The 135,797-nt window shown below is 56.6% G+C and overlaps 5 protein-coding genes and 3 long non-coding RNA genes across 22 annotated transcripts; 6 read left to right on the top strand and 2 right to left on the bottom strand.

Annotated features, from left to right (window-relative positions):
* Positions 1 to 14,634: 14,634 nt before the first annotated feature.
* ETV3 (ETS variant transcription factor 3) lies at positions 14,635 to 27,629 on the bottom strand. The gene is made up of 5 exons (XM_059145841.1): positions 27,544 to 27,629; positions 25,465 to 25,520; positions 24,629 to 24,866; positions 23,285 to 23,400; positions 14,635 to 18,301 (listed from the first exon to the last, which is right to left on the bottom strand). Exons 2-5 carry the CDS (start codon positions 25,508 to 25,510, stop codon positions 17,172 to 17,174), a joined length of 1,530 nt encoding a protein of 509 aa, XP_059001824.1. The 5' UTR covers positions 25,511 to 25,520; positions 27,544 to 27,629; the 3' UTR covers positions 14,635 to 17,171.
* Positions 27,630 to 27,818: 189 nt separating this feature from the next.
* On the top strand, positions 27,819 to 36,005 carry LOC131814779 (uncharacterized). Its single transcript, XR_009347450.1, has 3 exons — positions 27,819 to 28,544; positions 32,349 to 34,725; positions 35,028 to 36,005. It is a non-coding gene; the product is annotated as an uncharacterized LOC131814779 (long non-coding RNA).
* A 14,943-nt stretch (positions 36,006 to 50,948) lies between these two features.
* Positions 50,949 to 59,994, top strand: LOC131814851 (SLAM family member 9-like). Of its 3 annotated transcripts, none has more exons than XM_059146258.1 (6): positions 50,949 to 51,568; positions 52,895 to 53,000; positions 55,339 to 55,731; positions 59,009 to 59,150; positions 59,343 to 59,433; positions 59,688 to 59,994. In XM_059146258.1, exons 1-6 carry the CDS (start codon positions 51,473 to 51,475, stop codon positions 59,709 to 59,711), a joined length of 852 nt encoding a protein of 283 aa, XP_059002241.1. In that variant the 5' UTR covers positions 50,949 to 51,472; the 3' UTR covers positions 59,712 to 59,994. The 3 variants fall into 3 exon arrangements, with proteins under 3 accessions (XP_059002241.1, XP_059002240.1, XP_059002239.1); XM_059146257.1 differs by lacking the exon at positions 50,949 to 51,568 and adding an exon at positions 57,261 to 57,557 and having other exon boundaries at positions 59,009 to 59,146; XM_059146256.1 differs by lacking the exon at positions 50,949 to 51,568 and adding an exon at positions 57,261 to 57,557.
* Positions 59,995 to 61,990: 1,996 nt separating this feature from the next.
* LOC131814857 (uncharacterized) lies at positions 61,991 to 64,734 on the top strand. Its single transcript, XR_009347477.1, has 2 exons — positions 61,991 to 63,329; positions 63,739 to 64,734. It is a non-coding gene; the product is annotated as an uncharacterized LOC131814857 (long non-coding RNA).
* Positions 64,735 to 72,603: 7,869 nt separating this feature from the next.
* On the top strand, positions 72,604 to 94,588 carry LOC131814855 (SLAM family member 5-like). Of its 3 annotated transcripts, XM_059146267.1 has the most exons (6): positions 78,860 to 78,946; positions 79,909 to 80,050; positions 89,130 to 89,522; positions 90,648 to 90,944; positions 91,062 to 91,148; positions 92,371 to 94,588. In XM_059146267.1, the coding sequence occupies exons 2-6, from the start codon at positions 79,978 to 79,980 to the stop codon at positions 92,457 to 92,459; spliced, it is 939 nt and encodes a 312-aa protein (XP_059002250.1). In that variant the 5' UTR covers positions 78,860 to 78,946; positions 79,909 to 79,977; the 3' UTR covers positions 92,460 to 94,588. The 3 variants fall into 3 exon arrangements, with proteins under 3 accessions (XP_059002251.1, XP_059002250.1, XP_059002252.1); XM_059146268.1 differs by lacking the exons at positions 78,860 to 78,946; positions 79,909 to 80,050; positions 89,130 to 89,522 and adding exons at positions 72,604 to 72,856; positions 74,774 to 75,154; XM_059146269.1 differs by lacking the exons at positions 78,860 to 78,946; positions 79,909 to 80,050 and adding an exon at positions 83,575 to 83,758.
* A 176-nt stretch (positions 94,589 to 94,764) lies between these two features.
* LOC131814848 (SLAM family member 9-like) lies at positions 94,765 to 109,467 on the top strand. Of its 7 annotated transcripts, XM_059146235.1 has the most exons (7): positions 94,765 to 95,531; positions 98,168 to 98,586; positions 100,610 to 100,720; positions 104,565 to 104,957; positions 106,506 to 106,802; positions 108,807 to 108,898; positions 109,140 to 109,467. In XM_059146235.1, the coding sequence occupies exons 2-7, from the start codon at positions 98,388 to 98,390 to the stop codon at positions 109,230 to 109,232; spliced, it is 1,185 nt and encodes a 394-aa protein (XP_059002218.1). In that variant the 5' UTR covers positions 94,765 to 95,531; positions 98,168 to 98,387; the 3' UTR covers positions 109,233 to 109,467. The 7 variants fall into 7 exon arrangements, with proteins under 7 accessions (XP_059002218.1, XP_059002222.1, XP_059002216.1 ...); XM_059146239.1 differs by lacking the exon at positions 108,807 to 108,898; XM_059146233.1 differs by lacking the exons at positions 108,807 to 108,898; positions 109,140 to 109,467 and adding an exon at positions 108,297 to 108,760.
* Positions 109,468 to 110,954: 1,487 nt separating this feature from the next.
* Positions 110,955 to 134,487, top strand: LOC131814853 (uncharacterized). Of its 5 annotated transcripts, XM_059146262.1 has the most exons (7): positions 110,963 to 111,088; positions 122,222 to 122,581; positions 127,394 to 127,693; positions 129,229 to 129,336; positions 129,618 to 129,763; positions 132,147 to 132,275; positions 133,181 to 134,487. In XM_059146262.1, exons 1-6 carry the CDS (start codon positions 111,016 to 111,018, stop codon positions 132,255 to 132,257), a joined length of 1,098 nt encoding a protein of 365 aa, XP_059002245.1. In that variant the 5' UTR covers positions 110,963 to 111,015; the 3' UTR covers positions 132,258 to 132,275; positions 133,181 to 134,487. The 5 variants fall into 5 exon arrangements, with proteins under 5 accessions (XP_059002246.1, XP_059002247.1, XP_059002245.1 ...); XM_059146263.1 differs by having other exon boundaries at positions 110,955 to 111,104; positions 132,147 to 134,487; XM_059146264.1 differs by having other exon boundaries at positions 110,962 to 111,088; positions 129,642 to 129,763; positions 132,147 to 134,487.
* LOC131814856 (uncharacterized) lies at positions 129,761 to 132,581 on the bottom strand. Its single transcript, XR_009347476.1, has 3 exons — positions 132,448 to 132,581; positions 132,087 to 132,253; positions 129,761 to 130,135 (listed from the first exon to the last, which is right to left on the bottom strand). It is a non-coding gene; the product is annotated as an uncharacterized LOC131814856 (long non-coding RNA).
* Positions 134,488 to 135,797: the final 1,310 nt, after the last annotated feature.

Genomic DNA, 135,797 nt, shown 5'->3' with positions numbered 1-135,797 from the left:
GGCAGGCTCCCAGCCCGCCCCTCCCCTCTCCCCTCTCTGGTCTCTGTTCCCCTTGCTTTGACCTTTTCATCTTCAGCTCATTTCCTGCTTCCTGACTATTTCTTCTCTCTCCTTTCCCAGTCCCGTCCACCGGGCTTCTCGAGTCTTCCCTCCCCGGCGTCTGCTCCGTCCTCTTCTGTCTCGGTTTCCAGGCTGTTCCTTCTTTCTCAGACCAGACGGCACCATGCGCCCAGCCCAGCCCCTCCTCCAGCCTCTCCCCGAGCTCCTGCCCTCTGTCTCACCCATCCTGCGGAGCCCCCCCAGCCGCCTGCCCCGACCTATGTGGCCTCCTCACACCACCTGCCTCCCTCCCAATGCCCCCCAGCGTCGCACCCCTCCCGGGGCAACCCCAGGCTCAGTTCCTTTCATCTCATTCCCGGCAGGCAGCTGCGCCCCGGGGATCCCCCCTGCCTGGACATCCCCGGTCCTTCCCTTTGTCCACCCCCAACCCACCCAGGGACAAGAAATCCCCTCCAGCAGGCGCTGAGGTGGCCAAGGAGCCAGGCCAGGCCGGCCAGAGGAAGTGAAACTCTCAGCCAAATGCTAAGCTGGGATGGCGTGCGCGGGCTCTGAGCACATCGGGACCAGTGTTTCAGGACCTCATGGGGACCAGTGTTTCAGGACCTTGCCAGCTGCTGGGGGCTTCTGCCACCTTCTGGCTCACCCCCTCAAACCCCAGTTGACGTCCAGCCTCCACCTCAACCCTGTCTTCACGCCAATCCTAGTGAACCCTGACTTCCACTTCCACTAAGCCCTGAGCCTGAGTGGGTCCCCACTCCCCTCCGGCCCCATGGCCTCCCGAGCAGGGCCAGAAAGGCGCTTGGACCTGGGGCGACCGGGGTCCCACACTCCTCCCTGGCCCTTCTCTTGTCCTTTAGGAGGGGCTGAGGGGGGCCGGCGCGCTTCGCTCTGCCTCTCCAGCCTCATGGAGCCTCCACCTGCCCTAGGGCCCAGGGCTCGCAGACCTTAGTCTTCTTGGACCCAGCTCTTGGGAAGGATGCCAGGAGTCGGAGGAAGGGAGACAGGCCAGCGCAGGGGACAGAATCCCCCTACCCTGTCTGAGGTTTCGATCCAGTTCACACCAGCCTGGCTTGGCTGGGAGCCCAGCCTTAACTCTCCAGCCCCAGGACGCCTGCCCAGCCCCTGCCTGCTCCTCCCCATCCCCAGGCTGCACCCGCACATTAGTCCTCACCCTCAGCCCTGCGGATGGTGCGGTGAGCTCTGGGTGAGGTGCGGCAGGTCGAGCCTGCAGGGACACCTGAGCCCGTCCTCCCCTCGGGCCCAGCCTGGCTGGACCCCGTGAATGCCAGGAGTCCCGTCTGCCCCAGCGAGCTGACACCTGACCCCATCAGCACCAGAGGGGGGAACAGCTGTCTTTGTGAGCTCCCCACTTCTTTCTGCCCTGGCTGCCTGGCCCCTGGCTCTGCAGCTGTCCCACAGCCGAGGGAGAAGGAGTTGGCCCCCCCTTGCAGAGGGCCTCAGTGTGGCCCGGGGGCACTCGCCTCCACCAGCGCCCCGTCTCCTTACCAGCCCCCTTCCCCCGCGTCTCCTAACAAGTCTCCTTCCCGATGGCTCCACACTGGGGTCCACCGCTGGGGCAGGGTGGGGGGGTGGGGCAGGGCTGTTCCCCTGCCACCGGAGTCCCTTACCTCGGTGCGCGGCGGTCCCTGGCTCCGTCCTCACTTCAGCAGGCGCACTCTTCGCCCAGCGGCCCTCGCGCATCACACCGGAGTTAGGGTTACTTAAAATGAGAGCGGGATCTCCAAGCTCCCACGGGAGCTGATGTGGTTTTCAGTCAATAGCATTAACCCTTCGGGGGCCGGTGGCACGATGGCCTGCGCCCCCTCCAGCTCGGCGGGGGCTGGAGTGGGAGGGGGTGTCTCTCGGTGGGTCCTTAGCATCTGGAGCCCGCCTCGGGGGCTAGTGGCTCCGAAAACATGGGGCCAACGCAGACGCTGCTGAGAAGGCCGCGGGTCCTCAGTTCCAGGAGAAGGGACCCTGAAGGGCGGGGAGTCCTTCCAGCTGCCTCCCCTCCCCTAGACGGCCAGCCCTTCTGTCCGGGGGCGTTCTGCGGCGACAGAGCCCAGGCCTGGAGGAGCGTCCCCTTCGAGACCTGGGTCTCTTCCCACCTGGGTCCCAGGCCCCACACCAGCTCACAGGGCGCCCTGAACCCTCACCTCGGACATCGTCTCTGAGCTGCGCCCACGAGAGGCTACGGATGGTTTACCCGTGTGTAAGCACTTAGCCTATCTCTTTCTTCCTGGAGTTCTGGAAGATGATTCTTCCTTTTCTCTACTAATGTGATTCAAAGGCAGACAGCAAGAAGAACTTCCAGCTCAAGCATAATAAGCCAGATTACCGGGCATCGGAGACCCTGCTATGGAAGCAGCAGGACAGATTCCAGAACACACCAGGAGGGGGACGCTTGCCCTTGGGAGAGGCTTCTCAGGGGGATACGAGAGCCTCTGTCTTTAAAGTTCTGGGGATGACTGTGGGGCCCGGAGCCCCGTCTGCCCAGTGTCCTGCGGGGAGGGAGGTTGACGGCTGTCATCAGGGAATCAATATGATTTTCTTGTTTTCCTCTCTGGCTCTGGGAGGCCAGGCTGCCCTCCCACGCCTCACAATGGAGGGCCACGGAATTCAATTCTGGGGGTTGTTTTCTGGTTAAATCAACCGAAGCTAACGTGACGGAAAGGTGAGAGAGGGACCGGTGATTGATGGGAGGGACAGGTCGCTGGGGGCCACGGGGAGAGGGTCCGGGGCGGGGGGGGGGGCGCGAATCCGTGTGCAGTTGTTGGATGTAGGCCAAGGGGAGAAGGGTTGGCAAGGACTGGGCAGCCTTGACCTCCAAGGAGGACGCAGAGTGGCCACGCAGGGGCTGAGCGTGGCCCCAAGACTGGGACCCGTATCGCCCTTCGGGGCTGGGGGGCCTGTCCTCCCCCCCGGGCGGTCCTACCCTTCTGCACCTTCACCCCACTCCAGCTCCCTCCTCTAGGGGCTCGGACCACTGGAGTTAGGAGCAGAGGGCGCAGAGGGCGCAGGGAGGAAGAGCTCTCCCATTCTCTCCACCGAGGTGCTGCCCAGCCGCAGGACCTGCTGGGCTCCGACGCTGCAGGGGGCCGCTGGGACCTCGGTCTGGGGCTGCGTACACCGAGATGTTCAGGTTCCCCTGGGAGGCGGCATCTGGGCGGCCTCCAGGGAAGGAGGCTCCTGGCTTCTCTGCTTTCCCACTTCCTGCCGTCACCCCAGCTCCCAGGAAAGTCCCCCAGTGTCACCAACTGCGAGTCCTTGCGGGAACCAGACCAGCTGCCTCTGAGCCGAAGGAGGGGTTTCACCTTAACTCTTGGGCTGCTCTGCAGACTTCCCTGCTCACTTCCTCCCATATTCCGGGAAACCTGGTCAAAGCGGCAGCCCCTGGCCCGGTCCACATCCTGCACTGACAGGAGGCTGGGCCGGGGCGGGGTGGGGGGGGCGGAGGGGGCAGGAAGCCGAGCGCTTGGCGCAGACTGGCTTCTGGGCTGACACATGGGACCTCCTGTTTCTTCCCCAAGACAGAGGTGAATGGCCTAGTGTCCTCTGGGGATGGGGTCCCCTTCCCAAATCCAGCACTTTCCTTTGTTCTGTGGGTACCTGAGGGCGGGTGCCGGGGCCTGGTCCAGAGCCTGCGCCCAGGGCTGCCCTCCCAGGGACCGCTGAGGGATGTCCCGAAAGGCCCCCGCCCGGCTTCTCCCGCTCTAGCCAATCCCGCTTCCCTGGCTGAGAGCGGGGACCCTCGTCTCTTTAAAGACTCTCTTAGAGCCGCCCTCAAACCCCCAGCTTAATCGTGACTGACTCCTTGCGGCTGCCCCAGCTGCCCCCCATTTTCCGGGCCAGTGACACAATGACGGGCGCCGAGCAAGGTGCGGTGAGGACCCCCGCCCCACTGGGAGGCCACGGTCTGCAGAAGGCAGCCCTTCCCACTCTGGGGGTCTCGCAGGGCCCACCTGGGGACAACTCTCCTGCGGCGGAGGGAGGGCCTGCTCCCCTGCCCGCCCCGAGGGCTTGGGGGCACAGACTCAGGGAAGCCGAGGATGCTCCCTCTGAGCCTGAAGGAGGAGCTTCCCGCTGCAGACAGTGACCATCATGCGGGAGTCACCCGGCACCAGCCTACGGGCGCTGGGCGGCACTTTGGATCCAGGCCTCATCGCCTCATGTGGACCCTCTTAGGCCTCACTTGGGCCTCAGCAGCCCCTGACTTATAGCAAGCAGGCCGGGAGACACGGGGGCAGGCTCAGACCCAGGGAGTCCTGCTCACGGGGCTCACAGGGTGCGGGGGCGGGGGGGGGAGCGCAGGCGTGAGGACCGGGAGGAAGGAGAGGAAAAGGGCCCTCTGCTCCTGGTAGCCAGTGCAGTGGGGCAGGGGACGGGTCTGTTGGCTAGGCCAACCGTGACAGTGGGGACTGGATTCAGCGGGGAGAAGAAGACTAGGGACACCCCTGAATAATGGGGTCGGGGGGCAGGGACACCCCTGAATAACGGGGGATCAGGTCCCCGGTGGCCACTATGGAGGAGGACTGGGGACCTCAGGAGTGGAGGCCGAGGCGGAGGGAGGACAGGAAGAGGAGGAGGGCGCCGGCTAGGCTGGGGCACCTGGGAAGCAGCCTCCAGACCAGGGTGGGGGAGGGGAGGCGGCGCGTGCGGATGTGGAGCCCGTGGCTGTGGTGTCGCTGGAGGCTCTTCATGTCCCATTAGTGGCAATGGAAGGTGACATGCGGGATCGATACCAATCGAGGCAACAGACTCCCAGTAATAAACCCATTTCACTCACACCCCCCACCCCCGCCGGCCGCCCCCAAGAGAGGGAGCCAGGGCTTCCCCCGCCTGACCCCCTCTCCGGCGAGGCAGCGCCCAGATCCGTCCCCAGCCCTGGCACCAGGGCAGGGTGGGGGCCCCAGCCTGGGAAGGGTTGCTGGTAGGGTGGGCTTGTGTGTGTAGCCGGTTCTGTGGTGTGTGGGGTGGCAGCCCCCACAGGGCCTGTCTGGGCGCCCACTCCCTGCCCCAACAAGCCAGCCTTACCACGTTCTGCCTGGGGTCCCGTGGAGCCCACCGCTCTCCCCCCTAGCGTGTCCAGGGCTCTCCCATCTCTGAGCTCCAGGGAGGTGCCGCTCAGCTTGGCGGTCCGCCTTGTCCTCCCTGGGAGGTGGGGGGCGCCGGGAGGAGTGGGGCCCCCCTCCCAAACCCCGAGCCTACTTCCAGTGCAGAACAGGGAGAGCTCTGGAATGCGCTGAGCAGTTCCCCTGCGGGTCCGGTGCAGGCGTCTTTGTGGCCCTGGCTCCTGGGGCTGAGCGTGGGCGTCCGCGTGGGCGGCTGGCGGGGTCTGGCAGTGGGCACGTGTCTGCGTGTCTCTGGAGGCCAGCCCTGCGGGTCACACGTGGGTGTGGGAGCCTGGCTCTGTCCATGGTTCTGTGGGTGTCCGCTGGAAGTGTGGGTCCTGCTTTGTTCTGGAGCCTGCCTGTGAGTGTCTCTGTGCAGCTCTGTGTGTGTGTGTGTGTGTGTGTGTGTGTGTGCGCACCCATCTTGGTCTCCTCGTGTACGAGGCAGATGCCATCCAAACTCTTTGTGTTTGGACCCAAACCCTGCCCTGCTCCAGGCCCCTGAGCTGGGCCTGAGACCTGAGGGTCCCGCCTTGCCTGGGCCAGAGAGCTTGCCCAGATGTGGGAGTTTTGGCACCAACACGGACGGCCCGCACACCCCAGGACGGTCCTTCCAGCTCCTTCCAGGCCTGGGCGGCAGGAGGCCAGAGCCAAGGGCGGGAGTGTGCGGAGAGGCGGGGTGTGGAGGCCGGATGGAGGAGCTGGGAACGGCGAGGCATGGGAACAGAAGAACTGGGAAAGGACAGAAGAAGCTGTGGGAGCAGCAGGAGGGACGCAGGAGCCACAGGACCAGGCACCTCCCCCAGAGCTCGGAGACGGCGGAGCTCTGGACGTGTTGGGGGGGAGAGCGGTGGGCTCCACGGGACCCCAGGCAGAGCGTGGTGAGGCTGGCTTGTTGGGGGCAGGGAGGGGGCGCCCAACAGGCCCTGTGGGGGCTGCCGCCCCGCACACCAACCCCTGCTTGCTCTGCTGTCACGGGCAGGGCGGGTGTGCAGTGTGGGTGTGGAAGCCCTGCTTTCCTCGCGGGCGCCTGGGCGGCCCGGGGCGGTGGGCACGTGTGGAGTGGGGGGCGGGAGGCCGGGCTGCTTCTAGTGTCTTCAGGTCTCACAACCCCACCAGGATGGTCCAAGCCAGCGCTTTCCCAGGGAATCCCCAGTCCTTGCCTCCGTGCCCGGCCTGGGGTCTCCGGAAAATTCCACTGACCAGATCTGTAGCTTCGCCCCTGCTCCTCAACTTGACCTCTTCTCTGGGGCGGAGGCAAGAGGGCGCCTTCCGACCCGGCGGCTCCCACCCTCCGCCCCCATCCCTCCTCTCCCTCCCGCTGCCACCCGGGCTGCGCAGGTGAGCAACGCCGGCACATCTCCCTTCTGGGAAGTCTCTGCTCAGACAGTACTGGGGTCCAGCCGGCCGAGGGGCCCCAGTCTCTGCCCAAAGATGTCCCCTGCTGTTCTGTCTTGAGGTCGCGCTGTTCAAATCACCCTGACATCGGCCCTTGGGCACCTTGCAGGTGTTTGAGGGGTGGTGCCAGTGATCATGGAGATTTCCTTGTCTTCAGAGGTCACCCAAGGCTTTGATCTGTTTTATAAACCGAGTTCTCCGGAGAAGGTTTGAAGACAGAGCTGCTCCAATGTTAAGAACCTTTGCAGTCTGGTCCCCTCCGGACACGGGCAGGTGCTTGTGGAAGAGGAGGAACAGGCACCCACTCTCCGCACCCCTGCTGCAGAGGGCGTGTCTGGGGTGTAGACTGTTCACCTGGGCAGGGACTCCGGGCTGCCTGGAGCCCCGACTGCGGGCTGGAAGGAAGACGTGGCTGCAGGTGTGCGTTCCCTCGGCCTCAGACCCAGACCCCAGACCCCAGGTCCGGGGTACCGTTTGCAAATTATAATCTCGGGGTCATCCGCCCCTCTGCTCGACTGGCCTGTGACTGAGTTCTGAAAGATGGTCAGGACCCTTCTCTGCTTGCTCCCCTCTGGGCCTTGTCTTGTTGTCTTTTGTTGGGTCTTCCTGTCTGGTCCTCAGATGGCTCTGTGTCTTCCTGCAGATGGGGGCCCAGGAAGCCAGGAGCTGTGGCTTTTCAGACTGGGGGCTTCCTGGGGGGAGGCTATCTTTCCCCCTTTCAGGCTGCAGACCCCTGGGGAGGGGGAGCTCCCTTCTGTGCCTGGGCTCCGGGGGTGGGGGACTGGGTCGGGGCAAGGATGGGGGGAGCAGGAGGTAGGAAGGGGGGCCCAGGGGTCTACGGGGGGAGGCAGGTCCGATGGGCGCGGCCCTAGTTGAAGAGGCGGGAGGAGACCGGACACAAGGGCTAGTGGAGGGACGCCCATAAGCCTGGCTGGGGGGCAGCGGGCTCGAGGTCCCTGTCGGGGGGCAGGGGTGAGACGAGGTGGTGCAAGCTGAGGTCCAGGGCATGTGTTTCCCCAGCTCTGCCCTGGGCCTCGGAGCCCAGGAGGGCAGACACGTCCACTCTCTGGCTGGAGCCAGGGAGGGCTTCTTGAGAGCGGAGAGCTTGGGGGCTGGTCCCCGCCCGCCATCCGGCCCCAACACCAACCCAGGGCAGGCTAACCAAACTCGGATCTATACAAGCTGTGTGTTAAGGAGCTCTGTGTCAGGCTGGTAAAAGAAACAAGGAGAGAGAAGAGAAGCCAGGAGAATGCAGAGCTCAAATGAGACCCGAGATAAAGCAATTACCTGATCAATACGGGTGAAATTGAGTAATCTAGCAGATCAATACCGTGGGCAGGCGGCAGGAGGTGGGGGGCTCCTGCCTATTCCTGCCACAGCCCCCATCCACTGCTCGAGACTTCATCTCTGCGTCTGCCTCAGCCTCTGCCCCAGCGAGGACCCCCGTGCCCCCCACCCCCAGCCCTGGGCTTAGGCTGCCCCCCACCGACCTCCTCCCCTCACCCCTCCCGCACCTCCCTCTCCTCCCTCCCCAAGCTGACACCTCCTCGCCAGTTTTTCTGGGCCGCTGCCCCTAATGCCATCCACCCCCTCTTTCTCCTCCTCCCGCACTGGGGGCCATAGCCCAAGCCAGCGGCATACCCAGCTGCCCGCTGTGTCCTGGGGGCATCAGCTAGGGCGCTCTGAGGACAAGAACTAGGTGTGCCGCGGTCAGACCTGACTGGAGGGAGAGTGCCTCGCTCACCGGACACACACCCTAACCTCTCCAGGGCCGAGCACTCCCCTCTGAGCCCCACTCCGGGGCAGGGAGCTGGGCAGAGGCACCAAAGGTGGCCTGCAGGTGCCGGCGGGGAAGGGCACTAGCCCACTAGCCCGTCTGGGGACTGCCCAAGGTTAGACGGGGACTCAGGGCTCTGGTTTTTTCCAGAAGAGGGGGGAGCGTGGGAACACCTGAGCTCCTGCCTGCCGGCCGCAGGCCTTGAAAATTCCCCGGACCAGGAATGTGCTGGGGATGAAGAGAGAGGCCCCGGCACTGGGGGGCAGTGAGGGGGCGGCGTGGGCGTGGGGAGGGCCTCTTGATTACCCCGTGGGACCTGAGCTCCTGATGTGTACGGAGTGTCTTAATTTGACTTTGAAACCCCAGGACAGAGCGTGGCAGGGGGTGAATCCATGAGTGACTCCTGTCACTGGCCATCAGCTGCCTCCCATTTCGGTGCGTTACGCTGGTTTGTCTGTCCCCTAAGGGTGAATCCCTGGAGAGCAGAGACCTGCTGGCTGCAGGACCCATGCGTGGCTGAGGCTGTTCCAGGAGGCCCCCCCATGCCCTGTCCAGTTTCTCAAGTCCTGATCCCACCAGATCCCCTTAGGGAAATCAGGGGCCTCTTTTCAGCCACTCAGACCCCCGCTGCCTTCTGGGGCTGTCCCAGGACCTGGGTGTCACTGCCGGCCCAGAGGCAGGGAGGTGCTGGCAGGGGGGCGTGGACCTTGGAGTCCGAAACACGGGCTGGGTCCTGGTTTGGTGACTCGCGAGCAGGGCTGACCTTGAGCAATTCATTTCACTTCCTTGACCTGCCCTTCCTTCCCCTGCGGAATGGGGACAGCAACAGGTGTGCGCAGCAGAGGACAAGTGGGGAGTAAGTCAGTGAGCTCAAATGCCTCTGGCTGTTTGCGGGGGCGGGGGGGGGGGGACGGCCCCCAGAAGGCAGCTCCAGGGGAGCGCAAACACGAACTCCTCACCTGTGAGGAGACACAGCAACATCGCGGGGGCCGGACTCCCCTCCCCTCTCCTTCCTGTCAGTTGTCAAGAGGACACAAGTCCCACAAAGAAGACACATCTTGAAACACCAGATTGGGCTGGTTCCCCACCCCAGTGCCTGGTTCCACGGCTCTGAGGACGGGGGTGGGGGGTGGGAGTGGGGGATCGGGGGTGTCGCGGTAAGGAATTCTTAACGGTGTGCGGGAACGAAGGGTCCTGCCGCGCCTCCCCAAACCTTGGCGCAAGGCTGAACTGGCCTCCGGGAGGGAGGGGTCCCTTCCTGTCCTTCCTTCTCCCCACCTCTCTCTGGTGAGGTCCCCGCAAGACTCCGGCGAGAGGCCAGAGGCAGCCGCCCTGGTGGCCCTCAGCTCTCCGGGACCAAGGCTGCCGTAGACCAGGGTTTGGACTGAAGTCGGGCTGGGCCAGCAGCCGCCAGCGGAGGCGAGGAGCGGTGCCACGGGGACGGAGGCTGCTGCGTCTTGGCCTTAGACCTTCCCTTCCCAGGCTCCATCCGGTGCTCGGGCTGTAGGCCGCCTGTTGTGGTCTGAGCACACCCCCAGATCCTGGAGCCCCGGGGATCAGAGACCCCGGGGGGCTGCTCATTGGCGCTGGTGATGGCTCTGATCTTTTATTGCGATCCTCCCCGGCCAGCAGGCAGCCCAGCCCCCACAGCCGGTCTGGTGGAGCTCCGGGCCCCTCCTGGGGCCTGCTGCAGAGGCTGGCTTCCCCTCCTGGGCTCCACACTGGACGTAGAGACACCGAGGCTGGCGTGCGCCCCCTGCTCTCAATTCTGCATTTCTAATTCTTGGAGGTGTCGCCACCCTTGCCTCAGAGACCCGAGGGCAATGCTGGGGGACGGCACGGGATTCCGAGTCGGAGGCCTGTTTGAGCCACCTGGACGGGTCACCCTCGTGGGGCCTCACTTCCCTGCTCTGTAAATCAGGATCTGAGCATCTCTGTGCTCTTGAGAGGGGCCGAAGACGGATGTGAGGGCATGGAGCCCCGCGGAGCACGGGAACCAAGCTGGCAGAAACATCCGGTCACTTCGCTGAAAAAATAATTCTGAGGGGCTCCTGGCTGGCACAGTCGGGGGAGCGAGTGACTCTTGATCTCGGGGCTGTGGGTTTGAGCCCCATGGTGGTGTGGAGATTACTTAAAAGTAAAACCTTTAAAAAAATGATTTTGAGGGGCCTCTGGGCAGCTCAGTTGGCGGAGCGTGCAACTCTTGATCTCGGCTCCGGTCGTGATTGCGGGCCCGTGCTGGGCTCCAGCCCCCTGCCCCTCCCCCTGCTCGTGCAAGCGCGTGCCGTCTCTCTCACAAATAAATCTTTAAAAAAATGATTTTGAGTACGAAGCGCGTTGTGTGCATATTTAATCCCCACAACAGTCCCATAAAATAAGGAAGTCGAGGCACAGAGAGGTTGTTCCCCTGCCAGCACGATGGTGCGGGCAGCACTGGGGGTACAAGGCCAGCCTGGCCTATCTCCCTCCCTCAGGGCGTCTGCACACCCAGCTGCGGCCAGGGCAGGGCGCGGGAGCGTGACTGGGGAGGGTTGGGTTGCGGCTGTTTAGACCGCAGGTCTTCTTCTGGCTTTTCAGCTGCCTTCGAAGCACACCCTTTATTTTTAAATTACTATTTTTTTAAAAAGATTTTATTTATTTATTTGATGGATAGAGATCACAAGTAGAGCAGCAGGTAGAGAAAGAAGGGGAAGCAGGCTCCCCGCCGAGCATAGAGCCTGATGTGGGACTCGATCCCCGGACTCTGGGATCATGACCTGAGCTGAAGGCAGAGGCATAACCCACTGAGCCACCCAGGCGCCCCTTTATTTTTTTATTTTTTAAAGATTTTATTTATTTATTTGACAGAGAGATATCACAAGTGGGCAGAGAGGCAGAGAGAGAGGAGGAAGCAGGCTCCCTGCTGAGCAGAGAGAGCCCGATGCGGGACTCGATCCCAGGACCCCGAGATCATGACCTGAGCCGAAGGCAGCGGCTTAACCCACTGAGCCACCCAGGCGCCCCTTTATTTTTAAAGATTTTTATTTAATTGAGAGAGAGAGAGAGAGAAAGGGGGAGAGAGGGAGCATGAGTGGGGTGGCGGGTTGCTGGCAGAGGGAGAAGCAGGCTCCCTGCTGAGCAGGGAGCCCAATACGGGACTTGATCCCGGGACTCTGGGATCATGAAGGATCATGTCCTGAGCCCAAGGCAGACGCTTCATGGACTAAGCCACACAGGCGTCTGCACACACCCTTAAAACACTTTTTTTTGTGGAGGTCTGAAGGCAGGCGAGTGAAGCTGGCACATGTGGGGCGACCCTGGCAAAAGGCAGCAAGGGAAAGACCCTGGGGGGTATCAGGGCCCAGCCCGAGAGGGACGGACGTTGGCTCACTCTTCTCTGGTCCCCATTTGGAGTGAGAACATCAACCCTGGGCGCACTGGGCTGGCGGGCAGGTCGGCAGGGATGGAGACTGAGCACGCAGGTGGAGGTGGGAGGGCAGGCGCCGGCGCGCTGTCCCCGAGGGTGGACCCAGGCGCTGCGGCGGGGCTTCGTGCCTTCAGCAGGTGGCACCTATCTGGGGCCTGGAAGCTTGCCACAAAGACACCGTGTAGCCTGCACTGCCACTGCTCCCTCGTCCCTTCGCCTGTGCAGTTCCAAGCCTGCGTCCCTTACCCCAACAACCAAGCCCCCTCCATGCGTCCAACAAACATCTGTCCGGCGTCCGGAGGCTTTGGCGCTCGGTTTCTGACCGTCCCGCGAGCGGCCAGTGCACAGAGCGCCGGGGGCGGCGCGGAGGTCCGTGCGCAGCAGCACAGCCCTCAGGGGTCCGGGGAAGGAAGGGAGGGTGTAACTGGCCGGGCGGGGCGCAGGGAGGGACGGTGCTGTGGGCAGCGGGACAGACCAGGGGTCGGCCAGCCTGAAAGGCCCTCAGGCAGAGTGGTGGACCACGGTGACAGCAGTTACCAGCTGTGACTCAGTGTCGCCTCGGTAACATGGGGCTACACAGTACCCGCTTCAGCCGGCCATCATGAGGTGGAACCTGTGGACACCAGGCTGCCCGGTGCGGGGTCACTGCCCATGCTGCGAGCTGAAGAGCTGAACGCTCAAAGCCAGACGCTGGGGCCCTCGTCTCTAACCTGCACCGGGCTGCGTCCCTAACCCAGCTGCCTGCTTCTGCTTCCAGCCGTGGGAGGTGGTCCGGGGCTCCACCAGTCACTTCACTGGTGCCTGGGCCCCGATCTGACAGGCGGGGTGGTTCCCGGGGCCCGATCGCCACGCTCCTCACCGGCCGGGAAAATGGTAAACTCTTGGAAAACACCGGGGACAGCCACTGCCAGCCGAGTGAAATGCGGCCTCCCCAGGCATCTCCTAAGACCTTTCATGACCTGTCCTAGCTGGCCTCTCCAGCCTTGCCCCTCACGGAGCCCAGTCTACCCAAACTCACAGGCCCCTTGGAGAGGAGTGAAACTTATCACCCGGCTAGGACTCTACACACGTGGGGACCTCAGGGGGACGTGAGGGGACTCAGCTGGCACCATCCTTTGCAGGCTACGTCGTGGGACGCTCAGCATCCCAGCAAGACCCCTGCTGTTCCTCCAGACTCCTGTCCCCCACCGGCTTCTCTAGTGCTGGCTTGTCACGTGCTCCACAAAACCACCTTGACGGAGGTGTAGTTCACACACCGCAGAATTCACCCTCTCGGAGTGACCGTGACTCCGTGAGCTGTGCGACGGCCAGCACGAGCTGCGCAACACTGCCATCCCTCTGAGGACACGTGGGTCGACACCCCGCTCACCTTGGCCGCCGCCGGCCTTGGCTCCGTCTCAGCAGACTTGCCTATTCTGGGCATTTCCTATCGACAGAGCCAGACAGAGTGTGGCCTGCTGGGTCTGGTTTCGTCAGGCACTTTTTTTTTTTAAATTTTAATTCTAAAGTAAGCTCTATGCCCAACGCAGGGCTTGAACTCCTCACCCTGAGGTCAAGAGCCGTGTGTCCCACCCACCCAGCCCGGTGGACGCCCCTGTGCCGTGCACTCTTCATCTTTGGCACAATCTTGATGTAGAAATTCCCCCTGCACACCGGTGCCCCTGGCTTTAGCTGTCCCTTCTCTGGCAGCGGCCGGTAACGCCAGGGTAAGACAGTCCCCGAAGCCATCGGACCTGCCTCCTCCCTGCGCGACGGGAAGAAGGGGGTGGGGTGGGGTGGGTGGGCACAGGCTCGGCAAGTTCTCGGCCAGGTCGGCCCTGGCGCAGCACGTCAACACCACCAACGCCCTGCAGATGTTACTTAAAAGTATTTTTTTATTTAACTTTAATTTCTGAGGTAAAATACTTTTTTCTTTCAACTTCCATAACAAAATACAGAGCTATCAGATACCCCTGGAAAAAATATGTATATTATACATATATCTCTATAACATTACATCATATATATATAGAATATATATGCAAAAATCTGAAGACTGTATAGGAAGTAGGACGTCTAAAAGGCACTGCACGATGGAGTCGGTCACGTACACCCACGTACGCATACACACTTCCCTCCGCTGCGACGGGCGACTCACGACGTCCCGGTCACGCGCGAAGGTCTCACTCACAAATCCGTGCCTCACAATTTTATGACTCAACGCCCAGGCATTCAAAACAAATGAACTGATAACTCTCCCCACCCCCCAAAGTGAAAAATAGAACAGTTCTTGAAAGACTGAATCGAAAAAATGTTTAAGCAAAATTAAAACGTTCCATTACTCTTTACAAAACAAAAAGTACAAACATAATCACGGAATAAATAAAAAACGAGGGACAAACAGCCAACTGACTACCCGCTTGGTGAGAAGTGCTGTACCCGACTGTGATTTAATGCTTCCGAACGCCTCCTGGCTCACGGAGGACCGGGGCGCAGAGCGTCCCTGCGCGAGCTGGCGAGCCGGCTTAATGCAGTGCAGCCTGAAGACGGGGCTGAAGGGACCTGGGGAGTCGCTTACGGGACACCCCAGCCGTCCCTAAACAAAAAAAAAGGAGCTCAGCAGCGGCTGTTCTTAAGAGATCTGTTTTCTCCTACGGTAAAAGCAAACTGTTTCCATGAACAAGTTCTTAATGAAATTTCAAGATTTATATCTGCAAAGTTTTACATGTTTGGCACAGCGAAATTTGGAAACAATCGGGGGAGAAAACGGTCTGGTTTTATGCCCCCCTTTTCCTTCTGCTGCCGGGCAGTGATGAAAAGTGCGCGAGAGAAGGCCTGGCTTTGTGCCCGACTGGCAACAGGTGCTGCCAGGAGCGGGTCCGGCAGGGTGAGAAAGCACCCCAGGAAATGCCGATGACTTCCCCATCCCCGGTCCCCTTCCCGAGCAAGCCCAAGCCTGGCTCTGCAGGAGGCCCCCGGCCCCGGCCCCAGCCCCGGCGTGCGTGCAGCGCGCATCAACCAATGACACCGCGGAAGGGCAGTCAAGGAAACAGTACGACACCAACCGGTTCCTTAAAGCCGAAAACATTTTTCATGGAGTTGAACATTTTTCGAGTGTGGTTTTTCAAGTTAAAAGCAGTGACTTTTTGTTCCAACAGAAGCAGCATCTAGCAGTTAGTTCCGGCACTTGGGTTCCAGGGGGTTCCGGGTATGCCTGCGGATTTCTCTCCCTCTTATTTTAAAGGCCTCAAGTTTCTATTCCTGAGTTCGTACCGACACGTGCTGGCCCTCTGCTCTCGCGGACAGAGCGGGGAGCCAGCCAGCCTCCCTGGTTAGACTGGGCGAGGCCAAGCAGAGAGCCGTCCCGCACCCGCCCGGGCTTGCTTTCCGATCCGAGGTAAGAGGTGCAGAGAGAGAAATGGGCAAAAACATAACCAACCAAAAGGAGCCTGAACAGGGAGCCCTCTGCAGCCCGACCAAGCCCGAGCTGGCGAGAGACCGCGCCCCCAACCCCTTCCCTAGGGAAAGACAAGTCACTATTTGGAATCTGAACTGAACAGGACGATGCTTGCCAGACAACAGCATGACGGACTCGAGTCATCCCGAGCCCTCGGTCGACCCACTCCCCAGCTGACCGCTTCCCGCCCCGCACGCGTGGGCTCCTTTCAGGAAGATCCCCAACCCCGCTCAGAGACAACCCCGAACGCTGCTCAGGGTACAGAGAGTCCACTTAGGCTAAGGTGGAGTCGGGGTCTCTCCAGTCCCCAGACGGCGCCCCCGGGCCTGCTTCTAGCCTCCATGGGCCACACAGCCCTCCCTTCTCTCCCCGCCTCCTTGACATCAGGCATGCGCGAGCTGCCTGGGCACCACCTCTGCGTGCCTGTGACCGCCCATGTGGACGGGTCCCGCACGGTCAGCGCGGTCACGTGCGTGCACAGGCGAGTGGCCGTGGCTTCTCTGCCCCCCGGGCTGCCCCTTCTGCTTCATGCAAGAGCGCCACCCTCCCGGTCCTTCGTGCTGACGGGAGGGGCCTTCCCACGGAGAAACCGCTCCGGCCTGTGCACCGGTCTCCCGCGCCATCGAGTAGCGTGAGGACGAGAACAATCTAGGCAAGTGGGCGTTGCAGGGATGGCACCACCACAACGGGACAGACGGACGCGGCTCCTTCACTCCCACCAGGCTCTGGCGTCCGGCTACCTCCCGTGTCTCTGTCCACTCCGCCTTCAGCCTCGACAAACATCCCCTCACACCCCAGCGACCTTCTGTGCTACGGGGTTCCATCAGCCCCGAGCTCCCGCCACCCTGCCGTTCTGCTCCCCGGCCCCATGAAGTCAAGGAGGGACCACCGAACCCCAAGTCCACATGTCACCATGTTGCAACATCCCTGGGTTGTCTGAAGAGTTGTCCGTCCCTTTTACAGGTTTATGCTGACAGACCCGTAGCACGTGACTAAAGTGTGTTCATTGTTAAGGCTTCACTTAGGACACGGTCAGAGACCCAGACGCAGCGCAGACATCTCCAGGGTCGGGCTGCTCGGTGGACTCACTCAGTCGCTGCGGTCTGGCTCCCCGAACCCACAATGGAAAAGGAAAAAGGAAGATCATTTTTGTGTTCTGTTTGTAAAGGCATCGGGTTGCTTCCTCACGCCCTCTTCTTTCGTCCCTGAACGAGAGCTTACGAGTCCTCATGGCTTTCAGCAGGTGAAGGAGGGGCGCGTGTGAGGGGCCCACAGCCCAGCTGCCCGCCCCCCACGCCGCCGCCCTGCGCCTCGGCCCTCCTGGCCCCCGGGACTGGCGCCGTGGCTCCTGCTTCCTGCAGCTGGTTTTTTGAGAAGGAAAGGAAAAAAAAGCCAAACAACAACAAAGGAAGAGAGAAAAAAAAAAAAGCAACATCTGAACATGCCCCGTCCCAGCAAGACTGGGATTCCCTTCCTCCTCCCCCAAAGGAACTACACAGAAACACTTCAGGCAACACATTGGTATAATGGTCTCTCGCTGATCAGCCTCCCCACCACGCCATACTCCCCTCTCCCTCTCTCTCCGAGCAAAAGAAATTCATTAATGGCTTTTCAGAGATAAATACAATAGAAAAGAAAAGTCTGGAACCTGAACTGCAGCGGGACCAAGGGCACCTCGGCCCCCTGGGAGTCTGCCGGAGAGCGTGAGAAGCTTCCTCCCCAGGAAGCAAAGGTGCTTCCTCCTTTCAGTTCACCAGCCTTCCTGGGTGCTACTCCCCAGGAAAGAGGGTGTTCATGTTCCCCCTAATTTACAACAGAAGACACCCATCCCATCCCCCAGACATAAAAATACAAGTCTATGCCCCTAGAAGGATCAAACCAGTCTAACTCCCTCCCTCCCTCCCCCCGACCCTGACCTCTCGCTACATAAATACACGGATGCCTCTGATGACGGGAGACACCGCTCCCGAGCCGCTTCCAGTCCTAGGCGTCGGCGGCGGCCGTGGCCAGGCCCCGGGGCCCGGGCCCGCTCCAGAGGACCCTGCTGCTCTTGCTTGGCTCTCGGGCTTCGGGGGCGCCATTCCAGCGCCGCTTCAGCCGGAGCTTGGGGGGCATGAGGGCGTCTTCCTTCTTCTCCGGCGCGCCGGGCTCTCTGCCGGGCCTGTCCTCGCTGTCGTCAGTCACCGCTAGGGCTTCTTCACTCGGGCTGCTCACGGCGCTGGGCGGCCAGACCGGCGCGGCCGGGCGGGCAAAGACGGTGCCTTTCTCCTCCTCCGTGGTCCTGCTCGGCGCAGCGCCCTCCTCGCGGGAGCGCTCCTCCTCTCGCCCCAACGGCCGGAGACTCTCGGGATCCTTGTCGGAGGCCGGCTCCACCTTAATTCTTGGGGGGACAGGAGCCGCGGCGGGCGCGGTGGCCGGGCCAGACTGCGCACTACTCTCCGCCCTCTCCCGGTTCTTCCGCCCGGCGGGAGGCGGCTGCAGCTTGATGGAGAACTGGGCTGACTCCTCGGGATGCATCTGGCACTGCAGCGGCGGGACCATGAGTCCTGGGTAGCGGGGAAAGGTCCGGGGACTCAGATGGTAGTTGAACACAGAGCAGGCCTGAGAGTGAAGGTAGTGTTTCATTTCCTCGGGGTTGAAGGAGAAGCAGCTGCTGCCGGTGAAGGGGCTGAGGCCTGGCGACGGGCTGTAGGAGAAGACGGTGGGAGTCAGGGAGAGAGCCGGCGAGATGGGGACGTTCAGAACACCTCCACGGCCAGGCAGCGGGGAGACCGCGAAGGGACTGTGCGGGTCAGGGTACACCCCGGGCCTGCTGAACAGAGGAAGCATGATGTCAGGCTTGCGTTTCTGATGGCCGAGCCCTCCTGCGATGGAGCTCCGGGAGGACAGGAGATCCACGCCCCGGCGCCAGTCGGCGGCTGAGCCGTCCTCCAGCTCCGGAAGCTCCCCCTTTCTATCTGCGCCATTGCTCGACTCCTGGCCAGAAGCAGCGAGGGAGCTCGCGGAGAACCGGCCCGGCTGCACGTCACTCGGTGGAGAATGGGGGTCCAGAGGTGGGAAATGGAACCGGGAAGAGGCAGTTGGCACTGGTGGCGCACTCTGGGGAACCACACCTGTGATGGTGGAGAAGACAAAGGCCGCTTTAGAGGACTGGCCATGCATCGTCAGCACGGTCACTCATGCTACGTGAGCCCGAGATGTTTCCACCTTGTTCCGACAGGAAGCCAACACTCCAGCTGTGCTGACTCCCTCTGCTCCCCGTCTTCCCAGGAGCACAGCTCAGCTTCCACTACTTGAGCCGACTGCCACCTCTCCCTAGCCCTTGCGACTCTGTCTTCACCCTTTACTGCCTGAGACAAACACTTATTGTTCATCGGGACTCAAACATTGATTCTATGAAGGTGGGGACCTCCTACTGTTCACAACGAGCAGTAAAGCAGCTCGTGGTTAACACCTCGTTGGGGCTCGTTACACGTCAGACGGGTGGGCACATGAGCCTTCTCTCCTCCAACTGGAAGTACTAGGTGTAGGTCCCCTGCGGCAATTCTCACCTCGCTAAACAGTCTCCTTTTATTTTCATAGTTTTGGTTTTATCTATCAAGCAAGAAGCAAACTAAACACAAACACTGGAAATGATGCGCGGAAGGCGATGCATTAGAAGCCCAAAGACCGGCCCTCACACAGATGGAATCGGGCAAGACCAGATTTAGAACGGAAGCAGATTAGGAAAGGAAAGGCCGTGGAAGACTTTTTACCATTTCCGATATAAAATCACCACAGAGATTCAAGTATTTCTCGACCTCTGAATCTGTCTCTCTCTAACGCAGTCTACGCAGCGGTCTCCCTGCTCGCACTGTGCTCAGGCCCCGAGCAGGCTGGGGGACGGCACGGGACCGCCCCCCACCCCCAGTCCCTCTCCCGGGTCGGCCTGCTAAAACTGAAACTCGCCTCAAAGCAGAAACCGACTCCAGGCTAAACACGTCAAATTCAGAGGCCCACAGGTTCTCCACTCCCCCAAAAGGTCCTTCTCTGAATAGGGCCTAAGAAAGGTGTGCCACCAGAGGCCTCCGAGACCCTTCGGGTTCCTGGGAGGCACTGGAGGCTTCGGTAAGTGATGCCACAATGATTTTTTACACTCTGGGTCAGAGACAAGGGAGAAGGAAAAGTAAGGAAAGCCCAGTGGGGGTATGGTGACCTAGAAGAAGAAACAAAACAGGGCGTGAAGCCTGGCGTGACTGGGAAGTGCCCCCATCAGCTGCCTCCTTCCGTTTCCGAGTAACGGGCCTTCCTCGGCCAGGACCCTGGGGGTTTGGCTGTCATGGACATCGCGGAGCGGCACTTCCCAAACTGAAGTTCCACAGAAACTGCTCTTTGTCCCCTAAAGCCAATGACCCGATCCTTCAATCAGGAAATGCTGATGCCTGACCTTGCGTGTAATGTGACTGGAATCAAGAAGGTGCCAGGCCCAGAGTCTCCTGCCGGCCCACTAGAGCAGCTACAATTCTAGCTACTGTCTGATTCATTTGGGTCTGGATGTATGTCAAGAGCTCATCTACTGAAAAGCAAAAAACCACCTTCCACGTGTGCCAAAGGACTACAGGAGTATAAGGCGTGGGGGCGGGAGAGCGGAGCGAAAGGCCTGTCCCCCGAACGATCTACTTTTGTTTCTTTTGAAATGGGAGGGTCCTCCCTTCTTTACGCAGGGGAAGCCACACTGTACATTTGCAAGAGCAGAGAACACAGGGCACGTTCCACACAAACTTAGGGAAGGTGTGACCAAGGAGCGATGCTGGCAGGGGGGCGCTTGGGACCCTCACCTCGGACCCAGTGCAGCCGCCCCACTGTCTCACGGGGTATGCGGAGACAACAGGTCCAAGGCTTTGTTTGACAAAACAAGCTTCCTGCGTCCACAGCCCTGAGTAACACTGCTCTGGAAGCAGACGACCTTCAAGGAGCCACTGGGAAACGGGAGCGGCCGAGTGGAAACATCCGGGTGAGAATCGCAGCTCCTGCACCTTCTGTTCCGTGGCACGTGACCAAATGGCTTTTGGCCCCTTTTGGCAAAATGGAAATAACAAGACCCTTGCCTAGGTTCAGACCCTGGCTCCACCGTTTCCTTGCTGTGTGGCGCCGGAACACTTACTTACCTTTCTGTGCCTCCGTTCCTTATCTGTAAGAGGGACAGCGGCAGGACGAATCCTCATGTTATGAAAACTTAAAGGGTAACAGTATTGGCACACGGCAAACTGTGTGTCAGGTATTTGTTAAGACAAGTAATTTTTTATTACACAATAATCACACTTTAAAAGCAAAAACTGTAAAAAGCACATACTGTTGGAATATGCACCATAGAGGAAACAAGAATCGTGGAGTCATGTTAAATTTCCCAGGTGTGTTAACGTTACTGGGGTCATGCAGGAGAATGTTCTGTGCCTAGGGGATACGCGAAGTACACAGGGGACAAATGTCACGATGTCCATAACTTAACCTCAAAATAACTTAAAAAGTACGTGTTAAGAGGAAAAACATATGTGGCAACAGTGTCAATCATTAGTGAATCTAGAGAGGACACATGGGTGTTCACAGTTCTGTTTTTCCCCATTTTTCTATGGGTTTAAAGTTTTCCAAGAGAAAGAAATATGACCCAGCAGGGTGGGGGTAGGGAGGCCCGGGGTGAGAGCTCCGGAACCCGCCCGGCCCCGCCAGCTGAGCACTTTCCTCGTTTCCTCTGGATGTTCCCACAGTTTCTTATGAAGGACAATAAATGTTCAAAGGTACAGAATAATGTATTTTATAGCTTTCAGGAGTAATGACGACGTACTGGATGCAGAAGCACTCCCCGCACCATCCGAGTATCAGGCATTCTACCCTGTACTGTCAGAGCTGAGGAAGTCGATGTGGAGAGGGAGGAAGAGCGCTCACTTTGCTTCTTACTCCAGACCTCTGGGTCATTTGGGCAGGTACCAGCGCCACCCAGACAGGACCTCTCTGACCTCGAAGTCCACACAGCTCAGCTGCCTCGAGAGCTCGCCACATTCCTCAGGGCTACTCTCAACTGTGCTCAACCTCACCTATCTTATCTCTCCTGCTAACTCTGAAGTTCCTCGAGAGAAAGACCTCCTCCATAATCTTTTCTTTTTGTTTTTAGGACGGGCGTCCTAGTGGGGGGTGGGCGGGGGGGGGAACGCAGGACTGTTCAGCACAAGCTGGATTTCTAGCTCAGTCTCTCAGGAATGGTTTCCCGAGAAGCCGTTCAGCAGGTAACTGTGCTAAACCTGCCCGTGTCCATCTTGGACGTCGCGGTCCTCCATAATCTTCTCATTTGTAAAATGTGAATATTGAGATACACGCTTTACAGCTGGCCGGGAGAGTTAAAGGTGGTCCCTCACAAAAACACCAACCAAAAGTATGTCCGTGAAACAAACACTCAGCAAACGTCATCTTTCCTGTCACCGTAAAAGTTGAATCCGGAACATTTGGCCCTTCTGGGTAAATTTCTTTACGAGCTAATGACTCCTGCTCTTTGGCGTTATCTATACCCAGGATGTAAACAACCAAGCACATACCGAAACGAGATGCACACGCTCTCCCTTCCCTGTGACTTCATTCCACTAGGAATCAAGCTTTGTTAAGGATCAATGTTGGTCCCACTGCTTTCAGGGAGATGAGGCTATGGTAAGCTATTGCCATTAGGCCAGAAGACCAGAGTCTTCCCAGAGTGAGGATCCAGATTTTCTCACCCTGGACAGGCACATTACTCCCAAGGGCTGATGGGTGTACCCTGTTCCAGGCTGCCCAAGAGCTGGACTTCCGGATTTTCAATAGACAAAAATGGGTCAAAGGCATAACAAAACCAATGAAGCCCCTTCCGGTGGGGAGTAGAGGTGAATTACCATTGGAACACCAACACGATCTCAGAATTGCCGGTATATCCACGTAGAGTCCCGATTCCTCTAGGTACACAGGAAGGGGGCAAGAGCGAAAACCAGAGCGAACGGATTCCCATGGCTACAATAGGTCTGATTTCCTAACACTTCTTTCTCAGGCACCAGGAAAGAAAACAGGTTGTAATTAGAGAGATGCATTCCAATACCACTTTTTTTTTTAACACATGCCCCAGGGACAGGAGGGCGTGGCTACAGGAGAGAGGAGATGGAACTGTACCGATAGCAGCATCAAGCCCGAACTGCCCTAACTTGTTGTGTGTAGTTAGTGACCTATCTGCAGTGGATCTCAGCAGTATAGTCTCAGCCACACCCTGCTCCGATTTTTCAAGTTTCTTCCGACTCTTCTCTGAGAAGTCAGACTACTGCAGCACAATCAGCTTTCTTGGCTTTAACACACATGGCCACGGAGTACAGACGGATGGGTCAGAAACTAGTTAAACACCATCTACTTTCCTAGGGAGGGAGAGGTCTTGACTCTGAAATGAAACCAACCAAGCCCCTACAGAGAGACTGGACAGAGGCTGCCCTGAAGCCCCGTGAGGAGCTGTGATGGAGAGCTACGCGCAGGCAGCCCGGACGGGAAGCCTTGCTGCACTTGAGAGCAAAGAAGGTCAAGTAACCCCAGATCTTACTCTCTGAGGTGCTGGTGCAGATCAAAGACACTGCTTCTCACTGCAAACACAGACCTCCCCTTCTGTGATTAAGGATGCTGTGGTTTTGATGATATTCACTTGATAAGGGAGAGCTTGGTAGTTTCATAGAAAATCGGAAGTGCTTGTAGAAACCGGTTCTCGTCTACGAAAGAGCCACGGGGCAGGGCGTTAACACTCGGAGTTCTAGACTGAAGGACAAACATGAACCTATGGAACGTAATTCCTAAAGACAACAGAGGAAGAGTATCTGGGAGACACAGATAATATGCTCGAAAGAGAACTAAATAAACAACAAATCTCTTGCGGTCCAGCAGAGCCTGTCACTCCCCGCACAGGACAAACAGAGAAACCAGGGCAAGACCGTGGGGAAGACCGTGGGGCCAATCCACGCGACTCCAGTCTTTCTAAAAATCCTTTAACGTGCCAGGTCTTAGACATGGGCTTTTAAACTTTTTTATCAACTCGGGATATCAAACGGAAAGAGTTTGCTTCTTACCACTCGACCGAATGTTGATGAATGGGTAGTTGGGCATCACCAGCTTGTTGAAGTTAAATTTATATGTAAACCTTTTCCCTTTTGTTTTATGAAGGATCCTCTTGTTGTAATAGTATCTGTAAAAATAGGAAAAGGTGTCACTGGATCTTCTGACAATTTCTGACACACACAGGTAGCCACTGATCAACAGTTCCCGCTCTAGGCATGACACGGAGACATCACTATTGTTCTCACAGAGCCCGGCCTTCGGATCGGGGCTGGGAGACTTACTCAATTTTCAAACGAAGCTCTAAGTCCCTGGGTGGAGCTTTACAAAGGCAATCTCACTTAAAGATCCTGAACAGCTCTCCTAGTCCCAACCACCTTTTCCCTCTGTCACACTACAGTTTCAATTCCATAGTCCATTTCCTTCCTGTTCCCCTGTATGTTACTGCCCGGCCCAGGTGGGGGCAGACAAGTCTCTTGGGAGACCTGATCTGGCCAGTCTGGAGGCTGAGCACAAAGTGCAAATGAAGAAACGCATGACCGTTTTGTGGCAGCAGGTCCGACAACCACGCACCCTGACGGGGAAGACAGCAGGCAGCCTGGCCGGCCTCACTTTCACAAAGATGCAAGAGAGGCTCCAGCACAGCGGCTGCCCAGCTCTGACATTCAAGTCACTAAGAATGAAGAAAGGCAGGGGACTTGGGCAGCCCTGCAGCCTCTGGCCTGGCATCTCCTTGGTAGCACCGCTTATGCACGGCCTTCTGGCCCCTCGAGGGCGAAGAGGTTATGAAATGTAAAAACTGGCAAGGGCAAAATTAAGAACCTGAGAGAAGCTCAAGTGGCCAATCTTTAGACATGTCAGAGCAACCTGTGGACGGACAACCGAGCTCACAGACGTGGGTCTCGAACAGCGAGGTCAGGACCGTTCAGGGAGCCCTCTCCTGTGCGCTCTGCTTGCTTCACTTTTCCCAGTTTCTTCCAGGAGAGCCGAAAGAAGAGAAATTCTAACAGACTTCCCACAGGGAAGCCTCAACTAATCTTCTGGATTACAAATGAGCTCCGATCCGTGTTTCACCACACACGCTCGCCCACTGCAGAGCAGAATCGGCTGTCTGTCAGGACCCAGTGCCAACCGCGCTGGAATTCCCTCCTACAGAGAACCAAAGATATGCCTCTTCTCCTCCAGTGCCTGTGCCACTCGGATTCAGCAGCTCCTCGACTCCCACTTCAAAGCCACACATGATTCACGGAGATAGTGCGTCTCTTACTGCCTGACACCCTTTTCATCCAACATTCACCCAGCTTCTTAGTCTCCCTCCCATCTGTTAACAGCACCGGTCTGGGAATCCCGTCCCTCACCTGAGGGCCCGGCTCAGCTTGTCATAGTTCATCTGGGGCTTGCACTTCCTGCGGCCCCAGAGGCGGGCCACCTCGTCGGGGTCCTTGATGACGAACTCCCCGTACTCTCCCTGCTGCCAGGCGATGACATGGCGGAACTCCTCCTTCTGCAGCAGCTCCAGGATGAAGTGCCACAGCTGGATCTGCCGGGAGCCCGGGGACGACTCGGTCTTGTAGGCCCAGTCAGGAAACTGATACCCTTTAACGTGAAAAGGGGAAGGTGCGGGGAGTCAGGAGTTAGGTTCATACATATCTGTATCCCCAACCTCATACTCCAATGCTCAGAATCTCTAGAGCGTTGTGTAAATGTGCCACAGACGCCCCTTCGGTCAGCCGCGGCTGACCACAACAGGGGAGAGGAAAGCACGGAGACGTCACCCTTCCTGTGGCGATCCTGCGCTCTGCTAGCGCGGGACACCAGCACCCAGTGCGCCAGCCTCTTGCCTCTCCTGCATTACTAAATCTCACACCTACTTTCCTGAGGGCAGGAACGTTCCAAAAGAAACAAACAGGACAGACGAACTAACGTTTTAGGGAAACAGAGCTGAAACCCCCTTGTCCCTGAGGGTGGAACCGTGTCTGTCACAGGGAGGAGACGCTAAGGCTTGGGACAAAGGTGGTGGCCAGACACGTTACCACACATCCTAAGAAACAAGCCTAGAGCTGGGCTAGCAGCAGCCGCCCAGGCAAGAGGCTGTGCAGCCCCGGTCAGACATTTGTGAACAGAGCCCGAGCAGGGAGAAAAGGAAGCCCCGAGGGGCATCCAGGAGCAGGAGAGACGGTTGGCTTGTGCTCACCTCCACCTCCTTCTGGCTTCTCCACGAGGCTACAGCCTGCTTTCATCTTCGCCCTCCTGCCGAGAGACACAAGCCACAGCATTACTTAAGGTTCTCTTTCTTTATTCTCCTCCCAAGCTTTTCTGGCAGAGCCTTTCCCCAAACTTCCTTTCCGTGTCTTCCCTTCCTTATGCGATCCTTTTCCTTTCAAATATGTCGCCTCCAAACTGCTAATCCCCAAGTCACCAAATGTTGGTCCTCAGGTCATCAGCGTCAAAGGCCGTCATTATCTCTCACCTGACTTTAAGCCACAGAGTGCAAACACTGTCTCCGTATTTGCTTCCTTCCTCCCGACCAGCCCTTCAGATGTAAGAAAGGAAGGCGGCCCAGACAAGCCGACAGTTTCTCTTCCATTGCTAGACGGGCCCAGATGCCAAGACACACACGCCTGAGTTCACCCAGATGTACCAGTTTTTAAAAAGAGTAAAAAAACCCAAGTCCGTCTGACTGCAACTCCAGAAAACATCTGATTCTGATTTATTTTGCTGAATTAGGGGAGACCCCTCCCAGTCGGACACCGACCCCTCCTCCCTGAGAAACACCGTGGGACCCAGGAAGTAAACACGCCACTCGCACAGCTACTCTCATCACTTTGAGAAACAGGTTTACACTTTCTCCCTCTGACGGGAAGGAAGGGAGGCGAGCACTTCTGAGAACCTTCTGTTCCCAAGGCGCCGGGAGCCCCGCTGTGGTCTGCACGCAGCCCGGCCGGGGTTACAGCTCCAGCCCAGGGTTACAGCTCCAGCCCGGCCCGGGGTTACAGCTCCAGCCCCAGCCCGGCCGGGTTACAGCTCCAGCCCGGGGTTACAGCTCCAGCCCCAGCCCAGCCCAGCCGGGTTACAGCTCCAGCCCGGCCCGGGGTTACAGCTCCAGCCCCAGCCCGGCCGGGTTACAGCTCCAGCCCGGCCCGGGTTACAGCTCCAGCCCCAGCCCAGCCGGGTTACAGCTCCAGCCCGGCCGGGGTTACAGCTCCAGCCCGGCCCGGGTTACAGCTCCAGCCCCAGCCCGGCCGGGTTACAGCTCCGCCACCGTGCCCCGCTCCCAGCGGCAGCGGCAGCGTTCTACCAGTCGGTCCTTCCACAGAGCGCAGGGAGGGGTGAAGCTGCCCGAGGGAGAGGCGGCGGAGAGGGCAGCTCTCGGTTCCCCAGGGTGGATGACAGGGCCCCAGCACCCACATTAGCAAGAGCGCTCCAGGCCGGAATGTAGGAGCCTCGGTGGCCTCGGGGCGGGGTGGGGGCGAATTCCTAATCTTGGAAATTTCATCTAAGCTCGGATTCCTCCGGATCCTTGGAGCCCCCCCCTCCCCCCGCACACGAAGAGAACCCGCGAGTCTGACTGTGAAACTACGAGGACGACACAAACACCCCCGAGCAAGGAGAAAACAGACGCAAAGACACAGGCGCAGGCACACACCCGAGACACGGCCACCGGGCTTCCTCCGCCGCTGCCGCCATCTCCGCGACAACCGGGGAGGCCAACGCCGCTCCCTCCCCCGGGAGGCCGCCCGGACTCCGGGTCCCGGACGGCTCGGTCGAGAGCAGGGCCTCCGTCCTGCCGCGGGAGCGCCCTCCAAGCGCACGACGCGGGGGTCCGACCCCGCCGCGGCAGGGACTCGGCCGCGAAGCCTCCTCCCGCACGCCGGCTGCCCGGTCGCCCGTCCACGCCGCCCACAAATTCGCCGCGAGGTCGCTCGTCTCGAGCCTGCAACCCTCCGGGGCCCTCGCCCTTCCCCAGCTCGCGGCCGCTCCCGGGAGGCGAAGGCGGGCCGGGGCCGGCGCTGCGGCTGCCCCGCGGCGGCCTGCTGCCCGGAGTCCCGGTCCCCGGAGCCTCCCTCCGTCCTGCCTCCGGCCGGGCCGGCCTCGCCCCGGGGCCCCGCGAAGCCACCGCACCAACGCGCCCCGGGTCTCGGCCGCCCCTCACACACAGGGGGCCTGGTCGCCCCCGCGCTGCCGGCGGCCCGGCCAGGCCGGTCGGCGGCCCGGCCCCGGGGACGCAGCCCGCGAGGCCCAGCGTCGGCCTGGCGACGAGGCCGGGACTCACCTCTCCCCGGCGCGGCCCGTCTTCGCTCGGGTCTCCTCCGCGGCGTCTCCGGCTCCTCCTCATCCACCCTAGCAGGAAGTGACCTCCGCGGCCGCTGTCGTCACTTCCGCCCACGACCAGGGGCGGGGCCGGGCTGAGGCGGGGCCCAGTCCTCGTCCATCTCCTCGCCGCCTTGGCCGACTTCCGCCGCCCCGCCCCGCCCCTGCGCTCGTCCCGTCGGGCGCCGCGCTGCGTCACGCCGCGGCGCACGTCACGCACGCTCGCGGGGGGGCGGTGCGGGCCCGGCGGGCGGACGGCGGGGCCTGGGGACGCGCCACCGGGCGGGGGCGGGGGGGAGCGTGGCCCGGGGCCGTCCTGTCGCCCACCCCGCGCGGGTCGGAGCGCTGTGCCCGCCGAGCCGCCGTGCGCCGGGTTCCGGGCCGGGTGTCCGGGGCAGGCGCTGGCCGCCTCTCCCCGAGTGGCTGGGAAACGTCTCCCTTTCCTTTCCTTGTGCCCCGTTACGGCGCGAGCGGTCGCGAGTGCCTAGTGCAGAGCGCCCTGGGCCGGGCCCGAGGCTCGTCCGTGGGGAGGGCCGCCAGCAGCTGCCCGGCCTTCCTCCCCGGCTCGGGGCCCACCTGGGGCGGGAAGGGGAGGAGGGGGCGGCAGGGTCAACAGAGGGGCGGGAGCGGAGAACGGGTCGGAGCCCAGCAGCACCGGCGGGGCGGACGCGGAGAACGGGTCGAGCCCAGCAGCACCGGCGGGGCGGACGCGGAGAACGGGTCGAGCCCAGCAGCACCGGCGGGGCGGACGCGGAGAACGGGTCGAGCCCAGCAGCACCGGCGGGGCGGACGCGGAGAACGGGACGAGCCCAGCAGCACCGGCGGGTGGGAACGAAGAGCAGACTCTCCTACACCTTTTCCTCCCGAGGGCCGGGGAGCGGGGGGACATCACCATCCGTCCCCTCCGTCTGGGCTTGGCTGTGCCCCGAGCCCTTCCATAGCTGGCGATGGGTTAACTAGGAGGTGGGTCCCCTCTGGACCTCAAGTTGTCCTTTTTTGTTGTTTAAAAAAGAAAGGATAATAGCTTCGGGTGGGCGGGATGTAGGTCTTCTCTAGTTAGAAAAGGATACGACCCAGGTGACCAAAAGGAGCAAAATTCTGGTGGCCTAGCGAGGATTGCTAATAGGGCGACTATACCCTGACCTCTTTGTAGGAGCCGTCATATGTCCTTTGTGTCTTCTTCAAGTGCCTAGAACTATTCTACCTAAATATCAGATGTTTAGTAGAACGTTCTTATGAAAATACCGGGGTTTAGCTGAACAATGTACATTGTAGTTGGATTCTAGTGCCTTCAGGTACTAGCTGTGTGACCCCCATTAAGTTACCTAACCTCTCTGTGTCAGTTCCTATAGTACCTGGTCATGTGGTTATATTAAATGTGTTAAATCATGCAGAGTGGTTAAAAGAGAAGAGCCCGTTGTAAACAGGGCAGATGAGCAAATATTACCAAAAGTAATCCTGAGACTCATCATCACAGAAGCCCTTAATCTTACTGGTTGAGTCAACTCAGAAACCGCAGTGATGAGGAACAGCTTCCTCTGAAAGTCTGAACTCGCTAAGCCTTGGCTCAGTGCTCCAATTGTCGTGGTTACAGCCAGCCCTTTGCCTCCAAGGACCCTGTGTTGTAGAGAGGGCCAGCAGCCAGAGCCAGGCAGTCTCGTAAATCCTTACCCTGGTCTCCTAGTGGTTCTCTGCTGCTCCTTCTCTGGCTAATTAGGGTCACAAAGGATGACTTGAGTAAGTAAACACAGTTAACAGAGACAAACAGGTTTCTCTGCCTGGCTGGAGTCTGAATGGATGTATCCAAGTAATGTTTATGTCCCAGCAGAGCTCAATGCAACTTTTTAAAATTAAAAACTAATCCCTGGCCTCAGACTCAACAGGCAGATTTGGGTTTCACTGTACAAACTGGGAATTCCCTAAAAATTCTTGGGTCCAGATAAATAAGTTTTGCATTGGAACCTCTCTGTGGTGGCAGAATCTGGAAAGACTGGGATGGTTAGGGGCTCCTTGCTCATTGCACTCGAGGTCCCTGTCCCCTCACTCCCTCCCCGTGGCACCTGCTGCCTTTACCTGCTCCAGACAGGCTTCCACAACCATGGAGTTTCTTCTTGCCCCTGAAATACAGAGAGCACGAGCTTTCTGAAAGCATGCGGTGCAAACACGGAGGCATAGTCTAGGAGTCAAGATAGGTCGTAACTGCTCTTGAATTTCCATTTGCTCCAGGCCCTCTCTGGCCAGTGCCACTGCCCACTGCCCTGCTTCCTACCCATCTTTGCAATTGTCCCACATGCTGGGGATGAGTTCTGTTGCAAATCTCACACTCTCAACTCTACTCTGGGCACAGCACAGCTACTCCGTTGCTGCTAAACTTTAAAAAAGAAGAAAAAGAACCAAAGTTTATTTTTCTTCCAGAAAACCTTTCCTGGAGTGTGTGTGTGTATGTGTGTGTGTGTGCCCGTGCGTGCGTGTGTGTGCACGTGTGTGCCTGTGTTTCGCACTTGCCCTGCTTGCTTTTATCGCTCCCATTTTTATTTATGAACTTATATTTCACATCCCAAACTTCCCTGGCCATGTGTATGGTAGAAATGCTTTCCTCTCTATCCGTGGGGTTGGTCACTGTGGCAGATCCACTGTGGCACATACCATCAGTATGACGTGCACATGTTTGGTCTTCTTGGTGTGTTTGTCTTAGCCTGCAGGCCCTCAGAGGTTAGAGCTCTGGGGGATCCCTGGGTGCTCAGACCCTTCCTGTGTCACCGTTTGAAATGCCTGATGATCATTTCCTTCTCTGCTAACACGTGGGCTGGTGTGCTGCCAAGACCTCCCTTAATCTCTCAGTGTACCAGTAAAATTCAGGTGGCCTCTTCCCCCAGAGGGTGTTCTCCTTGAACTTGGATTCAGAAGACCTGAGTTTTGGTCCCAGTTCCACCCTTTGCTAACTGGGTCCTCTGACAAGCCACTAAATGAGTCCTAGCACCCACGTCTGTGAAAGGGCGGCACAATCGGTGTCCTTGATGGGGACGGAGTGTAATAACAGCTGTGCAGTGCTGGTGAACTGTGAAACTCCTTATGAAATTCAACGGTCATGGCTACTCTTATTACTCCCAGACCCACACTGTTCTTGGTATTGAGAACAACTTCATAGCCTTTATCACCTAATTTTGCAAAGCTTGAGGGAATTGAATGTTTCCAACGTGGGTAGGAAGCTAATAGAAAGGAATTTGCTTTGAGAATTCGGGTTCTTGAGTTTCTCATCCAGGCATATGTTTTGAGGCGGACCTTGAGACAAGCACATTTTAACCATTCCGTGCCTCTGTGTCCCCATCCATAAAATGATCATGTTAAGAACTTACAGAAAGAAAAATACACTAACATTAGAACATTATTCATATGGATGAAGTCAAAGACTGAAGGGCATACATGAAGTCAACTCATTTCCTTGCTTTGTGACTCAGTTTCCCTTCAGTAATGTGAAGATAAATTATGAGAAAATAAACTTTGACTATGGATTTATTTGAATTTTACCACGTCGGACTCAAGTAGATCATAAGACTTTTGTGTTTTGGTTTACTTTTCCCCTCAACCTCAGGTTGTTGTGAAGCTGGAGGACTTAATGTCAGTAACACGAGTGGGGATCCCCAGATTAAAGGTTAAGTGAGTCCAAAGCAGAAGTAACTTGGCCCGGAGGCCCAGCTCAGCCAGATGAGGTGGAGCCGGTCTGTTTGTTTAGTGGCGACCTGGGGACTCACGGACTCTCCCTGATCCCACATCCATCATGGTCCACGAATACCCCTTCCTCTCATTTCCCGTTTTCAGGTCTCAGTTCCCCCAGCTCAGGGGAGTGGGTAGTGAGACATCACAAAGGAACGGAACAGGAGAGCAGGATAACCACAAGGAAATGGCAACTTAAGCTATTCTGGCCTTTTTTTTTTTTCTTTTTCCTGGCAGCCTAGGAGAAAAATGCTCCCTTAGCCACATATGTGATTGCCAGCATCTATATATTTCTGAAAGCTTGCTTCTCCCAGGAGGCCTGGCGATGTTAGTTGGAGCAGAGGGCTACCTCCTCCTGATCTTGACCCACCTAGGGCATGTTTCTCAAGGCCCTTGTGTGTTTATTCCCCACTCCAGTAAGACCTGAAACCTTGACCTGTTTGCTGCATGGACCTTTTCCCTGTCTTTCATGTTTGCTCACTGTTCGTGTCTGCTCTGGCTCTGTGTTCTTTATGACTGTCTGCACCATTCGTCACCCTAAGAGGGCAGGGACTTCATATCTGATTCTCCTATGATGGCCAGCAAACATGATTATCACCATAATAGACCCTGGGATCATAGTCTAACAAACGCCCAGACTAATTATAGCAATTGATCGATCGTATAGGGCCTCAACTCAAGTTAATTAAAAGGCAATCGCCTTGAAAATATTTTAGAAAAGCTTCCCTTTAATAATCGTCCACGGATTTTTGGATGTGTAGAGTCTTAGAGATGGACTGAAGGTCAGAGGTCACTCTCCCATCCTCTTGCTAAGTGTACCAGCCTCTCCTTAGACCCTCCCCATGACGAGGTACTCACTACTTTGCCTAACACCTGGTCAACCTAGGTTTCTCACCGAATAGGTCATACCCACAGAAGAATATATGGAAATCTATATGTTTGTTGAGAAGCAATAATAAAGGTGCTTAATTCCATATGACCCAGGCAAAGAAACGAAGTTACCACACCCCAAGGTTTTTTTTTTTTTTTTTATGTTATTTATTTATTTGACAGACGGAGATCACAAATAGGCAGAAAGGCAAGCAGAGAGAGGGAAGGAAGCAGGCTCCCTGCCTAGCAGAGAGCCTGATGCGGGCTCGATCCCAGGACCCTGAGATCATGACCTGAGCCGATGTTTCGATCTCCCTGACTGTGGAAAGCTCTTCCTTTGATGGAGCTGAAATGTGTCCTGATGCAACTACCCATTACTCCCAGTCTGTGCGGATTAAATGGAAGTTTTCTTCCGTGTGGCAACCTGTCATCTCTCTGAAGGCCAGGACCACGCCTTCTGTCAGGAATTATTGGAAGAAACATCCTTCCTTTCCTCTTCACATGTGACTTCAGTAACTAAAGCTGACCCTCCACGGAGCCAGGCTGATTAGCAAAGCTAATTCCTTCTTTGTCTGGACTCTCGGTCTTTCCCCCCACCCCCGCCCACCACTCTCTCTCAAGAGAGAGTGGACTGCTTCAGAGGTCAGAATGTTCTACGGAACAGTCCGTCAAAACCCGCTGGTTTTGTTGTGAGAACCATCTGGGTCTTCTGTTAAGTAGTTTCAAAATCTAAAGGCCAGAGTTTGCTTTAATTATATTCATTCTTGTCAGCTTGGTTTGGTTGCTTTGGCTCCGTGATCCGTTCCAGCCCGTCTTTGTCACCTTGATCTACTGGAATCTAGCACTGAATGATTTACTGGTAGAGAGACTCTGCTCGGAGCAGACACTAAAAAAGCTTCTGCAGAATGTATTAAAACATCAAGCGTGAAAGCAACCCCACGGACTGTTTCCTGACTGGTCAGAAGTTGTTGCGGGAACTTGGAGTGGGTCGTTAGGTATGGGACCTCTCCTCTGCGGGATGCCTGTTAGCAGAATTGTAGGCCATGGGCTTCCGAAGAGCGCGGTGCTCAGTGTGGGAGACCCGGGTGCTGAGCTAAAGCCACTGGGGGAAGCAGCAACATCAAGGTAATGCCGTTCAGCACGCTGGCCGCAGGGCGAGGGGAGTGGGGTCAGGTACGGGAGCGGGGCAGCCCAAGGATCTGGGACTCTACCCTGTCTTGGCATCAGTTCAGAAGGTGGAACTTCTAGACACATGTCCTGCCAGGCATTTCTCTCTGAACAATTGATTATTGACATGGGCTGGGCTCACGCTCTTGCATGAACGCCTTCAGACCGGGCTCACTGGCACCACAAAAAAAAAAAATCACCACCGTTATAACAACAAGTCTTGATTTTGCAGCAAAAATCTGGGCTGCCACTACTTTCAGGAAAGAAGAAAAACTCAGACCTTGGCAGGAAAACACCCTCGCAGGCACCTCCTCCTTCTGACTGTTGGGAAAGCACCTGGGCTCCGAGGCCAGGCATCGCAGAAGCTCAAAGACATGTGCGTGTGCAAGTGGCGTCTTGTCTGACTTCCACGCCATGTGGCCAAGCCTTCTCCTGTCCCTGCGTGCCAGTCTGGTCCACAACGGTGCTGCTTTCTCTCAAGTTCCTCGTGGAAAATATTTTGCCCTGCCATTGCCCCTGAAGGCCTGAAACACTAATTGAACCCGAACGTTTTAATTGAACCTCATTACTTGAGCCGTGTGTGAAGGAGGCATGGGTCCCCTGGGTCGGCACCGGGGCAGGAGGAGGCTCTGCTCCGGGCGGCACAGGTGTCTCGTGGTACCAAAATGCACCGCCCCTGGGAGCCCAGTTACTTGGGGCAACTTTGTGTCCCTGGTCCCCATTTACTCGGTGTACTTCACGCTGCCCGAGTCCTTCCCCTTGAGGCCGAGAGGGAAGTAGCCGTGAGACAGAGTCACGAGCGGCTCTCCAACGTTGGGGAGGCCAGAATTTGGGGAACCTCCACCCATTCGGCCCCTGACTCCCACAGCAAAGGCCATTCGTTAGTTAGGCGCTCGGCTCTTCCCTATTCTTCAGAATGCGAAAGGTCAGACGTGGGGTTTTGTGGAGCAAGAGTGACATTCCGGTGTCCCGCGTGCCCGGTGCGGACTCCCGGCGCGCTCCCTGCAGCTGGCAACGCCCGAGCGAGGCACCGCTCAAACGGCTCGTGGGGACTCGTGTAGCCTCACCGCTCAGATGAAGGTGCTCGGGGCCCTGTGGGTCTACCCGCCAAGTTCACGAGGACCGTTCTTTATCAGTAGAAGAGAAGAGCGTGAAAGCAGGGGGTGCAAGTGCCCGGGGATGCAGTGTCTTGGCGAGTACAGACGGAGCAGAGAGCACACCCCGTTCTGGAGGACAGGGTTCTGGAAAACATGGTAACTCCTTAGTTTAAATAAAAATATTTTTTCAAACCTTCCTTTCTTTCTTTTTTTCCCCAGTAATCTCTAAAGCCCAGTGTGGGCCCCGAACTCATGATCCCAAGATCGAGTGTGGCATACTTTACCAAACAAATCAGGTAGGTGCCCCATTGTTGTTTGGTATTTTAATGACTCATTTGTTCATTATTCATTCCACAAACAATTCAAGCAGCAGACACTCTGTGCCACGTGCTGTGCCACACTTTGGAGGGTCAAAGCTCACGAGCTTGGTTTCCCCTGACCGTGGAAACAGTCCATTAACAGCGCTCCCTACAGTGATTCAAAGGTGTGAGCCACAGACGATGTAAGGCAAACATACAGACAGAGTTCAATGTCGTAATCAAACGTGACCTGAGCAGGTTCATCTAGTTCGTTAAGTTCTGTGTGTTGGTTCCTTCAGTAGGTATTGGCTGAGCACGTCGGCGGAGTGGGCGCCTCATCGCGGGTGCACTCGTGCCTGGCCTGCTGGTCTCTGTCGCAGCGATCGGAGAACCTCATGGGAGCGGTGGACACGGGAGCAAACAGCCTGACACAACGCGGGCACGGGGTCAGACATCGCGAGCCCCCCCCAGCCCTCCCTGACGCTTGCCTTCCGGGGGGCAGAACTCTCTTCCCGTTCTAAAAGTGAAAATGACTTCCCAGCTTCCCTTGTATCTGGGAAAAGGGCGTGTTACCAAAACCTGCTCCGCAGATTTACTGGAAGGGTTCTGGCAAAGATGTTCACTTGAAAAGAGCAATTCCCAGAGATTTCCAAAGCTGCGTCTCCCACCGTCACGGAGGAACTGTGCTCCCGTTTCTTTGGTTGAAGTCCTAACTCCGAGTCCTCAGAATGGGACCCTATTTGGAGACAGGGTCTTTAGAGAGGTGATCAAGTCACAAGGAGGCCATCAGGGCCTAGAGGACAGGCTCACTTAGAGCCCCAACATCACTGAGCTGGCTCCGGAACCATCGCTTCCAGGCTTCTGGTAAAGAGACAGTCCCTGTTGTTCAAGCTGCTTCAGATGTGGGAGTTTTGTGACCCCAAACCACAAGCATCCTAACAGATACATGTAGGGACAGAGGCCTTGTACCGAGATAGGTATCAGAGGGACACTGAGAAGACTTGTCTAGGTGGCAACCCAGCCTGGGTCTTTTAAGATACTCGGAAAGTAATCAAGTAAGTGCCTGGATGAAGGGCATTTCAGAAAGGCAGGATCACACGGAGAGCAGAAGCCACCAGCACTGTGGGAGCAACTTAGTAGCGACAAGCCTTTGGTGTCCTAGGAGTCCCAGCGGGGAGCTGGGAGGGTTGGGGAGTGAGCTCTGGGGTTCTTCGGGGGAGCCTCGCCTCGCTGGTCCCTCTGGGAGAGCCATTGTTCCCTTGGGATGGGATGGGGGTGCGGGGAGAGGCACCTTCCTTCCTTCTGGGGGTCAGAACACCAGGGGAGGGGCGGGGATCCCAATCAGGAGTTTCCCAGAGTTCAGGGGAGAGAGGAGGGAGCAGAGTTCAGGTGGAGCAGAGATGCGGTGGAAAGCGTGGCAGCAGACAGTTCTGGAGACGCCCTTACCTGATGCCGCACACAGCCTCACTGCGCCATACAACAATTAGGCCCCGATGGCGAACGATCGTATTTATAATGTAGCCAAGAGCAGAACGTGGAACCGTATCCCAACTGCCAAACATCGTCCATTTGCATCACTTTTTATGCAAGACTTTTCACAGGTACTACCTACTTCCCCGTCTTTTTCAGCAGAGTTGACTAGATGTCCTCTAGCCTTTTCTCGATGACTCACAGCTGTCACTATGAAACAGAGGTGTCCCTTGCGGAGGGGTGGGGTGCCGCACCCCTTCGGCTCTGCCTTTATTCCCAGCCCCACACTTGCGAATCTGTGTGGTCAGGGAAAAGGCCACCAAGCCTCTCCAAGGATGTCTCCTCTCCTTGGCCGCCTACTTCACCAGCTGGCTGTGGAGTAACTTGGAGAATCAGTGAACCAGCGCAGAGAGAGGCTTTCTCACAGGGCTGTGTCTGCCTTTGGGTCCAACTGTCTTCTGCTGTTGGGTCATCGGCGGTCTCTTCCCTGTTTGGATGCTTCCCTTGCTAGAAGACCCTTTACCCACACCCCACCCTGACCTCCACGGGCTATGGGCTGGGAAGCCAGAGGTCAGCCTCCGACTGCATTGCCGGGTGTAGTCCAGGAAGGCTCTGTGTGGAGGCCTGAGAATCTGGCTTTGGTTCAAGCAATTTGTGTCCACTATTTTGGGGGCTTAGAGGCTGTTTTCACTTCTGGATTTGGGGCTGCCTTCCACAGAACCGAGGGTGTTGGAGCCAGACCTCCAGTGTGCTCAGACGGCTGAGTGAGGTGTCCAGCATCTACTCCTACTGCTCGGTCCATCGTGCGTCGCAAGGCCAGGCGCAGACCCGTCCTCCCCGCCGTGGCACACAGCAGGGCATGGAACAGATCCTTGGCTGTGGCTGTTGCCCAGAGCTGCTCCCCGGACTCCCTCTTTGAAGGATGGGGGGGGGTCCCTGAGTTTCCACCTCCCCACCTTGCCCTCTAAGGGGGCCTTGAGGAGCACGTTGGGGGCTTCCAGGCTCTTACATGGACTGTGAGGACTCGGGATTTGTGGCCCAGGCGTAGGAAACGGGCAGTTTGCTGAAATGGTGGAGAATTCTGTGACTGGCTGTGGGGCCCACTGCTCGACGCCTGGGCTTCTGCACTTGGCTCTGGCATGCCGAGGGACCTCTTTGGGGCTCAGTCTCGTCACCTGGAATACGAGGTCAGTGCATAAGGAGCCACTGTCCCACGGCCTCTGAAGCACTGAGCACAGACCCTGGTAGGAAGTCAGGGCCCATTAAATGGAAGTGGGTGATGCTGGTCGGAAAAACCAGTCCCAGGAGGCAGTGAGGCTGGGGGTGGGCACAGAGTCCGAGCTCCTTCGGACAGAAGGGAACCGCAGGAGCTGTTAGGACACAGCGATGGGGCATGAATAGAGGACATCTACGTGTCTGCATCCAGCAAGTTCTAGGCCCCAGGCTGGAGTTTGAATCATCCAGTGGGGGTAACTCCTAGGATCTGGGCAGGCTAGGTGGGGGTACGGAGAAGTGAGGGATCTTGGGGGGGCCGAGGTGTTTGGGGAGCTTTAACTTTCATATCAAGGAGCTCTCTGTGGCTATGGCTATGGCTGTCCTGTGGCCGTGGCCGTGGCTGTCCCATGTCCCCTCCCCCCATCCTTCCTGCTGGGTCCCCATCAGCTCGCCCTGTTGGGGATTAATGATGGCCAGAGATCCTCTGATACCCCTCCCTGCAGACCTGGGATCTAGTTCCCCTTCTCTGGAATTTTGGCCACAGAAAGCGCATACAAGACCCCAGACTGCATGGACAGGGAAAGGCACCCAGCCTTTCCACCATCTCAGGCAAGACGCCACGCACAGGAGAAAAGTCATCTTGGAGAGCCTGGCCATCCATGCCACCGTCTGAGACCGCCCGGTAACTCCAGTCTGAGCCATGGGTCGCAGAGCTGCCCTGGGCGTCCTGTCAGACTCCTGGCCCATGACGTCATGAGAGATGATAAAACAGCTCTTGTCTTAGGCAAGACATTTTCGTCTTAAATTTCGGGGTGGTTTACTGTGCAGAAATAGAAAACAGAACCAAATAAGGACCAAATAAGGTTTATCTGCAGTATTTTGAGTGGGAACCAGGAATTTCAGGGATCAGAACGGCTCTCGCCATGATGTCTCTGTGGAAATAGTCCTTGAGGTAATGGTTTGACTGTAGAATGCAGTAAACCCCTTCACTGCAGCTGATTAAGGACTGAAATCTCACTGACCGGAGAAAGCGGACAGATGAGTGGTCTCACGCCCGCAGGGGTGGGCTCCACTGCTCACATGGTCGCATGGGGACACGCAAGGATTCAGGACGGACTGGAAGAGGGTGGAAGCCTCCGAGCAGAAAGAACTGGCAGCAGGACCAGCAGACGCAGTCTCCAGAACTCGGCCAGCTCTCCTTTCCCTCAGTCGTAAGTGGACAAACGGAAGTTCTGCCCTTGGGGCGCACAGCCACACTCACAGCCTGGAACTGGCAGGCCCTGGCCCGCCCCGGCACTCAGAACCCCAGATCCCGGAGGGCTGGGGCCCCGCCCCGGCACTCAGAACCCCAAGTCCAGGAGGGCTGAATTCCGAACTCCCTCACTCAGGTCATCTGTCATGTCCGCAGTCGAGCTGGACTCGGGACCCTGGCTCTCCTGGGCTGTTTTCCGGGGGGATTTTTTCCCCCTGGGTCTGTGCTGTTTCCTATACTTTTGTGGCTGAGCACAGGAACACACTTAAGTAATAATTATTTCGCAATTTCTGGGACACGGACTCCCAGAGGTTCAGCCTTCCGCTGAGTGGTCACCTGCTGTCACTCGGGCAGGCGTGGGTTTGCTGTCTTCAGTGGAGGGGACAGCGGCCCAGAGCAGGAGCTCCGAGCTCAGCAGGAGAAACGCGGACTCCGGGGAGAGAACTTCAAAGGGGTCAGCTTCGGTCCTCAACCGTTGACATTCTCGGTGGGGATGTGGCATCTGCTTCCTCCAAGTGGGCGGGGGAAGGCAGGAAGCCGTGACTAAGCAGGTCTGAGCTGTCACGCTGCTCCTGGAATGGGGTTCTGAGGGTAGGAGAGGTGCTGGTCCCAGAAGGCCTCCTGGAGGAGGTGATAGGTCTGGATTGGGAAGGAGGAGGGAGAGAGACTATCTAGGAGCAAACGTTTTGTGCAAAGTTTCAGAAACAGACAAGCACACTCATGTTTGCGGCCTGATAAGAACGTGGCCAGAGATAGACAGCAGGCCCGGCCAAGGGAGCAGGAGAGGTGCCATCAGAGAAATGGGGGCTCCCAGACACTCGGGAGCACCTTCTCTGATCCAGGGGCCCCGGTGCCACGCGTCCGGGCCCAAGGCCAAACCTTCAGCTCTTTCTGTCCCACTCACATTCCCGTCTTCTCTCTGTCTGGGAGAGTCATGCTGCACGGCTAATACCGGTCATCTGCCTCCCGCTTGCCGCGTGCCGGGCACGGCTGGAAGCCCCTGGGACCAAGGGCATTCTGTGTGTTCTGACCAGGAGAGAACAAGTGTGACAGCTCAGGGAGCAGAGTGACAGAGGCTTGGTGCCTGACCCTACGGAGCCCTGGTCCCTCAGGGCGGCCGGGCCAGGAAGGAGCTGGTGTCACAGTTCCCCTCCTTCTGAGTGTGGGACCCAGGGTCACTGTCCCTGTCTCCCAAGTGCGGGACCCAGTGTCACAGTCCAGGTTGTCACCCACGAAACCACCTGAAGGTCATTTGGAGACACAGGAGGGACAGACTACATTTAGCCGTTTTTCCTCTTCTCTGCTCGAGCCACCTTTGCGAGCTTTGATTTCCTCCTAAGATAGTTGTATCTGCCGTTCGGTGTTGTTCTGAGTGATGTGGGGAACAGAGGCAAAGAAACGGAGATACATTTCACCTTCCTTCGAACCTGCAGCCTGTCGGCAAATACGCGGGGCAGAGAGTAACCTTCGCCCAGGAACTCCCAGCTCTCTGACTATTAACTATTAAACAGCCTTAGCTTCACCACAGCCAGGCCTCGAGGATGCTGCGCAGCTCCTGCAACATAAGAAGGTCCTTTTGGGAACTTCCTTGGTCACGACCTGCCCCAGTTCCCAAGTGTATGATCAGTTGCTTCTCACAATCCCGGAGCAGCTCGTTCTGCCCACGGGTCCTGTCCTCCTGCTCTCATAAAACCACCTTTTTGCACCGAAAACGTCTCCAGGGTTTTTCTTGGCCGTGGGTGCTTGGAGCCAAACTTCAAACCACATCGCTAAGGACCCAACAGTCAACACAGAGCCTGGCTGTGGGGAGAGTGGAACGCGAGTCACTGTTCTGACCGTCGAAGCCACGGGTGCTGGGCGGAGTGGGGTCAGGAGGCGCCTGCAGAAAACCCCGGCTCCGGTAAGCTCTGAGCCTCAGTGTCTTCATTAGAAGGTAGAGACGATTGTGTCCCCACCTCATCGGGGCAGCAAGGGGGAAAGGACACAAGACCTACAGACACTGAGGACGGGGCCTGGTTCCTGGTGACCAGTAGCCGTTAGGTGTCATGACGGCGAGCCCTCTCCATGTGAGGAGGGCTTTCGTCATCCCCACACGGTCGCGGACCAACAGTCTCAGAGGTTAAGTGACTAGTCCCAGGCCACCCGGACAGTCACTGGTGAGCCAGGACTTCCGTGAAGAGCAAACACACCGGTCCACACTGCCTTCCTCAGCTGCAGGAGGACACGCAGCTGTCTGGTTCCACAGCCCTCTGTGCCTGCAGGATAATACTTCCTACAGTGGGACCTGCCCTGCGGTGACTCCCTCCAGGGCAATTGCCCTGTCTTACTCCTCCCTCAAGAACCAGCACCTGATGTCAGCCCGGCCCTGGAAAGGGCAATTGACCTGAAATGAAACAAGGTGCCCGGGCTGGAGCTCCAGAGGACGTAGGGCTTCCTGTGACCTGTGTCCCGGGTGTCAGAGGGGAGAGGCAAAGATGACTCCACTCCGGGGACAGAGTCTGGACCAGCAGGAGGGAGACGGGGCTGATGGCACAGAAGGGAAGTTGGGAGAAGCTGCTGGCTTGGGTCAGAGAGGAAAGTGGGGGAAGGGAACATGCAAAGGTCAGGTTGAGACAGGTGGAGATGGAGAGACAAGGGCCATGTACCTGGGCTTCCAGGCTATGAAAATCCACTGATGGCTCCCTCCCCCGAACCCGTGGACTGGCTTGGGACCTGGCCTCCAGGTCCCTGCCCTGGACTTGCTCCTACAGGAGAGACCGGAGACACACCCAGGAAACCACAGAACTTAGGACACATGCACAGCCACCTGTCAACACCCAGGAAAGGAAAGGGAGTCCGATCACTGAGGATGAGGAGCTCTGGATAGGGGACAGGGAGGGTCTGTTTGGAGAGCTTCCTGGTGAAGGAGGGGGGCGGAGAGGCTCAGCTTTGGCCAGGATGGGCAGCTGGCTGCCAAGGAGGAGGAGAGAATCCGGGGATGATAGTCTGTGAAGGAAGATGAGGCTTCCTGCCTGAGGCTGGGATGCTGGGCCTGGTCCCCTCGCCTGTCCACGGGACTTGCTGGAGGGAGAGACCATCACAGCTGTCTTGAGGGGGCCCAGAACGAGATCTCCAGGGAAACAGGACAAGAATAACCATTGTGGTGCACCCTTCCAGCTCAGCCGCCTTCTCTCCCTGTGGGGGCTTTGCTTTCTGCCTTGAGGACACCCCGCACTCCCACGGCCTCCACCCTCCATCCTCCAACTCTGCACCGGGCAGATGTGGGGAGGAGGGACCTCCAGCTCCCAGCGAGGGCTGCCGGCTGGCCCTGCGGCTGTCCACACCCTCACCTTGGCCCATCATCACGTTCCCTTCCTCCTCTCTCTTCCCCCGGGGTGGGCAGGGCCAGCTCTGGCCCGACGGACAAGTCAGGCATCCCTGCCTGTGTCGCAGCCCCCACCGCCCCCTCCTCCTGGCTCTGACCCTCTCCCCCCAGCTGGCTGGGAGCCATATCACCCTGATGTGTAGGAAGTGAAAGCCTAGATGAGGCCACCTCTCTCTCCCTCTTGGGCTGCTGGCCCTGGGCTATCCCGGGTATCTCCCAGGATGCTCTCCGACCCCCGCCTCCCGCCCGCCACCTGGTGCACCTCAGCTCCACCCTCTGCCCCCACCCCCTCTGGCCTGCCATCAGGGAGGCACAGCAGCTGCCTGGTCTAGGCCAGGCCAGCTGTGAGTCCCTGGGGGACAGGGGCAGTTCTGTCTCGGGGATTTCCCCAGCCTGCACCAGCAGGAAGTCTGCATGGAGAGAGAAACCTTATGCTTGGCTTCAGGCCAGCTTCGAAACCAGACCAAAGTTCAGACCGGGAGCCTGTTGCCCTGGTCAGCTGGGGACTCCCAGTGACCTCTACTCTTCAGGTCCGGGGGTGAGGCCTCAGGAGCCCAGAGAGTAAGGTCAGCTGTGGGGCAGGACAGAGAAGGAGGTGCCGGAGGGCATGGGACCCCATGCTGACCCCTGCCCCATCGCCCTGTCCTGTCTGACCCTGCCCTCGGCTGTCCAGCAGTGGGGTGGGGGCTCTGCAGGCTGCCTCTGCTCTCCCAACATACTCTGGGAGCCAGGTAGGTGTGGCCTGAGCCCAGAGTGTAAAGAAGGGTGTGTGACACCATCACCCTGAGCCCCTGTGGGTACACCTGTGTGTCCCTAGAGCAGAGCAGGTAGGTGACATCCTGCATGGTCTCATCCTGACTCACCCATGACAGAGGCAGATAAGGAGGGTAGCTGGCAGGGGGTGCTTTCCTCTAGGGTCTCAGTTTCCCCTCCTTAGGGTCTTGCTGTTGGAGGGGGCAGACCCTGGGAGTGGGGGTGGGGCATGGCTTCCTTTCCCAGTGGCCCTGGTAGGGTAGGGTGAGGGCCACCAGTCACCACCACTCCTTGCTCTCTGCTCTGCCTTCACCCCCAGCCCCCTGCCCAGTTCCCTGGCTCCAGATGAGCCCTGGGGACCCGCAGCAGCAAACACAAGAGGGACAGGCAGGGGCCAGCCCCAGGGAGTGCCGCAGACAACACGGTGACTGTGCACCCTGCACCTGCCCAGGCAGCCCTCCTCTGCCCTTCCTCCTCGCCCCCCACCCCTGCAAACCAGCCTGGTCGCCCTCAGGGGTCTTCCCGGGGCCAGGGCCAGGGCCAGAGAGAGACCCCGAGACCCGGGCAGTGACCAGGAAGGGCCGCTCCCAGGGGCTGGGCTGCAGTCAGGGCCCTGGGCCAGGGCAGCCCAGGAACCACAGCCCAGCAGGTGCAGGGACTGGAGGCAGAGCTGTGCGAGCAGCGCCCCCTGGTGGAAGGAGCCGCAGCGACCGCCGCCCTCACCCAGGGCTCCCAGCCCCAGCTTCCTGGGCCCTGGGGAAGAGTCTGTCCCTGGCACTTGAAGGGAGGACAGCACAGCCGTACCCTGGGGGCCACGTTCTGTCCCGGTGCCCCTGGGTGTGCCTCCCCACCCCCACCCCCGGCTCTGGTTTTCTCAGCTGTCCAGCAGGGGGTGGGTTATGGGGCCGACTCTGAGGCCCCTCTGGCTCTGGCATCCTGGGATTCTCGGTCAGGATGGACCCGATCGGGCCCCGTTACCTCTCTGACCTCCATCTCCTACCTGTCTTTCCTGGGCTCACAGATGCTCTGGCCACACTGACCTCCTGCTCCGGGAACAGGCCAGGCAGGGTCCGGCCTGAGGCCCGCTCCTCGGGCTGTCGCCTGGGCCAGGAAAGCGATTCCCCCTGGTGTCCACGGTCACTCCTCATCTCCTTCCCGTCTTTTCTCAGGAGTCGCCTTCTGGGGGCACCTGGGTGGCTCAGTGGGTTAAACCTCTGCCTTCGGCTCAGGTCATGGTCTCAAACTCCTGGATCGAGCCCCGCATCAGGGTCCTTGCTCAGCAGGGAGCCTGCTGCACCCCAGCCCCACCTCCCGGCCTGCCTCTCTGCTTACTTATGATTTCTCTGTCTGTCACATAAATAAACAAAATCTTAAGAAAAAAAGTCTCCTTCATAGGGAACCTGTTCTGACCTCCTGGTGTAACTGGAAACCACACTCCCAGGTGCGGAGCCCCCCGCCTCTTTCATCCAGAGCCCTGCTCGCCGAATTTCCTGTGGTTCCTGCGCACGGCCTTTCTCCATGGAGGAGGGAAGGCAGGGGGGGAAGGCAGAGGGGCTGCTGGGTGCACGTGTGTGTGTGTGTGTGTGTGTGTGTGTGTGTGAGTGAGAGAGAGAGCGAGAGAGAGCACTGCAGCGGGCTGGCGCATGGTAGGAGCTCATGCACTGTTTGTGGAAGGATGAGCCCACCATGGTGAAGGTCTGGGTTGGGGGCTGACGGGTCCCCCGAAACAGTTCACACGTGGTGCATGGATGGGGTCGTGCTACAGTGACCATACAGGGGTTCAGGGTAGGAGCCTGTGGCCCAGGAGCTGCCCATGGGGACAGCGGGAAGGGGCGGAGGGCTTTGGAGAACTCAGTAAAGCTGGGCCATTGTCCTCAGTGTGTCCACACACGGGCCCCCGATTGACCCTCATCAGTGATTCTCGTGGGATCCAGGGACGTCAGCTGTGAGAGACGCTCCTCAACACGGGGGGGGGGGGTGGGACCGAGGTCAGATGAATATGGAAACGCGACAACCACATCCCTCCTGCGATGTTCACCGCCCCGACTCCAGGGCAACGTCAGTTTTATCCTTTCGTCTGAGATTCACAACATGTATAACCACAGGGTTCAGCTTCCTTCTAACTTTTTTGGAGCAAAAGCTCTATGGAGGTCCTGCAAGTTACCATCAGAACCATCCCCTACTCTGGAAAATGTCCACTAGACGAGGAAGCTGAACCCCGAACCCAGCACCCACCCTTTGAGGCCCCCACCAGCAGCAGCGGGTCCTGGGTCTGGGCCTGCGGGGGCAGGGGTGAGGCAGGTGCTCACTAGGGTCAGTGGGGGGTGGGAGCAGCAGCCTTCTCTGGCAGGACCTCTGGGAACCAGGTGGTGGGAGGCCGAGGAGCAGAGCTCAAGTAGGCAGGGCTCTGAGCCGGGACTGGGTCTAGATCACCTTCCCGGGATGAGACCAGACAGGCCTGAGGCCCTTTGTCTGCGGTGATGCCCGTGGGAGGAATCCTAGGTTGCTTCGGGTGCGGTCAGTTACCCACATCGGGGCTTAGTGTCCAGAGGAGAGTTGTCCCAGGTCCACCCCAAAGCTTCTGGAAGCAGAGTCGTCCCCCCCATCCAGCAAACGTCTTCTGCACCCACGCCCTGAAGGGCCCGTGTGACAGCTGAGGACACAAGAGGGAACGTGTGTCCTTGGCCTCAGGGGCCTGGATTTCCTACGGAGACCCCAGAATGTCCCCCAGCAGGACTGGGACGCACAGTCAGGGAGGAGGAGGTGTTGGTCCTGCGCGTGCTGTCCACGTTCATGATGCCACGTGTCAGGGACACGGACCTGCCCACGGTCCTGGCATCTCGGTGGCTGAGCCCTCTGGCCGTCACCCCGGGCAGCATGGCCCAACTTTGCCTCCCACATGTGGGCTGTCCTGGCTTCTCCCCTCTCCCCTCTGGGATTGTTCTCAGTGAGTAGCAGACCAGAATCTGTCTGCTGCGGGATCCTGCGGTCACCGGGTCTGCAGGCGCCTGTCCTCAGAGGCCCTCAGTTAGGGCTTGGCCATGTGACCCGCCTTCCTCCCACTCACAGGGACCCCCTGGCCTGAATCAGAGAGCTGGAGGGGCCGTGAGGGACTGGGGTCTCCCTCTCCACCTGTTTGCTCCCCTCCCCCATGCCGAGGTCCCCCTCTTCACTAACCTCCCTGGAAGCCCATGAGGGGAGACCTGGACACAACAAGGATCCCCAGGCTACCCCCGCCCGATCTGTCCTTCCACCAGGCCGTCACTGCTATAAAGTCTCCTGCATGAGGAGCCCGTTTTCTCAACGCAGGTGAACTTCAAGGCCACTCCCGGCCAGCTGCTGGGCCCCCTCGGAACTCGCTCCTGCAGACTCAGGACAGGACCCCCGAGCACAGGGAGCGGTGTCCTCCGGTTACGGCTGCAGGCCCTCCGTCAGAGGCAGAGACCCGGCCACAGGGCCAAGGTGCCTGTCTGCCCCTGCCTGCGGCTCCTCCTGGACCTGCTGGCCGCGTGCACCCAGCCGCCCCCTGACGGGGCATCCTGCTTCCCTCCTCCCAGGCCCCTTCCTGCCCTGTTTCCCTGTCCCTGGGCTGCTCCAGCTCCCGGGATGACAGTGCTCAGGAGCCTCTGGGTGGGGGATCCTCCCCTCCCCCGAAAGGGTCTGTGCTTCTGCCTCCCGATAGCCTGTGCGCCCCCCTAGGACAGCGACTCAGTTTCCCCACGTGCTGCATACGGTAGGCGCTCATGACCTGTGTGTGCAGGTGAGCTGAGGTGGGAGGGCTCCTCTGCAGGAGTCTCTAGCGGCAATTCGGACCTTGGCCGCCAGGTGGCGCGGGTGCCTGCGCTCAGGGCCTGGAGGGGGGATGCTCAGGCAGGCTTGGGGCGCACAGGGGCTGCCCATGGTGGGGGCTGCGGAGCCTCTCTCTTTGCTCTCAGACCAACCACAGGGCCACGTCGGGGTGGGGGCGCCAGAAAAACGCAGGGGCTGGCAGGTCGACAGGGGCCCTGGTACAGACATGAAGGTGCGGCCAGGAATCAGGGATTAGGAGCCCCAACTGGGAGATCCTCTGTTTGGGGGGGCGGAGTGGGGAGAAAGGAGACAACATGGTGGAGACATCTGAGAGGAAGGATGGGGTGCCAGGGACCCTGAGGGCACTTCCGGCCTGGTCCCCACCTGGGGCACTCACAGCTGTGGCTCCTGTCTGACTTTCCTGTCCTGGCTGTGTGACCCTGGGCTAGTCACCTGCCCTCTCTGTGCCTCCGATTTCTGCTGAGCCCAATGAGGATGTTGACAGGACTAATCTTGTCAAGCCATTCACAGATTAAATGAAAACCACATGAATCAGTGATTAGCATTATGTACTCAGCAAGTAATATCTGATTTAAAAGGTTGTCTAGGGACCTGACTTACTCAGTTGGAAACACGGGCAGTTCTAGATCTGGGGGTGGTGAGTTCAAGCCCCACACAGGGCTTAGAGTCTACTTCAAGAAAATAATTCTGAAGTTTGTTAGCTCAAATATTGAAAATTAACGACACAGAGGAAATAAATCGTTCTATGTTCTCTTGGGCAGAGAGCTCTTGATGAGGAAGCTCATGTGGTACAGGTATGATTGAAAATTGGAGCACCTGTTTCCAGAATGAATGTCTCCCTCCCACCTGTGTGTCCCACAGCCCCTCTGCTCCAGGGGAGTCAGTCCTAAATTCTTCCTTTTCTCAGAGTTACACTGTATCTATAACAGCTACATTGTTGAATCGGCTACATTGTATCTATGATGTGTCTACACTATCCAATGCTGATCCATCGGTACTTTATGTCCCCCCGAGTACCATCAGTGCGAACATGTATTCTGATCTCAGAAATGTCCGTAGTGAGGACACTCGAGCCCAAGAGTCCTGGATGAGCAGGAGCCAACAGTCCTCTACAAGGGTAGTCACTTTCAATTTTTAACAATTTCTTATGGCGTTTACCTGCATGTTTCTAAAATATGGTTTCTTAAAAAAGATTTTATTTATTTATTTGACAGAGAGAGTGAGAGATCACAAGTAGGCAGAGAGGCAGGCGGGGGGAGGGTAGCAGGCTCCCTGCTGAGCAGAGACCCCCCCCCCCCCCCAATGCAGGGCTTCATCCCAGGACCCCGGGGTCATGACCTGAGCCGAAGGCAGAGGTTTAACCCACTGAGTCATCCAGGTGCCCCTAAAATATGTTATTCTTTAAAAATAATGTTCTTATATTGCTATTTTCAGATCCATTTCAGGCACCATGTGCTTTCTGTCAAGAAAGATGAGGCTTTTCCTCTCTGCCCTGGCTCTCCCTCCCCTTCCTCCCTCCAACTAACATGTATATGGCATGTTTTTGGTTAAATCAATTGCATTAATGATCTATAATTCTAAAATAGCTCAACTGTTTTAGTTTTATTGTAAATGAGTCACCTTTCCAAGGTGTGAAGACATAATTACTAATTCATCCAATAGATACTAAATGTATCTCGATTTTATAGATGGTGAAAACAAAGTGCCTCTTGCTAGGGTTTGTTAGTTGTGAAGTCAGTAAAGTGCAGAGCTGGGATCTGACGCAGGTCTGCTTCTAGAATCTGAGCTTTTTTTTTTTTTTTTTTTTAATAACTAAGACCATGAAACTTTTTTTTTTTTTTTTGACAGAAATCACAAGCAGGCAGAGAGGCAGACAGGGAGAGGTGGGAAGCAGGCTCCCTGCTGAGCAGAGAGCCTGATGTGGGGCTCGATCCTAGGACCCTGGGATCATGACCTGAACCAAAGGCAGAGGCTTTAACCCACTGAGCCACCCAGGTATTCCTGCTGGGGCACGCGAATGAACAAAATTAATTCTCAGCCTTCAAGAACTTGTATTTTGGGGGACACTGGAAATAAACAAGTGGCCGAGTAGACATGAGGTCGGGGGTGCCCAGTGGGAGGAACACAAGAAGCAGAGTCAGACCGGGGAGCTGCTGTTCAAATGAGTCTCCCTGGGGAGGTGACAGAGGCTGAGCAGGGGTGAGTGGGAACCTCGGACAGAGGTGGGTGGAAGGATGTTGCAGGCAGAGGTGAGGTGAGCCAAGGCGCGGAGCCCAGAGCCTGCCCACAGTGCTGGAGGAGCAGCCAGTGGCTGGGGGCTGCAGGGGAGGGAGGGGGCAATAGGAGGTGGGGGGGGGGAGGCAGTCTGAGCCCCTGGGAGCGCTGGGATCTTTCTAGGTGGGATGGGGGCTCAGCAGAGCAAGTTGAGCGGCGCAGGGGCAGGGCATGAGGCTGACAGAGAGGCCCCCGTGGCCTTGGGTGGAGGATACGGTGCAGGGTCACATGGTGAGGGGGGATCCTGGGAGAGGACCCGGCGGAGGGGCTGCTGGTGGCTTGGCCTTGATTCAGAGGTGGGAGATCTGGCACCAAAGCCTCAGGCTTCCAATGTGGCTCCATCCCCTCCTGGCTTCACAGTCCTGGACAGTTTAGCAAGAGGAGCCCCAGGTTCTTCATGGGTAGAATGGAGGCAGGGTGGAGGGAGCGGGACGTGGGGGATTCGTGAAAGACTCTGGAGCCGACCCGCCTTCCGGATGGGTCAGATGTGGGGACGCGAGGAGGGGAGCTCCGAGGTGGCTGAGGAGCTGACTGCCAAGCTGGCAATTGCACAGTTGGGTTGAGCGGAAGGCTGTGTAGACAGGGGCGCCCTGCTTTTCTCCCAGTCCTGCTCCCCTCAAATCCAGGACCCCCGCAGCCCCCCACGGCCGCGTTGTCAGGCTCCGGCTCAGCCCCTCTCCCCGAGGGTGCAGGTGCAGGGGCCACGCTGTGTCTGCGGGAGCTGACGGGGGTGTTGGCACCACATTTATCCCGTGCTCCCGGAGCACCTGCCATGCTGGCCGATCCCGTGAGCAGATGAGGCCGCGGTTCACCTGCCCACAGGGGATCAGTGTCGCGGTGCAAGCGGGAAGGTCATCCGCATCTCTGTCTCCCCGGAGCCGGGCCACCAGCACACGGGGCTCCCAGAGACAGGCCCGCTGTGCACCCTCAGCACGGCCAGGCTGCTGGGAGGGAGCCGGGGAGCCACCCGAACCTGAGCCCCGCAGACTGGTCGGTGGAGAGGGCCGGCGAGGAGCAAGGATCCCCACTCTGCTTAGTGAAGGGGGGTTCAGAGTCAAGGTGGGAAAGAAGTAGGGTCACAGCTGCTCTCCAGAGCCCTGCAGAGGCGGCCACACTCGAGACGGAAACCCCACCCACAGCGAGCTTTCCTGAGGCTTCCCGAGAGCCTGCTTGCCTGGCTGATGAGGCAGGGGCTGGTGTCGGGGGGCCAGGCTGTGTGAAAATCATGTCCTGCCCGAGGACACATCAGGCTCCCCGCAGACAGGGAAGAGCTGGAGGCCCTGGCCGCTGGACACTGGTCTCATGCCTCCTTCCCAGTGCCAAGGCCCAGGGCTCAGGGTGTCCTGTGAACGGAGCCATAGGTGGGTGTGTCTGCCCCTGTGGGGACCAGTGATGCTAGAGGCGGGGCTCCTGCTGCTGAAGAGCCCCCGGGAGCACTTAACAGCAGCCCCTGTCTGGGGGTGGTGGAGCAGGGTGATGGGTCAGGGCCCCACCAGAACCCACAGCTCACAGCGTCCACCTCCAGCTCACTCCAGGGCCGCAGTCCTTGAAGGCAGCACAGATACGGGTCAGGTTCAAGAGCTTGCACTCACCGTCTTCTTGTGTCTGAGAGCAGACACCTGAATCTGAGCCGGACTATGTGTCTGCCTGTGTTTCTGCTAGACAGCAAGACGCTGGCATGGATGTGCCTTTGGGCCCAACTCCTGATGGGCTGAGCCTGGTCCTCAAGGTCTGGGTCACTGCCCAGGACAGGATAAACCGTGCCCTTACCTGGTGATAATGTACCTGACTGCTCAGGGCCCCAGGAGAACCCACTGAGAGCAGCTCCTTGCCTTCCCCAGAAGCTCGGTGGGCCCTCGGATGGAATGTGTCTGTCTCAGGGCAGGGGCTGGGTGAGTAGGTTGCCTGGAAAGCCACTGCGGACTCAGAGACGGCAGCAGATAGTGAATGGGGCTCAGTAAACACTTCTGAAGAGGCGGCACAGATGGCTGCCACGCCCAGTTTAGTGGGAAGCTGCTGGTCTTATCTGGCGCGTATGTGAGCCCGCACTGTCCTTACAGGACACCCCAGGGAGCGGGGGCATGTGGACAGGCTAGGACTGTGGGGCGCCCTCTCTCAGGTCTCTGAGGGTCAGGGCTGGACGCTTCTGAATGGGGAGCTATTTCCCAGTTATCTCCTGCTGGGGCTTCCCCTCCTGGGTCCCATGGAGACCGCAGAGCCCACCCTCTCCCCTCTCCCCTCTGGGACAGAGTGGTGTGTCTGAGCCCCTGGGGTGGGCAGAGGCTGGTGCAGGTGTGGTGCTCTGTCCTCCGTATCCCACAGAAGAGAGATGCTGAGGACTGTCCAGCCCAGACCCCCCAGGGAGACCAGGGATAAAGGAAGCCCAGCAGGAGGGACAGACTGGTCAGTTGGGTGGGGGTCCCCAGGAAGCTGGGCTGGCGGGAGCCCTGCAGGGGCACCGGGACCAGATGGGGCAGGAGACTTCTCTGCACCCATGGGCTTCATCAAGTTCAGAGGAGATGGCGTTGGAATGACTGATAGGAGGGGTAAGAGCAAGAGGAGGTCTCCAGGAAGCCAGACCCCCAGACCCCAGGAAGACAACATTCATGACCCAGCAAGGAGGGCGGTTTTCACCAGCCTCTCCAGGCTCACAGTCTCTGAGGGTCCTGATCCCTCCTGGGAGACCAGCCTGGGCTTCTCAGGTCAGCAGCCTTGCGGGTCTGAGCCGCGTGGGTGGTGCTGGCCTGGGAGTGACTCAGCCAGTGCAGGGGGCGGCTGTGGTCGGTAAAGGGCTGCTGTGGACCCCAGAGGCTGCAGAGATGCCACCACAGGCTTATGTCCTCTGTCTGAGGGTGTGAGACAGGAGAGAGTCTGCCCTGGGTCAGGCCTGGCCTCCCTCCTGCTCAGTGTGGTTTCTCAAGATCTGCAGTGAACTTGATTTTGGAAAGACCAGTGGCCTAGGAGGTCTGAGATCTGGTCCTGCCCCATCCCAGGGTCCAGACCAGGGGCTCATCAGATCACCTATGGGTCCTGACTTTGCTCATCTGTGACATGGACGGTAACCCTGAGCCCCGCTGCCCCTCACAGGGAACAAGCTTTGGAACCAGAGAGACCTGGACACACAGAGGACTGGTGACCTGGGCTGTCTTGCTGCACAGGGCAGCGGGAGGGGACAGAGATCAGTATCTGCAGGTGTAGAAGGTCGTGGGGCTGCCCCAGCATGGAGTGTGTCCAGGTTGACCCTCTGGGGTCCCGGCCTGCAGCTGCTGGGGGCTCCCTCCTGGGTCCTGCGCCCCACCCCAATGTGGCTTTTGTACAAGCAAAGAGTTCTGACCCTGAGAGGGCTCACCCAGGGCTGGGGGAATGGGCAGAGCCTCACAGGGAAGGGGGGCTGTGGGGCCGCTCCTGTGGGGGTGGACTTGGTCCTGTGGGGGGCAGGGCTGGCCCTAGGCTGCAGACAGAGCACAGGGGACCAGCAGTGGGGACATGCCCTGTGTGCCCTGGGGTGAGGGGGTGACACTTCCCAGGAGGCTTTGTTCTCGGGCTCCTAGCTTCTCACTGTGACACTTGACAGTGAGGTTCCTAGAACATCAGACAGGAGATGTGACTCGTGAGATGGTGTAAAGACAGAGGACAGGCCCAAAGCAGGAGAGGCCCCGTGTACTTGGCTCTAGGAGGGGACTCTGTGCCTGGCCATCACTGGTGCTGGCGAGCTGGGCAGCCCAGGCTGAGTGGGAGCCCAGGGACAGAGGTCAGTGGTCGTAGGGGTGCAGGCTGGGGACGGGAGACCACCAGGCTGGTAGTGAGCACAGGGACGGGGTCTCTCCGGCACCGGGCCTCCTAGAGGGGGGCTGTTCCCACACTTACTCTATAGTTATCTCCTGAGGCCCCTGCGGGTGCTGAGCTCACATGAGTGATGGGAATGGTTTAATCTAGACTGGCCAGCTGTGCCCCAGGAACTAACAGTCAGCCCTGCCCTAGGGTGGGGAAGGGCTTGGAGCTCTTCTCAGCTAAGCTGTTCCTCACAGGCCCAGGCAGAGTCAGCAGGGAGGCGGCCGGCCATGGGCCCCGGCTCAGAAGACCCCCACCTGTGCAGGGCCTCCTGGCTCCTGCGATTCACCAGCCTCCTCCTCAGTGAGTGGCCCGGGCCCCCCGGGAGGGAGGCCGCCGGGCGGGCAGGGAGGCAGGAGCTCCCGGGCTGGCTGGGGTCTGTGCTGAAGAACCAGACGGAGCAGCTCCGTGAGGACGGAGCACACGCGGTGCGCTGGGTCAGAGCCCCGGGGTGGACAGAGGGAACAAAGGGAGCTTTGGGCTGAGGCCAGGCTGGGAACCCCGACCCGGCCGCCTGGAAGGAATCCGTTCCCCCTCCCAGGGGGGTGAGGCCGGGAGAGCCTGGAGCCTCCTGCGGTGAGGGATGGAGGAGACACAGGAGCAGGGCTGGGCGACCCGGGGTGGGGATGGATATCCCCCCCTGTCGTGCACTGGGACCAGCAGCCTTGGCAGCTACCGTGTGCAGGAGGGGCCGACCCAGAGCCCCTGTCTGAGCTGGAGGGGCCGCGCTAGTCTGGCTCCTTGGCAAGATGTGGCCCCGAGTCCAGTGACATTCTGTTTGCAAGGGAAGGACAGGAGCCCCCAGCATTGCAGGGTCCGCGCCCACCTGCCGTGTGTAGGGGTGAGCCCGGAACGGGAGACTGCTGACCTCTGATCTGGGTGGGGGTACCTGGGGGGCATCAGGGGGCCTCAAAATGGAACTCAAAAAAGTCATCTTCTCAGAAACCTGAAATTCCAGTCATTCCTTCATCGGAGTCCAGGTGCTTCTGTGGAACACGTTAAATAAGAACTAGGAGAAAACACTGAGATCCTCGGAACTGAATCCTGAGGAGGGCAGGGGAGGCTGTTACTGTCTGTCATGTTTGATGTGAACACACCAGCCCCTCCGTGCCTGCAGGGATTCTAGGGAAATTGTGGAATCACAAGGCATTTGTAAATAGGGAGATTACTCATTAGAAAATGAGCTTCGCAAGGCATTGAGATCCTTTTTTTAAACAAAATTACTTCTTTTCAATAAGTGTAGTTTTTCTCTTCTTTTCAATTTGATTTAACCGGAGACATAATGGGAAATTACAGAATGTTCTTCCGTAAATGTCAGGGTTGGAAGATCAGATAAGAATGAAAGAAAAGAGGGTAAGAGAGAGGGAAATGGACACATTTTTACACTGATGGTTGAAAGACAAATTTCATCTAATTTAAATAAACTCGGACTCTCTTGCTCACAGCCACCCGTCCCTGACCTTCTGCCCCTCCTTGGGGTCAGCACCTTCTGCAGATCTGAGCACTGTCGGGTCTTCCTCCTGTCCTGAGTGGGCTTCCAGCTTCTGGGCCGCTCCTCCCCCGCAGCCTGGGGGCTGAGCCTCCTCTGTCCCGGGTTCCCCCTTTCCAGCAGGCGCCGGTTAACCCTCAGGCAGCCCCGCATCCCCGCCCTGCCAAAGCCCGCCGAGTACTTGAGTCCCCTCTCCCGGGACAGTAGCTGGGGGGTGAGCCCCCAAACCTGCTCAGACCCCACTGACCCGACAGCAGTGCTGGGAGGGAGGAGCCCTGTGCAGGGCAGGGGAGGGCAGGGCAGGGGGAGGGCTGTAGGGCAGCTCTGTGCGGGGGAAGCAGGGGCCTGTGGGAGAGGGAAGCAGGCTCCAGGTCTGGCTCTGCCTTGTGTGACCTAGACCAGTCCCCCTCCTGCCCTCGAGGGAGCCCCTCCTCTGTGAAAGGTCCCCTCGAAGGCCCTCCAGCTGTGACATCCTGGGATTGGGGTCTCTCTCTGGATGGGACTGTCCTGTGGCTTTTCCGAGGCCTCTGCTCTGTGTCTCCCTCCTGTCCTGCCCTCGTCTTGCGTCCTGACGGGGACTGACAGCTGGGGAGCCTGCTTGGGCCCCTTCAGCACCCAGAGCCCAGGACCACCTGTGGTCACCTCCTCCGCCCTCCAAGGAGGGAGGGGTGCGTCCTCGAGCCCTGCAGTCCTGCAGTCCTCCGCCGTCCGCTGTCTCTGCCTCTGCTCTCTGCCTCTGCTCCCGAGCCGGGTCTTCTTCATTGTGCTCTGCTCATTAAAAGCGAGTCCCTGGGGAGCGACGCCCCTGTCCAGGGCAGAGCTTGGAGAGCCTGTGGGCACAAGGGGTTTCTGCAGCCCCGTGAGAAGCTGCCTGCTGCAGAAATGCACTTTGTGCTTCGAACTGGGGATCTCCTGACGTTTCTCCTGTCGCTGTCAGGGGTCAGGACACTGCAGATGAGCAAGTTCCCGAGACCTGCTCAAGGGGACGCTCCCCTGGGACCAGGAGGGATTCCAGCCTCGCCTTGAACTCATGGCATCTCCTGCCTTCCCAGTCAAGGGGGCACACGGGATGGATTTCAGGAAGTTGGGTTCTAGGGTTTCCTCCTTTATTCCTAAAAAAACCACTCCCATTTTCTGCGTCCTATGCCCTAGGTGTCTGCAGCGCTGTGACCCAGAGTCCTGGAGCCCGTGGGTCTGCCGTGGACGATTCTGGAAACCCTGTTACTCTGAAGGGGGCTCAAGGAACTCCTGTGTTGTTTCAAGTGATCAGAAATCCAGAATTACCTCCAGAATTTGAGCTGGAGAAGATGTCTTGGGGCATCGTATCCAGATCAAATTACATAGTCATGCTGTATGTGTTTCCTGGGAGAGATGTTCCAGAATGGGTCAACTTCCAGGACAAGTTTGAGAGGAGAGTCTATGTGCTCAACATAATGACCCTAAGGATTGTCAACCTGACCCTTGAGGACAGTGGACTGTACCGGGCTCGAGAGTCCTATACGAGAGGAAGACAGTATGACCAGGATTTCCACCTGACGGTCTACGGTACGTGGCGGCCCCTCCCCCACTCCCACAGCTGACCCCTTTCCTCTGTCCCCAGGAGTGTCCAAGTGCCCACTCACAGGATTCCTTCCAGACTGCAGCCTTCAGACTTGATCTTCTCCCCAGAAAATAGATGCTGTGAGGTCAGCACAAATGCAGGCAGAGCTGAGACTCACACCAGGGATAAATCACGTCTGTGCTTCAGGAGGGAACACGGAATGGGGAGAAATGGGGATTTTTCTGTACTCGTTGTCCCCATAGGATTCAGGGTCCTTGATGGGACTCTTACTGCCCAGTGCTGCAGTGGCTGACCACACCACCCCCTGGGAGTCCTCCTGGGTCAGGAGTCAGACCCCAGAGCCTCTGCCATGAGGTCCAGGAGTCAGCGGGGCTGTGCTCCTCTCTGCAGGCTCCAGGGAGAATCCACTTCTGCTCCTGTCCCCCCTTCTAGGGGCATCCCTCGATCGTGGCCAATTCCTCCCCCTTCCCAGGTGGCACTGGTGGGGTGAGTCCCTCTGGCACCGGGTCCCTCCCACCTCCTCTGCTGCCTCCTCCGACTTGTGAGGACCCGGTGATCACACGGGGCTTGTCTGGGGAATCCAGACCATCTCTAGTTTACCATCAGCCGGTTCTCAGCCTCAGTTCCCCTTTGTTCTGGAACCTAGACATCTCCAGGCTCTAAGGGTCAGCACGTGGTCATGGTTGGAGGACACTCGTCACCTAGCGGGATCCGGTTCGCCCCGCCCCGCCCCCTCGTCCTTCTCAGTCCAGCCGAGTCAGCTCACTCACGGACTGCACGGTCCCCCTCTGAACCCCCACGGATGGAGAATTCACAGGGTAGCCCTTCCTCAGACCCTCAGGGAGCAGATGTCTCTGTGTGCACCCCTCCCCCCTGCACAGGGAGACGTCCTGCCCCAGAGAGAGGGGACTTTGCACCCTCAGGATCTGTAGATTCCCAGGACTGACTGTCCATCTGTTCTTTGGCTTCCTGGGTGGGCCCCAAATTCAGTGCCTGTTATAACCACCTTGGAGTGTCCATACCTTGGAACCACGGCTGTGTCCCCCACTGCGGTCTCTCCTGGTGGATCCTGGGGCTGATCTCTGGGCTCCCAGAGCTGGCCGGTGGCCGTCCGCACCACGGGCTGTGTGGTCCCGAGAATTATCTGAGCAGGAGTAGAGCCGGGGCCTGGGCCAGGACAAATCCTTGTGTCTTACACTTAACCATCCTGTAGGGGACGCATCACTTTCTTGGAGTTCATGGCTTTCAGGCAGATGACTCCAGCGTTTAATTTCTCAAGGGAGATTTGTAAGACGTGCTCAGTCTAGTGAAATCGCATAGAGCTGAACTCAGTGGCTCCCTTCCTTACTGGCACCTGCTGTTTATTTGGGTCAATTCTCTTGTTATCCGTAAAATGCAATCAGTGTCCTTAGGGGGAGGAAGCCAGAGCGTCAGGGAGAATCTGCAGTAGAGGGAGAAGCGATGATGTTGTCCACTCACCTGAGGCTCTGTCCTCTTCTCCCTTCTGCCCCAGAGCCTGTGCCCCGTCCCCAGATTTGGACCATGATTCTGTCCCTCACACGAGGCTGGTGCAACGTCACCGTGGAGTGTGACCCCATGGGAACCAGGGAGGACCTGACCGTGTCCTGGGAGAGTGAGGGTCTCCCCAGGGAGCTGGAGCAGAGACCGGCCCCAGGACCAGCCCCCAACCCCTGGACCCTGGCTGTGACCCTGCCCTTGAGCCGGCCCAGCCCCAGCCTCACCTGTGTGGTCAGCAACCAGGGGGACCAGAAAACTGCCACCCTGGACCTTGGGGACATCTGTGGCCACAGTGAGTACATCAGCCAGAGGAGGGGGGCTATCCCGGTGCTCAGGGAACCCTGGGTGAGAGTTCCTGGCTTCTGTCCCCCATGTTTATGTCACCCCCGGCCACCTGGTCACCCAGTCCAAGACTCTGGCAGGCACATCCAACCCACTTCTGCCCTTTGGTGTTACTCCCATGCTGCTCTCCAGCCCTCACCCCTGCTGGTCCAGGCAGAATCTAGCATCATCTCAAGTGTGTCTAGGGAGGCTTGAGGAAAAGCGAATTGGGTGTGTCCGTGGTCTGTGCCATCTGAGGGGTCAGGCCGGCGACTCCTGCAGGATCCAGGGCTCAGGGCTCCTCTGCCCATTTCTGGTCTCACGGACACATGTCACCCACCTGCTGGCTTGCATTTCCGATGTGTCCCGCTCTCCTCCACTGTCAGCCTCCGCTCAGGCCCCTCCCTCTGCCCTCAGCCCTTCCAAGTCAGGAGTCCCCCACTCCCCACTTACTCCCATCCAGGGACCCCCTCCCTGCAGCTGGCTCTGGGGGCCTGTGACCCGGGCAGTCCCACAGGGCCGCGTGCTGGGGGCAGTCCCAGCATGAACAGAGTTTGCACAGGGCTCCGCAGCCTCGATGGCTCAGGGCCCTGCAGGAGCTGCTGCTGTCCTGCCATCACACCTCGTCTCCTCTAAGGATTGGTCAGTGGCCCCACCCTGGGAGCTGATGCTCTGGCCCAGGATTAGTGTCCTGTGCAGCCTGAACCCTGGAGGGCAGTGGCCATGTCTGCTGCTCCTTGGAATGCCTGTCCCAGCCTCGGCCTCAGGCCCTTTGCTCACAGTCAGCGTGTCCCTGAATGAATGAATGAATGAATGAATGACTTGGTTCCCTGTGAGCCCTCTCGCTCCTCCACCCCTCCTCCACCAGCTGCTTGGGGACCTACTGTCTTAGTATCCCTGACCATAGAGGCTGGTCATGGCTCAGGCCCCCCTGGGCCCTCCGGAAAGAGGCTCCTGCCTCCCTCTCATCCTCCCACCCGGCAGCTCCCAGGACTGTGGACTCGTCACAGCCATTCCTGGTCATGGCTCTGCACCCTGGCATGCCTCACCCACCCTGAATATTGGGCAATCTCTTACTCCTCCCTCAAGACAAGGCTTGCCCATCACCTCCTCCAGGAGGCCCTCCCTGATGACCTGGGTACAAGCTGTAGCTCTAGTGCCCTGTGATGGCTCTGGCCGGCTGCCTCTGGCATGTGTCAGCCCTCCCCCTGCTGAGGGGCTCCTCAATGGAGGGCACCATGTCCTGCTCTTCTCAGCACCCGGGCCCCAAGCAGGAGCTCAGGAACGGGCTGAGTGAGAGCCCCTGCCATGCTCCTACCTCTCGAGCTCCTGACCAGGTCCCTTCAGAGTCTCCATGTGCCTGGCAATGGGCATCCTCAGTTCCCTGTCGCCTTAACCTTCTTCACTCTCTCTGTGCGACAGAAACAGATCCACAAGGACAGACCGGTGCTGCCCACTTGTCCGGTATCCTGGTGTCTGTTGTGGTCGTGCTGCTGATCCTCGGAGCTGGACTCTACCTTTGGAAGACATGTGGGAAGAAGAACGTGGAGCCTGGGAGAGGCAGGTTGCACTTTCCTTCCTGTACCCAGACACCTCCCTCCCATACTGGACCTTGGACTCCCTTTGTCCTGCATTTTACTGCTTAGGGAATGTCCCTGCAGGAGGCTGGCACGTGTGGCCATGGTCATGGGGGTCATGGAGGGGGAGGGGACAGGCTTCCAGGCTGAGACTCAAGCTCCATCTGTGTGTGACTCAGGGACAGGATCACAGGAAGAACATGGGAACATGATCGTTGCATCCACTCTGCAGAGCTGAGCCAGCAGGAGTCTGGAGACCACAGGGACAAGGTGAGGCTGGGGAAGGAGGCAGCCTGGGTTCCCCCTAGTCTCTCTGTGGCTGGGTGTGTGCCTTCAATCCCAATCATCTGCCGGCTTTTGTGTCCATGCATCCATATCCCCTTCCAGACAACACAGTATTAACTAAGGACATTCTCCTGGGGTCCCTGCAATGCTGGGCACTGGGGAAGGTCTGGATCTCTGTGGGTCCCTCTGGATTCTCTGCATCCCTCAGCTGTTCCTGGAACCCTCTGTCTGCATTCCAGGGTATGTCTGCATTCCACATCTAGAAGAGGAGAACTCTCACTACTGTCTACAGTGAGGTCTGCAGGCCAGGCCAGGACATGACGTGATTTAACTAGAAGAAGCAGGAGAATCCCGCCCCGGGGACACCTGTCTCAGGAGCATGATGCCCGCAGCTCTGGTCCTGCCTTTTCCACCTCTGATGGCTCTGAGCAGGGACTGGATGGGTCCAGAACTTATTTCTGTGCTAAATCTTTGTGCACAAGCTCCCCATGAGACACACACAGTGGTAGATCAGGGAAACTGAGTAAATAAATTGGTCCAAACCTGTTCAGGACCACTCAGCCTCTGCTACATGCAACCCTAGACAGCCCCCCTGTCCCCCTCATCGGTACGACATCAAACTGCCTTGCAGACCCTCAGCCTCTGGGGCAAGCAAGCCATGGTGAATTCACAGCATCTGTCCTGGGGCCTGTCTTGAGCATCCCTAGCTATCAGCTCTGTGCTGAGACCTATTTATAGACAATGAGAATTTGTATTTGACCTTGATGCTGAGGGATGGCTCTGTGACACTGTGTGCATGTTTTGTTTGTGGGGGACTGGGAATAGTTCACCTGAGCCCTAGAAAAATACTGTCCCTTACTCTTGGTATGGGACACACTTTCTCTCCTTCCATGCTCTACCCTCATTCCCCCATGTGACAAAGAAACCTGCTGTTGGCCTGAATTAGTAATTCAAGCAGTGAAAAGCGGGTCTCAAATGCCCTTCCTCTCCATCTCACTGCTGAGCCTGGAGATCCACTGGAAGCAGGTGGGGGATTCCCTCAGATCAGAGGAAATCAGAGCTGCTTCTCATCCCCAAACTTCAGTGTCCATATAGGAGGGTGCTTGCACGCGCGCGCACGTGTACACACACACACACACACACACACACACACACACACACACACACCAGCCTCCAGCTGTGCAGCTGTCGGGTCAGAACTAGGGCTGTCCCACAAACACACAGATCATAGTAGAAAGGACTCCAAGTGTCTGAGAACACTCTCCCATCGGGGTAGCTCGCAGAGCACAGCTGAGTCCCCGAGTCGTGTGGTCCGTTTCTGAGCTCAGCTTTGCTCCCTTCGGGGTCCCTACAACTCACTTGCTGGTGGGCGGGGAGCAGGGAGAAACCACGTCCCGGGCACTGGGAAGCAGGAACTCCAGCAGGTGGTGACGCTGTCATTAGCCACACCGCACACGGTGGGTGACACGTTTGACGTGATTCCTATCCTCAGTGCAGCCCGGACAGTGCGGGGGTGAGGACTGGAGGTGAGGGCACGAGGCCACGGTACCCCCCAGAGCCACGCGGGGCTCCCTGCCCCCCGTCCCACCCTCTCACCCATGCCGTGGGCCTGGACTGGATGACTGTCCGCGTCTGCAGACCACTCGGGAGCCTGAGTGCGCTCCCGGGACCCGGAGCACGACCTCTAAATCTGTGTTCAAATCCCGACGAGTGTCATGACGGGTCCCTGCCCTCCCTGTGGCCTTGGAGCCTGCAGTCTTGGTGAACCCACCTATTAGTCTTGGGGATTCTCTGTAGAAACTGGGATTTTCTGTCAGACACACATATAAACAGTGTCCATAATAAACACTAGTGTTCTCTTTCCCTTTCCAATCTGTATATTATTTCATTTCCTTTTCTTATCTTATCACACTGATCAGACTTCCAGGAGATACTGCATAACGGTGCTGAGAACAGTCAGCCGTGCTTCCTTCCCAGTATTTAGGGAAAAGCTAGTTTTCCACCACTAAGGGTGATATTAAGTGCAGGGTTTTTTGTAAATATGTTTTATTAGATTTATCAGTTTCATTTTCTCTGCTCTTGTCTTATTTTCTTTTTTCAAATTACTCTGGGTTTATTTTGCTCTTATATTTCTAGATGTAAAAGGTAAATGCTTTAACTATTAATTTGAGCATTTCTTCTTCTGTAATATCTGCCTCTCATAATATCTATTTCCCTATAGGCACTGGGTTAGCTTCTTTTCACACACTTTGATATCTTGTATTTTTCATTTCCATTCACTTCAAATATTTAAAAATTTCTCTCAAGACTTCCTCTTTGACAGTGGGTTATTTAGAAATATTTCTTAATTTCTTTTTTTTCTTTCTTAATTTCTAAGCGGAAATTTTTCTGTAGGTTAGGGTATTAAATTCGACTCTAATTCTATTGTGGTCAAAGAAATACGTTATTTCAAATCCTTAAACGCCGTCAGGTTAGTGTTATGATGCAGGACAGGATGTTGTCTGGGGAGGCTCCTGAGTGCACTTGAAAGGAATGTGAGGTCTGCTGCTGGGGTTGAACGTTCTCTAAATGTCAGTGAGGTCGCGTGGGCTCAGGGTCGTGTTCGCTGGCTGTCTTCTTGCTGATTGTCCATGCGGAGAGCGGGTGCTCGGCTCTCTGACCGTGACAGTGGACTCACGTGCTTCTCCTTTCAGTTCTGTCAGCTCCTGCGTCGTGGGTCCAGTGCTCTGCTGTTAGGAGCTCACGCACCTGGGGTTCTCCTCACTTCCTGCGGAGTTGGCCTTCCATTGTTCTGCACCATTCTTCCCCTGTAAACAATCCTTGCTCTGACGTCTACTCTGTCTGACGTTTACCTACCCATGGAGGTGTCTTTGGATTCGTGTTCATGTGTTGTCATCATTCATTTCATGTGTCAAAGTGGTTGGTCCCCAGTGCCAAGACTTGTGGTCAAGTATGATTCTGGACTTTTCTAGGAGGCGATTTGGGATGAGATACACTTAAATGGATGAACTTTGAGTAGAGCAGACTGCCCTCCACATTGTGAATGAGCCTCGCCCCATCAGTTGAAACCTGAGTGAGAGCAAAGACTGACCTCCCGTGAGCAAGGAAGAATTCGACAGCACACGGCCATCGGACTGGAACTGGGGTGTTGTCTCGTCCTTGTGTCTCCTCCTGACGACCTTGGACTTGAACCCCAGCAGCAGATCTTCCCTGCATCTCAGCCTGGCTCACCCTCCCTGTAGACCTGACTCACCAGCCTCTATAATAGTGTGAGCCATTCCTTACAGCGCATCTCTCTGGATCTATAAGCGTCCTTACTGCTGGTTCCTGCAGAATCCTGACTACTACCCACAGCACGTCTCTTCCTATCTCCTTCCTGCTAACCCAGCTCCCTCAGCACAGATTGGGATAGAGTTCCAGAGTGACCTGAGCCCTTAGGTCCTGTGTCCAGTCTCCTGTCTGAGCAGCGCCCATCTGAGTGCTCCCTGACCTTCCTCTGCCTGCTCCTGTTCCTACCCCATCCCAGCACACACACTGAATGGCCCCACAGAAACCACATCACCTGCTCTCCGCACTGGGCTTCAGTTTCCCCATCGGCTGATTTTCCTGAAATCATCTCTCTCACCCTCACTTCTTCCTACCCCTTCTCCCACGGTCAGTGACTGTCCCAGTGAGTGTCACATTTTCCTTCTTGTCATAGGGTCCACACAGCCTGAGGAGATTCCCAGGGCATCTTCTGTCCCAGGGGGACCTCAGCAGGTGCATGGACACCACACCCAGACCTGGATGCAGAGGGAGGACAGGCGTGGGGAGGAGCCGAGCTGTGATGCCTGGACAGGCCTGTCCTTCCAGATCCTCTGAGCTTCTCGGGACAGAATAAGGTAACGCAGGATATCAGCGCTGCTCATCAGAACAGATTTTCTGTGTAGAAGTTTTTTAGTAAAATGTTGTGTCCAACAGTAAAGGGCCAGCCGGGAAGGAGAGAAATGTTGACAGACACTGACACGCATGTGCCCAGTGGCCGTGGTCCAGCTACGGCATGACTCTTCGTTGTCCGCACAGCCAGAGGCAGGGGAGGGAGGCTTGAGGACACTGGAGGTGACAAATCCCTGACAAGGCACTGGACACGTGGTTTCCGAGTGGTCCAGCCCTGACTGTCCATATTAGAGGGTTGCAGGAAGGGAAACTGAATGGCTCCATGATGCAGAAGATAAAATCCGGGCGGATGGGACCTGAGATGTCCATAAATTTCTCAGTGGATCTCATTCCTTCTACTGTGTCCCCATCCAGGTGGAGCAGAGAGGGACCCAGGTGTCTCTGGCTCGTCTACTCCCTCGGCCATCTCACTCCCCTCCAAACCTCCACAATCGTGGGCATTATTGGAAAAGACCAGATCCTGGGTCCTAGTCGACTCTCCTCCAGCGGAGACTCTCCAAGACTGTAGAGTTCCTGCTTTCCTGATTTCTTTTGCTAAAGGGAGCAGATAGAGTCTGTATGAGGAACGGTCTCTCCTTTCCCTCTCCCCATTCTCAACTGCTCCCTGTGCTGCTCACAAATGCAGCTCGCGCTCATGGGGGTCCTTAATTTCCATGTAATTTCTCCCTCACGAGCCTGCAGGCAGCCTGAGGGCAGAATCGTCCCCTTGTTCTCTGTCCTATCACCTGTGACGTGGACAGAGCTGCTTCCTGGTACCTGTTCAATACTTGTTGGTGGGAGATGAGGAACATGTGCCCCAAAATCGTTTGTCCCTTGTCTGGGCTGCTAGGGGAGCCGACCCAAGCCTCCATGTCAGAGCACATGAAGTTGAATGTCATTGTCCCTGCACACGACCTACTCTGAGGTGCCTACGTGGTTCTGCCAAGACAAGCTCCAGGGTCTCCTATGATCGGACCTGCTCAGTGTGCCTCCAGCCACGGACCTCAGCTGTGCTGCGATCATAGCTGCTGGGATCATGTCTCAGTCCGTTTGGCGTCACGCTGGGAACTCCATCACCTAGATGTGACCATGTGTGAAGGGAGTCGCAAGGACACTAGATGTCCCAACACAGAGAAACGGCAGATATGGATTATGGATCCCGTGAAAATCAAGGGTACTGACATCATTGTGAAGTTTCTATGGGTTCAGTCGTTTGGGGGAACATGAAAATATCCTTTCAAACTATTTAAGTTTATGGTTTCCTAAAGTTCTAGTTCTAGTTATTTATTCTTCTGTATCATTGTCTGCTTTCCACATTTTATATACTCAATGTGGACTATTCTCCTCAGACATAAACCCTTATTTTTTGAATATGTGAGTCTCATCAGGTGGAGGGAATCCAACAGGTGTCCATGTATTCAAAGGATTGAGGTACCCTGGGGAGCAGAGAGCACTCTGACCACGTCGTGAGACGCAGGGAGGAGTAGCGGTGACCTGGGTCTGGATACTCTTGGACTCCCTGTGCAGCTGCTGGTTCCCCTCCCCGACCCTGATGCTCCAGGTCAGCCTCCTCCTGGGTGGGGGACAGATCAGAGGGGCAGCTCCGGGGGGGGGGGTTTGGGGCCTGGGGCAGGTGTGAGGGAGGGGGGTGAGCAGTGGGGGCTTGCTGGTTCCACACCCTGATTTCTCCAGACTCTTGAGGGTTGAGGGAGGGAATGGGGGAACCAGGGCCTGTCCGGGATGCCCTCATATTCCCGAGGATGGGGAAACCACCCTCAAACCTCTCTTAGGGACGACAGGTCTTTGCCCTGCTCTGGGGGCCGAGGCTGAGATCACCAGTAGCTCAGAGTCTCACTTTCCAGATCCTGCTTTGTCGGCGGAGCTCTGACTACAGTCTCAGGCCCTTGTGTGCACCCCTCCCCGCCCCCAGGCTGCTTGAGTCCCAGCTCCCAGCTGAGGAGGGTGTGTGTGCGAGTGAGGGGCCTAGACAGCCTCCCAAGGCCCTGCATTAGGGACAGCTGGGCTGTGACACTGTCCGCAGGGGATTGGGGGCAGGGTAAGGGAACCTTCCTTTCTCATCTGTCTGTGGCCTCTCCATGTGGTTACAGCTGTTTCCAGGCTCTTGTGGGGGAGGGGGTCCCTTGTGAACCAGGCTCTGACTTGGGGGCCTGGACCCGCCCTTGTCCCCACCACTCCTCACGGTGCAGAGACGGACTGAGCTCTGCAGTCACACCTGCTGGGTCGCTCATTCTGCCTCTGCCACGTATTGGCGGGAAGATTTTAGACAAACTGTGTGGATGCTGGAGAACTGGCTTTACCTTTCTTGCTTTTTTTTTTTTAAGTTTTTATTTATTTATTTGATAGAGATCACAAGTAGGCTAGAGGCAGGCAAAGAGGGGGGAAGCAGGCTCCCTGCTGAGCAGAGAGCCAGATGCGGGGCTCGATCCCAGGACCCTGAGATCATGACCTGAGCTGAAGGCAGAGGCTTCACCCACTGAGCCACCCAGGCGTCCCTGGCTTTACCTTTCTGAGCTCGGTTGCCCCCACCCATTGACTAGAAAAATCCCCAAGGCGAGGTGTTCCTTGGAGAGGGAATGGAACAGCGCCCCTTCCAGCCAGAGCCTGACACGGGACACAGGTCACTCCTGTGTGCGGTGCTACGTGTTTCTCACTTGAGCAGAAACTGGCCAATAGTCCCAGGAAAAGAGGAAAAAGGTCATTGTGTCCTTGTTCCCTAATGGACAGTTTCCCCTGATGCAACAGTTGAAAACTAGAACAGGGTTCCCTTTGGGGCGGGAGGGGGGTCATGTCAGCAGAGAGCTCGCACACTCCCCTGTGCTCCCACCCTGGCCCTCCACACAGACGCGGACACTGAGGGAACCTTTATTTATAACAGCTCAGGACCCCTCGCCCATCAGTGAGAGAAATCACACCACCACGGTCGCTACCCAAGCCAAGGGCGCGAGCACAGGGCGCGCAGAGACGGGACGGATCAGGTGCAGGAGCCCGAGAGATGGTCGTCCTCGCAGGTCAACGCACAAATGCAAATCGAACATTCTGGCTACCCTGCTGCCTGTCAAATGAATGCCTTTGTGTCTGTGGTGTTGAGAATCCAGAGTGCAGTGACAGGGCGGGGACAGGCTCTCTCCTGTCTTATGGCCAATGTCCCCTACCTCAGTGGTCTTCCCCCGGGGCAGCTGTAGGAAAGACTGGACCCCAGTCCTGGGCTCTCCAGGATGCGGGCAGGCGAGGCCAGGACAGACAGGGCCGTGGGGCTGAGTGTGCAGGGAGCCACATGCCAGGCTCACCAAGGGCTGTCCGTGTCAGGGTGACATGGGTTCCTGCCTCCACTCTCATCTGTGGGGGCCTGTCCCCCAGAGGGACAGACTCCCCTGCAGCAAGTGTGGTTTGGGTCATTGATCCCGGGATTTCAGGCTGGGTTTTCCTTTGGATTTTCTGGTTTCCTTTCTGACACTTCTCCCGGAGGAAGGTGAAGAGGACACACCGAGGACCCTGAGGGTGCCTGGCCTTGCGGTCTGCAGCCCCAGACCCTGGCCGGTCTGGACAGGAAGCACATTCAGGCCGATGAGTGCCTTATTCTTATTCGGGCAAGCCAGCAAATCACCCAAAGTTCCGACGAGAAGCCTGTTGCCCCAGTCAGCCGGGGACTCCCAGTGACCTCTACTCTTCAGGTCTGGGTGTGAGGGCTCAGAGGACCAGAAGGCAAGGTCAGGTGTGGAGCAGGACAGAGAAGGAGATGCCGGAGGGTATGGGACCCCATGCTGACGCCCACCCCATCCCCCTGTCCTGTCTGACCCTGCCCTCGGCTGTCCAGCAGGGGGGTAGGGACTCTGCAGGCTGGCCCCGCTCTCCCAGCAGGCTACGTGTGATGGGCAAGGGTGACCTGAGCCCTGAGTGTTCGTAAAGGGTATGTGGCGCCACCACCCTCCCCAGAAACCCTGTGTCCCCAGAGCAGAGTGGGTAGGGGGGAGTCCTTCCCTCAGGTCTCATCCTGACGCACCCAGGAATGAGGGGCAGGAAAGGAGGGTAACCGGCATTACAGCAATTCCCCTGGTGCCTCAGTTTCCCCTCCTTAGGGTCTTGCTGTTGGAGGGGGCAGACCCTGGGAGTGGGGGTGGGGCATGGCTTCCTTTCCCAGTGGCCCTGGTAGGGTAGGGTGAGGGCCACCAGTCACCACCACTCCTTGCTCTCTGCTCTGCCTTCACCCCCAGCCCCCTGCCCAGTTCCCTGGCTCCAGATGAGCCCTGGGGACCCGCAGCAGCAAACACAAGAGGGACAGGCAGGGGCCAGCCCCAGGGAGTGCCGCAGACAACACGGTGACTGTGCACCCTGCACCTGCCCAGGCAGCCCTCCTCTGCCCTTCCTCCTCGCCCCCCACCCCTGCAAACCAGCCTGGTCGCCCTCAGGGGTCTTCCCGGGGCCAGGGCCAGGGCCAGAGAGAGACCCCGAGACCCGGGCAGTGACCAGGAAGGGCCGCTCCCAGGGGCTGGGCTGCAGTCAGGGCCCTGGGCCAGGGCAGCCCAGGAACCACAGCCCAGCAGGTGCAGGGACTGGAGGCAGAGCTGTGCGAGCAGCGCCCCCTGGTGGAAGGAGCCGCAGCGACCGCCGCCCTCACCCAGGGCTCCCAGCCCCAGCTTCTTCCCTGGCTTCTTCCCTCTCCCCTCTGGGATTGTTCTCAGTGGGCGGCAGACCTGGACCTGGCCGCTGCGGGATCCTGCGGTCACCAGGTCTGCAGGCGCCTGTCCTCAGAGGCCCTCAGTTAGGGCTTGGCCATGTGACCTGCCCTCCCCCAACTCACAGGGACCCCCTGGCCTGAATCAGAGAGCTGGAGGGGCCGTGAGGGACTGGGGTCTCCCTCTCCACCTGTTTGCTCCCCTCCCCCATGCCGAGGTCCCCCTCTTCACTAACCTCCCTGGAAGCCCATGAGGGGAGACCTGGACACAACAAGGATCCCCAGGCTACCCCCGCCCGATCTGTCCTTCCACCAGGCTGTCACTGCTATAAAGTCTCCTGCATGAGGAGCCCGTTTTCTCAATGCAGGTGAACTTCAAGGCCACTCCCGGCCAGCTGCTGAGCCCCTTTGGAACTCGCTCCTGCAGACTCAGGACAGGACCCCCGCAACAGAGCAGAGACCCGGCCACAGGGCCAAGGTGCCTGTCTGCCCCTGCCTGCGGCTTCTCCTGGACCTGCTGGCCGCGTGCACCCAGCCGCCCCCTGACGGGGCATCCTGCTTCCCTCCTCCCAGGCCCCTTCCTGCCCTGTTTCCCTGTCCCTGGGCTGCTCCAGCTCCCGGGATGACAGTGCTCAGGAGCCTCTGGATGGGGGATCCTCCCCCTCCCCCGCAAGGGTCTGTGCTTCTGCCTCCCTATAGCCTGTGTGCACCCCTAGGACAGCGACTCAGTTTCCCCCACGTGCTGCATACGGTAGGCGCTCATGACCTGTGTGCGCAGGTGAGCTGAGGTGGGAGGGCTCCTCTGCAGGAGTCTCTAGCGGCAATTCGGACCTCGGCCGCCAGGTGGCGCGGGTGCCTGCGCTCAGGGCCTGGAGGGGGGGATGCTCAGGCAGGCTTGGGGCGCACAGGGCCTGCCCATGGTGGGGGCTGCGGAGCCTCTCTCTTTGCTCTCAGACCAACCACAGGGCCAGGTCGGGGTGGGGGCGCCAGAAAAACGCAGGGGCTGGCAGGTCGACAGGGGCCCTGGTACAGACATGAAGGTGCGGCCAGGAATCAGGGATTAGGAGCCCAAACTGGGAGATCCTCTGGTTGGGGGGGGGGAGTGGGGAGAAAGGAGACAACATGGTGGAGACATCTGAGAGGAAGGATGGGGTGCCAGGGACCCTGAGGGCACTTCCGGCCTGGTCCCCACCTGGGCACTCACAGCTGTAGCTCCTGTCTGAGTTTCCTGTCCAGGCTGTGTGACCCTGGGCAAGTCACCTGCCCTCTCTGTGCCTCCAATTTCTGCTGAGTCCAATGACGATGTTGACAGGACTAACCTTGTCAAGCCATTCACAGATTAAATGAAAAACCACATGAATCCGTGATTAGCATTATGTACTCAGCAAGTAATATGTGATTTAAAAGGTCATCTAGGGATGTGGCTTGCTCAGTCAGAAACGCGGGCAGTTCTAGATCTGGGGGTGGTGAGTTTGAGCCCCACACAGGGCTTAGAGTCTACTTCAAGAAAAAGCAATCTGAAGTTGGTTAACTAAAGTATTAAAAATTAGTGATACAGAGGAAATAAATTGTTCTGTATTATTTTGGGCAGGGAGCTCCTGATGACAAAGCTCATGTTGTACAGGTATGATTGAAAATTGGAGCACATGTTTCCAGAATAATATCTCCCCCCCACCTGTGTGTCCCACAGCCCCTCTGCTCCAGGGCATCCAGTCCTATGTTCTGTGTTTCTCCGAGTTACACTATATCTCTAACTGCTACATTGTTGAATTGGCTACATTGTATCTATGATGTGTCTACACTATCCAACTTGGATCCATCAGTACTTTATGCCCAACTGAGTAACATCAGTGCGAACATGTATCCTGATCTCAGAAATGTCCGCAGTGAGGAAGCCCGAGCCCAAGTGTCCTTGACGAGCAGGTGCCATTAGTCCCCTGCCGTGAGCCCCCTCGGCAGCTGCTGGACCTCAGCCACCTTCCCAGTCATGCCTGCGACTCTCTCCTGGTCTCACTTAAATTGTCCCCGACTCTGTGGCCTTTGTCCCCTCCCCTTCCTGCTCCTGGTTTAAAGCCTAAGTCAGTCTTTACTTGTCCCTCAGATTCCCAGACTGTTCCCTTGACCACTACCTAGTTAAGAGTGCCAGTCCCCGGAAGTGTCCTGTCCCCTCCTTCCCCTGCTGGAAGTTGACCCCCCCCCCCCAGGGGAGGGCTTCTGTCTCCCTCACCGGTGACCCCCATGGGGCCTCAGTCCATAGCAGGGAGTAGGGACTGAGCTGCAAGGGACCTTGGGGGCTCCTGGCTGGCCTGGTTAGGGTCCTGACACCTCCATTTGGGGCCACGGAACTTTCGGAGAATCTGAGGAGAGCTCGAGAGCCCCTTCCTAGAGAAACACTCACATTTGCCAAACCAAACAGGAAGGAAGCCTGTGAACGTGAGGCCATTCCCTTAGAAGTGGGGGTAAGGACTCAAAGCACTAATGACACATCGTGGACAAGCAGTGCCGGGGGCAGACGGTCAAGGTCACCATCCACAGTGTCAGGTGATCTCTCCCTGGGACAGGTGCTGGCTTCCTCTGAGGAGACCCCTGCAGATGCTCCCACTGGCTGTTTCCTGTCAGTTTCTTGATTTTGTTCTGGAAGCTGGGATATCGTCGGGGTGCAGCGGTGGGGCACCGAGCGGTATCTTCTCCATGACCGGGGGAAATTGCACCTGACACAACCCTGCTGGGACGCGGTCCGACCTCTTGTCTGGGTGTCGAGCTGGGGGCTCCGAGTTCGGCTAGATGGGGCCTCCAACCTTCTCCGGGTTTCACAGTTTCTCCAGGCTGGTGACACTTCACAGGACAGGAGGGCCAAGCCCCTTCCTTAGGTACAAGGCCAGCAGACAGCCGCCCGGCAGAGATGCCAGGAAAATGCAGAGCACCGGGACTCCCCGGCAACACTTCCAAATCCCTAAGCATCACCTGGAAGGTTCGCCTTCCAGAAACTAAGAACACCAGAGCCACAGGTGGAGATGGGCCCCGGGGTGGGGCGGGGAGGGGGAGTGGTTTCCAGATGGCCAAGGCAAGAGCTGACCTGCGGCTTGGGGTGCTCCTTGGGGAGCCCAGGGAATAGGACTACGTGTGTTTATTGGAGGCAAAAACTCCACACACGCAAGGCCCTCTCCTTGCCATGCTGCGGCACACATCCTCCATCATGAGGTCGCTGGACGAGGCCCAAAAGGACTGGCCTTGGTTTCTTCTGACTGTGGGGTCAGTGGGGCCCATGGGTCCCTCCTGCCCATCAGGTTCTCAGTGTTCTCCTGTTACGGGGTTTGGAACCAGCTCCCAGTTCTCCGTAAAGATCCAGCTTCTTCCTGAGAGCGTGTCCTCCTGTCCAGACCGCCCCATCCTATGGGGTGCAGACTGGGATGGTTGGACTGGCTGGGGATGTGGGGTGCACGCAGGGGCACCAGCATCTGGGGGAGACCTGACTCTGGCCGGAGCAGGACAGCCATCAGAGGCTCCCGAGAGCTGTGTGTTCAGAGCTCAGATGCCAGGTTCTGGAGCCTCCTTTTCTGGAAGCTGCCATGCCGTCCTCCCCCCGTGGACCTGCAGACCCCCACCTCCCCTGCATGGATTCCCTCCCCATCATTCCCTGCAGAGCGAGGCACTCCCCACAACCATGGCTTCCCGCCCGATCTTTCTCCTGCACAGCAGAGCACCACGGAAACCACATGGACCTCTAGTGACTGGGGCTGGGGGTGGTGAGCTCTCTGCCCACCAGGGAGCTGTGTCCAGGTGGGATGAAATTTTCTAGAAGAATCTGAGTGTGGGAGAAGCCACTCCCACTGTGAGCTGGGCTAAAGGTATTGGTCTGAGTGTGACTCAGCCAGTGCAGGGGGTGGTTGTGGTCAGCAAAGGACCGGTGTGGACCCCAGAGGCTGCAGAGATGCCACCACAGGCTTATGTCCTCTACTCGTGGGTGTGAGATGGGAGAGAGGCTGCCCTGGGTCAGGCCTGGCCTCCCTCGCCCTCAGTGTGGTTTCTCAAGGTCTGCAGTGAACTTGATTCTGGAAATATCAGTGACCTAGGAGGTCTGAGACCAGGGCCTGTCTCTGCCCCATCCCAGCGTCCAGACCAGGGGCTCATCAGATCACCTATGGGTCCTGACTTTGCTCATCTCTGACATGGACAGAAACCCTGAGCCCCACTGCCCCTCACAGGGAATGAGCTTGGGAACCACAGAGACCTAGACACACAGAGGACTGTGACCTGGGCTGTCTTGCTGCACAGGGCAGCGGGAGGGGACAGAGATCAGTATCTGCAGGTGTAGAAAGTCTGGGGGCTGCCCCAGCATGGAGTGTGTCCAGGCTGACCCTCCGGGGTCCCAGCCTGCAGCTGCTGGGGGCTCCCTCCTGGGCCCTGCGCCCCACCCGAAGGTGGGATTTGCACAAGCAAAGAGTTCTCCCCCTGAGAGGGCTCACCCAGGCCTGGAGGGATGGGACAGGGGCACAGCCCACTTGGTCCCCGTCACCCTGAAGGGAGGAGCTGCCCAGATCTGGACTCTATCTGAGGAGTCTCTGCCCACAAGGCTCAAGGACGGCCTGGAGAAGGGCTCTCCCATCACTGGGAGGAGCCTAAGGCTCTCTGCGGTTAAGGCTTTTCCTCTTTTCTAGATTCTGCGCTCTGGTATTTCCTCTGCAACCTCACAGGCCCAGGCGGAGTCAGCAGGGAGGCGGCCGGCCATGGGCGCCTGCTCAGAAGACCCCCACCTGTGCGGGGCCTCCTGGCTCCTGCGATTCACCAGCCTCCTCCTCAGTGAGTGGCCCGGGCCCCCTGGGAGGGAGGCCGCCGGGCGGGCAGGGAGGCAGGAGCTCCCGGGCTGGCTGGGGTCTGTGCTGAAGAACCAGACGGAGCAGCTCCGTGAGGACGGAGCACACGCGGTGCGCTGGGTCAGAGCCCCGGGGTGGACAGAGGGAACAAAGGGAGCTTTGGGCTGAGGCCAGGCTGGGAACCCCGACCCGGCCACCTGGAAGGAATCCGTTCCCCCTCCCAGGGGGGTGAGGCCGGGAGAGCCTGGAGCCTCCTGCGGTGAGGGATGGAGGAGACACAGGAGCGGCTCTGGGGGACCCGGGGTGGGGACGGACATCCCCCCCTGCCGTGCACAGGGGACCGGCAGCCTTGGCAGCTGCCGTGTGCAGGAGGGGCCGACCCAGAGCCCCTGTCTGAGCTGGAGGGGCCGCGCTAGTCTGGCTCCTTGGGCAAGATGAGGCCCCGAATCCAGTGACATTCTGTTTGCAAGGGAAGGAAAGGAGCCCCCAGCATTGAAGGGTCTGCGCCCACCTGCTGTGTGTAGGGGTGAGCCCTGAACCGGAGACTGCTGACCTGGGCTCTCGGTGGGGCAGGCAGGAAGCAGCAGGGGTCCCAAACTGGAACTGGAAACACCCTGCCCCCACAAATGCCAGATTTCCTGGTTCTTACTTCATCAGAGTTTGTCTGCTTTGTGTAACAAATGAAATACGAATAAATGAGAAATTTTGTGTTTGCACTGTGGAAAGTTTTTCCAGCGAGATAAACACAACACCAGGCAACGTGGGTGCAAGGCAAGATTTATTAAAAACGCTCTCCGGCGAAGTTTCAGGGCTCAGGAGAAGGGGAGCCAGGAAAGTGGCGCCGGGAGGAGGTGGGCACCCTCGGGCGAGGTTCTGGAAAGCAGAGTGGCGGAAGTCGCGCCCAAGGCAGGGAGGAGGGGGCTTTTAAGGGGTCTCGAGGGGAGCTCAGGGGTCTTTTGGCAAGTTTCCCTTCCTTGGATATCTCGCCTGCTCGTCGGGGTCCCATTGGTCCACTGGAGCCCGGGGCGGGGGTCTCAGAGTCCTGCTTGTTGTTTGTTCTGCTGTCCGAGCTCAGGGCTTGTGGCGGGAACTTTCGCCATCTTAAGCAGCCCTTTCTGCCAGCCCAACACACTGTTGTGTGTGAGCGCAGCAGCGCCGTCTGAGCTGCAGGGATTCTTGGAAATTCCAGAATTACTCTGTTTGCAAGGGAAGGACAGGAGCCCCAGAATTCAAGGGTCTGCGCCCACCTGCCGTGTGTAGGGGTGAGCCCGGAACGGGAGACTGCTGACCTGGGCTCTCGGTGGGGGTGACTCGAGGTGGGGGAGGGGGGCAGGAGAGAAACAGAGAGGGCTCCGAAAAGGCTCCTCTATCACTGTGTTAACCAGGGCCCCACTTTCTGGTTCTTACTTCGTGGGAGACCAGGTGCTTCTGCGGAACACGTTAAATAAGAACTAGGAGAAAACACTGAGATCCTCGGAACTGAATCCTGAGGAGGGCAGGGCAGGCTGTTACGGTCTGTCATGTTTGGTTCGAGGGAAACACCCCTCCCTGGGCCGCAGGGATTCTAGGACGTTTCTGGAATCAGAGGACATTGGCAAACAGGGTCTTTCCTCATCAGACCATGAGGCGGGCACGGTGCGGGGACCACGGTAACAAGGTGCCGTCCTGTCTGCGTGTGGGCTTCCTCCACTGTCCCTGTTGTACTGAGCCGGAGACCCACCGAAGTTACACAGTGTCGTCCATAAAGGTCGCGGCGGGACGACTGAGAAAGACAGCGAGGAAGGGACTGAGGGAACCGAGGAAGGAGAACGGAGAAAGGGAAAAAAGTTTACGCTGAAGGTGGCAAGTCAAGTTTCATCTAATTTACATAAACCACTGATGTTTTCTGTGTCCTATGCCCTAGGCGTCTGCAGCACTGTGACCCGGAGTCCTGGAGCCCATGAGTCTGCAGCGGAGTTTTCTGGAATCCTTGCTACTCTGAAGGGGATTCAAGGAACTCCTGTGCTGTTTCCAGTGATCAGAAATCCAGAATTTGAGCTGGAGAAGATGTCTTGGGGCGTCGTATCCAGATCCAATTACATAGTCATGCTGCACGTGTTTCCTGGGAGAGATGTTCCACGATGGGTCAACTTCCAGGACAAGTTTGAGAAGCGGGTCCATGTGGTCAACACAACGACCCTGAGGATTGACAACCTGACCCTTGAGGACAGTGGGCTGTACCGGGCTCAAGTTAAACTAACGACAGGAAGACGATATCACCGGGATTTCCACCTGACGGTCTACGGTACGTGGCGGCCCCTCTTCGAGTCCCAGAGCTGACCCCCTTCCTCTGTCCCCGGGAGTGTCCGAGCGCCCCGCTAGCAGGATTCCTTCCAGACCGCAGCCTTCGGACTCGATCTTCTCCCCAGAAATCCGATGCTGTGAGGTCAGCACAAGTGCAGGCAGAGCTGAGACTCACACCAGGGACGGGTCACGTCTGTGCTTCAGGAGGGAACACGGAATGGGGAGAAACGGGGATTTTTCCGTAACACTCATTGTCCCCGTAGGACTCAGGGTCCTTAGTGAGACTCTTACTGTCCAGTGCTGCAGTGGCTGACCACACCACTCCCTGGGGTCCTCCTGGGCTGTAGGGCAGGAATCAGACCCCAGAGCCTCTGCCATGAGGTCCAGGTGTCAGCAGGGCTGTGCTCCTCTCTGCAGGCTCCGGGGAGAATCCACTTCTGCTCCTGTCCCCCCTTCTAGGGGCATCCCTCGATCGTGGCCAATTCCTCCCCCTTCCCAGGTGGCACTGGTGGGGTGAGTCCCTCTGACACCGTGTCCCTCCCACCTCCTCTCCTGCCTCCTCCGACTTGTGAGGACCCTGTGATCACATGGGGCGTGTCCGGGGAATCCAGACCATCTCTAGTTTAGGATCAGCAGTTCTCAGCCTCAGTTACCCTTTGCCCGGGAACCTACGACACCTATGGTCTCTGAGGGTCAGCACGTGGTCATGGTTGGGGGAGACTCGTCACCTAGCAGGATCGGGAATCCTGCGTGTGGTTCTCCCCGCCCCGCCCCCTCGTCCTTCTCAGCCCCAGCCCGAGTCAGCTCACTCACGGACTGCACGGTCCCCCTCTGAACCCCCACGGATGGAGGAGAATTCACAGGGTAACCCTTCCCCAGACCCTCAGGGAGCAGCTCGCTCTGTGTGCACCCCTCCCCCCTGCTCAGGGAGACGTCCTGCCCCAGAGAGAGGGGACTTTGTACCCTCAGGACCTGGAGATCCCCAAGAGTGACTGTCAGTCTGTTCCTTGTCTTCCTGGGTGGACCCCAAGCTCAGGGTATAATCCAACCACACTCAGGGAGGCCATTCCTAAGAGCTACCACTGTGTTGCCCACTATAACCTCTCCTGGCGGAGCCTGGGGCTGACCTCCAGGCTCCCAGTGGGCCAGTGGCCATCTGCACCAGGGGCTTGTGCCATCCCGGGAACCATCCGAACAAGAGAACTAGGGCTGGGGTCTGACCTGGAATATCTTTCCGTCCCTGATTTCTTCTTCTAAGGGACACCGCATCTTCCTCAAATTTATGGGGGTTGGGTAGGTGGGGTCCACATTTTATCTCAGGGGAGATTAGTAAGACGTACTCAGTCTAGAGAAATCACCTAGAGCTGAAAGCAGTGGCTCCTTCCATTTAAGAACATGCTGTATATTTGGGTCAATTCCCTGTTATCTGTAAAACGCCAATCGCCATCCTTAGGGGGAGGAAGCCCAAGCATCAGGGAGAATTCGCAGGAGGAAGCAGGAGCTGTGATGTTCTACACTCACCTGAGACTCTGTCCTCTTGTCCCTCCCTCCCCAGAGCCTGTGCCCCGTCCCTAGATCCGGGACACGGTTCTGTCCCTCACACCAGGCGGGTGCAAATTCACCGTGGAGTGTAACACCAGAGGCACCAGGGAGGACCTGACCGTGTCTTGGGAGAGCGAGGGTGTACTCAGGGACCTGGAGCAGAGACCGGCCCCAGGACCAGCCCCCAACCCCTGGACACTGGCTGTGAACCTGCCCCTGAGCTGGCCCAGCCCCAGCCTCACCTGTGTGGTCAGCAACCAGGTGGACCAGAGAACTGCCACCCTGGACCTTGGGAACGTCTGTGGCCGCGGTGAGTGCACCTGCCAGAGGGGAGGGACTCTCCCGCAGCTCAGTGAGCTCTGGGTCAGGGATCTTGGCTTCTGTCTCCCATCTTTCTGTCACCCCCTGCCACATGGTCGCCCCATCCAGGACTCTGGCAGGAACATCCAACCTGCTTCTGTCCTTTGGTGTCGCTCCCGCGCTGCTCTCCAGCTCTCAGCCCTGCTGGTCCAGGCGGCAGCCAGCAGGTACCTCTCCCCGCCCTCATCCATCATCCTGAGTGTGTCTAGGGTGGCTTTCAGGAAAAGTGAGCTGGGTGTGTCCATGGTCTCTGTCATCTGAGGGGTCTGGCCAGCAACTCACTGCAGGATTCAGGGCTCGGGGCTCCTCTGCCTGATTCTGGTCTCACAGACACACGTCACACCCACCTGCTCACCTGCATTCCCGATGTGTCCCGCTCTCCTCCGCTGTCAGCCTCCGCTCAGGCCCCTCCCTCTGCCCTCAGCCCTTCCAAGTCAGGAGTCCCCCACTCCCCACTTATTCCCATCCAGGGACCCCCTCCCTGCAGCTGGCTCTGGGGGCCTGTGACCCGGGCAGTCCCACAGGGCCGCGTGCTGGGGGCAGTCCCAGCATGAACAGAGTTTGCACAGGGCTCCGCAGTCTCAATGGCTCAGGGCCCTGCAGGAGCTGCTGCTGTCCTGCCCTCACACCTCGTCTCCCCTAAGGAGTGGTCAGTGGCCCCACCCTGGGAGCTGATGCTCTGGCCCAGGATTAGTGTCCTGTGCCGGCTGAACCCCTGGTGGGCAGGGGCCATGTCTGCTGCTCCTTGGAATGCCTGTCCCGGCCTCGGCCTCAGGCCGTTTGCTCACAGTCAGCATCCCTGAGTGAATGAATGACTCGGTTCCTCTTGAGCTCTCTCGTCCCTCAACCCCCTCCTCCACCTGCTGCTGGGGGACCTTCTGCCTCAGTATCCCTCATGCCAGAGGAAGCTCATGGCTCAGGGCCCAGTGGATGCTCCAGAAAGAGGCTCCTTCCTCCCTCTCATCCTCCCACCCAGGTCCTCCTGCCTGGTCCCTCTCTGGCCTGCCCCAGTGGGTGCCAGCAGTTCCCATGGCTGGGGAGTTGTCACAGCCATTCCTGGTCATGGCTCTCCATTCTGGGATGCCTCACCCACTTGAATATCGGGCAATCTCCTACTCCTCCCTCAAGTCCAGGTTTGCCCATCACCTCCTCCCAGAGGCCCTCCCTGATGACCTCGGGACAAGCTGTAGCCTGGTTCTGGCTGGCTGCCCCTGGCATGTGTTAGCCCTCCCCGCTCTGAGGGGCTCGTCAAGGGCGGGCACCATGTCCTGCTGCTCTCAGCACCCGGGCCCCAAGCAGGAGCTCAGGAACGGGCTGAGTGAGAGCCTCTGCCATGCTCCTCCCTCTCGAGCTTCTGACCAGGTCCCTTCAGAGTCTCCATGTGCCTGGCAATGGGCGTCCTCAGTTCCCTGTCACCTTAACCTTCCTCACTCTCTCTCTGCGATGGAAACAGATCCACAAGGACAGACCGATGCTGCCCACTTGCCCGGTATCCTGGCGTCTGTTGTGGTCGTGCTGCTGATCCCCGGAGCTGGAGCTGGGCTGTCCCTTTGGAAGAGATGTGGGGTGAAGAAGCACGTGGAGCCTGGGACAGGCAGGTTGCACTTCTCCTTCCCATGTCCAGACACCCCCCCACCCCCCCACCCCCGTTGAACTCTGGGCTCCTTTTCTCCTGCCTTTTGCTGCTCAGGGATTGTCCCTGCAGGAGGCTGGCAGGTGTGGTCATGGCCATGAGGGTCATGGAGGGGGAGCTTTAGGCTTCCAGGCTGAGACTCAACTTCCATCTGTGTGTGACGCAGGGGCAGGATCGTAGGAGGAGTCCCGGGACCCAGATGGTGGCATCCACTATGCAGAGCTGAGCCAGCAGGAGTCTGGAGACCACAGGGACAAGGTGAAGCTGGGAAAGGAGGCAGCCTGGGTTGTCCCAAGTCCCTCTGTGCCTGGGTGTGTGCCTGTCAGGCCTGGCCTCCCTTGCCCTCAGTGTGGTTTCTCAAGGTCTACAGTGAACTTGATTCTGGAAATATCAGTGACCTAGGAGGTCTGAGACCAGGGCCTTGCTCTGCCCCATCCCAGCGTCCAGACCAGGGGCTCATCAGATCACCTATGGGTCCTGACTTAGACGGTCCGGTCCCCCCTGTCCCCTTCATGTGTACAACATCAAACTGGCTTTCAGACCTCAGCCTCTGGGGCAAACTGTGGTTAATCCCAACATCCCCCCAGGCCCGTCGTGAGCACCCTGATCCGTCAGTCCCGCGCTGAGAGCTCTTTACAGACAACGTGAATTCATAGTCGTCCCTGCTTGCTGAGGGCGGGCTCTGTGACCCGCACTGTTCGGACAGTCTGCTCGCTGCTAACTCAGTGGGTCCTGGTGGACTCTCTGGGGTGGGGGGGATCCTAGAAACTTCTGCTTGGGAATCACAGAGACCTGGACACACAGAGGACTGGTGACCTGGGCTGTCTTGTTGCACGGGGCAGCGGGAGGGGACAGAGATCAGTGTCTGCAGGTATAGAAAGTCCGGGGGCTGCCCCAGCATGGAGTGTGTTCAGGCTGACCCTCCGGGGTCCCGGCCTGCAGCTGCTAGGGGCTCCCTCCTGGGCCCTGGGCCCCACCCGAGGGTGGGGTTTACCGAAGCAAAGATTTCTCCCCCTGAGAGGGCTCACCCAGGCCTGGAGGGATGGGACAGGGGCACAGCCCACTTGGTCCCCGTCACCCTGAAGGGAGGAGCTGCCCAGATCTGGACTCTATCTGAGGAGTCTCTGCCCACAAGGCTCAAGGACGGCCTGGAGAAGGGCTCTCCCATCACTGGGAGGAGCCTAAGGCTCTCTGCGGTTAAGGCTTTTCCTCTTTTCTAGATTCTGCGCTCTGGTATTTCCTCTGCAACCTCACAGGCCCAGGCGGAGTCAGCAGGGAGGCGGCCGGCCATGGGCGCCTGCTCAGAAGACCCCCACCTGTGCGGGGCCTCCTGGCTCCTGCGATTCACCAGCCTCCTCCTCAGTGAGTGGCCCGGGCCCCCTGGGAGGGAGGCCGCCGGGCGGGCAGGGAGGCAGGAGCTCCCGGGCTGGCTGGGGTCTGTGCTGAAGAACCAGACGGAGCAGCTCCGTGAGGACGGAGCACACGCGGTGCGCTGGGTCAGAGCCCCGGGGTGGACAGAGGGAACAAAGGGAGCTTTGGGCTGAGGCCAGGCTGGGAACCCGACCCGGCTGCCTGGCAGCATGAAGGGAACCCCCTTCCCCCAGCCCAGGGCTTTGAGGCCCAGAGAGCCTGGAGCCTCCTGTGGAGAGGATGGAGGAGACACAGGAGTGGCTCTGGGGGACCTGGGGTGGAGATGGGCACCCCCCCTACCGTGCACAGAGGATGCCTGGGACACAGGAGTGGCTTGGGGGACCTGGGGTGGGGATGGGCACCCCTCCCTGCCGTGCACAGAGGATGCAGGGGACACAGGGGTGGTTTGGGGGACCTGGGGTGGGGATGGGCACTCCCCCTGCACCGGCACTCCCCCTGCCTCTACAGCTGCCATGTGCGGGAGGCGCCAACCCAGAGCCCCTGTCTGAGCTGGAGGGGCCGCGCTAGTCTGGCTCCTTGGGCAAGATGAGGTCCCGAATCCAGTGACATTCTGTTTGCAAGGGAAGGAAAGGCGACCCCAGAATTCAAGGGTCTGCGCCCACCTGCCGTGTGTAGGGGTGAGCCCGGATGAGAGCCTGGTGAGGGGTGAGAGTCTCTCACCAGAGACTGCTGCTGACCTGGGCTTTGGGTGGGGCAGGGAGGAAGCAGTGGGGGCCCCAAAAAGGGAACTGGAAACATCCTGCCCCCACAAATGCCGGATTTCCTGGTTTTACTTCATCAGAGTTTGTCTGCTTTGTGTAACAAATGAAATACGAATAAATGAGAAATTTTGTGTTTGCACTGTGGAAAGTTTTTCCGGCGAGATAAACACAACACCAGGCAACGTGGGTGCAAGGCAAGATTTATTAAAAACGCTCTCCGGCGAAGTTTCAGGGCTCAGGAGGAGGGGAGCCAGGAAAGTGGCGCCGGGAGGAGGTGGGCACCCTCGGGCGAGGTTCTGGAAAGCAGAGTGGCGGAAGTCGCGCCCAAGGCAGGGAGGAGGGGGCTTTTAAGGGGTCTCGAGGGGAGCTCAGGGGTCTTTTGGCAAGTTTCCCTTACTCGGATATCTCGCCTGCTCGTCGGGGTCCCATTGGTCCACTGGAGCCTGGGGTAGGGGTCTCAGATTCCTGCTTGGGTCTTTGTTCTCCTGTCCGAGCTCAGGGCTTGTGGCGGGAACTTTCGCCATCTTTAGTAGCCCTTCCTGCCAGCCCAACATTCTGACCTTTTGCTTAATATAATGTTGTCAGGGGCGTTGACTCAGTTCTGGCTACTTCCTGCTGGTGGGGGGCGGGAGCACATCGTCATAGGGGTAGTGGGAAGTGGGCAGGCGAGAGTAGGGCTGGAGGAGGAGTTGATTGACGGACACTCGGGCAAGTTCTTGTAGGCGACCCTGCAAGTACCGGAAAAGACAGGGAGCGACTGAGACTAGAAGGAGGATCATGCATACAGGTCCCGCCAGAGGGAGCAGCCAGGTTCCCCAGGTGTAGGGGACCAGGCCCCAGGAGGACGTGTCTCGCCGCCGTGCTTGGATCCGATCCCTGAGTTCTTTGATCTTGGAAGGAACTATACCTGATTGGTTAACAAAGTAACAACATTCTTCATTTGAGAATAGGCAGGTCCCCCCTTTTTTGGCAGTCAGAAGGTCTAAGGCCCATCGGTTCTGTAGAGCTAAGGCTGCCAGGCTGGTGACTTAGCGTCTGTAGGGCTGTGAGGGAGTCAGCAAGCCGTTCCGTGTCGTCATTCAGGGCTTGGGAGAGTTTGTAATCAAAGTCTATGGATGTTCCGGTTGCCATCCCTGTGGTTACTCCTGCCCCTATTATGAATGGGAGGAAGGCAGCCCTTCCTCCATGGTGTTGGGGGAATAGGATGGATAGCAGCTGGGATTCGGAGTAGATGGTGGTAGAAGGAGAGAGTAGCATGAATATACAGCCCAGGGCGTCATTAGTGGTCAGGCAGCGACAGGTTCCCTGAGGGCACGAGAGAAATATTCCCGAGGGAGCACAGTACGGGAGGGAGGAGTTAGTGATAGGGCAGCTGTGGTGGTGGTGGGGGGGGGGGACACATTAGTAATAGGTATGTTTCCCCCAATGGGGCCGATATGGATCGTATTATTTGTGGCCGTGAAGTTGGGGAGTGGCCAGTCAATAGGGAGGGGTATCCCTACGCTGTCGCTGTCGAGTGAGGTAAGGTAGACAGGATAAAAGAGGCGGGGAAATGGCCGGAGGGCTATGATTTCTAAGAAAGCGCCGGCCGCATAGTAATTCGAATGGGCTTAAGCCCAAAGGCCTGGCGGGGCATAGCCCGGAGTCTGGTGAGAGTGTTGTGCCCAAATTCGAGACCCCCCAAAGACAACCACCAGAGTCCAGAGTCAAAGCCAAACAGCAAGGGTCGTTTAACGAGTTCGAACCTGGACCTCCGCATACTCGTTGCCGGTGACGCTAAGAGGTCCAGAGCTCAGGATCACAGCACTTTTTATACACTATTTGGGGAGGCAGGGACTTAGCATACATCATAGTATCTCGTAACAAATCACTACATACCGCGGGAAAATCAAACAGCAACTCTATAATATGACTGGTGCACTACAGGGCGGGAAAAAGCTGAGAATAGATTATTGGTTAGGTCACAGGGCTGTCGTTCCTCAAACTGCTTGGTTGGCACCACTAGGGTATGTGTCCCCTCAGGATTGGCCGGAGTCTCCCTGTCAAGCCGCGGGGTGCTAGATGGTTATTATCTCCCGTACCCAAAGCTGGGTGGGGGTCCGGGAGCAGTCACTTTGTCACGTCCAATTCTGGGTGGGGGTTTCTCTGGCGCCAGATGGCTGTTACCTCTCAGCCCAGAGCCGGGCGGGGGTCCGGGAGTGGCCACTCTGCTAGGTTCAATTCTGGGCGGGGGTTGTGTGGTTACAGAGGCCCTATAGAAAGCTTGCTGGTAATTTTCCATCTCCTCATGGGTTAGCAAGCAAAGGTACAGAAGCAGAAATAGCGGTTATGGTTATAATTTAGGCATCTCAAGAGCCAGGGGCAGAAGTGTGGGCCAGGAAAGGCAGGTCGCTAGGGTAGGTTTGGTGAGTTGGGCTTTGAGCAGCCCGCTGGCCTTTTCTACCTTACCTGATGACTGTGGGTGGTATCGGATGTGAAGTTTCCAGGTTATGTTGAGGCTCCGCTACCTGTTGGGTTACACTGGAGATGAAGGCGGGTCCGTTGTCCGACTGGAGGGTCCGGGGCAATCCGAACCTCGGGATGATGTGCTCGATGAGTATTGCAGCCACCACGTCCGCTGTTTCCCGAGCTGTGGGGTGTGCCTCGGTCCAGCCTGTGAACGTATCAACCAAGGTTAATAAGTAGCGAAAGGTTTTATGGTGAGGCATGGGAGTGAAGTCCAGTTGCCAGTCTTCCCCGGGCTGATGGCCTCGGAACTGATGGTTAGGCCCTGGTCTGCGGATTCTTCCTTGTGAATTCATGGCGGAACAGGTTTTGCAAGCCCCGTGGACAACTTCGATTACCTTAGATAAGGAAGGATGATAGAACGATGGCTGAAGAAGTTGGTGGAGAGCCCATGGGCCGACATGGAGGGATCGGCGGATGTCAGTAATTAAAGGTGTGCGCCAGATTGCCTGGCAGGGCAATCCTGTCCTGAATGTAGATCCACCCCATATCTCCGATCTTTCCTCCCCAGGACTGGAGGACTTGTGTTTCCTTTGTAGAGTAGGAAGAGGGGTGACTCGATATCCCTTGGCCCCCAGGAAGTTAAGTAGGGTGGAGGTGTCATCCTGGGAGACCGAGAGGGAGGGGCGACAGAGGAGGAGGTCATCCACATACTGTAGTAGAGTGCTGGCCGTAAGGGTGCACTGCTGTGAATCTGTAGCCAAGGCCTGGCCGAAAATGTGGGGGCTGTCCCTGAACCCCTGGGGTAGGACAGTCCAAGTTAGTTGTCCAGAAACGTGTGTGTCGGGATCCTCCCAGGTGAAGGCAAAGAGAAAATAAGAATCAGGGTGCAGGGGGACAGTGAAAAAGGCGTCTTTTAGGTCCAGTACAGTCAAGTGAGAGGTGTTTGGGGGAACGCGAGACAATAGGGTGTAGGGGTTAGGAACGACTGGATGGAGGGGGACCACGGCCTCGTTGATAAGCCTAAGGTCTTGCACCGGTCGATAAGCCCCTGAGGGCCTGCGTACTGGGAGGATGAGGTGTTACGGGGGGAACTGATGGGGACCAGGAGTCCCTGGCGTTTAAGCCGTTCTTAGCCCCCCGCTGTGGGCTAAGGAAATAGGAAACTGAGCTCGAGAGGGAAACTTAGAGTTATCCTTAAGCTGTACTTGAACCGGCGTAAGGTGGGAAGCGATGATGGGCTCCGAGCTGTCCCACACCTGAGGGTCTACAGCAGGTAGGTCACCTGGAGCGGGGGTCGAGGGAGTGGAGAGGTGTAGGATGAGACGGGTTGAGGTGGAGGGAGGAGAAGAAGGTGAGAGACAGACAGTTGCCCTCGGTTTCTGGAGAATGTCCCTGCCCAGTAGAGGGACCGGGCAGGAAGGAATCACTAGGAATGAGTGGGAGAAGGGGAACCCATCCAGGCTACAGGTGAGGGGAAGGGGCACCCTAGGATTGGAGGAGGTCCCATAGATCCCCGTAACAATAATTGGTGAGGTTCGAGGAAGTCCTGAGTCGGAAGGCAGAACAGAGTAGGTAGCCCCCGTGTCCAGCAAAAAAGAGATGGACTTTCCTGCTACCTGGAGCGTAACCCTGGGCTCGGCCTGGGTGAGAGGGGTGGCCGAGTCTGGGCTTCGTCAGTCGTCCTCCAATCCAAGCAGTTGAAAGGCCAGACTTACTGTCTCGGGGATCCCCCACGTTGAGGCGCTGAAGATACCCCGAGGTTAGGGCAGTCGGATTTCCAGTGGCCCCTCAAATGGCATTGAGGGCAAGGCCGAGTTGGTGGCTTCGGATTGGGGCACTGGCGAGCCCAATGTCCCTCGGCCCTGCATTTGAAACAAGCCCCCCGGGGGGGTGCGGTTGGTTGCCCCTCTCTGCTGGCTCCCGGAGCCGGCCGGCCGCAGGGCTGCTACCAAGGCTTGGGTCTGCAACTGAACCTTTTGCTGGAGTCTGGCTTGTCGTTTAAGCTCAGCCGCCTCCTCACGGGAATTAAAGACCTTAAATGCCATTTTCACCAAGTCAGAAATGGGGGTCTGAGGGCCCTCCTCAGCCTTCTTTAACTTTCTCGGTATATCCGGTGCCGATTGAGAGATAAAATGAGTAGCCAGTACTGTGGCCCCCGCAGGAGAGGCGGGGTCCAAGTGAGTGTACTGGGTTAAAGCCTCGGTCAATCGGTTAAGAAACATGGCAGGGTTTTCGTCAGGGGCCTGGACAATCTCCCTAATCTTGTAATTGACGGCCTTATTAGAGGCTGCCCGCATGCCGGCTATGAGACATTGGACCATGCGGTCATGGCGCGGGCGGCCACCTTGGCCATCCTGATCATGCCGACCCGGTTCTACAGCGGGGACTGCCCGGGCTCCAACTGGCATGGCAGCATCAGTGAGCTGGACCTGATCCGCGTGCTCCCGGGCAGCAGCCTGGATGCGTTCCCTCTCCTCTGTGGGGAGGGTGGTGGTCTGGACCACATGTAAATCATGCCAGATGAGGTCATAGGCTTGGGCCAGATATTGGAATTCTTTGATATAGTTATCAGGATTGGCCGAAAAGGAGCCCAAACATTTCTCAATTTGGGAAAGGTCTTGTAGAGAGAAGGTCACATGAACTTGGACAACTCCCTCAGCTCCAGCAACCTCCCTTAGGGGCCAGACTAATCAGGGGAGGGTTTTCGAGCCCTAGTGCGGGTGGAGCCACACAGACACATTCACACAGTCGGGCACTCTTCAGATTCAAACAGGCTGGACACCTCCCCTTTGGGTATCCCTGGCTAATGGGAGGTGATCAGTCTCCCCTTCCATTCTTTACGAGAGGATCTAGCTCAAACAGTAGCCCTGCGGCTGTTACAACAGAATTCAGTGAAGCACAAAAGATGTTTACCAACAGATTTCAAAAGCGTAAACCTAGTTCCTGCGACCAGCGCTCTCGCTCTCGTACTTTATCCCATTCGGTTAACGGTTACCAAAGACTTTGCAAGCGACCTTAAGAATGACCCATGAAAACGCTGAGACACACAATTAACCATCAGTTCTAGTCATCTCTTTGCTAGCGGATTTTAACAAATAACAAGAGCCTATTTGACCTTCAGTAAACTTTGATTGGAGTTTCTCGTTTACTGCGGATAAATTTGTCAGGAGTTGGGATAGGAGTGGGGAGGGGGAGGGGGAGGGGCAGACGAGGGGGCCGGTTCAGAAATCCTGAACTTAAGGGACCTTGGGGTAAGGGATCGCGGTAAGGAGGAGAAGGAGGAGGAACCAGGGGCCCTCTTGTCGGTGGGTGGGTGAAGCTCTCCGGGGGTTCAGAGAGGGGAGACAGGCAGGAGAGGTCCGGGTCTTTGGGAGCAGTGGGTGCAACGTGGGTGCAAGGCAAGATTTATTAAAAACGCTCTCCGGCGAAGTTTCAGGGCTCAGGAGGAGGGGAGCCAGGAAAGTGGCGCCGGGAGGAGGTGGGCACCCTCGGGCGAGGTTCTGGAAAGCAGAGTGGCGGAAGTCGCGCCCAAGGCAGGGAGGAGGGGGCTTTTAAGGGGTCTCGAGGGGAGCTCAGGGGTCTTTTGGCAAGTTTCCCTTACTCGGATATCTCGCCTGCTCGTCGGGGTCCCATTGGTCCACTGGAGCCCGGGGCGGGGGTCTCAGAGTCCTGCTTGTTGTTTGTTCTGCTGTCCGAGCTCAGGGCTTGTGGCGGGAACTTTCGCCATCTTAAGCAGCCCTTTCTGCCAGCCCAACACACTGTTTTGTGTGAGCGCAGCAGCCCCTGTCTGAGCTGCAGGGATTCTTGGAAATTCCAGAATCACAGGGCGTGTGTGAACAGGGCACTGCGTCCGCAGGCAAGGCATGAAGAGCCTTCCCAGAGGGACCTTCCTGTCGGCAACATGTGGTGTTTCTGTTCCTTTCAGTTTCATCAGCGTCGAGACAGACGGGCTATCACACAGTTTCCTACGTAAATGTCTGGGTTGGAAGATGGAGAAAGAAAGTGAGGAAGAAAGAGAGAGAAATGGACAAAATGCTATGTTGATGGTTGAAAGTCAGATTTCATCTAATTTAAATAAACTCGGACTCTCTTGCTCACAGCCACCCGCCCCTGACCTTCTGCCCCTCCTTGGGGTCAGCACCTTCTGCAGATCTGAGCACTGTCGGGTCTTCCTCCTGTCCTGAGTGGGCTTCCAGCTTCTGGGCCGCTCCTCCCCCGCAGCCTGAGGGCTGAGCCTCCTCTGTCCCGGCTCCCCCCTTTCCCGCAGGGGCCGGTTATCCCGTGTAGCCTCGCGTCCCCGCCCTGCCAAAGCCCGCCGAGTACTTCAGTCCCTTCTCCCGGGACAATATTTGGAGAATGAGACCCCAGACCTGCTAAGACTGTTGACCAGAGAGCAGTGCTGGGAGGGAGGAGCCCTGGCTGGGGCAGGGGGAGCAGGGGGAGGGCAGGGCAGCTCCGTGCAGGGGAAGCTCTGGGCTGAGGGAGGGGAAGCTCCAAGTCTGACTCTGACCCGGGTGACCCAGGACAGGTCTTTCTCCCCCTCTCCCTGCCGAGGGAGTCCCTCCTCTGTGAAAGGTCCCCTCTATGGGCCTCCAGCGGTGACACCCTGGGACTGGGGCTCTTCTGCTGCTCGGAACTTTTCATATTTCTACATACATGAGCTTCGCGTGTGTTGATCTAGGGCGGGAGCCAGGTCACACAGGATAGTGTTTTGCTGTCTGTTAATTCATGAGGAGCCACCAGGCTCATTCACAGGAGGAATGTTCCTTAGATATAATGGGACATAATGTTCTCATCAGCCTGGCGAAGGGCAGAAAGCTTGATCGCCGTGTGCCGCTGGGAACCTCAGCATTATTGGGGGGAGAGCGGTTGGGGTCACTCTCAGGAGGCCGATGAGCAGGGTCTGTCCGAGGCTGAGATGGAGCTGCCTTTGGTCTAATAGACCTCTCATGGGTTACCCCAGTGTCTACACAGCCATGCGTGCTGTCCACACACACGTGTGTGAAGCGCATACATGCATGTTGGTCATGTGCTGTTTTACGTGATCACAAAACCAGAATTACACACTCACGTGTGACACGTATGTCTTGGGTGTGAGTCCACACACCCATGGCTGCGGACATGCCCCCCAGCTGACGTCCCTCAGTCCCTGTGTGCAGAGAATCCATCCCAAGCTGCTGGTGTTTGCAGGGACAACATCAATAGAACTGTCCCACGAGGAGGGAGCAAGAGCCCCGTTTAGGCCGTGGCAGCTGTTAAATGAAGCACTTCCATGAGGGTAGACCCTGCAGACTGGTGGCCAGAGGCTGCCCTCTGTCCCTCCCCATGAGGGTCTCTACTCGGGCGCTGCCCACAACACAGCGGCAGACTTCGTCACAGCGAGCAGGAGACAGGGTCACAGCACGACGCGGTCACACTCCTGTCAGACCTGCTGTCCCTGAGGGCCGTCCATCATGTTAACGGTGTTCTGCTCCTTAGAGGGGAGTCCCCAGGAGAGAACCCCCTCCAAGATCTCACACGGTCTGTGGGCACGAGGGGTCTCTGCAGCCCCGTGAGAACCTGCCTCCTGCGGAAATGCTCTCGGTGCTGCCCCCGAAAGGTGCTCGTGCTTCAGATCCGAGATCTCCTGACATTCGTCCTCTCGCTGTCAGGGGTCAGGACACTGCAGATGAGCAAGTTCCTGTGACCTGCTCAAGGGGACACTCCCCTGGGACCAGGAGGGATTCCAGCCTTGCCTCAAACTCATGGCATCTCCTGTGCCCAAGGGGGCACACGGGATGGATTTCAGGAAGATGGGTTCTAGGGTTTCCTCCTTTATTCCTAAAAAAAACCACTCACATTTTCTGCGTCCTATGCCCTAGGTGTCTGCAACACTGTGACCCAGCGTCCTGGAGCCCGTGGGTCAGCCATGGATGATTCTGGAAACCCTGTTACTCTGAAGGGGATTCAAGGAGCTTCTGTGCTGTTTCCAGTGATCAGAAATCCAGAATTACCTCCAGAATCTGAGCTGGAGAATATGTCTTGGGGCGTCGTATCCAGATTCAATTACATAGTCATGCTGTATGTGTTTCCTGGGAGAGATGTTCCAGAATGGGTCAACTTCCAGGACAAGTTCGAGAAGAGGGTCCATGTGCTCAATGCAACGACCCTGAGGATTGACAACCTGACCCTTGAGGACAGTGGGCTGTACAGGGCTCGACAGTCCTATACGAGAGGAAGACAATATGACTGGAATTTCCACCTGATGGTCTACGGTATGTGGCGGACCCTCCCCCTGTACCAGAGCTGACCCCCTTTCTCAGTCCCTGGGAGTGTCCCTGAGCATCCCCTAAAGGATTCCTTCCAGACCACAGCCTTTGGACTCGATCTTCTCCCCTGAAATTACACGTCATGTGGTCACCGGAGAATCCAGACCATCCCTAGTTTACCATCAGCAGGTTCTCAGCCTCAATTCCCCTTTGTCCTGGAACCTATGACATCTTCAGGCTCTAAGGGCCAGCATGTGGCCATGGTTGGGGGACACTTGTCACCTAGCGGGATCCGGAATCCCGCGTGTGGTTCTCCCCGCCCTGTCCCCTCTTCCTTCTCAGTCCAGCCCGAGTCAGCTCACTCACGGACTGCACGGTCCCCCTCTGAACCCCCACGGATGGAGAATTCACAGGGTAGCCCTTCCCCAGACCCTCAGGGAGCAGCTCGCTCTGTGTGCACCCCTCCCCCCTGCACAGGGAGACGTCCTGCCCCAGAGAGAGGGGACTTTGCACCCTCAGGACCTGGAGATCCCCAAGAGTGACTGTCAGTCTGTCCCTTGTCTTCCTGGGTGGACCCCAAGCTCGGTGCCTGTTACAGCCACCTTGGAGTGTGCATACCTTGGAACCACCACTGTGTCCCCCACTGCGGCCTCTTCTGGTGGAGCCTACTGCTGATCTCTGGCTCCCAGAGCTGGCCCGTGGCCATCGGCACCACAGGCTGTGCCATCCTGGGAACCATCCAAGCAGGAGAAACAGGGCCATGGTCTGGACTAGGACAAATCCTGTCCCAACTTCTCCTTTTTTAGGGCATACCCCACTCTCATAGAATTAATGGGTTTCAGCTAGGTGGCTCTAGCATTTATTTTATCAAGGGCAAATTTTAAGACACAGTCTAGTGAAATCTAGGGAAAAAGTGCTCAGTCTAGTGAAATCACATAGAGCTGAACTCAGTGGCTCCTTCCTTACTGACACCTGCTATATATTTGGGTCAATTCCCTGTTATCTGTAAAATGCATTCACTGTCCTAATGGGGAGGAAGTCAGAGCGTCAGGGAGAATCCGCAGGAGGAAGCAGGAGCTGTGATGTTCTACACTCACCTGAGACTCTGTCCTCTTGTCCCTCCCTCCCCAGAGGCTGTGCCCCGTCCCCAGATCCGGGCCATAGATCTGTCCCTCACACCAGGCTGGTGCAACATCACCATGGAGTGTAACACCACGGAAACTAGGGAGGACCTGACCGTGTCCTGGGAGAGCGAGGGTCTCCCCAGGGAGCTGGCGCAGAGACCGGCCCCAGGACCAGCCCCCAACCCCTGGACCCTGGCTGTGAACCTGCCCCTGAGCCGGCCCAGCCCCAGCCTCACCTGTGTGGTCAGCAACCAGGCGGACAAGAAAGCTGCCTCCCAGGACCTTGGGGACGTCTGTGGCCGCGGTGAGTGCACCTGCCAGAGGGGAGGGACTCTCCCGCAGCTCAGGGTGAAGGTTCGCGGCTTCTGTCCCCCATGTTTATGTCACCCCCTGCTGCTTGTCCTGTCCATGACTCTGGCAGGAACATCCAACCTGCGTCTGCTCTTCAGTGTTGTTCCCAGGCTGCTCTCCAGCCCTCAGCCCTGCTGGTCCCGGCAGCACGCAGCAGGTACCTCTCCCCGCCCTCATCCACCCTTCCTTGTGTGCCTAGAGACGTTTTCAGGAAAAGTGAGTTGGGGGCGTCCGGGGTCCGTCACACCCACCTGCTCACCTGCGTTCCCGATGTGTCCCGCTCTCCTCCACTGCCAGCCTCCGCTCAGGCCCCTCCCTCTGCCCTCAGCCCTTCCAAGTCAGGAGTCCCCCACTCCCCACTTACTCCCATCCAGGGACCCCCTCCCTGCAGCTGGCTCTGGGGGCCTGTGACCGGGGCAGTCCCACAGGGCCGCGTGCTGGGGGCAGTCCCAGCATGAACAGAGTTTGCACAGGGCTCCGCAGCCTCGATGGCTCAGGGCCCTGCAGGAGCTGCTGCTGTCCTGCCCTCACACCTCGTCTCCTCTAAGGAGTGGTTAGTGGCCGCACCCTGGGAGCTGATGCTCTGGCCCAGGATTAGTGTCCTGTGCCGGCTGAACCCCTGGAGGGCAGTGGCCATGTCTGCTGCTCCTTGGAATGCCTGTCCCGGCCTCGGCCTCAGGCCCTTTGCTCACAGTTAGTGTGTCCCTGAATGAATGAATGAATGAATGACCTGGTTCCTTGTGAGACCCCCTCCTTCTACCCCTCATCTGCCAGCTGCTGGAGGGCCTACTGTCTTAGTATCCCTCATCCCAGAGGAAGCTCATGGCTCAGGGACCCACTGGACCCTCTGGAAACAGGCTCCTGCCTCCCTCTCATCCTCCCACCCGGCTGCCCCTACACGGTCCCTCTCTGGCATGTCCCAGTGGGTGCCGGCAGCTCTGAGGGCTGCGGACTTGTCACAGCCATTCCTGGTCGTGGGTCTCCATCCTGGGATGCCTCACCCACTCTGAATATCCAGCAATCTCCTACTCCTCCCTCAAGACCAGGCTTGCCCATCACCTCTTCCAGGAGGCCCTCCCTGATGACCTGGGTACAGGCTGTAGCTCTAGTGCCCTGGGATGGCTCTGGCTGGCTGCCCCTGGCATGTGTCAGCCCTCCCCCTGCTGAGGGGCTCCTCAAGGGCGGGCACCATGTCCTGCTCCCCTCAGCACCCTGGCCCCAAGCAGGAGCTCAGGAACCCGCTGAGTGAGAGCCTCTGCTATGCTTCTCCCTCTCGAGCTCCTGACCAGGTCCCTTCAGAGTCTCCATGTGCCTGGCAATGGGCGTCCTCAGTTCTCTGTCGCCTTAACCTTCCTCACTCTCTCTGTGTGATGGAGCAGATCCAACTGGAGAAGCCTCTTCTGTCCACGAGGGAGTCATCCCATGGATTGTTGTTCCTGTGCTGGGGGTCCTCGGAGCTCTACTGTGACTTTATGTGACAAGTAGGAAGAAGATGATGGAGCCTGGGAGAGGCAGGTTGCACTTCTCCATCCCTCACTGGACCCTGGGCTCCTGTCCTGTATCTCTCTGCTCAGGGGATGTCCCTGCAGGAGGCTCGCTGCTGTGGCTGTGGCTGTGGGGGCCGTGGAGGCGAAGGGAGGGGACAGGTTCCCAGGGTCAGAATCAACCTCCATCTGTGTGTGACTCAGGGCAGGATCACAGGAGGAGCCCAGGGACCCTGATTGTGGCATCTAATAGGAAGCAGGAGTCTGGAGACACCGGGGATGCGGATGGGGCAGCCTGGGTTCTCCCAAGTCCCTCTGTGCCCGGGTGCCAATCCCAGTTGCCTGCAGCTTCTGGCCTCCATGCCTCTGTACCCTTTCTGGACAACGCAGTATTAACTTAAAAATTCTCCAGGGGTCCATGGGACCCCAGAAGAGAAAGAGCGTCCGAGTGGGAAAGCGTCTGTTTCGGAGCAACTCCTGCCGTGTGTCTTCCTCAGCCCCAGACCCCCGCACATAGCGGCTGACCCTGGATGGGGGGTCATTCCCAGCACCAGGCACCTTTGTGGTTCTTGCATCCCTACTCAGTGTCCTAGAGTCTCAAGCAGTCCTGACGCCGTGTCCCTGCAGCTCAGGTGAGACCCCACGGGGTAGGGTTCGAGGTCTCTGCACCGGCACCAGCACTGGGACGCCAGGCAAGCTGTGGTCTGTGCCTCTGTGCGCCTGCCGTGACTGGCAGGTTCCCATGAGCTGCTTGTCCGGTTGGTTATTTGCTGGAGCAGCTCACGCGACAACGGGGACTCAGTCCCTTCCAGCCTAGAGCTTGGTTTGCAGGGTGTAACTCAGAACAGCCGGGTGACAGAGGGGCCGAGAATGAGGCATGTGGGGAGGGGTGCGGAGCTGCCTTCCCTCTAGGTGAGCCCTTCCCCCACAGCACCTGTGTGTACTCCCACCCAGAAGCCCTTTGAACCCCGATCTTTTGGGGTTTTCTGGAGACATCGTTACATGGGTACCGCTGGTTAAATCCCTGACCACTGGGGACTGGGGAACTCGTGCTCCATCCCTTCTCCCTCCCCGATGGTCAGTGAGTCGGTCCCTAAGTTCCCACCTGCTAACAGGGTTCACACCTCAGCAGCCGGCCCCTGACCTTGACAGTTTTCCCAAAGTTATGTCATTACCACAACTTCAGGGGCGGCTGTAGGGGCTTGTCGTGAACAACCCGACACCCAATCCACCTTCACGGCTCTGGCCCGATTGCAGGAACTGGGAGCCATCCTGAATATAACAAGACATGCCCCTGGGTTCCCATATAGGACCTGACCAGATTCTGGGGTCTGCGTGCCTGGGATAGTGCAGGAAGACTGACACCTGCTTCTGTTATGAGTCACAAGAGAGGATTACATTATTGTCCAAATAATGACATTGTCTAGGACCCACTCTGAATTTTTTAGTATAATTATAATTAGTTCTTTTTCTCCTCTGGCTTCTGTGACCGCACACTCAGCAGGTGTCCCCAGCGGCTCCTTCTCCGTCTCTCTTTCTGACCCTCCTCCTCTGCTGGTCAGTGCCAGGCCCTCGGTTCTCCCCTGGCCATATTTCCTCCCTCATGGCTCTCAGCAGCCCGGCCATGCTGAGGCAGCTGCTCCAGCCCTGACGGGACCCCCACCCCGACTGCCTGATGAACTTCTGCTCTCAAAGCCAAGTGACCATGCGGAGCACTGAGTGCCCGGCTCCTGCCTCCCCGCCCCCACACCAGCTCCTCCCTGGGCTTTCTCAATACCTGCAGCTCAGGAACGTCACAGCGTCCTACAGCTGCTTCAGCCGAACTCCTGGAAGTCACCTTGCATTCTCTTTGCCTCCCCTCTGGGGTCCGAGCACCAGAGCCCTGGTTCCCAGGTCCCTCCCTTTCTCTCCCATGGCAGGCCTCTCTCCCTGCACCTGCGCCAGGACCTCCTCCGGGAGCTCCCTCATCCTGGTCTGGTCCGTGTTATTTCACCGCATTTAGAAAGTTCTTCAAGTGCTTTGTACATAGTGTTTCCCTATAATTTTCAGTGTTGTTCTTATCCGTGTTTATGCCTTGATCCTCAGTCCTAATGACAATTACGTAGAACTGCAACCTTTGTTCAGACCTCGGTATTCTGCTTCTGGTTGGGGTTGATGTTTCTACATCAACTTTTGATGCTGCTGATTGACCTCCTTCGTCATTGTCGTCGTGCACAGAAGTCAGGACGATGTCTGCCGGCTGCCAGCGTCCGGCTTGGCTGCCACAGGCTGAAGCAGGTGGGGTCTGGAACAGGAAGTCAGGCGACGGCAGAGGCTGGGGTCAGGCTGTCTGCTCAGCGGGGTGCCGGGCTCCCGGGCTGCCCCATCTTTCTGCTCCACCTTCCTGGGCACCGGGTCTTGTCCTTCTGCTTCGTCCTCATGGTCCCGGACGGCTTTGTCCGCAGACACCAGCCCACACGGAAGATGGCCAACGAGAGAAGGACGAAGGCCAAAGTCTCTGTTGTCGTGAGTTTCTGTCTCTGCAGGACTGAAGACCCTTCCTCCCGTCCAGCACAGGTCACCTACCTCGGGGTCATAGGAAAGACCTGACCCCAGCCCTGAGCTCTCCAGGTGTCTGCAGGGGAAGCTGTGCGAGCAGCGCCCCCTGGTGGAAGGGGCCGCAGCGACAGCCGCCTGCACCCAGGGCTCCCAGCCCCACCCTGCTGGGCCAGGGCGGGGCAGGTCTTTCCTGGACACTTGAAGGGAGGACCGCAGGCCCTGCCGCAGGCCCTGCCCCAGGCGCAGGTCAGCTCTGCTCCGGCCAGAGTCGGGCCTGAGAAAGGCTGTTCAGGAGCCGAGTTCTATCCCGGTGCCCCAGGGCAAGCCTTTCCTGTTTTCTCAGCTGTCCAGCAGGTCAATTCTGAGGCCCTTCTGGCTCAGGCATCCCAAAATTCTAGGTCAGGATGGACCCATCCGGGGTCCCTGTTACCTCTATGACCTCCATCTCCTACCGATCTTGCCTGGACACTTTGGCCACACTGACCTCCTGCTCCCGGAACAGTCCAGGCAGGTCCCAGGTGAGGGTCACTCCATGGGACGTCACCTGTGCCAGGAAAGCGATTTCCCTAGATGTCTGCAGTCACTCCTCACCTCCTTCCAGTCTCTTCTCCAAAATCCCCTTCGTGGGGAACCTGTTCTGACCTCCTGGTGTAACCGGAAACCACACTGCCGGGTGCTGAGCCCCCACCCTGCTCTGTCATCCAGAGCCCTGCTCGCCGTATGGACTGTGGTTCCCGTGAGGAGGGGAGGAAGGCAGAGCGGTTGCTGGGTGCACTCGCACGTGTGCATGTGTGTGTGCGTGTGTGTGAGCGCCGGGGTGGCTCACAGTAGGAGCTTCTACACTGTTTGTGGAAGAAACGAGGCCACCATTGGGGAGGGTCTGGGTCGGGGGCTGACAGGTCCCCCTAAACACTCACACTCGGTACATGGACCATACAGGGGTTCAGGAAAAGGTGCTCTTGGCCCAGGAGTTGCCCCGTGGGGACAGTGATAAGGGTAGAGGGCTCGTGGGGAGAACGCAGCACAGCTCTGCCGCTGTCACTCAGCGTGTCCACACTCGGGCCCAACTGACCCTCATCAGTGATTCTGGTGGGATCCAGGGACGTCAGCTGTGAGAGACGCTCCTCAACACGGGGTGGGGGGCTGAGGTCAGATGAATATGGAAACGTGACAACCACATCCCTCCTGCGATGTTCACCGCCCCGACTCCAGGGCAACATCAGTTTTATCTTTTACTCTGAGATTCACAACATGTATGATCATGGGGTTCAGGTTCCTTCTTCCTTTTTTGGAGCAAAGTTCCTTTGGAGCTCCTGCTCCGTCAGCACGAGCCATCACCTACTCTGGGAAATGTCCACTAGAAGAGGAAGCTGAACCCTGAGCCCAGCACCCACCCTTTGAGGCCCCTGCCAGCCTGCAGCGGGTCCTGGGTCTGGGCCTGCTGGGGCAGGGGTGAGGCAGGTGCTCACTGGGGTCGGTGGGGGGTGGGAGCAGCAGCCATCTCTGGCAGGACCTCTGGAACCAGGCGGTGGGAGATTGGGGAGCAGAGCTCAAGCAGGCGGGGCTCTGAGCCGGGACTGGGTCTAGATCACCTTCCCGGGTTGAGACCAGACAGGCCTGAGGCCCTTTGTCTGCGGTGATGCCCGTGGGAGGAATCCTAGGTTGCTTCGGGTGCGGTCAGTTACCCACATCGGGGCTTAGTGTCCAGAGGAGAGTTGTCCCAGGTCCACCCCAAAGCTTCTGGAAGCAGAGTCGTCCCCCCATCCAGCAAACGTCCTTCTGCACCCACACCTGAAGGGCCCGTGGGACGCCTGAGGACACAAGAGGGAACATGTGTCCTTGGTCTCAGGGGCCTGGATTTCCTACGGAGACCCCAGAATGCCCCCCAGCAGGACTGGGACGCACAGTCAGGGAGGAGGAGGTGTTGGTCCTGCGCGTGCTGTCCACGTTCATGATGCCCACGGGGCCTGGGACACCTGCTCCGTGAAGACATGAGCCTCAGCGCCCTGCACACAGCAGGTGCTCAATAAATGTGCATGGCCTGAAAGATGCCGGGAGCACCTGCTCTGGGAATCATGGAGACCAGATGTCCCAGGCCCACAGGGTGTGTTCAGACCCACAGAGAGAATTGTTACAACAGCAGAGTGTGACCTCTGCTTTAGGATACGGGTCCAACTACTTCAAGGTCCAAATTCAGCAACACCCTGTACAGCCATCATTATAGATTCTCCCCAGATCGGGGTGGGGGCCCTGCTCTGTGGCTCAGACCTTGGGAAGCAGGTCCCCCGAGATCTGTCCACCCTGCAGAGTGGGGACCGGGACCTGCCTCCCCTCCTCACTCGATCCACAGCCAGGGCGCCCAGGAAGAGAAAGGGGGGACAAGCTGTGGGATCCTTCCCGTGCTGGGGTGGGCCGAGGCCAGCTCTCACGGGTCTGGAGAATCAGGGGCAGATTCTGACCCCAGGACAGCATCTCAGGGCGGGAGGAGTTCTTCCATCCCTGTGTTGGAAGGTCTTGGCGACATCTGGGGTCCCATGGCTCTCAGTGTCACCGTCGGGGAGGATCCCAGGTCTGAGCCAGGACAGAGCCACTGTGCCAAATGGTGATGGTGGCAAGGGCAGGGCTCTGCTCCCACACCAGCCCCAGGTGGGGCGCCTCCTCCCTCTCCGGTTTTTCTCGGCTCGCTGTGTTTGACACCAGGCCAGGGGGATCCCACGGGAGCTCAGACCCCCAGCCCTGGCTGCAAGGTCGGGACACACATCCCTCAGTCATCCCATATTTGGTCCAGCGCCCGCGGAAGTAGTGCATTTCTTGTTCCTCACCTCCCCACCCGATGGCCACAATGAGGTCACTCATTCCCTAGGGTTCATGGGTTGGTTTCTGGGGAGGGGGGAAGAATCCAGTGTCCACGTCGGCAATGACGTGATTCACACTGATGTGTCCTCACTGGACGTGGGCTTCAGGCTCTTGTGTGGAAAACCTGACTGCGCCGGGTGAGGGAGGGCATTTCTCCCTCAGGGGCTACCTGTCCCCAAGATCACTTCTGCTTCTCTGAGAGCAAATGAGGGGAAGGGAGAGGCAGGAGGGGTGCCCCTGGGAGCTTGGTCTAGTAGGAACTCGAGCACGTTCCTGATGCACGACATCTCTCCGCCAGGGGCATTCTGGAGTCTCCGGGAGCACGGGTGAGCTCACCGGCCCCACTCAGGCCCAGAGACTTGCCCAGTGACTCCTTCAAGTTCCCTGTCCCCACTGTGCTGAGAGCTGGGGGCTTGGGGCCATCCAGCCCTGTGTCCTGGGACAGGCAGGAAGGCGTGAGGAAGAGAGATCAAGCCTCACCGTGACTGGTCCAAGAGCCTGAGCTCCCCCGGCCACAGATGGAGTCCCTGTATCTCCAGGAGGGTGTGCAGCCTGAAGCCCAAGGTCAGCACAGAAGCCACACTGCCCAGCACGTGTCCTCGGTTTCAAGGTCACCAGCGTTCTGCCCACCAGAGAGCTGTGTCCAGACAGGTTGGAAGTTTCCAGAACAGTTCGAGTATGGGAGAACAACCTCCCCCTCCCTGCGCGGGGCTGGAGGTCTGTCCTCTGTGTGACTCAGCCAGTGCAAGGGGTGGATGTGGTCAGCAAATAGCCACCGTGGACCCCAGGGGCTGCAGAGTTATAACCATAGGCCTCGTGTCCTCTGCCTGCGGGTGTGAGACAGGAGAGAGGCTGCCCTGGGTCAGGCCTGGCCTCCCTCCCCCTCAGTGTGGCTTCTCAAGGTCTGGGAGGGACTCGGGGCTAAAAAGACCAGAGGCCTAGGAGGCCTGAGACCTGGGCCTGACTCTGCCCTGTCCTGGGGTCCAGACCGGGGGCTCATCAAATCACCTATGGGTCCTGACTTTGCTCATCTGTGACATGGACGGTAACCCTGAGCCCCACTGTCCCCCAAAGAGAACGAGCTTGGGAACCACAGAGACCTGGACACACAGAGGACTGGTGACCTGGGCTGTCTTGCTGCACAGGGCAGCGGGAGGGGACAGAGATCAGTGTCTGCAGGTATAGAAAGTCCGGGGGCTGCCCCAGCATGGAGTGTGTCCAGGCTGACCCTCCGGGGTCCCGGACAGCAGCTGCTGGGGTCTCCTTCCTGGGCCCAGGGCCCCACCCGAGGGTGGGGTTTGCACAAGCAAAGAGTTCTTCCCCTGAGAGGGCTCACCCAGGGCTAGAGCGATGGGACAGGGGCACAGCCGACTTGGTCCCCGTCACCCTGAAGGGAGGAGCTGCCCAGATCTGGACTCTATCTGAGGAGTCTCTGCCCACAAGGCTCAGGGACGGCCCAGGGAAGGGCTCTCCCATCACAGGGTGGGAGCGGGGAAACAGGCAGTGCCGAGGGCTCTCTGGGCTGAGGGGCACAGAGCAGTTCTGGGGAGCCCAGACTGGATGAGGTGATCGCTGGAGGCCACACACTGGGATAGGACAGCGGCGGTGACACGGGCTTTCTCAGAGTTCCTTGTTGGGAGTGAAGCCCTTGACTCTTGCTCTGCTGGGTGATCTCTGGAGGGAGGACCAAACCCTTAGGACTCGGGTCTCACATCCATAAAATGGGTTCAACAGCCAACAGGCTGACCACCTAGAGTGCGGGGCCCTGGGCCAGTCCTGGGGATCTAGCCTGAGGATCGGAGGGTCTGAGAAGCTAAGGGAGAGCCCAGTGGGCAGGGAAAGAGGCACTGGCCTGGGGTTAGTGATGGAGCTGCTCCCCTGGGGCCCACAGGAGACCAGGGTTCTTGACTTTATGGAAACCCATCTGGGAAGAGGAGGCCTGGCCTGACCCTCCGTACGTGGCTGTGAGTCTGAGGCCGCTGAGCCTGTGGCCAGAGGCGCGTGTCCCTCTCCAGCCCTGCCTGTGTGGGAGCCTGGCCCAGGCCTGGCAGAGCCTCACAGGGAAGGGGGCTGTGGGGCCACTCCTGTGGGGGTGGGCTTGGTCCTGTGTGGGGCAGGGCCCGCCCTAGGCTGCAGACAGAGCCCTGAGGACCAGCAGTGGGGACGTGCCCTGTGTGCTCTGGGGTGAGGGGGTGACACTTCCCAGGAGGCTTTGTTCTCGGGCTCCTAGCTTCTCACTGTGACACCTGACAGTGAGGTTCCCAGAACATCAGACAGGAGATGCGACTCGTGAGATGGTGTAAAGACAGTGGACAGGCCCAAAGCAGGAGAGGCCCCGTGTCCTTGGCTCTAGGAGGGGACTCTGTGCCTGGCCACGGCTGACACTGGCAAACAGAGTGGCCAGGGGTGAGTGGGAGCCCAGGGACAGAGGTCAGGGGTTCTAGGGGTGCAGGTTGGGTACGGGAGACCACCAGCTGGTTGTGAGCACAGGGACCGGGTCTCTCGGTTCCGGGACTCCTAGAGGGGGGCTGTTCCCACACTTACTGTACAGTTATCTCCTGAGGCCCCTGCGGGTGCTGAGCTAACATCAGAGATGGGAGTGGGTTACTCTAGGCTGGACAGTGAGGTCGCAGGACTAACAGCCCCGCCCCTGGGGTGCGGAGAAGCCTAAGGGCTCTTGTGAGTGAAGAAGCTTTCCTCCTCCTCTGACGTCTATATTCTGGATGTTTCCTTGAAGCAGAATCGGTCCACGCTGAGCCAGCAGGGAAGGAGCTGGCCATGCTCACCTGCTCAGAAGACCCCCACCTGTGCGGGGCCTCCTGGCTCCTGCGATTCACCAGCCTCCTCCTCAGTGAGTGGCCCGGGCCCCCCGGGAGGGAGGCCGCCGGGCGGGCAGGGAGGCAGGAGCTCCCGGGCTGGCTGGGGTCTGTGCTGAAGAACCAGACGGAGCAGCTCCGTGAGGACGGAGCACACGCGGTGCGCTGGGTCAGAGCCCCGGGGTGGACAGAGGGAACAAAGGGAGCTTTGGGCTGAGGCCAGGCTGGGAACCCCGACCCGGCTGCCTGGCAGCATGAAGGGAATCCCTTTCCCTCAACCCAGGGCGGTGAGACTGGGAGACCCCGGAGCCTCGTGGGGGAGAGGATGGAGGAGACACAGGAGTGGCTCTGGGGACCCGGGGTGGGGACGGACATCCCCCCCTGCCGTGCACAGGGGACCGGCAGCCTTGGCAGCTGCCGTGTGCAGGAGGGGCCGACCCAGAGCCCCTGTCTGAGCTGGAGGGGCTGCGCTAGTCTGGCTCCTTGGCAAGATGAGGCCCCGAGTCCAGTGACATTCTGTTTGCAAGGGAAGGACAGGAGCCCCCAGCATTGCAGGGTCCGCGCCCACCTGCCGTGTGTAGGGGTGAGCCCGGAACGGGAGACTGCTGACCTCTGATCTGGGTGGGGGTACCTGGGGGGCATCAGGGGGCCTCAAAATGGAACTCAAAAAAGTCATCTTCTCAGAAACCTGAAATTCCAGTTATTCCTTCATCGGAGTCCAGGTGCTTCTGCGGAACACGTTAAATAAGAACTAGGAGAAAACACTGAGATCCTCGGAGCTGAATCCTGAGGAGGGCAGGGCAGGCTGTTACGGTCTGTCATTATTGGTTCGAGGGAAACACCCCTCCCTGGGCCGCAGGGATTCTAGGACGTTTCTGGAATCAGAGGACATTGGCAAACAGGGTCTTTCCTCATCAGACCATGAGGCGGGCACGGCGCGGGGACCACGGTAACAAGGTGCCGTCCTGTCTGCGTGTGGGCTTCCTCCACTGTCCCTGTTGTACTGAGCCGGAGACCCACGGAAGTTACACAGTGTCGTCCATAAAGGTCGCGGCGGGACGACTGAGAAAGACAGCGAGGAAGGGACGGAGGGAACCGAGGAAGGAGAACGGAGAAAGGGACAAAAGTTTGCGCTGAAGGTGGCAAGTCACGTTCCATCTGATTTACATAAACTCGGACTCTCTAGCTCACAGCCACCCGCCCCTGACCTTCTGCCCCTCCTTGGGGTCAGCACCTTCTGCAGATCTGAGCACTGTCGGGTCTTCCTCCTGTCCTGAGTGGGCTTCCAGCTTCTGGGCCGCTCCTCCCCCGCAGCCTGAGGGCTGAGCCTCCTCTGTCCCGGGTTCCCCCCTTTCCAGCAGGCGCCGGTTAACCCGCAGGCAGCCCCGCGTCCCCGCCCTGCCAAAGCCCACTGAGTACTTGAGTCCCCTCTCCCAGGACAGTAGCTGGGGGGTGAGACTCCAGGTCTTCTCAGATACCACAGACCAGACCGCAGTGCTGGGAGGGAGGAGCCCTGGGCAGGGCAGGGGAGGCCAGGGGTGGGGCTGCAGGGGGTGGGGAGGGCAGGATGGTTGGTGTAGCTTCCCACTGGGGAGGTAATGGGCAGGAGGAGAGGGAGGCCGGCTGCAGGTCTGGCTCTGCCTTGTGTGACCTAGACCAGTCCCCTCCTGCCCTTGAGCGAGCAACTCCTCTGTGAAAGGTCCCCTTGAAGGCCCTCCAGCTGTGACATCCTGGATTGGGGGGGGTCTCCCCCTGGACAGGACTGTCCTGTGGTTTCTCCGAGGCCTCTCCTCCATGTCTCCCTCCTGTCTGTCCTCATCGTGTGTCCTGACGGGGACGGACAGCCGGGGAGTCTGCTTGGGCCCCGTCAGAACCCAGAGCCCAGGACCACCTGTGGTCACCTCCTCCGCCCTCCACGGGGGGAGGCATGCATCTTCGAGGCTCCCTGCAGTCCTCAGGCTTCCACTGTCTCTGTCTCTGCTCCTGAGCAGGTGTGCACCCCGGTGTGCATGGCCCGCTCCGGACAGTGAGCTGCCTTGGCCGAGGTTGTGGGGGTCGGGGGACGGAGCAGCTGCTCAGGAACAGCCTGACCGGAGCCACGCAGCAGCTGCCCATGATCGGCAGAAACGTCAGCGTCCGTGTCCCTGTCCCCTGGGGTGGACTCCTCTGACCCACGCTGGAGGCACGGAGAGCGACAGTGTGGGCTCAGGATTCCTGGGGAGCAGCCTGTGGGCAGGTGCCGCCCTGGGAGCAGATCTGCTGTCCCTCGGGGAGCCCTTGTTGGAACAAGGGCGGCTTCTCTGACTCGGGGCTGGCGTCCTGTGTGCACCACACTCTGCGTATTTGCGCACGAGATGGGCCGTGGCCGTGGACTGGGTGGGGACACGGGTGTGACGGACACTGTCGTTCTGTGCATTAATTCATGAGGAACTGCCAGGCTCATTCACAGGAGGAATGTTCCTTAGATATAATGGGACATAATGTTCTCATCAGTCTGGCGAAGGGCAGAAAGCTTGATCACCGTGTGCCGGTGGGAACCTCAGCATTATTGCGGGGAGAGCCGCCGGGGTCGCTCTCAGGAGGCGATGAGCAGGGTCTGTCCGAGGCTGAGATGGAGCTGCCTTTGGCCGATTAGACCCCCCATGTGTCATCCCAGTGTCTGCACAGCCATGCGTGCTGTCCACACAGAAGCCCTGTCCTGCGGGCCGGCGCGGCGAGCTCACCAGGCGCTCACCAGGCGCTCACCGTCTCCGTCACATTTTCTCGTCCCTGGCAGTGGGCCCGGCCGGGTGGCGAGTGCGGCCACAAGCACGAGCCGAGATCCCGCTATTTCTAGACGGCGAGAGATACCTCCAGGGGCGATTCCACAGTCTGTGTCTCTGCTGTGGCCCCTGTGGCAGGTATCAGGGCAGGGAGTCTTGCCCGCAGACCCTCCCTCAGTCTGGGGAGCTCCCCTGTCCTCAGACCCGGGGCTCCTGGACGTGTCAGGGACAGCATCCCAGCGTTGCTGAGCCTGACTGCGGGCCTGCTCTGGAAGGGGACAGGGCGCCACCTCCGTCAGCGCCGTGGTCACCTGTGGGGGGGTCACCTGCCGCCCCTCGGTGCCTGGACACACACCAGGTGTGGGCTCGCAGCTCGTGCAGGTCAGGACCCAGAGGACTACGGCTGGGTCCTCAGGTCCACTGAGACGGACATTAGGTCTGGGCTGGGGCTGCAGGGACCTCAAGGGTCACCCAGGAGGCTGGGCGTCCAGGCGCCCGCAGGCGTACTTCCTGTGGATGCGGGACAGAGGCCTCACCCGCCCTGGGTGTTGGCCAGAGGCTGTCTTCCTTCCCTCCCTGTGGGGGTCTCTCCACGGGGCTGCCCACAATACCGTGGCGGGCTTCGTCACAGAGAGCAGGAGACAGGGTCACAGTAAGATGGGGTCACACTCCTGTCGGACCTGCTGTCCCTGAGGGCCGTCCATCACGTTAGTGGCACTCTGCTCCTTAGAGGGGAGTCCCCGTAAGTGGCCCCCTCCAGGACAGCTCACACGGCCTGTGGGCACGAGGGGTCTCTGCAGCCCTGTGAGAACCTGCCTCCTGCGGAAATGCACTCGCTGTGGCCCCCGAAATGTGTTCGTGCTTCAGAATCTAGATCTCCTGACATTCGTCCTCTCGCTGTCAGGGGTCAGGACACTGCAGGTGAGCAAGTTCCCGTGACCTGCTCAAGGGGACGCTCCCCTGGGACCAGGAGGGATTCCAGCCTCGCCTCAAATTCATGGCATCTCCTGCCTTCCCAGTCAAGGGGGCACACGGGATGGATTTCAGGAAGTTGGGTTCTAGGGTTTCCTCCTTTATTCCTAATGAGAACCACCGTTTTCTGCGTCCTATGCCCTAGGTGTCTGCAGCGCTGTGACCCAGAGTCCTGGAGCCCATGGGTCTGCCCTGGACGATTCTGGAAACACTGTTACTCTGAAGGGGACTCAAGGAGCTTCTGTGCTGTTCCTAGTGATCAGAAATCCAGAATTACCTCCAGAATCTGAGTTAGAGAAGATGTCTTGGGGCGTCGTATCCAGATCCAATTACATAGTTATGCTGTATGTGTTTCCTGGGAGAGATGTTCCAGAATGGGTCAACTTCCAGGAGAAGTTCGAGAAGAGGGTCCATGTGCTCAATGCAACGACCCTGAGGATTGACAACCTGACCCTTGAGGACAGTGGGCTGTACCGGGCTCGAGTGTCCTATATGAGAGGAAGACAGTATGACCAGGATTTCCACCTGACAGTCTACGGTACGTGGCGGCCCCTCCCCCAGCCCCACAGCTGACCCCCTTCCTCTGTCCCCAGGAGTGTCCATGCGCCCCGCTTGCAGGATTCCTTCCAGACCGCAGCCTTCGGACTCGATCTTCTCCCCAGAAATCCGATGCTGTGAGGTCAGCACAAGTGCAGGCAGAGCTGAGACTCACACCAGGGACGAGTCACGTCTGTGCTTCAGGAGGGAACACGGAATGGGGAGAAACGGGGATTTGGCCGGAACACTCATTGTCCCCGTAGGACTCAGGGTCCTTGGTGGGACTCTTACTGTCTTGTGCTGCTGTAACAGGTGACAGCACCTCAGTGGCTGACCACACCCCCCCTGGGGTCCTCAAGGGCTGTAGGATGGGAGTCAGACCCCAGAGCCTCTGCCATGAGGTCTAGGAGTCTGCAGGGAGGCTCCGGGGAGAATCCACTTCTGCTCCTGTCCCCCCTTCTAGGGGCATCCGCACCCCCTGGATCGTGGTCCCTTCTTCCCCCTTCCCAGGTGGCACTGGTGGGGTGAGTCCCTGACACCGTGTCCCTCCCACCTCCTCTGCTGCCTCCTCCCACTTGTGAGGACCCTGTGATCACATGGGGCGTGTCCAGGGAATCCAGACCATCTCTAGTTTAGGATCAGCAGTTCCCAGCCTCAGTTCCCCTTTGCCCGGGAACTTACGACACCTATGGTCTCTGAGGGTCAGCACGTGGTCATGGTTGGGGGAGACTCGTCACCTAGCAGGATCTGGAATCCTGCGTGTGGTTTTTCCCACCCTGTCCCCTCGTCCTTCTCAGTCCAGCCCGAGTCAGCTCACTCACGGACTGCACGGTCCCCCTCTGAACCTCCACGGATGGAGGAGAAGTTCACAGGGTAACTTCCTCAGACCCTCAGGGAGCAGCTGTCTCTGTGTGCACCCCTCCCCCCTGCACAGGGAGACGTCCTGCCCCAGAGAGAGTGGCCTTCGCAGACTCAGGTCCCTGAGATCCCCAAGACTGACTGTCAGTCTGTCCATTGTCTTCCCGTGTGGACTCCAAGTTCAGGGCATCTTGCAACCACACTTAGGAAGGCCATTCCTAGTGACTCCCACCACAGTCTCTCCTGGTGGGAGTCCGGGCTGATCTCTGGGCTTCCAGAGCTGGCCAAGAACCGTCTGTACCATGGGCTCTGCCGTCCCGGGAACCATCTGAACAGGAGAAGTAGGGCTGGGTTCTGGACCAGGAAAATCCTTTTCCAACTTCTCTTTCTTCTACGTGACACCTCAATCTCTTAGAATTGATTGGCTATGGGTAGGCGACTACAGTATCTTTTTGTCCTGGGAGAATTTTAAGACTTGCTCAGTCTAGTGAAATCACATAGAGCTGAACTCAGTGGCTCCTTCCTTAATGATCCTGCTGTATATTTCGGTCAATTTCCTGTGACCCGTAAAATGCAATCAGTGTCCTAATGGGAGGAAGCCAGAGCTTCAGGGAGAATCCGCAGGAGGAAGCAGGAGCTGTGATGTTCTACACTCACCTGAGACTCTGTCCTCTTGTCCCTCCCAACCCAGAGCCTGTGCCCCTTCCCCAGATCCAGGCCATGGATCTGTCCCTCACACCAGGCTGGTGCAACATCACCATGGAGTGTAACACCACAGGAACCAGGGAGGACCTGACTGTGTCCTGGGACAGCGAGGGTCTCCCCAGGGAGCTGGAGCAGAGACCGACCCCAGGACCAGTGCCCAACCCCTGGACCCTGGCTGTGACCCTGCCCCTGAGCCGGCCCAGCCCCAGCCTCACCTGTGTGGTCAGCAACCAGGCGGACCAGAGAACTGCCACCCTGGACCTTGGGGACATCTGTGGTCGTGGTGAGTGCATCTGCTGGAGGGGAGGGACTCTCCCGCAGCTCAGGGAACCCAGGGCGAGGGTTCTCAACTTCTGTCTCCCATGTTTATGTCACCCCTTGCCACATGGTCGCCTCATCCAGGACTCTGGCAGGAACATCCAACCTGCTTCTGTCCTTTGGGGTCCCTCCCGTGCTGCTCTCCAGCTCTCACTCCTGCTGGTCCAGGTGGCAGCCAGCAGGTACCTCTCCCCGACCTCATCCATCATCCTGAGTGTGTCTAGGGTGGCTTTCAGGAAAAGCGAGTTGGGGGTGTCCATGGTCTGTGCCTTCTGAGGGTCTGGGCCAGTGACTCCCTGTAGAATTCAGGGCTCGCAGATCCTCTGCCCATTTCTGGTCATGTCACACCCAGCTGCTTGCCTGCACTCCCGATGTGTCCCGCTCTCCTCGGCTGCCAGCCTATGCTCAGGCCCCTCCCTCTGCCCTCAGCTCTTCCAAGTCAGGAGTCCCCCACTCCCCACTTATTCCCATCCAGGGACCCCCTCCCTGCAGCTGGCTCCGGGGGCCTGTGACCCAGGCAGTCCCACAGGGCTGCGTGCTGGGGGCAGTCCCAGTATGAAGAGACTTTGCACAGGGGCTCCTCAGCCTCAGTGCCTCAGGGCCCTGGAGGAGCTGCTGCTGTCCTGCCCTCACACCTCATCTCCTCTAAGGAGTGGTCAGTGGCCCCGCCCTGGAAGCTGATGCTCTGGCCTTTGATTAGTGTCCTGTGCAGCCTGACTCTCTGGAGGGCAGTGGCCATGTCTGCTGCTCCTTGGAATGCCTGTCCCAGCCTTGGCCTCAGGCCCTTTGCTCACAGTTAGTGGGTCCCTGAATGAATGAATGAATGACTTGGTTCCTCTTGAGCCACCTCTCTCTCCACCCCCTCCTCCACCAGCTGGTGGACCTGCTGCCTCAGTATCCCTGATCCCAGAGGAATCTCATGCCTCACGGAACCACTGTGCCCTCTGGAAAGAGGCTCCTGCCTCCCTCTCATCCTCCCACCCAGGTCCTCCTGCCTGGTCCCTCTCTGGCCGGCCCCAGTGGGTGCCAGTAGCTCCCAGGGCTGGTCAGTTGTCACAGCTATACTTGGTCATGGGTCTCCTTCCTGGGATGCCTCACCCACCCTGAATATGCAGCAATCTCCTACTCCTCCCTCAAGACCAGGCTTGCCCATCACCTCCTCCAGGAGGCCCTCCCTGATGACCTGGGTACAAGGTATAAGCTCTAGTGCCCTGGGATGGCTCTGGCTGGCTGCCTCTGGCATGTGTCAGCCTTCCCCCTGCTGAGAGGCTCCTCAAGGGCGGGCACCATGTCCCCGGCCCCAAGCAGGAGCTCAGGAACGGGCTGAGTGAGAGCCCTGCCATGCTCCTCCCTCTCGAGCTTCTGACCAGGTCCCTTCAGAGTCTCCATGTGCCTGGCAATGGGCATCCTCAGTTCTCTGTTGCCTCAACCTTCCTCACTCTTTGTGCGATGGAAACAGATCTACATGGACCATCTCTTGTTGCTCTCCTGCGTGACATCCTGGGGACTATTGTGGTCATATTGATGATCCTTGAAGCGGGACTATACCTTTGGATGAGACGTGGGAAGAAGAAGTTGGAGTCTGGGACAGGCAGGTTGCACTTTCCTCCCTGTACCCAGACACCACCTTCCCCTGCTGGACTCTGGGCTTCTTTCTTTCTTTCTTTCTTTGTCAGAGAGAGCGAGAAAGCACAAGCAGGCAGAGTGGGAGGCAGGCTCGCTGCTGAGCAGGGAGCCCGATGTGGGACTCGATCTCAGGACTCTGGAATCATGACCTGAGCCGAAGGCAGAGGATTAACCGACTGAGTCACCCAGGTGTCCCTGGGCTTCTTTTCTCCTGCATTTTGCTCCTCGGGGAATGTCCCTGCAGGCGCTGGCTGGTGTGGCTGTGGCTGTGGCCATGGGGTCATGGAGGGGGAAGGTACAGGCTTCCAGCCTGAGACTCAACCTCCATCTGTGTGTGACTCAGGGGCAGGATTGCAGGAGGAGCCCAGGGACCCGGATGGTGGCATCCACTATGCAGATCAGACCTATCATGAGTCTGGAGACCGCAGAGACAAGGTGAGGCCGGGGGAGGAGGCAGTTCTCCCAAGTCCCTCTGTGCCTGTGGATCCCAGTCACCTGCTGGTTCTGTCCTCGATTGCTGTGTGCGCTTTCCCATAATGCAGGATCAACTAAGAAAACTCTTCTGGGATCCCGTGAAGCGTTGGGCACTGTGGGAGGTCATGTCAGCAGCTCTGGGTCTGTGTGAGTCTCTTTGGGTTCTCTGCGCCCCTTATGCTATCCTCTGTCTGCACTGCAGGGTAGGGGAGAACCACATCTAGAAGAGGAGAACTCTCTCACTACTGTCTACAGTGAGGTCCACAGGCCAGGCCACGCCATGACCGCGTTTTAATGGGAAGAAGCAGGAGAATCCCACCCCGGGGACACCTGTCTCGTGAGCATGACGCCCGCAGCTCTGGTCCTGCCTCTTACCCCTCTGACAGCTCTGAGCAGGGACTGGATGGATCCAGCACTTATTTCTGGGCTAAATCCTTGTGCACAAGCTCCCCGTGAGACACCCACAGTGGTAGATCAGGGGAAACTGAGTAAATAAATAAAACTGAGTAAATAAACTCTCCAAGACTGTAGAGTTCCTGCTTTCCTGATTTCTTTTGCCAAAGAGAGCAGATAGAGCCTGTGTGAGGAACGGCCTCTCCTCTCCCTCTCCCCTTTCTCAGCTGCTCCCTGTGCAGCTCACAAATGCAGCTCGCGCTCATGGGGGTCCTTCGTTTCCGTGTCATTTCTCCCTCACGAGCCTGCAGGCAGCCTGAGGGCGGAAGCTTCCCCTTGTTCTCTATCCCATCACCTGTGACGTGGATAGAGCTGCTTCCTGGTACCTGTTCAATACTTGTTGGTGGGGAATAAGAAACATTTGCCCCCAAATCTTTTGTCCCTTGTCTGGGCTGCTAGGGGAGCCCACCCAAGCCTCCACGTCAATCATGTGAAGTTGAATGTCATTGTTCCTGCAGATGACCTACCCTGAGCTGCCCATGTGGTTCTGCCAAGACAAGCTCCAGGGTCTCCTATGATCAGACCCACTCAGTGTGCATCCAGCCACGGACCTCAGCTGTGCTGCGATCATAGCTGCTAGTGATGTTGGGAAAAAAGGCAGAAGAAAAAATATTAAATTTCCTTATTTCCTACAACCCAGTGACAAGTCCTTGAAACAGGCAGAGTGACATTCCTTTAGGGATCCAACTGCCTTGATGTTAATACTTTTCTAAGGGCAAGAGGCAATCCTAGCCCGAGCCCCCCACATCCCCTCCCCAGGATCCTGTAAGTCTACTTCAACATATAAAATTTCCTTTATCTTTATTTCCCCAAGATATGTGTCGACAGTCATCCCCCAAGCATATGGGCCACCAAGGTACAGCTGAAGGGTCTCATGACTCAGGTTTTATTTTGCGGTAATAAATGACCTTTTTGAATAATATCTCGACCCCTCAAGGCCCTGGAAACCGTGCTTCCAAACTCCTTAGAAACTTACACTCTCCCTAACCCTCCCAACTTGAAAGGATATAATGGGAAATGCCTCATGACCCCAGCACAGCTCGTTCTGCCCACGGGTCCTGTCCCTGTGCTTTCACAAAACATTTTGCACCAAAGAGGTCTTAGGAATTCCTTCTTGGCCATCGGCTTCAAACCTGACCATCTCTCCTACATGACTAGGATCGTGTCTCAGCCTGTCTGCCCTCACGCCGACCGCCTATGGGATTCCATCATGTTGATGTGGCCAATGAGAAGAAAGTAGCAGGTACCCTAGGTGTCCCTGCACACAGAGAGGCACCAGAAAATGGACTATAAATCCCATGAAAATCAAGGGACTGACATCATAGTAAAGTTTCTAGGGGTCCAATCATTTGGGGAAACATCAGCATATCCCTTCAAGATTATTTCAAGTTCTAATGATCTTTATTCTTCTGTATCATTTTCTATGTCTTCCCAATTTTATATAATCAGCATGGATTATTTTCATCAGAAAAAGCCCTTATTTTTCAAATCTTCATGCCTATTGCTGATCAGGCAGCCCAAGTCCAGGCTGGTGAATCATTAAAAGGGAGGAGGGGCCTCGTGTTAGGCGGGCAGAGGGGGGTTGCGGAAGGAGGGCAGGAACAGGAAAGAAAAGGGAGGAGCTGATGTGTTCTGGGTCCCACAGTTATGGACTCCCTGTGGGGCAGCCAGTCCCCCTCCCAGACCCTGATGCTCCAGGTCAGCCTCCTCCTGGGTGAGTGGCAGATCAGTGTGGGGGGGGGTCGTCTCCGGGATGGGTGTGGCTGGGGGAAGGGGGGGCAGGAATCAACTGGGAGGGAGGGGGGTGAGCAGTGGGGGCTTGCTGGTTCCACACCCTGATTTCTCCAGACTCTTGAGGGTTGAGGGAGGGAAGGGGGGAACCAGGGCCTGTCTGGGATGCCCTCACATCCCCAGGACGGGGAAGCCACCCTCAAACCTCTCTTAGGGACGGCAGTTCTTTGCCCTGCTCTGGGGGCCGAGGCTGAGATCACCAGTAGCTCAGAGTCTCACTTTCCAGATCCTGCTTTGTCGGCGGAGCTCTGACTACAGTCTCAGGCCCTTGTGTGCACCCCTCCCCACGCCCAGGCTGCTTGTGTCCCGGCTCCCAGCTGAGGAGGGGGTGTGTGCGAGTGAGGGGCCCAGACAGCCTCCCAAGCCCCTGCATTAGGGACAGCTGGGCTGTGACACTGTCTGCAGGGGATTGGGGGCAGGGTAAGGGAACCTTCCTTTCTCATCTGTCTGTGGCCTCTCCATGTGGTTACAGCTGTTTCCAGGCTCTTGTGGGGGAGGGGGTCCCTTGTGAACCAGGCTCTGACTTGGAGGCCTGGACCCACCCTTGTCCCCACCACTCCTCACGGTGCAGAGACGGACTGAGCTCTGCAGTCACACCTGCTGGGTCGCTCATTCTGCCTCTGCCACGTATTGGCGGGAAGATTTTAGACAAACTGTGTGGATGCTGGAGAACTGGCTTTACCTTTCTTGCTTTTTTTTTTTTTTTTAAGTTTTTATTTATTTATTTGATAGACAGAGATCACAAGTAGGCAGAGAGGCAGGCAAAGAGAGGGGGAAGCAGGCTCCCTGCTGAGTAGAGAGCCCAATTGGGGGCTCAATCACAGGACCCTGAGATCATGACCTGAGCCAAAGGCAGAGGCTTAACTCACTGAGCCACCCAGGCGTCCCTGGCTTTACCTTTCTGAGCTCGGTTGCCCCCACCCATTGACTAGAAAAATCCCCAAGGCGAGGTGTTCCTTGGAGAGGGAATGGAACAGCGCCCCTTCTAGCCAGAGCCTGACACGGGACACAGGTCACTCCTGTGTGCGGTGCTACGTGTTTCTCACTTGAGCAGAAACTGGCCAATAGTCCCAGGAAAAGAGGAAAAAGGTCATTGTGTCCTTGTTCCCTAATGGACAGTTTCCCCTGATGCAACAGTTGAAAACTAGAACAGGGTTCCCTTTGGGGCGGGAGGGGGGTCATGTCAGCAGAGAGCTCGCACACTCCCCTGTGCTCCCACCCTGGCCCTCCACACAGACGCGGACACTGAGGGAACCTTTATTTATAACAGCTCAGGACCCCTCGCCCATCAGTGAGAGAAATCACACCACCACAGTCGCTACCCAAGCCAAGGGCGCGAGCACAGGGCGCGCAGAGACGGGACGGATCAGGTACAGGAGCCCGAGAGATGGTCGTCCTCGCAGGTCAACGCACAAATGCAAATCGAACATTCTGGCCGCCATTTGCCAGTCAAATGAATGCATTTGTGTCTGTGGTGTTGAGTCCAGAGTGCAGTGACAGGGAGGGGACAGGCTCTTTCCTGTCTCTCTGGCAGCTGTTTAAGGAGGAAAAGCTCCTGGCGGTCCCTGTGACATGTCAGAGACCCTGAACCATTTCATGCATTGTCCCCCTGAGGCCTGCCGAATCTGCATCTCTTTCCTCTTCTGCTCATAAATGCTGGGGCTTCCTGATTCGGGTCCTGCAGCCTGTGGGGTGGCTGAGCCGGCAGGGAGCCCTGCGGGGGTTCTTGGAGACGCAGGTGGTCCAGGCTGCTCCTCTGCGTCCCCAGAGCTCTGCCACTGTTGAACCCACACACTGTCTGTCCCTGATCTCAGAGAGCTGTGAGTGTGGCAGTGTGAGGACGGCTCTGCGAGTTAGACCCGTGTGTGCTCTGGGCTGCCCAGCAACCACAAGGGCCGGACGTGCCCCAGAGAAGGGGGGCAGGTGTTCCTGCCTTGGCCACGTGGGGGTCACCTTACCTGCTGCCATCGCTGGGAGAGGACGGGGAGCGGCTTGGCCAGATGGCTCTCCCAGGGATGTCCTTTCTGTCCTTCAACACTGACTAAACAAGACTCTTTCCGGGAAACACAACTTGGAGTCAAGCAGATGGTGGCAGGGATGGCTTCATGATGAGCTCACTCTTTTTTTGGTCAAAGCTGACTGAACACATTTGCTACTGTATGTTATCTGAAAGGATAACTTTTAGGGCTTCTGGTGGAGCATCTGACCCTTTATATCAGATGTTGGTCTCAGGGTTGTGCGTTCAAGCCCTTCGTGAGTGTGTAGCCTATTTAAAAAAATATAAAAGGATAGGGGCATGTGGGTTTCTCAACTGGCTAAGTGCCTAACTTTGGTTCAGGTCATGGTCTCGGGGTCCTGGGATTAACCCCCACTGTGGGCTCCACACTCGCTGGGGACTTGGCTTCTCCTTCTCCCTCTGTACATCCACCTCCGTTAGCACTATCTCTCAAATAACTTAATAAAATATTTAAAAAACCCAAAGGATACTTTTTAAAGCAGTCAAAGAATACGGCATCACACCATCACGTTTAAGTGTAGGTCTCTAAGTCTGGGAGGCAAATTGTGGACGGATGTCTGCACGTGTCCTCGAGGCAGGACACAGGACCGTGGGCAGAAGCCACCAGAGTGCAGAGCTCTTCCCAGACTCTCATGGGATTGGATTCGGGCCTTTTCCTGTGTGTTTTGTGTCTTCCAGAAGGGCACTGGGAGCATGAACGCCGGGAACCTGGAGCCTATAAGGACTGTGGCACCAACGTCTTTCTGGTGGTTTTTCCCAGGCTTCCCGTAATCAGAACTCCATCTCCTTGTTCCTAGTAAAGAGTCTGTTCTGCAGTCTGGGAGAAACCCCTCCGCAAATTGCTTCAGTGTGAGTCAGAAAGACAGACAGACAGACAGGACTGGGGCCGCTCGCAGACCCTCAGGTGCGCAGGTCACCTGTCCTGCTGGGTGAGCTCCTGCCTCCGTCTTCGCTGCACAGTTGGTCTCTGGAAATTCCCTCAGTCCCAGCTTTTCCAGAGGCCTGGCCACTTGCCGTCTCTTTGATCATGTGGTTCCTGTTCACAACCCAACACAGCTGCCTCATGCTGACACTTTGCTATGAGCAAAAGGCAATCTTACCCACCCCCCAGGGTCCTGTGAGTCTGTTTTGACACATAAACATTCCTTTGGAAACTTCCTTTATCTCTCCCCGCAATATACATGTGGGCAATCATCTCCCAAGCATATGGCTCACCAATACACATCTACAGGGTCTCATGTCTAAGGTTTTATGAAATAGTGATAAATGACCTTTTCCCAACAACAGCTCGCCCCCTCAAGACCCTGGAAAACTTGCTTCTAAATTCCTTAGAGACTTAAGCTCTCCCTAACCCCCTCCTGACTTGAAAGTATATAATGGGTCCCTCCTCAGGAGCCCAGTGCAGCTCTTCCCGCCCACGCGTCCTGTCCCTGTGCTTGGATAAAACCACCTTTTTGCACCAAAGACATCTTAGGAATTCTTTATTGGCCATTGGCTTTGAACCTTAATGACTTTCCTAGGTCATAACCCTATACAACGGCACTGAAACAGAAACTGACTCTGCTGAACGTTATACAAATACACCGAACCCTCAGGTGAGAGGGCGATTCTCTGGGAAGCTCATCTGCCGCGAGGACCCCAGAGGGGAGAGAGTGTCAGAGCGGGTAAGCGTCTGTTTGGGAGCAACTCAATGCTCGGTGTGCCTTTCTCGGCCCCAGCCGCCCCCCACCCCCACCTCAGCTGACCCCAGATGGGGGATCATTCCCTGCACCAGGCACCTTTGTGGTTCTTGCATCCCTACTCGGTGTCCTAGAGTCTCAGGCAGTCCTGACGCTGTGTCCCTGCTGCTCAGGTGAGACCCCACAGGTCAGGGTTCAAGGTCACCACACCTGTGCCTCCGCTCAGATGCCAGACAAGCTGTGGTCTGTGCCTCTGAGCACCTGCGGTGACTTGCAGGTTCCCATTGGAATGTTGGTGAGGTTGGAGTCAATGGCCAAGAAAGAATTCTTGAGAGATCTTTGGTGCAAAAAGGTTTTCTTAAAGCATGGGGACAGGGCCCAGGACCAGAAAGAGCTGCTGCCCTGGGATTTTCAGGAGCAACTATTTATTTACTTCGGGGGTTGGAGGAAGTAAAGATGGGGAGGTTCCAAAAGGACTTCATCTGCTAAACGAGACTCACAGGGTCCAAGCAGTCTTGCTGTTGTCAAACCTGGTGTTTTCCCCCTAGCAAGGCATTGATATTAAAACGGTTGGGAGCTTCCTGCCTCTAGTACTGCCGGTGGGCAGCAGGTTGTAAGGACACTGGCTTTTAGCTCCATTTCGTTCTGACTTCATTCTCCACATCATCCCCTGCCTGACCAGTTTTGACCCTTACATCTTTTAAGGTTGCTGAGGGAGGGAGATGTGATCTTCTGTGACTTTGTCCTGTTGATTGGGGGCATAGAGATGCCTCTACCTATGGGTCCACAGTGGTCAGCTGGGGGCATTTATATATGAGTCACCAAAGGCAGAGGCAGCCAGTGCATGTACATGGACCTCCCTGAGTAGAAAGGCTGGTCTGTGGGCTGGAAGCTGTGGTCATGAAGGAGTCTGGGCACCGGGCAGGGGGAAACCAGAAAAGACAAAAATAAGGCTAATGCTATAATGAGAGAGAGAAGCCTGACCAAAAGACCTTTGATACTTAACTAAAAATTTCCTCCAGTCCTTCATTGTCATTTGAAGAGAAATTTGAGGGCGTCCACAGGCTCGTGGCAATAATAAAAAGGCATGTTAGTTTGCTTGTTGGTTTTCCAAGAAGGAGACCCAGGTTTCATTCTGACGTGTGGGCCCACAAGGAGCCTCTGTCTACGTTTACTGCTGCAGGAGTACGTAATACAACCCAATATGGCCCCTTCATTTTGGAGCTAAATCCCCCATTGTGTCAGACACCCGCTCCTTTCATACACCAGCTGTCTGGGGGTCGCATGGGGCAGGTTGCTGGTAACCACCAGCTTGGGTTTAGGGAGGATACGGTTTGCCTGTTCATTCAGAGATTTATGAGTCAACCTGGTCTCGAGTGAATAATTTAACAGTGTGTTATAGTCTCCATCTTTTGATCAGTCTACAGTGAGGAAAGCTTTCTCAGATAGTCACGCAAAGAGATGTAACTCTATTGTTGTTCTGGGGACAGTCCTCATTCCGAGAAGCCCAGCTGTACAACTGGGCTTAAAATCTAGATGTTACGGAAACATTTTATCTCTATAATAGCCCTCATTTTTATTTTATTTTTAAAAGATTTACTTATTAGAGAGAGAGAGAGAGAGAGAGAGGACCAGCAGGGGGAGGGGCAGAGGGAGAGGGAAAAGCAGGTGTCCCACTGAGCAGAGCGCCCAGCGTGGGGACTCAACCTCAGGACCCTGAGCTGAAGGGGGCTGCTCAAGTGACAGAGACGCCCAGGTATTCCAACAACCCTCATTTTAAATCAGAGATCACCAAATCTGGACTAATTCATTTGTGAAACAAGTCCAATTTGAACAAACTTGGCCTAATTATTTATATACACTCAGCAAGAATAGTGATTGATCATATAGATCTTCTGGAAGCTGCTTTGCTGGAACTTTTTATAAGGAATCACTAGGTTGAACTTCTAGCAGCCTCTCCAGACCAAAAGCCAAACCAAGTCTTTGCCGTCAGACGTGCCTACAATGCCTGTGGATGTGCGCAGATTCCTCTTCAAGAGGTCCCCAGCATATCTGGCAGGTGAGGGTCCTGCCACAGTAACATTCTTTACTCACCTGGCGAGGATGCTGGTAGTTCTGTAAGCAAGGTGTTGACGGGAGAAACAAAGGGAAAGGGAATGGAACTTAAATCACAATCCCCTTAGAGCTGGCAGCTCACTGATAGATCCCTGACATATACAGAGTGCGACCTTCTCGAGGACCTCATGGCTGCATCGTGTCTTCATGTATAAAGGAAAACTTGTCTTGGAAGCAGCTGGCCCCTTCAAGGTTCTGAAAACCTTGCTTCCAGATTCTCTAGAGACTTGTGCTATCCCTAACCCCACTAATTAAAAAGCATACAGTCAGTCACTGCTCAGAATCCCAGCTTTTTCTGCCCAAAGGTCCTGTCCCGGGAGCAGGTAAGCGGTGAAGGTACAGACAGGAGAGATAAGAGACCCCCGGTTTCCCCAGTGAGGCTCACATAGCAGACTACATGGCCAGGCTCACAGAAATCCCAGATGTGAAGAAATGCTGAGGCGTGTAAAACCAGAGCTAAGGGACCATAGCGAGACCACCTTGTTATGTCTTAAATGTCAGAGACATGATGTCCCGAGGACAGTTACAGCCGGACCACAGGAAATGACCACACTTCAAAGAACAAGTAAACACGGTTTCATCTGTGCCAGAGACGTCAAGATTTCAGTTTCCCGGTCAGTGCTCAAGAAAAGGCTGCTGTTGACAGGCCACAGTGAAACCCATCTGGGACCCTCTCACTCTAGAGAGCGCCCTCTTTCCTTTCTTCTCTCACCTTCACTTGACCAACTCCCACTTCACTCACCCTTTTGTGTCCACAAGGTTCATTCTTTGACCTCGTGAGACAGGAACCCTGCAATCCTGCGGCAGCGTCAAGCCGGCATTTCCAAGGGGCTCTATTGGCTTCATGCTTCCTAACATCAACCTTAGTTCCTTCAAGCTGTTTGGTCACATCTGAGTCTGTGAATGTCTCTCTCAAACACCAGACTGAAGTCAAAGCCTTGGTAAAATAACTAATATTATAACTAATATTTCCAATGGTGGACAGATTCTTTTTTTTTTTTCTAAAGATTTTATTTATTTATTTGACAGAGAGAAATCACAAGTAGGCAGAGAGGCAGGCAGAGAGAGAGAGAGGGAAACAGGCTCCCCGCTGAGCAGAGAGCCCTATGCAGGGCTCGATCCCAGGACCCTGAGATCATGACCTGAGCTGAAGGCAGCGGCTTAACCCACTGAGCCACCCAGGCGCCCTGGTGGACAGATTCTTATTGAACTTAGGCAAATGACCATCATTGCCATGGAAGAAAGAACACTTACTGAGACCTTTTGAATTTCAGAGGGTTCAGGTAGAGAGAAAGGTTAAAGGCATTCATTTGTTCACAGAGAATACTTCAGAATTACTGCTGTATATCACTGATGACTAAGAGAAAGCTTCCTTAATCTAGAAGAGCAAATATTAGAGAACCAGCAATGTTTTAAACAAGAGTCACACATTGTAATCTTCCCCAGCTTACTTAGTCCCATGTCACTAATTTTTGTTCTGTTTGAATGCAACTTTTAAAAGTTAATTCCAGAAATTCTTACTCATTTTAAATTTATGATTTTGAAGATATCAAAAACCCATATTTGTCAAAAGCCTTTTATGTTAATTTTAGCTATTCTGACTAGTGTAAGGTGGGATCTCATTGTGGTTTTGATTTGTATTTTCTTGATGCTGAGCGATGTTGAACACTTTTTTTGTGTCTGTTGGCCATTTGTATGTCTTCTTTGGAGAAATGTCTGTTCATGTCCTTATCTATTCCTTGACTGGACTGCTTGTTTTACCGTGTTGAGTTTTATAATTTCTTTATAGATTTTGGATACTAGTCCTTTATCTGATAAGACATTTGCAAATATCTTCTCCCATTCTGTAGGTTGTATTTTGGTTTTGTTGACTGTTCCTTTGCTGTGCAGAAGCTGTTTATCTTGATGAAATCCCTATAGTTCATTTTCACTTCTGTTTCCTTTGCCTTTGAAGACGAGTCCAGCAGGAAATTGCTGCAGCCAGAGTCGAAGAGGTTGCTGCCTATGTTCTCCTCTAGGATTTTGAAGGACTCCTGTCTCACATTTGAATCTATCATCCATTTTGAATCTATCTTTGTATAGGGTGTAAGAAGATGGTCCGGTTTCTACATGTGGCTCCAACAATTCACCATTTGTTGAAGAGACTGTCACCCCCTCCCCCCACCCGCCCCCAACTGGATATTCTCTCTCGCTCGTCAAAGATTAGTTGGCCATAGAGTTGAAGGTCAATTTCTGGGCTCTCCGTTCTGTCCCATTGATCCATGTGACTCGGTTCCAGTACCATGCTGTCTCAATGATCACAGCTTTGTACTATAGCCTGAAGTCTGGCATTCGGATGCCACCAGTTTTGGTTTTCTTTTTCAATATTCCTCTGGCTATTGGGGGTCTTTTCCACCCATACAAATTTTAGGATTATGTTTTCCAGTTCTCTGAAAAATGTCGATGACATTTTGATAGGGATTGCCTTCAATGTGTAGATTGCTCTAGGTAACACAGACATTTTAATAATATTTATTCTTCCAATCCCTGAGAATGGAATGTTTTTCCATTTCTTTGTGTCTTCCTCAATTTATTTCATAAGTGTTCTGTAGTTTTTGGAGTATAGATCCTTTACCTCTTTGGTTAGGTTTATTCCTATGTACCTTATGATTTTTGGTACAATTATGAACAGGATCAATTCCTTAGTTTCTCTTTCTTCTTTCTCATTGTTGGTGTATAGAAATGCAACTGATTTCTGTGTATTGGTTTTATATCCTCCCATTTTGCTGACTTCCTGAATGAGAACCGGCAATTTTGGGGGGGAGTCTTTTGGATTTTCCACATAGAGTATCATGTCATCTGCAGAGTGGGAGTGTGACTTCTTCTCTGCCAATTTGGGTGCCTTTCATTTCTTTTTGTTGTCTGATTGCTGAGGCTAGGACTTCCAGTACTATGTTGAACAACAGTGGTGGGAGTGGGCATCCCTGTCAGGTTCCTGACTTTAGGGGAAAAGCTCTTAGTTTTTCCTCATTAAGAATGATATTCACTGTGGGCTTTTCATATATGGCTTTTATGATATTGAGGTATGTTCCCTCTATCCCTATATTGTGAAGACTTTTAATCAAGAAAGGATACCGCATTTTGTCAAATGCTTTTCCTGCATCCATTGAGAAGATCATATGGTTCTTGTCCTTTCTTTCATTAAATATCCTTTCACTTATTAATGTGGTGTATCACATTGATTGATTTGTGGATATTGAACCACCCATGCATCCCAGGAATAAATCCCACTGAATTTTTTCAGTGGTGGATAAATTTACTCAGCAATGAATAATCTTTTTTTTTTTTTTAAAGATTTTATTTATTTGACAGAGAGAGATCACAAGTAGGCGGAGAGGCAGGCACAGAGAGAGAGAGAGGGAGGAAGCAGGCTCCCTGCTGAGCAGAGAGCCCGAGGCGGGACTCGATCCCAGGACCCTGAGTTCATGACCTGAGCTGAAGGCAGAGGCTTTAACCCACTGAGCCACCCAGGTGCCCAGTGAGCAATCTTTTTAATGTACTGTTGGTTCCTATTGGGTAGTATTATGGTGAGAGTTTTGGCATCCATGCTTACCAGGGATATTGGTGTGTAATTCTCCTTTTTGATGGGGTATTTTTCTATTTTTGGGATCAGTGTAATGCTGGCCTCATAAAATGAGTTTGGAAGTTTTTCTTCCATTTCTATTTTTTTGAACAGCTTCAAAAGTTCTTTAAATGTTTGGTAGAATTCCCCTGGGAAGCTATTTGGCTCTGGATTCTTGTTTTTTGGGAGGTTTTTGATGACTGCTTCAAACTCCTTACTGGTTATGTGTCTGTTCAGGTTTTCTATTTCTTCCTGGTTCAGTTGTGGTAGTTTCTATGTCTCTAGGAATGCATCCTTTTCTTCCAGATTGTCAAATATGCTGGTGTATAGTTGCTCATAATATGTTCTTATAGTTGTTTGTATTTCCTTGGTGTTGGTTGTGATCTCTCCTCTTTCATTCATGATTTTATTTATTTGGGTCCTTTCTCTTTTCTTTTTGGTAAGTCTGGCCAGGGGCTTATCGATCTTATTAATTCTTTCAAAGAACCAGCTCTGAGTTTCATTGATCTGTTCAACTGTTATTTTTTTTTTAAATTTTTAAAATTTATTTTCATTATAACAGTATTCATTATTTTTGCACCACACCCAGTGCTCCATGCAATCCGTGCCCTCCCTAATACCCACCACCTGGTACCCCGACCTCCCACCCCCCCGTCCCTTCAAAACCCTCAGATTGTTTTTCAGAGTCCATAGTCTCTCATGGTTCATCTCCCCTTCCAATTTCCCCCAACTCCCTTCTCCTTTCCATCTCCCCTTGTCCTCCATGTTATTTGTTGTGCTCCACAAATAAGTGAAACCATATGATAATTGACTCTCTCTGCTTGACTTATTTCACTCAACATAATCTACTGTTATTTTTGTTTCTATTTCATTGGTTACTGATCTGATCTTTATATTTCTCTTCTCTTGCTGGGTTTAGGCTTTCTTTGCTGTTCTTTCTCCAGCTTCTTTAGGGGTAAGGTTAGGTTGTGTACTTAAGACCTTTCTTGTTTCTCGAGAAAGGCTTGTATCACTATATATTTCCCTTCTAGGACAACCTTTGCTGCATCCCAGAGGTTTTGAACTGTCATGTTTCCATTTTCATTTATTTCCATGAATTTTTAAAATTCTTCTTTAATTTTCTGGTTGACACATTCATTTTTTAGTAGGATGCTCTTTAACCTCCATGTATTTGTGTTCCTTCCAAATTTTCTCTTGTGATTGAGTTCAAGTTTTATTTTTATTTATTTATTTATTTTTTAGATTTTTGTTTATTCATTTGACAGACAGAGATCACAAGTAGGCAGAGGCAGGCAGAGAGAAGGGGGGGGGAAGCAGGCTTCCTGCTGAGCAGAGAGCCCGATGTGGGGCTCGATCCCAGGACCTTGAGATCATGACCTGAGCTGAAGGCAGAGGCTTTAACCCACTGAGCCACCCAGGTGCCCCTGAGTTCAAGTTTTAAAGGACTGTGCTGGACCCAGCGCTGTGAGCTCTAGACAAGGACAGCATCTAAGCAAGCTGCTTGCAGCTTTGCCCCCTCATCTGTGAAATTGGAGAGACTCCTTTTCTTGTAAACATGCCCGTGATATGATGGGACCACAGGTCCTACAGCAGCGTAATGCTTGTCCACTTTTTCTTCCCCATCTCAGCTATCCCCTCACCAAGCTTCCAGACTGCGGACAACCCCAGCATCTCGCACACCCTGGAAAGGACTGTGGGGACATCTGTCCAGCTGAAGCTGACCTCCTCCTTGTACCCGAATGTCCGAGAGATTGAGTGGAGTTGGCATTCTGAGACTGAGAAAGAAGGGATCCTGGTGTCCTGGAAACTTAATGCCACTCCTGACTGGTATGAGCTGGAGGAAAAATACAGGAGCAGCTTCTCTCTGCCAGAGCTGGCAGTTTTGAGCATCAGGAATCTCACCACGGAAATGAGTGGATGGTATACAGCAAGGATCAAATTCCACACAGGAAAATCCCAGAAGGAAGTCTTTAAACTCTGTGTATATGGTAAGGGGAGCCCCAGTCAGTATTTCCAACAAGCACTTTATCTCAAGTAAGTTGGCCTAAACAGGTTTAAAAAAAAAAAATCAAATCTTCTTTAGGAGTATTTGCATCTCTTTTGATGCCCTAACCCTAAAAACTAAATTCTAAAGATGTCACCTTAGGAAAAAGTAGCTAATATGCCTTAAAAAGTATTAAACAACACAGGAAATGGGGGAGGGGCAGGAAGCCATCCAAAAGGGTGACATAAAACTATCTTCTATTGCAAAGTATTGCACAGCTGATGATCAGAATACAAACTTGTATCAGAAACGCTCTTAACCAGTTATTTCAAAAACTAATATAAAAACTCTTAAGTGACCCAAGAAGTTGGCAGAAATAAAACAACAAACTAGGACATCAGCCCAGTGAGGAGCAACTCTGGGATGCAGACCAAGGGTTAGAACTCCGCATTGGGTAAAACCCTTCCCACTGCCTGACCTGCACTCGAACGAGGAGGACCATGGGACGCAGCCCGGTCCTAGACAAAATGGAGGTGCGGAAGGAGACAGAGGCCTGGCGCCCGAAGCTCCCAGGCCAGTGACGATGCCCTCCCCCCAGGAGCAGAGAGCTGGGTAGAGAGGGCAGGGGGAGCAAGACAAAAGGAGGAGAGGGGCAGAGCCCAGGGTGTCTACCCAACCCAACTCTCTCGCATCTGTCCCCTGCTCAGGGCACCACAGCAGCCTCCTCACAGTCTCCCCTGCCCCTGGTCTTCCCCTCAAAAATCCCCCTTCACCTGACTGCTCTGTTGAGCTTTCAGAAATGCAGGACCCTCCTGTCATTTTCCTGCCTACAGCCGGCCTACTCCTGCCCTTACTCCCCACAGGATCAATGGCCCTCAGGAGAGGGAGTCTAACCCGCCCAGGATCTGCTCCCTGGATGTCCCGCTGTGTTTCCAACACTTCTCCTTGTGCTCCGCTCCCATGTGCTGCCCTCCACCCTCCCTGGCTGCCCAGTCTTTCCTCTTTCCTGGATGCTGGGAACTCTCAGCACACTACACATCTCTCACCCTCTCTAGGCAAATGCTCCTGTTTCCAGCCCTCTCCTGGACCATCTTTCTCTCTGCCTTGCACTGGAGCAACAGCATGTGGTCTGCTGTCCCCTGACAGCCCCATTGCTGGCCCTGCCCTCTGTGGCCCCTGCCCACGGCTCCACACAGTTCCCAGCAGGCATCCTGCAGGCGTCAGCAATAAGTAAAGGAACCCTACAGAGACACACTTAATTTTCCTGGGAGTTTTGATTCTCCAAGCTTGATTTACAGTCCCTCACCTGTTGAAAAGATGCTATAACAAACATTCATACAAACCAGCTGATGAACAAATTCATTCCCAGAGGCAGAAGCTTTCTAAATACCTGAGTGTGCTTCCTAACACTTTGTATATTCTGTTTGGTTTTATATTTAAATTATTACCTGTTAATCAGTTCAGGTATTTTAAAGAAGCTACTTTAAAGTATTATTTTCCCTAGTCACATGTGCTATGAGTTTTGGGAAGGTTGAAAGTTTGTATTTTTACTAATTCCCTGATCAGGGGTTGGCAGATTTTAGCCATCAGTCAAATCTACTGGATATCTGTTTTTTTTTTTTTTAAGATTTTATTTATTTATTTGACAGAGAGAGATCATAAGCAGGCAGAGAGGCAGGCAGAGAGAGAGGAGGAAGCAGGCTCCCTGCTGAGCAGAGAGCCCGACTCAGGGCTCGATCCCAGGACCCTGGGACCATGACCTGAGCTGAAGGCAGAGGCTTAACCCACTGAGCCACCCAGGTGCCCCTGCATGTCTGTTTTTATAAGTAAAGTTTTATTGGAACACAACCACATCACTACACTTGTATGTTGTATTTGGCTGCCTTCTCCCTATAGTGGCCAAGTTATGTAGTTGTGACCAAGACCATATGGCCAGTGAAACCTTACATATGTACTATCTGACCTTTAGCACTAAAGTCTGCCTCCCCCACCTGGACCCCACTGTTGACACAGCAGATGCGTGTAGCTTGTAGGTTATTATGGGAGTTATAGAAGGTAATGGAAAGTGCTTGGAGCTGTGCCTGGGAATATCCACCTGCTCCCAAAATGCTAATTACTTTTTTCTTTTCATTTGTTAATGGAGTAAATTCCACTAATAAATTTCATAATTATACTGTCCTTCTATTCCTGCAACAAATCCAACATGATCATGATGTGTCATGTAATATTATTAGCCAACATTTAATTTAAGAATATTAAGTTCTCTGTGTATGATTGACTGTAACCCATGGGTTAGCAGGTATGTTTGTCCTGTGTTGGGCTTGGGCTTCTCCTCGTCTGATCTGAGTGGTAAAGCTGACCTATACTCTCACACCCTGACAACCTTCTGACTTTTCTAAGCTGGAACACTGTCTCTAACACTGGAATGCTCTTTTCCTTGGCCATCGGGCAGTGCTCCCGCCCAAAACTGTGTGCCCTTCACACCCATGATGAGGACAGACCGTTAGACACCTTCCCAATATCTTCTAAGTCAGGGTTCTTGCATCTTCTTACTAGAATTTTGATCACTTCACTTTCCTAGGAAGGCATTACCTCACCTCCATCTTAAAATTTATTAATGTGTTTCTTAAATGGTGTTTCCCTTTAATTTTCAATGTTGTTTCTTATCTGTATTTATGCCTTGATCTTCATTCCTAATGACAATTATGTAGAACTTCAACTTTTTATTCAGACCTCAGTGTTTTGCTTTTGATTGGTCTATTTTTATTTAAATCAACTTTTGATTTTGCTGGTTAATCTTCTTTATCGTCATCCGTGCACAGAAGTCAGGACTACGTCTGACCGCAGTGAGCCTACAGCTTGGCTGCCACAGGCTGAAGCAGGTGGGGTCTTGCTCTGGAACAGGAAGTCAGGCGACGGCAGAGGCTGGGGTCCGCCGTCTGCTCAGCGGGGTGCCGGGCTCCCGGGCTGCCCCATCTTTCTGCTCCACCGTCCTGGGCACCGGGTCTTGTCCTCCTGCTTCGTCCTCATGGTCCCGGACGGCTCTGTCCGCAGACACCAGCCCACACGGAAGATGGCCAACGAGAGAAGGACGAAGGCCAAAGTCTGATGTCGTGAGGCTCTGTCTCTGCAGGACTGAAGATCCTTCCTCCCATTCAGCACAGGTCCTTACCTCGGGGTCAGCCCTGGGGCAGCTCTAGGAACACTGGACGTCATCCCTGAGCTCTCTAGAGTGTGGGCTGGCGAGCCCAGGACAGACAGGGCTGCGGGGCTGAGTGTGCAGGGAGCCGTGTGCCAGGCTGGCCAGGGGCTGTCCTTGTCAGGGTGACTCAGGCTCCTGCCTTCCCTCTCGTCTGTGGGGGCCTGTCGCCCACAGGGAAGAACTCCTCTGCAGGAAGCGTGCATTGGGTCATTGGCCCCGGGATTTCCAGCTGTGTTTTGGTTTGGATTTTCTGGTCTGCTTTCTGATGTTTCTCCATCTCCAGGCTCTATGGTGAGGACCACAGGAATTTACACTCTGTGTAGGGCCGTTTAGTGTTTTCTTTCTGAATCTGGATTCGGTCTGTGTGACTGTTGTCATACCTGCCATCATGTTGCTGATGTGTCCCCTGCGGGCGATTTTCTGTCTCTGTCTCTTCAATCTCTCTGTCATAGGTGATGGGGCGAGCACACAGTGGCAGGAACGGAGTGGGAGTCTTGGGTGTGCAATGGGGGGCGTCATGCCCACAGATGTAGCTCAGGTTTACCCAGATGCAGCTTCTCTGTCCTCTCCTAATCTTGATTCACCATCATTTATATCTTCTTCTTGCCTTTTGTTGAATTGGTAGAGTTTTCGTCCGTCCAAACATCTCTAGTATTTTGGTAGTTACAACCCCTTGTATTCTCATCCTAGTGGATACTTAACTTAAATATTTACTTCAACATTTAACGTTCATCAGTATTTCTCTTTAAATAAAAAAAGAACTTCTTATAAAAAATTAAATTTATTTATTTTCTGCATAACAGTAGTCATTGTTTTTGCACCACATCCAGTGCTCATGCAATCCGTGCCCTCTATAATACCCACCACCTGGTTCCCCCAACCTCCCACCCCCCGCCCCTTCAAAACCTTAGTTTGTTTTTCAGAGTCCATAGTCTCTCATGGTTCACCTCCCCTTCCAGTTTCCCCCAACTCCCTTCTCCTCTCTAACTCCCCATGTCCTCCATGCTATTTGTTATGCTCCACACATAAGTGAAAAACAAGAACTTCTAACATGTTTCGCCTTGTGTTCTCAACTCCTTTCATGTTGTTTATTGTATCCTTGAGAATAGATACAATTATTATAAGTATAATCATCATGTGTAAATATAATTATAGAGTTATTGGGGCATCTGGGTGGCTCATCGATTAAGCTTCTGATCCTTGATTTCTGCTCGGGTTATGGTCTCATGGTAATGCGACTGAGACCTGCCTCGGCCTCCACACTCAGCATGGGGTCTGTCTGAGACCCTTCTCCTCGCTTGTGCTCACCCACTTTCTCTCCCAAATAAATAAATAAATAAAGTAAATATATATATATTTTTAAAAAGAATTATATCCATCATGATTACTGGATTACATAGAAATAGAAGAGCTCAGGGCTCATCTGAGAGATGAGGGCCTCAGCTCTCTGCCCTGGGCTGGGAGTCAGAACCCCTGGGCCAGGGGCACTAGGTCCCTTCCCCTGGCCCATAGTTAGGAACCCCCCGGAGCTGGGTCAGCTGGTGACTGTGCTGGTTCCCTTGTGTGTCCTCCAATGCTGACTCTCAGTTTCTCTTTTGCCTCCTTCTATGCCAGAGCCCATCCCCCACCCCCAGATTGTGATTCATTCATCATCCAACCAGGCAGGCTGGTGCAATGTCAGTCTGGAGTGTGGGACCCCAGGAGCCACAGAGATCTGGACAGTGACCTGGCTGAGTGAGGGGCTCCCCAGGGAGCTGGAGGAGAGAGAGGCTCTGGGGCCAGCCCCCAGCTCCAGGAATCTAAGCCTGAGCCTGCCCCTGAGCCAGCTCAATGGCCCCCTCACCTGTAGGGTCAGCAACCCCGTGGATGAGAAGAATGCAACCTTATTCCTGCAGAACATCTGTCTGTGGAAGGGTGAGTGGGGTCTGCTGGGAAGCGCTGGCAGAGAGCAGGGCAGGGGCAGGACTGCGGGGACTCAGGGAAACAGACGGGACAGAGGAGCACTGGGAGGGGGTCTCTGTGGAGCAGCTAGAGACAGATACAGGACCACACATTCATTCTAGAACTTAAACCAGTACCTGCAGACTGCTGAGTCTCCCAGGATGTACCTGTGGGGCTCATGTGGGCACCCCTTTCCAGCATCAGGGAGCCTGGGACGCTGACCTAGTTAGCAGAATGCAGGCAGGGGAGGGGAAGAACTTGGAGGACAGACCAAGGACCTGAGGGCACCCCGCCCCCAGCCCTGAAATCTCAAGTTCCAGGTCTGGATGCTCATAGCCCTTCCGTGGTTATAAATGCTGTTTTCTCGCTGTGTGGTATACGTGACCTTTCTGAGGATGGTTGCCACCTCTGAGTTCATAAACCACAGTTCAACCGTCTTCTGAGCCGTGTGAGCCCCTGTGGTCATCACACTTCCACGTCAGCGTCAAGGGACCCCTCGGCCATGCAGAAAGGGAGTGTATACAGTAGTGCATGGTAGGTGAGGGAGCCCCGATGCCATGAAATACCAAATCCCCTACTTTCCCAGAGCCACAGACAGGAACAAAGGATGTGAAGAAGGAGGTTAGTAATTGCTGTGGCTGTCCTGTACACCCAGTGTCCTCCTGCGCTCCAGTGCCCCCACGGCGCTCCCGGCCATGTCCTTACTCAGCCACCCGGCGTGGAACCTTACACCGGGGCTGAGTGCTCGCCGCGTACGGGGAGGAGGGAAGACGCAGGGGACAGTGAGACAAGCCCCCACCGAGGGAACTTCCAGCGCCGTGGGTGGGGGCCCCGCCACTTCCTGGCTGTGTGATTCCGGACAAGTCACTTAATTTCGGGAGCCTTTCTTTGAGACAGGTATTAATTACGTCCGCTTCATAGGGTTGTTTAAGCTGTGTGACACGGAGCTCATCAGTAAGTATCAGGTAACAGTTCATGGTCGAGGAGTGGTCTGTTTGCCGACACGAAGCCGCGTGACGGTCGCAGAAGTTGAGGCAAATATAAGCTCTATGGTTCCCGTATGAAAGGAAGAAAACCCCTGAGTAGTTGCCGCAGGACTCGGGAAAGGCGTCGCCGAGGAGGGAAAACCTGAGCTGGACCTTGAAGCGGGAGCCGTTTTCGTGTGGCGGGCAGACCACAAGGCAAAACATGGGCTGACGTCAGGCGGCCCCGGAACCTCTCATCCCCTTCCCCTCCTAGGCTGGTCCTCGCCTGGGAGTCCGCCAGGGGAGGACAGAGCCAGGCTGCAGGCACGGGCGGCCCCTGCGGCTGCTGGGAGCCTCTGAGGTCTCTGGGCAGGAGGGACAGGCAGCCTGGCACGAGGCCCCCAGCCGGTGGGCGGGAACCTGTCGGGGCTGCAGCAAGGACGTGCACTTAGGACACGGGCCCCGAGCCATGGGGTCCGCCTCCCCCGTCACCTGCCTCATGCGCCCCATAGGGATGCACCTGACACTGGTCTTTGCTGGCAGGTTCTCAGAGCAAGTGGCTTTGGAGAGGCGTCTTGTTCACAGTTCTGATGCTGTGCCTGGCCTGCGGAGTGTGCATCTTAGTGAGGAAGAAGATACAGTCCAGGAGGGGTAGGTGCTAGCGAGAGCCTGAGGGGAGCTCTGGGGGAGGGCAGTGGATGGAGGGGATCCCGGGAGGGGCTGGGCTGGCAGACGGGGCTTACTGACCTCGCCTCGCCTTGCCTGTGAATCATCTGGGTAGAAGTTTGGGGCCGCGCGGCACTGAGGGTAGGGGCTGTGTGCACGTCCAGACGGGAGGGGGATGGACGGCAGGGATCGATGGCTGCCCCACCCTGGGGCTGGCGAGGGGTCACCTCAATCCCACACGCCCTCACTGTGCGTGCTGTGTACAGGCAGGTCTGCTCTGCTGCCCACAGAGCTGGGCTCAGCAGCGGTGCCCCAGGCCCCGCCCACAGAGGAACCTGCTGGCCTGCAGACTGCAGGGGCTCACAGCCACAGTCCTCTTGACGTGGAGATCAGCCTCCTGAGACACCCCAAGGTGGGTCCGAGGGAACTGAACCTGGTCCACCAACTGGTGCCCAGAGGCTGTGAGTGCTGGCTGGTCCAGGGTATCCGGCAGCTCTTCCGGCTCTGGGCCGGTCCTTGCTGTGGATGCTGCCGTTGCTGTGTCTGGAACGGCGAGTGAAGGGTGGGGGCCACGGACGGGGCGATGCCTCGCTCCTATGCACACAATCTCATCGGGTCCTCGCCACCACCCGGGGAGGAGGGATGGCGGAGCAGGCGCGGGTAGGAGGTAGGCCCAGTTAGGTGTGTGACTGACCCGAGCGCACGCAGCTTGGCAGGGGAAGCAGCAGGAGAGAACCCAGGCTGCTCGGGAGGGGCTCACTACGTACAAGCTCAGACTCAAGCCCTGGGGAGAGGCAGGGGTGTAAGTGGTTGCCCGTCAGGTGGGACCTGTCGTCCGTAGAAGACCCAAAGCAAGCAGGAGTGGGGTCCACTAGCAGGGCCTGGAGGCAGGGGAGACCCAAGGTTCTGAGGCGCATCAAGAAAGCCGCCTCCCCTCCCCCCCCACGGTATCCATCCCCTCCCTGCCTGAGATCCTGTCATTAATGTCTCCTTTTGGGGTAAAGGCTTTGTTGCCCTGCTGTGAGTCGCCCCTGGGACAACATCTCACGTGTTACCAGCCCCCAGTTAGAGATGGTCACAGAAGGCCTGATTCCACGACGGGAAGGCCTGGAGGCAGGAGGAGCCCGAGGTAGGAGGTGCCTAGAGCCCTGCCCTGGAAGCCGCGGGTTCTCATACTGAGCTCGCATCAGAAACACAAGGAGGGCTTGCCAACACCCCCTCCCCACCCAAGCTGCTTCAGTGGGTCCAGGGCAGACCAGAGGCCTCGTATTTTGAACACGTTCCCAAGGGATGGCCCCCCCCTTTGGGAGCCACTGGACTAAAACTGAACAGAAGGAAAGCAAAGAGAAGCTCTGTGTGGACCCCTTGGAGCCGCCAGTGGCCAGGTCCTCTCCTCTCCCATCCTTTGATTTTGCCAAAGTGAGACACGTCTGGATCGTTGACCCACACGGACCACGAGGACCTTAGAAATCCCCTGGCCCTGTCCCAGCAGTTCACAGTGGGGGGGGGGGAGTGGGATCCAGAAGGAACACTGAGAAGGACATGGACGGGAAACCATGGTGGTACCAGGTAGAACGGGGCCGCTTTGTTTCCAGTTGAGTGTGCTTTGCCCTGTCCCCAACTGTCTCGGGGCCGCAGCACTGCGGCTTTCCTTCTCATCCCCTCTGAGTCATGTTCCCATCTGACATGGGCCACAGGGGGCTCAGGAAGTAGTTCCTTGAGACCCAAACACAGGAGGGAAGCAATGCGTGGTTTGGGATAAAGAAACAAATCAGCTGACCTCTGACCCAGACCCCAGCTTTGCCCCCTCAGTCTCTCTGCCCCTGGGGAACTTTCCAGCCTGAAGAAGACTCTTTTCGTCCCAGGACACAGGGAGGAAAGCAGGGAAGAGAGATGACGGGGGCGTGAAGGAGCATGGGATCAGAGTCGGGAGAAGGGGCGTGAGGCTGTGGTGCTGACTCTTCTCCTTCAGCCTTACAGAACTACTGCCTGGGCTGTTTCTTCTTTTATAAAATGCAGGTTGCGGGAATACCACCTTTATCTGCCGCTTTGCAGTTTTTCAAAGCACTTTTGCAATGAGAGTTGCCAAAGTGAGCTGCAAATTTGTCCAACTGATATTTAATGAGTGTCTACTCTATCCCAGAACCGTTCTGATCTGGAACACAGAGGTCAACAAAACAACAAAACATCCTCGGCCTCAGAGAACCCACATTCTAGGTTGGGTGAGGGGAGAATGGCAAATAAAATAAGTAAGCAAAATGTGAAGTCTTAGGGAATGATGCGTGTTCGGGGAAAATGTAGCCGGAAGAGGGCGGGGTGTGCTATTAACTAAGGCAGTCGGGGAAGGGAGACCAGAAAGGGAGCAAAATAGGGGTCTGATGGGGGATGGGGAAGAGAGGGGTAGCACCAAAGGGAGAGGACAGAGACGCTGCAGTGTTCAAGAGGGTCTGCATGAAGCTACGTTTTAGGGTTACAGGGGTTGCGTCAAGAAGCACACGAGGGGCACCTGGGTGGCTCAGTGGGTTAAGCCGCTGCCTTCGGCTCGGGTCATGATCTTAGCATCCTGGGATCGAGTCCCGCATCGGGCTCTCTGCTCAGCAGAGAGCCTGCTTCCCTCTCTCTCTCTCTGCCTATCTCTCCGACTACTTGTGATTTCTCTCTGTCAAATAAATAAATAAAATCTTTAAAAAAAAAAAAAAAAAAAGAAGCACACGAAGCAGAGTGAGTTGACTGACCTCTGCGCCTGGTTCTTTGATGTTGACCACGAGCACCCTTAAACTCTGCTTGAATCACAGAATGACATGGAGAGGGAGAGCTGCCATCCCCCTAAGCCCGAGTGCAGCCCAACTGTCTACACTGTCTACGAGAAGGTCCGGATGAGCCGAATGCGCCAGAAGGACACCTAGGTTAATGAAGACGTCAAGGTATGAGGGGCCTTGGCAAGACCTGCCCCACCTTACACTCTACCCAGGGTCCCAGAAATCCCTCCTTAGGTAGAGCTAGGACAAGACCCCAGGTCTTCCTGATGTGCTCCCCCACCCCAAGATGGCAGAGCAGCACCACGTGTCCCAGGGCTCCTCACCAAGGTCTTCTCACCTCACGGGTGGGGAGCTTTGACCACGTCTCTTGAGCCTCCAGCAGGACGGGCTGATCCCTGGGCGGGCGGTCAGGTTTCTGACCTGTGACCCACTGACCCCCGTGAGGGAACGTGTAGTCAGCCAGGACCCGAGGACGCACGTCTGGGAACAGGGATGCTTTCCCAGAATTGGGCGGGCCTTGAATGGAGGATTTCCAGGATGTCACTGCTCAGCCCACCCCCAAGAACAGAAGAGGGATGGCCTGGACTGTAGAAAAGCAAGAGCTGCTGAGATAAAGTTCAGGGTCAGTTTCAGCACGGGGGGAGGGGCAGAAAGGAAGGAAACAATTTTTGAGCTCCATCACCTGCAGGCTTATTGTAAGCACCAGACATGCACTAGCTCAGATCTCTCAAAATTCAAGCAATTTATCAACCCTGTTAAAAAAATTACCTAATGCACATAAATTGGAAGAAAGTCAAAGGCACGTCTCCTTGAATTTATCTTTCATCAGTTGCAAATGGGATCCTGTTCCTGTTGTATCTCCTAATTAGTTGTTACAATAACGCATCCACAACACGTACTGCCACATCGCTAAGTTTCTCTACTGTTTGAAATAGTTTTTCATTCGATCCCTTCGAATTTCTGGGCAAAGAACCATATTAATGACAAATAATTAGAATTTTTCCTTCTTTCTTTCCGATTTTTACGCTTCATTCCTCTCCTGTGTCTTGATGCTGGTGAACACCCCCCAGTGTTTAATAAGAGTGACTCCGAAGCTCATCCTTGTGTTCCGAACTTATTGCAAGTGGTTCAAGGGTGTCCCTGTTAAGCATGATGTTTATTATAAGGTTTTTAAGGCATGTCTAAAAAGTATGTCCTTAGTGTTACTTTATGAAGAATTTTGCCATGAAGAAAATGTTAGAGTTTCTTCTTTCCCTTTTATCATCCATGATGATGTTATCCAGTTTTCCTGTTTTTCCTCTATGAATAATACATTAATAGATTTCCTCCTATTGAACTGTTCTTATGCTACTGGAATAAATCCCAGTTGCTGTATTATATTCTTAATGTGCTACTGTCTGATAATATTTTCATTTGGGGTTTTACATCATTATTCATAAACAAAATTGTCCTGTGTTTTCTGTGGTTTACTTTGTTAGTTTGGTATTTGTATTATGCTTATTAGGGGTTCCTTCTATCTCCACTTCTTGTAATAATTCAGTAAAAATTTGCTTTGTAGTCCCAAAAAAGAGTCCTTAAAAAAAAAAAAAAAAAGAATTCTTGGGGCTCCTGAGTGGCTCAGTTGGTTGAGTGTCTGCTTAGGGCATGATCTCAGGGTCCCAGGATCAAACAACAAGTCAGAATCTAGCTCCCCGCTCAGTGGCGAGTTTGCTTCTTCCTCTACCTCAGCCCCTCTCCCCACTCACACTCTCTCTCAAATAAATGAATCTTTTTTTTTTTAAGATTTTATTTATTTATTTGACAGAGGGAGAGAGATCACAAGTAGGCAGAGAGGCAGGCAGAGAGAGAGGAGGAAGCAGGTTCCCTGTCGAGCAGAGAGCCTGTTGTGGGGTTCGATCCCAGGACCCTGGGATCATGACCTGAGCTGAAGGCAGAGGCTTAACCCACTGAGCCTCCCAGGTACCCCTCAAATAAACGAATCTTAAAAAAAATTAAAAAAAGAATTCCCATTACCTAGTATCAATTTAAATTACTTTTATTGTAAATTAAAGATCTGTAAGTATGCAACTATGTAAAAATGTCTTGTGCTTATAGTTTTTATATTATAAACTAAAAATATGCATAAAGTAATTAAAAACAAAGCAACAAAATAACAAGCAATGGTTATGCAAACTAGTACTCAAACCCACAACTTTAATGTTACATGATGGGTGTTTTTGTTTTGTTACAGTGATATCATTAATATTAGGATTATAGGAAAGCACTGTAGCTTCACATCAGCCTCTATATTTAATTTTTAACACTTGAATACAAACAATGCTATCTCATATGAGTTTGTTGTATAACACTTGATTAAAGTCTTTGTTTATGAGTTCAAGCTGGTCAATGTGTCATCCTTTAACCAAAACTCCACCGGGTGGCAATGGATAGGTCTGTAAATTGTTTCATTCACCTTAAAAAAAAAATTAGCACCGCAGCACCGATAAAATCCCCACCCCCTACATACCTCTCTCCTTACTCCTGGAATCATAGAACAAAAAGTTTTTTCACTGAGTATTTGCTGCCACAGTGGGTGTTTATGACACTCCTGCTAATGACCTTCTGTAAGGGGGTGCTGCAAAGACAGACGTCTGTCCCTGTTTGTACATCAGATTGGCCCTGGGCGGCCACAGAGCAGGAACTTTGGAATAAGACCTCCTGTTTGATAGGTGTTGTGGGGCAGAAGAGGGTCAGTCTGCCAGGTGCTGATTCAGTGAATGATCGAGTCACCAAAATGATCGAATCTATGTTTCTACCAGAAACTTCTTTCTTTTAGCTATGTATAAAGCTTAACATCTTCTATAGTGGATAGAAGAGTTTAAACAGCTTTGGAAGGTTTCTGTAGTTCTAGTAAATGGGTTTCCATCCTTTCTCCGAGGAGCTCCCTAAGCAAGGGTGGATGTTTTCCTACCTGGCTTCTTGTAGGGGAAGGAGAAGTTAGTGGGCGGACGGCCTGGCTTGGTGTGCCCTGCACTGGGGAGGCTGGGGGACACAGAAGGACCCTGAGGCCAGGGAGGACATCTGAAGACAGAACCCTGGAGTTCTCACTGGCTCTCTTAATCTGTCAATGCAAATCACCATAGACTTTATCAGTAATTGATGAAAATGAATATTTGATAAGTTTAGCAAATTCAGCAAATAGCGTGTTCAATGATTTGCTCATTTAGGAGTAAATTGGTTCTAGATGAATTGACCTTTGGGCAAGTTGTTGTGAACCTTATAGCTTAATGGAGAAGACATGAGGTTTGGGGCTGAGCTGCCTGTGTGGAAACCTCACACACTTCCTGGCTGCCTACCCCTGGGCAGGGACCTGGCTTCCGTGGGGCTCTGTCTCCTCATGCAGAAAAGCGGATCATCAAAGGCCTTCCTGCACAGACCTGCGGTAAGAGTCACCTGTGAACACCTTCCTGGTGCTCATAGAGTGCCGGAATGGTGAGGGCTCTGTGTGGGCTCCTGGTGCCCCTTCCTGTACCTGGGGATGGCCCTTCCCCCAACCGTCTGTCCTCCTGTGAGATGCTCCAGCATTAAAGCAAACCCGGCCCCTGGGAGCACCTTTGCTATAAGGTGGCCGCCTACAGGATCCAGGAATGTACAGATTCATGTACAGACTATCTGAGCAAGAGCACGAGATAAAAATGTTCTCCCAGC

This window comes from Mustela lutreola, chromosome 14, assembly GCF_030435805.1.
Source record: "Mustela lutreola isolate mMusLut2 chromosome 14, mMusLut2.pri, whole genome shotgun sequence".
Classification (NCBI taxonomy): domain Eukaryota; kingdom Metazoa; phylum Chordata; class Mammalia; order Carnivora; family Mustelidae; genus Mustela; species Mustela lutreola.
This window is presented reverse-complemented; position numbering and strand designations above follow the sequence as displayed.

Coding starts and splice junctions, on each gene's coding strand:
- ETV3 (XM_059145841.1), bottom strand. CDS start 25,510: ATGAAAGCAGGCTGTAGCCTCGTGGAGAAGCCAGAAGGAGGTGGAG. Junction 23,401..24,628: donor AAGCTGAGCCGGGCCCTCAG/GTGAGGGACGGG, acceptor CTATTTTTACAG/ATACTATTACAACAAGAGGA. Junction 18,302..23,284: donor CATCAACATTCGGTCGAGTG/GTAAGAAGCAAA, acceptor CCACCATCACAG/GTGTGGTTCCCCAGAGTGCG.
- LOC131814851 (XM_059146256.1), top strand. CDS start 52,928: ATGGGCCCCGGCTCAGAAGACCCCCACCTGTGCAGGGCCTCCTGGCTC. Junction 53,001..55,338: donor ATTCACCAGCCTCCTCCTCA/GTGAGTGGCCCG, acceptor CCTATGCCCTAG/GTGTCTGCAGCGCTGTGACC. Junction 59,151..59,342: donor GTGGAGCCTGGGAGAGGCAG/GTTGCACTTTCC, acceptor TGTGTGACTCAG/GGACAGGATCACAGGAAGAA.
- LOC131814855 (XM_059146267.1), top strand. CDS start 79,978: ATGGGCGCCTGCTCAGAAGACCCCCACCTGTGCGGGGCCTCCTGGCTC. Junction 80,051..89,129: donor ATTCACCAGCCTCCTCCTCA/GTGAGTGGCCCG, acceptor CCTATGCCCTAG/GTGTCTGCAACACTGTGACC. Junction 89,523..90,647: donor TTTCCACCTGATGGTCTACG/GTATGTGGCGGA, acceptor CTCCCTCCCCAG/AGGCTGTGCCCCGTCCCCAG.
- LOC131814848 (XM_059146233.1), top strand. CDS start 98,388: ATGGAGTCCCTGTATCTCCAGGAGGGTGTGCAGCCTGAAGCCCAAGGT. Junction 98,587..100,609: donor CTCCCTGCGCGGGGCTGGAG/GTCTGTCCTCTG, acceptor TCCTTGAAGCAG/AATCGGTCCACGCTGAGCCA. Junction 106,803..108,296: donor TGGGGACATCTGTGGTCGTG/GTGAGTGCATCT, acceptor CGATGGAAACAG/ATCTACATGGACCATCTCTT.
- LOC131814853 (XM_059146262.1), top strand. CDS start 111,016: ATGTGTTCTGGGTCCCACAGTTATGGACTCCCTGTGGGGCAGCCAGTC. Junction 111,089..122,221: donor CCCAGACCCTGATGCTCCAG/GTCAGCCTCCTC, acceptor TCCCCATCTCAG/CTATCCCCTCACCAAGCTTC. Junction 129,337..129,617: donor GAAGATACAGTCCAGGAGGG/GTAGGTGCTAGC, acceptor TGCTGTGTACAG/GCAGGTCTGCTCTGCTGCCC.